The 144,179-nt window shown below is 39.7% G+C and overlaps 1 protein-coding gene and 1 long non-coding RNA gene across 2 annotated transcripts; both read right to left on the minus strand.

Annotated features, from left to right (window-relative positions):
* Positions 1 to 54,093: 54,093 nt before the first annotated feature.
* On the minus strand, positions 54,094 to 113,377 carry SLC6A1 (solute carrier family 6 member 1). Its single transcript, XM_042880475.1, has 15 exons — positions 113,307 to 113,377; positions 72,031 to 72,410; positions 71,167 to 71,298; positions 69,692 to 69,792; positions 68,432 to 68,541; positions 68,180 to 68,312; positions 67,108 to 67,242; positions 66,885 to 66,988; positions 66,444 to 66,568; positions 64,681 to 64,793; positions 63,551 to 63,682; positions 62,925 to 63,027; positions 61,687 to 61,787; positions 59,453 to 59,620; positions 54,094 to 56,587 (listed from the first exon to the last, which is right to left on the minus strand). The coding sequence occupies exons 2-15, from the start codon at positions 72,263 to 72,265 to the stop codon at positions 56,483 to 56,485; spliced, it is 1,797 nt and encodes a 598-aa protein (XP_042736409.1). The 5' UTR covers positions 72,266 to 72,410; positions 113,307 to 113,377; the 3' UTR covers positions 54,094 to 56,482.
* A 153-nt stretch (positions 113,378 to 113,530) lies between these two features.
* On the minus strand, positions 113,531 to 114,595 carry LOC122185042. Its single transcript, XR_006180705.1, has 3 exons — positions 114,561 to 114,595; positions 114,008 to 114,133; positions 113,531 to 113,890 (listed from the first exon to the last, which is right to left on the minus strand). It is a non-coding gene; the product is annotated as an uncharacterized LOC122185042 (long non-coding RNA).
* Between the last annotated feature and the right edge of the window lie 29,584 nt (positions 114,596 to 144,179).

Genomic DNA, 144,179 nt, shown 5'->3' on the forward strand with positions numbered 1-144,179 from the left:
GGCTACATTTTCAGAGTCATTTTTTCTGTACTTAAAATCCAGTGAGTTACATTCCAGCAGTGAAGTTCTTCATTTACCTTAACAGCTTAAAAAGTCTACACACCTGTCTATAATCAGGCATCTGAATATCTTTGTGTGCAGTTTCCATGGCCTGACAAAAATTAGATCTGTGCTTTTTTTCGCTGCCATTATTGACAGTAAAACTCAGACCATTGACAGCATGGACAACCATTTTCACAGCAACATGACAGGACTAATTTTACAAAAGCAGCTTCGGGAAGTATATCTGCAAGTGAGGAATGTACAAAATAGCACTCATGCAGCCGTCTGTAGCAGATGCACATAGCTGCTTGTGATGCACATAGCTGGTTGTGCCTTTCTGTGCACTAACATGCCTGGCTGTCAGCCAAAAGCTGGCTTTATGCTCTTTGCACAAAAGTCACGTTTATGATTATCATTGTCTAAACTCACTGGCAAGGTAGGACATATTCCATCTGTCAAAGAACAACAGCAGAGACAAACAATATAAAACAAATATATTTGTTTCCAGGTGGCTTTAGAACTTCCCAAGAATTACTGTCATGTGAAGTTAAATGATTCAGTTTTGAAAGGTAGCCTGCTTAAAAATTTGTCTACTCAAAATAAAATCCAGATAACTAAGTACACTAATTAGTAAGTTTTAATCCTTTTTGCAATGATTTCATAGGCTAGAAGTACTGCAGAAGACCAAAACCACATTATGCTGCGTTTTAACGCCAGTAACATAAGGGAACGTGTGACAAATGTTGTTTTGATATGCACGCCCAAATGAAATAAAATATTATGCAACAAAATTTATCTTGTCAGTAGGAGGTATGAGATCATATAAGAAACTTTGTCAAATGAACAACCTGACCTGAATACGATTGGTCTATTAGTGTATTTTAGGAATAGAAACTGCGTTAGAATTTTTTTGTTTCAAACCACTATAAATCTTGAACTTGTCTCAGCTTTCAACAGAGCTCCGAATGACTCAACTTTCCTACAGATGCTGAGCAAAATATATTCACTGAAACCACTATAACTTCCTTGCTGGGTTTAATTTCCTCTTCTTCACCAGCACCGCTTTGGTATCAGTTTTTGGGAGATGAGCAGGTGGTAATTGGTAGTGGTCTTCCCTTTCTGTGTTCAGTTTTCCCTTCCCTGCCAGCATGACCATCTCATACAGTCCTTAGTTGTTTTTTTGGGAGGCTGCAGAACGAGGTTGTCATTTTTTCTGCTTCATTTTCTGTCACGCGTGGCAAGTTTTTCTGCAGGAGTGTCCTCTGTGAAAAGAGAGTAGAGGCTGCCTCTTCACAGGAAATGGCCCAAAAGCAGTTGGGTTAGGTAGATACAGCGTCAAGAGAAAAATAGAGCATTTTCCACGATACCTTGATATTAAGGGGCAGCCGTGTACGTACAGGCTGCATAGAACCTTAAAAAAGGTACTTAATAGCACTCCAACAGCACCTGCAGAAAGCAGAATTCTGTAAATACTGTAGCTCTTCGATCTGGACAGGCACAGAATGAAACAGCTTAAAATAAATACAAAGCAACAGTCATCTGATCTACATTAGTGAAACAACAATTAGAACTGTAGAAGTTGTCTTCACTTCTCTCCTTTATAACTACAGAGATCATTGAAAGTACTACTGAAAAAACTTCAGAGGTTCCTCTTTGCAATGTTAATGCAAGAAGACTTTAAATGGAAATATAAAGACACCTAAATTCCCTGCAGATGGGAAGAAGCCAGGTAACAACGTTGTTCTGTTTTACTTAGTACTTACTTCAGTTCCATTTTTCCACCAGGAACTTAAACCATCTTTATATGAAGCAATTTGTGGTGCTTTGCTTGTTTGGTTTTTGCTTTTATGTGTTTGGTGGTTACCTCTAGATACCTCCATTGAAGCAAAATACAACACAGAAATGCAGAGCTGAGCTGAGAGCATGCTTGGGAATGAGTAGATTTCAGTGGATCTCTCTAGTATCCTATTGTAGTCAGCTCTGTTGACTACTGCTGTTCACTATAAGAATAGCTGACTTGTTGACTGATAGTGGCTCTAGGTTCTACTGTACAGCAAATGGCAGAAATATCCAAGCAAGCTTCAAATAATTATGTCAGCAGATATCATTGCTCTACTTTATTACACATGTTTAACAGTCTTGGAATACCATCTCAGAAGTCAGTCTGTAGGCTGTTACCAATGACTTGCAGATCTGGCCCCTCTCAAAAGCATCAGCCAAGAGGCTCTACCCCTTCACCTATGTTGCTTCATAACGGGTGACAGGTCTCCTCTTGTGAAAGGGTGCAGATAGGAACCTGAACTGCCACTGGAAGGCAGCACTGAACCAGGAAGAAAGGATGTGGAATAGTAAGGTTTATTGCCTCTGGAGCTCATTCCAGTATACAAAATGACAAATCTGGTTCTTGCTACTATGAAGCTTGAGTGGATTGTTCAGCAGGGAGTGTATTCAGTTTAAAAACAACAGTTTTGTGATGTTGGATGATGTACAGCATGAATAAAAAAAAATAAAAAAAGGAAGAACCTGGCTCACAATGTGAAGAAACCGTGAAGAAAAGCTACTGTTAATTGCTAGTATCTGCTTTTAAAAATGAAGGGTTTTATTACTTTTCTGGTTTCTCCAAGGAAATATTTTGGGAAAAAATATAATTAAAACCTTGACTATTATTTCATGCCATTACTTGTCATTGTTTTGTTTGATTATGTTTGTCTGTGGTCATGGTTACTCCTAATTATATGAGACATTGAAGGATCATTCCACCATCTGGTACTTGCTGGCAATGGCATATTACTCCTCTTGATGACTTTGTACTTCTTTCAAGTTCAGTAAGTGGCGCACAGTTTATTTGTAAACATATCCATCTTTGATATGGTCTTGTACTGAAAACTAGTTGACAACTCAAGAACTCTCTTGTCCATGGAGTGATTTGAGGAGGAGGCTGATTTTGCTGCGTTACATAGTAAATGCTTATGCGGCCTCTTGCAGAGATTGTGTACAAATACCTGTTGATAATAAACCTTAACTCCATGTTGCTTTGCATGCAAGTTTTGTGCTTAATGAATTACAGTCTTCATCTCCATTACATAACTAATAGACCATGAACTTGAGATGACAAAATTTGTCATCATAAGAACAATAAACTGATATTGCTACTGGCTTGAGGTTCTGCAGCAGTCATTATGAACACACGGGCTACTTGATCTTCAGGCACCTGCTACTCCTTAGTGGCTAATTGGTACATACACATATGATACATGAGTATGTTACACAAATAGCCATTTAAATTGGTGGGGTTGGAACTTGTTGATAAACTGAGCTCTGAAATCGCTCTGAAAGTCTGTGGGAGATGAAGTAATAAGTTTCAGGTATTGCCACGCTTGCTGCTCATCTGAGAGTCCGTCCATGAGCTTCCATTCTCACAGTTGTCTTATACATGTGGTTATATGTCCTGTGGCCTTGGCCCACTAAGGACCAGGACATGCTGTCTTTTATTTTCTTTTTCTTTCTTTTTTCACAGCCATTAAATGGCTTACATATATTGCATTACTTATATGAAGGATGCTGAGATAGTGATTTCAAAGTTCTAAAACAGCTTCTTTCTGAGGCAACTAAACATCATCCCAGTGTTTGTTTTAGAAGGACAGTTCTGTAGTAAATTTATTGTGACATGGAGGGAACTTAGTCTTATCCTAATAAGGAAATAAGCCCTGCAGCTGATGAGAATATTTTTTTGCATAATGAAAAAGCAAATAACTTTCGTCAGTATGCAATGCAAATCTAAAATGCATTCAATTGTTAAAATGAGATGCATGCTAGGAAAGATCAGGTTGTCAAGGAGCTTCAGTTATTAGACTGAAACAATGCATCTTGTGACTCCAAAAGTTAATCTGTAAAAAGCCAAACCAGAGCAAGAGATTGGATAGTGGTAATAGTTTACAGCTCGGCTATTTCTGAGAATGTCTGTATGTTTGGTACCATAGTGGGGAGCCCTCTTGTGAGAGATTGGATGCAAATTCTTGTGTCCCTGTGATCTTTCACCTAATTACAAAAATGAGATTACTTTGAGTAGAGATCCATCTCATTTGTTCCCACATTGTCTAGTCAACACTCGTTTCTTGAATCTTCTTCCTGGGAATGAACTAAAAGAACTTATTTTTGAGTCAGTTGTGTATGTAAAGGAGAATGTTTACTCTTGCATGGTAGTTTTTTTTTTTTTTTTATTTTAAGATGTTCTGAATTCCTCTTACCTCTGGTTACATCTACCATGGGAAAGTTTCATGTACGGATAAAGCTAACCTAAGCTTGTTGCTAGATCCACAGCCGGACAGTGGGTAAACTGCAACATGGACTGTATAGCTGAACTGTACAGCATAATCAGGAGAAGACATAAATCTAGTTCTACGTATTATTAGAGGGCAGGGAAGGTGCGTGAAGCTCAATATGCACTGTAGCTGCGATGGTGCTAAAAGCACCCATAGTAAAGGTCTACATGATGTGTGCTCCCCATCCTGCAACATGACGTTTATTTCCCATATCCTCACTCCAGCAAAAAAACACCAGTGGTGGTTGCAGTGGCTGCATCTGTCTTAAGCAGATAACTGTTGGTTGTAGTTGTGATGGCTGTGACTGGTTGTGATGGCTGTACCTGCAGAGCTCATAGTGGATTCATGGGAAATACAACAAAACGATACCCAAGAGCTAATTTGAGCAATGCGCTCACTTAACCACCGTGCTGATCAGTGTACAACACAAGCCAAATATGGAAGAAAACCATATGTTCAGTGAGAACGCAAGAATGACTATGAATCAATCATTTCACCCCATAATTAATGAGCAAGCAGTCCAAGAGCCCATTGAGCCATCCTACATGACAGCTGGCTGCATGACAAGATCTCTCCTGTGTGAGGGCTGCCTCTTGAGGTTACACCTTCGCAAAGATTCTTACACCTTGATGTTAAGAGATTCTTCGCTAGTATGGATCCCTATTAATCGAGTTGCATCTTGTTAAGCTTCACTAAAATTATATCACAGATGTAACCTATGGACATAAACTTGTCCAAGTCTGGTACCAGCAGTGGATTCAGCTGCACTTCGGCTTCTTAGCTCTTTAGTTCAAGGAATTTTGAAACCAAGGGGATCCACTCTGAATTTTGTGACTAGCCAGATGGTCTTCTGGACAGGTGTGTTCAACCCTGTCCTCTATGCAGTAAATAATCATGTGTACTTTGCCAACTCCATTTTTATTTACAATTATGTTGTGTTGTTAACTCACTATTTTATATCAATAAATATATTGCTCCTACTTTCTTATTAACACCATGTATAATTCCATTCACAGTAGCCTGTGCCCAGAGTTGATTACCCATTCTTAAAAAGGGTAAAAAAAAACAAAACAAAACAAAACAAAAACAAAAAAAAAAACCACAACCCTAGGAACTACCAACCTATCAGCCCCACCTCTGTGCCTAGGGAGATCGTGGAACAGTCCTGCTGGGAAGCTATACTAAGGCACGTATAAGTCAAGAAGGTGATACGAGAGAACCAGCATGGTTTCACCAAGGGCAAATCCTACTTAACCAACCCAGTGGCCTGCTACAGTGGTGCCACTGCAACAAAGGACAAGGGAAGAGCCCTTGACGTCCCCTATCTCAACTCCAGTAAGGCCTTTGGCACGGTGCCCCACAACATCCTTCTCTCCAAATTGGAAAGATACAGATTTGATAGGTGGACTGGTCGATGGACAAAGAACTGACTGCAGGATCGAGTTCAGAGAGTGGTGGTCAATGGCCCAATGTCTGGGTTGGAGATCAGTGACAAGTAGTGTCCCCCAGGGCTTGATGCTGGGGCCAGTACACTTTAGTGTCTACATGAGTGACATCAACAGTAGGGTCAAGTGCATCCTCTGTGAGTTTGCTGACAATGAGCAGCAGGTTGTGGTCAACACATCAGAGCAACAGGATACCATTCAGAGGGACCTTGACAGGCCCATGTGAACTTCAGGAGGTTCAGCAAATCCAAGTGCAGGGTGTCTCTTATAAGGACAGGCTGATAGAGCTGGGGCTTTTCAGCCTGGGGAAGAGGAAGGCTGCGAGATGACCTGACAGGGGCCTTTCAGTATTGAAAGGGGAGCTACAGGAAAGAAGGGGACAGACTCTTTAGCAGGGTCTGTGGTTAGGGCCTTCCAGTACTTGAAGGGAGCATATAAACAGAAAGGGGAATGGCTGTTTACGAGGGTGGATAGCAACAGGACAAGGGGGAATGGTCTTCAATTGAGACAGGGGAGGATTAGGTTAGATATCGGGAGGAGCTTTTACACATAGAGGTTGGTGACGCACTGGATCTTGGATCCCCCATCCCTGGAAGCATTCAAAGCCAGGCTGGGGGTGGCTCTGGGCAGCCTGATCTAGTGGTTGGCTACCCTGCACATAGCAGGGGGATTGAAACTGGATGATCATTGTGGCCCTTTTCAGCCCAGGCCATTTAATGATTCTATAATTCTATTAAATTGCAAACTTAAATCAGATAGATTTAGACCAAATATAAGGAAGAAGTATTTCACAGTGAGGGTGGTGAGGCACTGGAATAGGTTACCTAGAGATGTGGATGTGGTGAATGCCCCATCCCTGGAGACTTTCAAGGCAAGGTTGGATCAGGCCCCGAGCAACCTATGTAGCTGTGGTGTCCCCATTCATTGCAGGGGAGTTGAACTAGATGGTCTTCAGATGCCATCTTTCATCTCTAAGGATTCTGTGACTGACAACCATAGTGCACCCTTGAGTCGTTAGCAAGAACAGAACAAACTGCTTCCTATAGTAATAGTGTGAACAGTAGGAAAAAAAGAGTCCTAGAGGAAGAAAAGGGCTAGTGTTGTTGCTGGAAGAAGGTTTGGACTCAAATAGAATTATAACTGCTTCAAAGCAGCTGAAGTTTCAGAGGTTCCGCTTTCCAAGCCGTCAGGTTGGGCCTGATCTTTTCTAGGATGACTTATGAATATTTGAGGAGAAATTCTGTCTGCTTCTAGCAGACAAATTTCATTTCCTACTTCCAGCTCTGAACATAAATTAAGACAGACTCTAAGCTAACTCAAGTGTCTACAAGTGACTGACTAGCAGCAGGAAAAAATACAGCTGTACTTAAAAGAGAAATATGAAAAAGAAAACAAAAGAAAATAACAGAAGAAACAACTAAAAGCAATAAAAAAAACTCACATTCTTTTAACTCAACATCTGCCCTGATGGCATGGTTCTAGCTAGGAGCTCTTACACCTATGTGATCTTTCTGCTGAGAATAGGAACTCTGAAATCATGCCACATCTAAGATTAGAATTGCTTGTTGCAGCAGGAAACAAGCCCAAGTTGTTAATTTGCTGGTGTCGTTCTAGGGCCAGACTGTACTGGGAGAATGGATGGGATTTTAGCTGTTACTTCCACCACCATTCCTTCCACTGGATGGCAATGTTTGACCAGATACCTGACTAAATATGAGGAAACAATAAAATAGAAATCTGTTACTCTTTTGGTGGTAGACAACGTACACATTCTCTTTTGGTTCTACGGCTTTCCTAAATCTGAAGGGAAAGAAAATATTGTTATTGAACTGAACTAAGTGTCTTTTCTCTATTTAAGTCTTCCAGAAGTGCTTGGAAAACTCCTGGACCCTGAGCTTCAAAATTAGATGCTTTAGAAAACACTTGACACTTGAGTTTGCTTAGAGTCTGTCCCAGTTTATGTTTAGGGCTGGAAAGAGGAAATGAAATTTGTCCACTGGAAGCAGACAGAATTCTTCCGTAGATTTTCATAAGTCATTCCAGAAAAGATCAGGCCCAACCAGGGCCCTGTGCAACCTGGCCTTGAATGTGTCCAGGGATGAGGCATCCCATGACTGCTCTGGGTAGCCTATTTAAGACCAGGGATGAGTGGTGTCCCCCATAAAATCATACAAAAAAAACTTTGTGAAATGGACAACCTGAGCTGAAAATAATTGATTTCTTATTGTCTTTTAGGAATAGAAACTGCATTAGATTTTTTTTTTAAACTTCTGTAAGTATTGAGCTTTATTTTCAACAGAGCTCTGATTGGCTCAACTTTTCTACAGCTGCTGAGCAAAATAATTTTGTCAAAACCATAGAATTCTTCTGTGAAATACTATATTAGTGTAACTGTGTATTTAGAAAGCCAATACTACCACTGAATTTTCATGTTCAGTACGCAGCTAAAAAAAAAAAAAAAATCTTACAGGAGGTTTAGCGGTCATTCATATGTGGAAAAAAGAAACGCTAAAATATATTAGATATCATCAATGCACTTAAAAACAGTGGAGTAAAAAAGACAACCGGGACTATAGACTCTCTAAGACTGTGATGCTTATGTTGGAATAATTAATAGCCCAAATGATTCAATTCTGATTTTTTTTTTTTTTTTTTTTTTTTTTTTCAGTCTCTGGTATCTGTAACTTTTTGAAGTTTTTTTTCTTCTATTTTAAGTAATAAAAATACAATCCCATATCTACCAAAACAGCTGCTCTTGTTTTCATGTGCCTGGGAGGAATCCAAATTTTCTCTGAATACTTAATCTAGAAGATATAAAACTGTTAAAAAAAGGAAAACCATTAACCAGGAAGAAGGTAGACTCCAAATCCAGGAATTCTAGTAGTGCAAGACTGAAATACACACCAAGGATCTTGTTCACTGTGTATAGCAGTTAGTGAAAGCCAGTAAATAAACAGCAAAGAATGTCTGCCATATCTAGCTATGGAATGTAGCAGTCCACCTGGATCTTGTTCGTGACCCCAGGCAATATTCTATTTACCTCACCCTCACATGAGGGCGACATTGTTCCTCAGGCATTTGGAAGGAAAAGTATGTGGAGTAGAAGCAGCAATCAGATACATCTATTGAGTGTTTTCCTCTCCCTCTGTGCTAAGTGGGAAAATGCTGCTTGCATCTGTAAAGCTAACACTTGTACCATTTCAAATGTGTTTTCATTTGCCAAGTGAACTCTCAAAAATTAGATCTTATTGTAGAAAGCACTGCCTAATGAGCCAGTGTCATTTAGAATATTCAGATTTATATTACTATCATCCAGTTTTCAAGGCCTAAAAATGCCATTAAAAGGTTTCAAAAATACATGGGATGGTCACAAGGACAATAGGCCTGGGTTACAGCTGTTCTTGCAGCTGCAAGAAGCTTCACATGCTCCATGCTCCAGATGACAGTGACTGATAGTCAATTTACACTGCCAGTACTTGCCTGTGTTAGGCTCATTATTAGGCACAAAATGACTCAGTTGCTCTTGGGAATTTGCTTCATATAGCTGTTCATGAGACAAATGCTCCCATCACAATAAAATAACACAGCTTAACTTTAATGTGTTATATTAAATTAAGTTCAAGTATATTTATAACTTAATATAATAATATGTAAGTTCTTTTTCCCTAATTACCAACTCCCCAGAAATATTTGGAGGTAGGAAGTAGAGGTTTAACATCCCATGGCACACAACAAAGTTTTGAAAACAACTGGCCTTGTGAAAGTACAGCAAACAGCAAGAAGACCCAAGTGAGCTTCAAATGATTGTGTCAGAAGATATCACTGTTAAACACGTATAATACAGTAGAGCAGTCTTGGAATACCATCTCAGAAGTCAGTCTGTAAGCTGTTACAAATGACTTGCAGATCTGGCCCCTCTCAAAAGCATCAGCCAAGAGGCTCTACCCCTTCACCTATGTTGCTTCATAACGGGTGACAGGTCTCCTCTTGTGAAAGGGTGCAGATAGGAACCTGAACTGCCACTGGAAGGCAGCGCTGAACCAGGAAGAAAGGATGTGGAATAGTAAGGTTTATTGCCTCTGGAGCTCATTCTAGTGTACAAAATGACAAATCTGGTTCTTGCTACTATGAAGCTTGAGTGGATTGTTCAGCAGGGAGTGTATTCAGTTTAAAAACAACAGTTTTGTGATGTTGGATGATGTACAGCATGAATAAAAAAAAAATAAAAAATAAAAAAGGAAGAACCTGGCTCACAATGTGAAGAAACCGTGAAGAAAAGCTGCTGTTAATTGCTAGTATCTGCTTTTAAAAATGAAGGGTTTTATTACTTTTCTGGTTTCTCCAAGGAAATAGTTTGGGAGAAAACATAATGAAAGCCTTGACCTTTGTTTCATTGCTCTACTTTATTATACAAGTTCAACAATCTTGGAATAGCGCCTCAGAAATCAGTTGGTAAACTGTTGCAAATGCCTTATGGATCTGGCCCTTCTCAAAAGTGTGAGCCAAGTCGGAGTGCTTTTCAACAAAACAGTTTTACAGCACAAACATTAGGCAGAAGAATTTGGAAGTTGGCCAATTCAAGTAGAGTGAGTGTGGTTTCTTAGGAACAGGATAGGAAACAGCATTAACAAATGCCAAATGAACTGCACAGTCAAGCACTATGTAGAGGATGAGTACTGTGCCAACACTCAAGACTTGAATGATTTCAATAAGAAATATATCTGAGAACTAACATTAAGTCTGCAAATAAAATGCCATAGATTCAAAGCATCAGCAAAAGATGTGTGTTCATTTATTTATTGGATTTTTTTGGTGTCTCTTTTAATGTCTGTGACTGGTAATTTTGTGCATTCAAGGGCTTACATGGCCATTTCCAGGATATCCATATCCTGGAAAATCTGGCAAGTTTTACACTTACTAGAAATGACTTTTCTCAAGGAAGAAATATTAAAAGGTGTATGGAGCCTTTAATGCCTGCTCCAACCTAAGCCATTCTATAATTCATGATCCTATATGATGAGTGTTGAACACATTCAGGTACAGTAGGCACTTCTTCACAAAAGAAATTTTGCTCTGGATATAAAAATTCTATTGGGGCTGTATATTATTTCCACACACAGAAAGCATAGCATATAAGTGCATTCAAGAAGATGGTACTACTTCTCCTGGGCTTCATAGTAGGACAAAAAAAAATCTGTGAAACATGCTCAGGTTGAGTTATGATAATATCTATTTCCAATCCCCACAGTCTGCTGAATCAATACCTGGATTTAAAAGCACAGTGTACAAAGGTACTTGGATAGAATAGGACAAGAGGTTTCAAGCATCTCATCTCGATTTTCACTCGAAAACTGAGCCAACTTCTCACCAACATCATCTTCACAAGTAGAGTCAGTGTGCTGGTATACTGTCATAGCATAGTCAACATCATTTACAGATTCTGCTACAGGTTTACAGCATTGCTCAGCTGTGGAGACTAAAATCCATAACCTCAAAACAAAATACTTCCTAATTGAGCTTGTATTCATAGAAAGTTATCAAATTCTCATAGGCATGAAGTGATCAACATATGTTTTCTAAAGCATCTAATTTTGAAGCTCAGGGTCCAGGAGTTTTCCCAAGCACTTCTGGAAGACTTATAAATAGAGAAAAGACACTTAGTTCAGTTCAATAACAATATTTTCTGCTTCTACTAGTGAAGACTTCCATGGCTCTGGCTCTTCCAGAGAGTACTTGCACACCATGTTTTACAAACTCAACTTTGCTTGTTGAAGCAGACACGATTACCTGAACTGCATTAATGCACACACCCAAGTTAATAAACAAAAATAACAGATTCCAGTACTGTAATGCTCTAATGTGATGGAACATACAGCAAAAATAGCAGAGTGGCACAATCCTAGGAAAATGAGAACAAGCTCAAAAACAGCAGCCACAAGCACAGAAACGAAAGAAGAAAAACCACTTACCTTAGGAAGTCTTCCAATTAACAGGGATCTCCCACAAGATACCCTTGCCTTCACTGCCAACCCTTAAATGAGGTCTGGGAAGGGGTGGATACTGACTCCACCCTTCCAGTCACTCAGGTGCGTTGCATTGCATACACCTGATCTCCCCTGGGTTGGACCAACCTTCCCACCATGTGCTCAGTCACTGTTTCAGTTCATGATCTAGCATTTTCACTACAAGTACTAGTGTCATAATTTACTCTGACTTAAAGTGCTGTACACCATGGAATTGACAGTGGTGTCCAGGAGAGACAATATTGAGATTCTCCATGGAAGAAATGGAGCTTCAGCAAATAGAAAATGAATGCTCTGTGTTGTAAACCAATAAGTTAAAGTACCTGTATCTTTCTGTTTAGGAGTAGGATTTTAATTTTACACAGTTGATATTCTTCTTTAAAGAATCATTTATGCTAATTTCACAACAATGTTATTTAGACGAATTGGATTTACATTTCCAAATATTGGTCTTTACTAGATGAATAAATCTGTGGGAAATTACACTCCATTAGCTCTGTTTTTTTTGCATTAAAACCTAATGAACTGTTCTTTCTGAATCTGCTTTTTCTTTTATAGGTTAGATTCATATCAAAACTGGATTCCATTAATAATTCCTGCCCACCTCTGATCTCTTTTTGGAAGCATCAATATTGCAAAGTATTTGAGGAAGGCTTAGTTTGGATCAAGAGGCATAAATTTGAACTCAGTGGAGCTCTAATAAAATATATTACCTGAGAATCTGCACCTTAATATTTACATAAGATAGTGAAGTTTTAATTTGTTTGGCTGAATGTCAAGGCTCCTGTCTGTTTTAAGAAATTTTCTTCACTCTGCCTTTGTTTTCACTTGCAGTGAAACTAGTAACATTTCAGCTATTTTTAAATCTAATTCCTAGCTTATATTTCCAACATATGTATGTGGGAGACCTGGACTTAACTTCTCTCCTAAAGTGCCTTAGCCAATGCTCTTCTTTTTTTCTCTGTTATTAGTGACGTTCTGCTGTGTAGAATCAAGTATTGATCACAGATTGCTTTTTAGCTAGGATGCTCTTTTGACAGGCTATGGTATCGAGATCTTTTTTTTTTTTAATCACCTTGGTGTTTGAGAGGTGTACAGGGGAAGATATTACCATTTCATTTTCCTCTTCCTTCCTCATGCTTGGCTTCATGAATCTATACCAGTAAGTGTTGCTGGAGTTCTGACTGCAAAGGTAGTCAAAGGTGAATGCTGGATTGGAGTGGGTTATTACAGAACAGCAAACTGCTTGATTAAATTTTGCCTGTGTTTCATCTGTGATGGGTTTGTTCTTTTTCTCTGGGGATGGATGCTTCACAAAGAACATTCGATGATCTGTACTTGATTATTCTGTCTATTGGTGAACAGTAATTGGCTTGGGAAGCTATGTCTTGGTTGGATAAGGATTACTTTTATTGTCTGGAGGAGACTGGTACTGTCAGTATCAAATAATAATTATGAAACTAGTTTTTTGGGTGGTGTTTGCTTGGTTTACTTTCAGAAAAACAGGGCTTCTGTAAATTTATCCACTGTTTACAGTGTGATCCTCTGGGGACTACTGATGCAAATAAAACTGGGGCATGCAAACATAAACAGTCCAAAGGGCAAATGCTATTCCAAAGATCACTTTGAAATGTGTTCCAAATCTCTGTAGGAGAGCGTGCAAGCATTTGGGCCTGATTTGTCAGCAGTAAGTGAAATGTATGTATATTTGAATTGTGAGCCAGCTGGTGTAACAATGGCAGAATAAGAAGTCCCTGGTCCATAGAAGATGAACCCTACGTTAAAAGAGGACCTTATTTTCCCAAGGCATCAGCTCATATTTAGACATCTGACTGAATGGACAAAGATTCATAAGTGCTTGGTGCTCAGTTGCATCTTGCCAATTTGTTTTGGTACTTGGGATGCAGTATTCTCCAGGATTCCCTGCTCTGACCTTTTCTCCAGTCTCCACTACTATTTTATTATACACCTTTATACACACTTATTGTTGTTCACTACTTCTTAAAGCTGCAAATCAAAAACCTTTAATAATGAGTGCCAGCAGCAGCTTCTGGGCTTGATTAGCTTCTCCATTGCACCTGCACTTTCTTTCACTGCTGTTGCTGCGATGAATCATCTTCAAAAACAAAAGATCAGCCAAAAACCTCTGAAAATCAGCACAAAGTTTGCACTGGAGAAAGTTCTGGGAGGACTTTTGACTTTCACTTTGCTCTTTTCTTACTTTTCCATTTTCGAAGACTTGATGGTACGTTACTGTACAACTTGTATCCATAAAAACTGGGATCTGAGACTAGTTTCTCAGTATTTCTTAAATTACACCCAAGTGTGTTACATTGCAAGTGTTCAAGTATGCTGTTTACATCTTTGTGGTTCCATTCTGCTTTCCATTTTACTTTGCTCCCAAAAATTTGAGAGGCAATAGTTGTGAGCTACCACTGATGAACTTTGAGTTCTGTGCCCTTTCCCAGGACAAAAGGACAAGGAAACCCATAACACGTGCTTAGCAATGATTACAGCAAACAGGGAAATCAACTGTTCAGCATGGCTGTTCAATCTTTTGGCTTGCCTGGGCTGCATCAGGTGAAGAGGAATTTTCTTGGGCCACATATAAAAAGTGTAGATTGCTCCAACAATAACACTTCCTATTTATTTCCATGGAAATGACAACAGATACAAAGAGCATGATAATGTTACTTGATAGAGAAAATTCTCAGCTACAAAATACTATTTTTCATGTAGTCACTACCACTAGCTATGGATTTTCATGAGCAATGAACAAGAGCCTGCATGCCGTGCTTGCAAAAACCTACACCAGTGGAGGCGACCCACTGTTGCCATTGCCACTGTTGAAATGCACCTCCCACCCCCTCACCGTGCATTCATCCACTGTTTGGTCTTCAAAAACATTCAGCAAGCATCAATGAATGTCAGTGGGTGCCATTTTTTCCATGAGGAGGAATTAAATTCCACCCCTTTGCTTCGTGTGCACTTCCATGTCAGATCTCATTCTGTCAGGCTGCCTCTCTGCTGCCATCTGTCACACAGCAATAAAATGTATCAGATTACTGGCAGGAAAGTTCAATCACTGCTGCCATTCCTCCATCTGCCTCTGATGCTGTGGGCCAACATCGTAAAATAGGAGGCATTACTTTTGAAGCAGCCCTCATTTGTAATACTGTTAATGTGTATGAGCAACAAAACTCTAAAGATATGTATTTTTAATTAAAATATTTCAACAAAAACATAAAACAAGTGGAATACTTGACCCTGTTTTTGTGAAACTAATGAATCAGTCTAGTTCCATGGAAATGGCCTTAGTGAGGTCTCAAGGCACTCTTCAGAGAGTTTTGATGAAATTTTAATCTTGGTGCGATTCATCCTTGAAAATGGTTGTTCACAGAGTGCCAAAAGGCAATGCTGTGAATAAGGTGTGGTTGGGAGATGAGGGGTATTTCTCTCTGCTAAGGTCTTATGAAAGAGTTATCTTTCGATTTTTGAGTTGAATGTCTGATTGCAACTCTATACATTCTGTTTGAAAATCTGCAGGTAAGGTACTTATGTTGACTGACAATGAAGTTGCAGATATACCAAAATGATGATACTTTCACAATCTGGAAGCCTAGTCTCAAATTCCTTTATCAGAATGGAAAGCAAGGCTGCATATTTTTCACTGTTCACAGAGCTGTGTTTATCAAAATGCATAACATCATTTACCATCACTGTATAATTGTGGCATTAGCACAGTGCTAACTGTGCTCTTCCATGTCCTGGTTTCAGCCCAGACAGATCACACACTGATGTTTGATTTTTACTGAGCAATGGTTGTGCGCCCAGGGCCAGCCCAGGCCGCTCAGGAGAGAAAAGACAACACCATGGTGGCAAAGGGCAGGGAGCAGCCACAGACGGGTTTTGCTGGCCTGCATGTGTCCAGTGGGCCATGGGTTGGACGTGTCTGCTAGAGTATTAGTAGCTTTTATTGATAGGGTACATGCACCAGTGTTTATAAGGAGCTGTGCTGTGGAGTCAAGTACGTATCTGTCAGAGTCTTTAAGCAGGAAAGGTTCCTTCCCTAAGCTCATTTTGTCAGACACACATTTATTTAGTTTTCTAGTAAGAGTATATGCTGTTTCTGGGGTCTGCTTTTCATGGGGCACATTTTCTAAATAGGTTTAGAATACTGGCTCTTTCAGGAAGGCAGGCCAGGAGCTGCTGTCTTGGCCTTTTTCCAGGTAAGTGCTGGAGCCCCTCGGGGCTGAGATTGACTGCTTTTGATCACAGGGCACTTAGGTCTGCATTCACAATAGCAGCGTGAAGACAAACCGCTTTGTCCAATCGGGAGTCACACTTTCAAGGATACATAACTCCCTTTGATCTTCTGTAAGTCAAAAATAACATCTTAAAATTGAATACCCTCTCCAAAAACATTGCTTTTGGAGGAGAGCTTCCGTAGAAGGGAGAAAATACAACCCAGAAAATGACAGCTGAAGTATTAGGAAGTCTTCTCTGAAAAGGATTAATCTTGCAACTGTTTGTCTTTCGGATACATTTTTTCTTTATTTTCATCTCCAGTTAATGGTTACGAGTAAAGGCAGAGTTCTCATTCTTGCATATTCCGTTAATCCTCGCCTGGATAATCTGGATAATTTTTTGGTTTATTTGTTTGTTTGGTGTTTTTTTAGTGTCTTTTTGTTGTTTTGAATCTGATGGAGATCCATCCTTCTATTGCTTGGGTGAATCTTGCAGTGCTGTATATGCTCTTTTTATGTCTTATATTATTAGAGTCTGACTTTTCCTTTCGTCACCACATCCCTGTTTCAGCCATCTGAACATTTGATCCTAACATGAATCCACTCCAGTATATCCTGCACATACAAAACTAGGCCTGGAAGGTCATACAGGAAACACTGTTTCATTATTTGGTTAAGTATTATCATTGTCAGACACTAGGAAAGCAGACGTGATTCAGAACATCCATATCACATTATTATTTTTTTAAATGTCCTGTGGTGACTTGAATGGTGCAAAAAATTATGAGCTTTCCAGAAAGGGATATTGGTGGTAGTGGGTGGAGCTTGAATCCATGATCTACCAGTTTTTAACCCCAAGTATGTCTTCTGTGATAATTTACTTCTCCTGAAGTGCATTTTCTCAGCGCCTGACACAGCACTGATAGGCTGCTACAGACTGAATGCACTCTCTTTAGACCTGAATAACTTCAGTAATGAACAAAATATTTACACAGATGTAAGCATTGCACAAATTATGACTTAAACTTTTAGCATGTGCCTTAGACTTAACATGGAGTGAGGGCACAAAGCCATGAAGTAAATGATGTAGCCTTAAATTGCTGGAGCACTATGTTTGCAAGTCTAAAGGAAGAAAGAAGTTTGTCACTATTTCTCTTTTGCTTTTGCCCATGGGCCAGAGTTAATGCAAATATGATCCCCACACCGGTATCCCAGAAGGAGACTTCCTGAAGGTACAACTTCTAGAAATGCATGTCAGATTTTGGAGTTCTTGAAAGACGTCTTTCTTGGGGCAAAGCTTTTGGGAATGATTCATCAAATCAAGCAGTTGTTGGGAAACATAAAGGCAGGTGTAGCTGAAGGACAAATTCACATTTGCCTGTGCTTAGAGGCCTCCTGTTACAAACATGCTCTGAGGTTATGTTTGTTCACTCTCACCTCTGAAAAACAAAAACAAACAAAAAAACCCAGCTTCAACACTTGCTATCAAAATTTGCACACTTTAGAGTTTATAATAATTTAGAGGGCTCAAAATGTTAGTAGGATCAGTTTTGATTTAGTTAGGACACAACAGCCAAATGATGGATGGCTTGAGTAGCCCCTAGAAAATGGCTTGTCTGTTGTTGTTAACATGAGCCTTTTCCTTGATGTTTCCTCAATCTCTGACAGAATGGTGGATTTCAAACTCATCTATGTTGCCCTTGCAGCAGTGTCCTCATTCAGTGCCTCTTTGGTACATTTCTCATCTGTGCAGATACTAAATGTACAAAACCATGGCTGTGTAATGTGACATATTACATTAATATGAGTTATGCATGCAAAGAAAAGAGCAGAAATGGTGAAATGATGATAATAAATTGGGAAGGTATGGGACAGTTATGGATATACATCTCTAGGGAAATGTTTTCACTTAAATTTGCAGCAGACATGCTGTATTTCAGGAAAAAAAAAGGTAGAGAATTGTGTACTTCCTCAATCGGAAGAGTTAAAAGCTGTGGAAAATCCTCCATACCATGGAATTCCTTCAAATATCTGTCGAAAAGGATTGCAGCATTTTAGTTGGGCAATTAAATCAGCTTCTTTGCTGAATGTATAATGAATACAGAACATTTCTCTGAAAACCTGCATAACCAAGGAGGAGTGTCACCAGCACAACTGGTGATTTATAGCATTGTAAAGCTGTTAAGTACCTGGGTAACCCCTTCAGCCACTTGCTTTTGCTTACTGGGTGTGAAACTCCTAGAATGACAGAAATGCTCCATATCCCACCAAGAAGTGTTAATTAGGATAGTCTTTCCTAAATGACAAATTCAGAAAATGCTGAAAACAAAACTAAGGTCTCTGTTTGACTCCCACTGAAACAAGCAGTCTGTTTAGGCATCATGGCAAAGCTCAAATCTGAGAACTTCCTGGGTAAACGGATGCATAGGGCTGCACAGAGCAAAATCAATTCTGTGGTCTGCCAAAAAGTTCACCTTTTAGGATGGGATAAAGTAGTACTTTGTTCTTGTACTGATTTCCTTCATGGGATAGAGGCCATGATTTTTCTCCAACCTGTGTATTCTACCCCTTTGTTCACTGTTAAGGCAGCTTTTAACGGGCTTGTCATTCCTAAACAATACGTAAGGAAATGCCTGGTCATATAATATTGGCATGAGAAGCAATAAAGGAACAGAAAAGGATGTTCTTCTCTGTACAAAGTTTTGGCTCTAATTTCTATGGCGCTCACCCAATATTTTGAGAAGGAAAACGCAAGTGTGCCACCGTGCTGCAAAAGGCACAACCAAAAGCTCAGAAAGAAGTACTTTTTTGCATTTGATAGTAAAAGAAAAAAATAATCCATATTTGACAACTTGACAACAAGGGGAACAATACAGCTTATCAGTAAAAAGTACTGATAAGAGAGATGTTCATTTCCTCAGCTGAATTCCTGGTGAGGCTGAGTCTGCCACTCCTGTTCAAGGTCAGAAAAATGAGATGATCGAGTTCACCTTTCTGATTACGACAGACAGGAGACGTGCTAGCATGGAAAACATCACTGACAGGAATCTGCAGTATGATGCCAAAAAACAGACCTTATTGTTAAAAAGAATAAAAGGCAGTATCTATAGCATGAATTGTTTGCAATATACAACATACAAATTCATCATGTTCCTCCCGTTGCATCCAAATTCTTGGCTGCAAAGTGGAAAGTTGGAACTCTCAATTACTTAAACAATAAGTTAAAATCAAGAGACTACAAGCTCCTATTGGTAATTTTTAGATTGCTTTGATGACTTGATGATTTTAAGTCCCATCACTGCCTCCAGTATTCATCAGCAATTTGATCTGACCACAGAATCCTCCAGAATTTGTTCTCACGTTATGTAGAAATCAACTGGCAAGGCAGGTGGCTGTCCGCTTTTTCAGTCTTGCAGCAGCAATGTGTATCCCTCACTGATGCTATTACCCATTTCAATAAGCAAAGGTATTTGTGATAGCAGAAAAACTTCTGTTTGTAGTGATGTGATGGTAAAAAAAGAGTAGGGTTGCTTTGACTGCGTGCAGAGTCAAAGGCTGAGACAAGTATTGAATAGGGAAAATTAGAGAAGGAAGAACATTCAAAACATCAGAGAAGCTGATCTACTTAAGTTGATCTGAGACTGATAAATAATTTAAAAGTGCACAGCATGGAAGGCAAGACAAGAACATCTTGTTGCAAAGACCTTTGGGTTCTTTGGGACAGAATGGGCAGGCAGTTGGGATGGTGATCATGAATCAGTGCGCAGAACTGGTTGTTAAACAAGCTACTGTGAATTAGTTTTCAACTAAAAATATAGTATGTTGTAGTTCAGTGATACCATTCATGTATTAAAAACAACAGTGCTGTAACAACTGTCCTGCTCATAAACAGGTTTTCATTCTTCTTCTTTTAATGTTTTTTGTAACCTTCTGTTGTGTTTATTGCTTGTTGCTCCATTATTCTCTGATAGTTCTTTTCTTTCTTGTGTAGTTTGGTGGGAATATGACACATTTTCAATTTCTTGGTGTGCAGATCTTGGTATACAGATCTTGGTAAACATTTCTGAAGGATGCAGAAGATTAAGTTAAGGTTTTGGCTTGGAAAACCCAGGAGTTGAGAACATCTTATATTAAGGAATATTCCATAGCTTGTTGTGTTAAGATCTGTTGAGCAGCATCCTGGAACTGCCTTAGCTTAGAAACAAGAACACTTACCGGATGAATTCCTTCAGCAGAATTTTTATTTGTTTATTGAGTCTTTCCCATGCTTGCAGGCCTGGAATAAAGAATGTAATCTTGACCTCTGTTTTATTTCTTCACATTAAATAGAAAGTTTACATTGAAGAAAATGTTTATTTCAGTTAAATGGAAAAAGGACAAATATAAACACGTTTTGCTATAAAAAAACAAAGGCATTTCTTCTGTTTTTGCTGTTAAATCAAAATCTTAACGCTTTTAATTTTGAACATCGCCTGAAGTTTACATAAATCTTTTGCCTTTAACTCAAACTGCATTTTCGTTAGAAATACATTTTCTCTTGTAATTTTTAACATAATTATAGAATCACCAAGGTCAGAAAAGACCTCCAAGATCTTCCACCCCAACCATCCACCTACCACCAATATTTCCCTTCTGAACCATGTCCCTTAGTATGACATCTGAACATTTCTTGAATACCTCCAGGAACAGTAACTCAACCACCATCGTGAGCAGCCTGTTCCAGTGCCTGGCCGGGAAGAAATTTTTCCAAGCATCCAATCTGCATCTCCCCTGGTGCAACTTGAGGCCATTTCCTCCAGTCCTATTGCTAGTCTTATGGGAGAAGAGCTTGATATCCACCTTGCCACAACCTCCTTTCAGGCAGTTGTAGAGAACAGTAAGGTCTCCCCTGAGCCTCCTCTTCTCCGGACTAAATAATACCAGTTCCCTCAGCTGTTCCTCATAAGACTTTTGCTCCATATCCCTCACCAGTATCAGCATCATTGCCCTTCTCTGGACATGCTCCAAGGCTCAAATGAATAAAGCAAAGCTTCACACAGAATCGCAGATCAATTTTGAAAGCAGCTGATAGTAACCTTAAAAACCTTCAATCTTACAGGATTGTGTTCAGCACTTTTTCAAATGGGATTTTTTTTAAGGCTACAATTCCTAGATAGAGAAAATAGGCTGAGCACCATAACTCTGCAAATCTTAGTTATGCAGATTTTTTCTATGTTTATTTAATACTGCTATGAATTCAAACTCAACAATAGCAAGTGACCTGTGGAATAGCTCCTTTTTTGATTCTTAAATATTCCAAGTCCATAAGGATCAAATATGCATTTTACATCTCTGTAGAACATCTGATATAAAATATTTAAGCTTTTTTTTGTCTTTACTAAGAACAGTTTTTTTAGTATTGCTATTTAATGAAAAAAAAAAAAAAACAGGCTATGAAAGTCTTCTGGAAGAAAATATTTTTGCACACCATAATTTAATATGTTTATAAACTGACTGAAGTTTATAGAATGAGAAATAAATGTTGCATGCAAAATAGAAAAAAGTAGACTTGATGCATGAGGTGGTAAACAGTTTACAATCATATCTTGTCCAAGTTCACTTCTCAGTAGAATTCTGCCATGCAAATCTCATTGAGTCATGGCCTAATTATTTCACTCAAGCTGCCGTTTCTTTGAGGTCAGGATTTATTAATTTAAGAAGATTATTCCTTTAATTAACATATGTATTTTTAATGCTTATCAAGAAGCAAAAATACTCTATGCCTGTAAGTGGCATTACAGCATCTGCTGTAATTCCTGTTCAGGCTGACATAAAATGGTTATTTTTTGTTTCCTGACTTATCAGATGATCTGTTTGCAGATGTCTGTGTCAACGGTGTTGACGCTGGTGCTAAGGTCATGATTTGTGTGACATCAGTGAGGCGTTGCTAAGCAACAGTTAGCAACATACATCCAATATTTCAGTCCCCCAACTTAGTGTTTTGCATCTCTCCTGACATTCTTGTACTGACAACCTGAGAACACTGATTTGACACTGTGCGTTTCTCACATGAAGCCAGTAGGAACAGTCCAGCCTGCTTCTCACAGCTTGAGCCCTCTGGAATGGGGTGGCCTCGAGCAAAGGCTTTGAGCTGCTCAGGCTGATGTACCATGTACCAGTACAGTCTGGGGAAAAGGAAAGTCCAGTGGTATGAAAAAGAAGATGCAGAAATAAAGAGGTACAAAAGAGTCGATAGGACCACTATTTTCTCTTTGATAATGATAATGTGCCAGTTAGTCTCACTATTAGCTGATGAGGTGCCAGTTAGATACCTATTTCAAAAACTCATATTTATTTAAAGCCACCTGGTCTTGGCTCCTGCAAAAATCAGAAAGATTAACACGATAGAAAGGTGATACAAAAGGTGCAATGACAGCAGGACAACACAATAAAAAAGTGTTATAAAGAAAGGAGAAAGAATTGCTCATCCATCCTGAAGATCTAGGCTTACAGGAGAAAACTCCACAAAGGAGGAATCTGCAGGAAAAGATCCTTCCCCAGTGGGGATCAGCCCTTCAATGAGGTCTACAGGAGGCACAGTCAGGCTCCAGCCCTTCTGGTCATGCAGCTGGAATTGCCTTCACCTGTGCTCCTAGGGCTGACTGGGTCCTTTCTCCAGGTTCAGGCCTTGACTCAACAGTTCCCATGTAACTCCTCTCTACACAAATGGCTGACTAAAAAAAATCTTTAGAAGTTGCTGTGCGTAAGCAGAAAATGAGATTCATGCCTATATGCCCTACATTTTACATTCAGCTTTGTTTTGAATTGTAGGCTGTCTTCAGTATTAGCTCTTTCTCTGTTTAATTCCATGTAATTACTAGACAGAAGTTTACAAATGTTAGTTCAATTTCACTGTTCACCACTGGGTAGGAATTATTATTCTGTGACAGGGCAAACAAAGTGCAAATGGATTAGTATGGCCTGCGTAGATGGGAGAGCAATAAACACATTACAGTTGTCCTAGAGTTTTGTTTTCTTTAGAACTACTACTGGTGTGTTTGAGACCTGCTGCCTGCAGTGGCTGCTGTCTGCCTGACCAGCATCACACAACATCAACCTCTGCAGTGCAGCACCTGCCAACCAGCGCCAGCATGACCAACTTCCTGGTCACAACTGGAGCCCCTGATCACAGAGAGAGATATGCATCTCTCCATAACTCACTTAGCTAGAGAAAATTGATACTGTGTCTACAGGTAATTAATTAATTAAATATTGTTATTGCAGAAACAGATAGAGAAGTGTATCAAAGCAAAATATAATCTTTGGTTTTATTAAGGTGCTTCAGCAGTGGCTGTGTTTTTCTTTCTTTTTTTTTCTGTAATAGATTATGATGTGCTTTTGTTTTTATAGTGAGAATGTATTAAGTTTCTTAGTGGTATAGATATACATAGGCATACTTTTGCTATTGGCACTGTAGATAACTGTACAGACATGAGTATGTAGAAGTTGATTGAGCTAAGAGACCTATTAGCTATAGGTCATATAGGAAGAAGTCTGTGGCAGGAGTAAGAACAGGGGTTTTCTAAACTATACTTTGTCCTTTAATCAAAAAATCATGTGTCTCTTTTGCTTTCTTATCATGTATTCAGGGAAAGGGAATTAAATGCAGTGAGGTATGTGCCATGAGAAGAAGCAGTAAGGTGAAGCTAAGTGAAAAAATAGACTGAATGAAGTTCAGGATATCCGTTGACACTTTTTTTTGTTTTTTTTCCTTTGAGAATTGTAGCCAAAATCTTTCTGAATTATGAAAAAATTCTTGTTACAAACTTAGATTTAGGAAGTTTTGACAACTGCTGTAATTAGTTCTGGGATGCTTTGATAACTTAAAGAGTGCCAACAGATTTTGTTTTCATCAGAGTTGTGTATAAAGGGGCAGCTTTTACAGATAAAGCACATATTCAATCTGTATGTTTGGTGTGAAACACCTGATGAATACTCTCGCCTCTCCTAAATTGTCATTGATGCTGACTTCATGTTACAAAAAATGTAGGTATATTCAATCCATACACTGCATGCCTCAGCTGAGGAATGCTTGGAGACAGACTTTTAGAAGATAGCTCTTGGTGCCATAGCTTACAAAACATACAGTTTAAATCATGTACATGAGCAACAATATTAATTAGCACTTGAAAAATTGTAAGAATAATAATCACTAGCAAGGAAAGAACAAACCGTTCAGAACTCTGAAGTCTCCACTGTAGAAGTACTTTATAGGGTAAAGCAACAGCGGGAGCAATTGGTGAGACAATTCAGCAGCTGATAGGCTCTGATTATGAAAAATCTACAATTTAAGGGCAGGTTCAACTTTATTATTCCCTTACAGAAGTTCACATGTTCACCTTAACAAGCTAAGAATTCCCCAAAGATACAGGCAGAAATCAGGATGGCTTTCGAATCAAATGCTTCAGAAAAATTTCCAGTGTCACACAGATAAATTGGTTACATATGTCAAGTCCTGTCTGAGTCCAAATCTGTCCAGAAAAAAAGACGGATATAGTCTGAGACATGTTTAGGGTCACATGGAAATTGCAAGAGCACATAAAAGTAGTTGATTGAAAGATTCTCTCCATTGAAGAACACAAAGAGAAGGACAATTTACTGAACTTACAAAATATGCCTAGGACCAGATAGTAAGAAGAGATACGTGTAGAACACTTCAGCCCTTCAGGCTTCTTGCTCTAGTTCATAGAGAATTAACTCAAATATGATTTTTTTTTTTTCCCAGGTGAAAATTAGGTTAATGAGGTCATTAGTGTCCTTGTTGTTTAGGATAAATTTAAAGGAAGACAAATTAATCAAAGCTTGTTGTTCAGAAGGAAAGTGTGGCCTGGCAAAGCAAAGTCCCATTTGACATTAGAGGAAAACTGCTTTTTCACATGCTGAAAATGGAAATCTTTGAGGCAGGAGTCTGATCAGCATGCATAGCACTGAGCAATAGGTTGTACTATAGTTTTTTTTTTTTAAGTGTGGAATGAATTAATTTATTAAAGCATCTGTCCTGTGATCAAGAATATCCAGTCTTGCAACATCGGATGTATTACAGAGCTGCTTCTTGAACGTCAAGGTTCCCAGCTGAGAAATTCTGCTGGCCACAGAGGAAACTGCTGTGATGCTGTAAAGAGACTCAAAATTCATTTCTGGGAAATCCTGCAAAGGGAATTGAAGGAAGAGTCATCTGGAGCACATTCTGGAGATTCCTATTTGTTGAACTCCTTTGGTACTCTATTTTTAGTATGTTAAAATTGCTTTTCCAGGATCAGACCTGGGTGATTCTTCCCTTGAATGCTTCTTAGAGCTTTCTGAATTGCCAATAGGAAATGACTTAATGGCGCATAATAGTGATGTACTTCCTCCTCTCCCTCCACCCAGCAAATTACAAATGATAGGTTCTAACTGTAACTTGTAACTTGTGTTACAGCTTCATTCACTACATATTCATGGCCTGTGGAATTGGAGAATGAGTTGCCAGATGAAACTTTCATTAGCAGGATTTACCCCTGCTCCACATAGCCTTAGGATCAGATTATGAATCACGTGTTCTGTTTGGGTGCTGTAATGCAATCCTGCCAGACAACCTGTCTCGCTAGCACTGTGAAACCACATCTCGAAGGAATGAAGCAATGCCTCAATCATCTCATCCATGTTGTCTGGCACAATATCTCTGTAATTCTTAGGAGCTAACATTTCATAGTAATTCATGACCACGAGAATTTTATGCACTGATTCATAAACAACCCACTTGATTTTTTTATAGGAACTGCTCAACTAGCAGCATTTGACAGTGCCTACTTGCAAACAGCAATTTCATAATGGGCTCACATTAGCTACATGTAGCTCTGAATTGCTTTTCTAGGGTCGTGGAAGGAGGACATTTGAAGAAAAAAATCCAACACTTTCACAGTTTCTCTGGAAGGATTAAACTGTCCTTTAGAAACTCACACTGAAATTTTAATTTTAGAATGTGCAAATTATCAGTAGATAAAATGCTATGACATATAAGTAAGTCTATTTTGAATAGAGGAAGTTTAGGGGAGTGAAATGATTTATGAAGAATAATGCTTGCATTAGCAGTTTGATGTTATAACTCAAGCAATCCATTGGATTTTACTTTGGTCCATTTATTTTGTACTTCTCTTGCCCAAGGCCTCGTTTCTCATTGCAATAAAAGGTCAGCTTCCAGCACTGAGTTAAGCAAGAGCAGTACTGAAGAGAGTTCAAACACAAGGTGACACACATCCCAGAAGAATCCTGATGATGCTTGATATTTTAAATATACTTATTTAACATATAAATAGGTATAAAATGAATACTTATGAACAAATTTATCCTAGCTTTTAAAATCGTCTCACTACAGCTTACATTTGGTATGCTGTTTTGGGACATCAGTCAGTTTGAATGTCATGTATGCATGTCAGCGTCAGACTTTGTCAGGTGTCAGAGATTTAGCTAAAACCTGAGAAGCTGTGAGAATCCTTTGCACACCCACACTTCAGGAATGATTTCTTAAACATGAATTGAGGACAGTGCTAGCGGCAGCCTTTCGCAGTGTACTATCTATACTCATGGGTCACGAAAAATCAAACCTTAGCAGCTGAGCACTGCTTGAAATGAAATGAGATTGTAAAGAGCACAGAGTTTGTGTTGTATGGGAAGGTCATGCAGCAATTGGAGATTTGGTAGTGAAAATCCTGATCTGGATTGTTATTATTACTACTGGGGAGGAACTGAGCCTGAATGGCAGAAAAATTCAAGCGAGTCCTTGAAGGGGAAGCTAGTGCTCTGTAGCAATGGAAAGCATGTTTTGTTTTCCACTGACATTGTATTGATGTAATGCGTGGCAAACAAAACAGTTGTGGCAGAATTTTCTGGACACGGCCAAACACAAGGGAAAATGCTTATGTCACATTTTCTTGATTTGCAAGTGATTTTCTGACAAATTAAATTAGGGCTTTAATGCAGCAAATAGAGTTAATTTTCACCTCTTGTAGCAGCTGCCATCTTACCAATGTGATGTCTTTTTGGAATAGAAAAGGCAGTTTGTTTGCTTGTATTTTTTCCCTTTCAGTGCCTGGATAAGTGTCACTGACAGAGGAGGGCAGAACAAATAGGTCAGAAGAAATGAAGTGCTGTCAAGTGTCTCTTTCCTGAAGCTGCTTCTTGGCTTTTGCTGAATTCCTAGTCCTTCTCTCACAGTCTCCCTTCGAAGTGGCACATGCCACTTTATGTCTAGCTGAGCTGGTGTGAAACTGCAAAGCCCTCCTGCTTCTGTATTGAAGGGTTCAAATGAGGACATATTCAGACAAAAGAAAGTTTTGCCTAGAAATTTTGGTTTCCTAGAGAATGCCTCAGCACTGCCTGCACCTCATAACGCCAGTGTCTAAAGAAGCAACCCTTTATAGTGGGCTGCATCTTCAACTGTCTTAGCTTCTTGATGAAGTTGACAGTGTGTACCACAGTCTTGTTAGCCAAACTTTCTAAGCAATTAGTTAGCCTAATTTTCTAGTTATCCTCATTTATTTCTGTAAGGTGTTCAGCAGTGAGAAAAACGCTTCTAGAAGAAATGAGTAAGGACTGCCCTGTTTCTCATGTGAGATGGAGAAGAGAATTTTCCCAAATGTTGATTTCAAGCATAGTGGGAACAGTGGTGTCTGGACCCTGAAATGTCAGAGATGGTTTAAGTCTGTCCCAAACCATCACTTCCCCTGAGGAGGGAAAGCTACCACTGTTAGAGTCTTGCTGCTTCCTACATGCTATTTTTGGATATCTACTCTGAGAGCTGGGTCAAAAGGGAAAGCAAAAAATTTAGTAATGCTCACATAAATAGCCATGGCTAGCTCTGCTAGCTTGAGAGTTTTATCATCAGTTATGATGAGTGTCAGCAGCCCTGCAGTACCAATACACTCACCAGCAGAAATGCATGAAGTAAATTGTCAATCAGCATATATCCACACCTGAGTGTTTTATTTCATCTCAGCAGGCTCTTGATTTTCCAGTCACTCTCTAAATATATATATATAAAACTTACTGACTTTATTATTTGACCCATTTTAGATACAAAAACAGTGTTTCTCAGCAGAACCTCCTCAGAGAGATTAAAAGCAAGAAATTGAAATTGCTGGTCAATCAGTGAATGAAGACAAGCTGAGAAAAGAACTGTGGAGTTCGAAAAAGAATATAGAAAGTCTCAGAAGAGATATTTAACAAATTAATTAATTAAAATATAAAAACTTGGGTAATTATGTGCATGACAAGGTTGAGTTCAATTTCTGTTCTACAGTTCCCTGATCTGCATATTAAGACACGATGCTACTCATGATGAGTTACATTTGTTTGTGCTTAAAATGAATAATCGTCCTAAAGTGCGACCAAATTCAAACACTCTTTCCAGTCATTGGAAAGGTAGGATTCCACCAACAGAATTAGACTAATACAGGGGGGTTCTAAGTGACTAACTTGTAGTAAGTGAGGATTTGAAACAAATACCCAGTCCTCCAAATTTAGGATGAGAATTATTCATCTGGATGATTTTCAGATCAGTTTAACGAAGAGAAATGTGGAGTAATTAAACAATACTTCATGTAAGAAGAGACAGTTACAACTAGCAGTTGTAACATCTAAGGAACATTTTGCGTGACTACGATACATGGATCATTTGGACCTACTCTGAAAATAAGATGTGCAAATGTTTATTTACTTGAAAAGTGATTAAAGGAAGAAGAAAAGGAAGAAGAAAATAATCTGATTTGACTGGGTTCTCCTAATACTTCCATCTTTGCTGTTGATTTCAGATCTGCAAGAGTAGGAGCATCAGTCTCTGCAGAGTGCTTGCCAGAATGAAGCTGTGTTTGGTGTAAGCTATTTAGAAGTGGCAGGATTTTAATTGCTTAGAGGTTCAGCCTGTCCTCATACGTACAAGTTGCAGTGGAGGAAATATGACCTTTTTATGACACCCTTGATAGAAAATGTCATTATTTGTTAATAGTTGTTATTAACCAAAGAGTCATCAGTGAATGAAAGGGCATTTCTTGCCCATTTGATATTACTGTTACTGAGCCTTGACTTGGGATGTGACCTGTTGTGTTGGAACTCCGAAATCTGTAAATTAGAACGTTTGGGGTTTTTTTCAGAGGAAAACAGATTAATGCTTGGAACTTGTGTTAGCTGTCAGCAAATTTAATTCCAAAGTTTTTGTCATCATGTCATTGTGTATCTGTAAGTATTACCTGGTTATGGATCAAGAGAGACGTGCACGTGTTGAGGAGTTAATAGCAGCCATACATACTGTTCTTTACAGTGGAATGACAGCATGAGGAACGTAAAAAGGGTGGGTGCTAGCGCTGCCTGTGGTGGAATCTCACCATTTGGTGGAACCATAATAATTCTCCATCTTCCTGTTCAGTCCGTGGAGCAGAACCTGCTGCCTTACACATGCAACCAGCCCAAGCTTCTACAGAGTCTTAGAAACTGGCTAGTTTCTCAACTGCCAATGCGTATTGTGGCTGCTAACTACTTTGTCCAGCCTTACAAGCCTTAATTATTTTTAGAGCATTTTCTTCTGCTTTGCTATTTCCCAGATACCTGGGCATTCATCAGCTAGCAACATTTCACACTTTCCGCTGTATTCTCTCCTGCTGTTTCCAGAAGTGAAAACACAAGTTGACATTTGAAAGGGTTTCTTGGTGCTAATTTTCTTCTATTTCTTTTTGGCTTGTACCCAGATATTATTGATTGTTAGGACACTTGGATCTATTCAGATGTTGCAGATTCTGAACACACCAGATGCTCTGCCAAGCAGTACATGGCTAGAATGGACTTTAGCACAGAAATAAGCAGAGAGAAGACAATTTCCTGTGAAAGTAAAGATGCCTTCTTTCAATTTATTTATTTATTTTGTATGAAATACAAGATATAAGACACTTTTTGGGTCACTATTTTCATCTGTGGAATTACTGTCGTGTGATGAAGATGATGCCAGCAGATCTGCCTGTCTCTGGATAATTTCTGATGTGGTTTCTGTGAAGGATACACCCTTACAGAAAAGTCAGGTCAGATGCTAATGGAATGGCTTTATGTAAGAAACTGAGCAGCGAGCAGTTGTTTTGTCTGCTAGCTCCTCTTCATTGGTGCAGATGGATGAGTGGGGAACAGGCCTCTTGAAATACGTATAGAATAATTCAGATTTTGTTTTTAATATGGGTGATAATTTTAAGATATTTTCACCCTCTCAAGATCTTTCTCTGGCATTTTACAATTCTCTCAGCCTAAACCCATTAATCCTCTAATCACCTCAAACTAACTCTAAAGGTCTTGTCACTAAGCTTTTTCAGTGCTTTTAAAGAGCATTCTACCAGGAATACACAATGGATTGCACAGTTATTTTGAAAGTCTGGCTGTGAATTTTTTTTTTTTTTTTTTCCTTCCTGCAAACACATCAATTTTAACCACTAAACTGTCAAAATAGAATGCTTATTTCCATCCTCTCAGGCTAGATTTGTGTTACTCTGTTATTGAATGTTCAGGTAAAACAGTAGTATTGTAATGAAGAACAATGACTGCTATATAGCTGAATGTTTTTCTGGTTCTGCAAACAGAGACCACTTTCTAAAAGTGAAAATATAATTATTTCTATGACTGTGTGCAAAGAACTCTAAATCTTTTTCCATTGTTTTCCTTGTTGTTCATACTGCACAGAAAATCTCGTTATCTGCTATGATTCAGCCACAATTACTGCATACTATGTGACTCTTTTTGCATGAGCTCCTGTTTCTTAGTTACTACTGTTTATTAATTCTGTGAATTCACACAAGGTTATAATTACTCTCTTTAATATAATAATGCCACCATGTTACAGGCTATAAAACTCTCCTGTCATAGAAGAGTCATTGTGTATAGATTTACTGAAGTCTCTTGGAACACATACGGCTAAAAAGCCTAGAAACTGTAAATCTGTAAATCCTACAATTTGCATGGCAGATAGTGCATGTAAGCTTAGGATGTAGGACTTGGGGTTAGATTTTGAGGAACTTCACACTGAAGACAACACTGTGAGGCAAAGTAAAACTGGGAGAAGCAAGCTCCTGAGATGTTCCACCCCCATAGACTATAGGATCTCTACTTATACGTCTCTGCTGATTTTTGGCATTTTACTGAGAAGAAGTCCTGGATGGAACTCCTACCCCATTTCTTTTTTTTTTTTTGTCTTCTCTTTCTTCAAGAATGGAGGGATTTTACAGCAATTTGTTGGAGGAGTCAAGGGTGTAACATCATCTGTTCAGCCTAGAGAAGGATGCAAGGTGACCTGATAGCAGCCTTTCAATGTCGAAAGAGGAACTACAGGACAGATGGAGGGAGAATCTTTAGCAGGATCTGTTGTGACAGAACAAGGGGAAATGGCTTCAAGCTTAGAGAGGGTAGATTTAGGTTAGATATAAGGACAAAGTCTTCTACAGTGAGGGTGGTGAGGCACTGGAACAGGTTACCTAGAGATGTGGTGGATGTCCCATCCCTGGAGACTTTCAGAGCAAGGCTTGATCAGGGCCTGGACAACCTGATCTGGCTGTGGTGTCCCCGTTCATTCCAGGGGAGTTGGATTAGATGATCTTTAAAGGTCCCTCCAACCCTAAGGATTCTATGATTCTGTGATCACAGTAGGCTATAAGAAAAGGTTCAGAGCACAGGAAACATCTGTTGTTTTGAATTCTGTAGTAGTAATTGAGTCCAATCATTGTAGCATCTCATACATGCAGATTGCAATACTGGCTATTGGTATATTGACTACCACTGCTGTCCTGTGCTTCTTCTAGACATTCCTGAGAAATAAGTTGCTAAACAGAATATTTCATTCAGTTGTGAATGGCTTAGCCTTGAATCCTCAGGTTAGACAATCTTTCAGCTGAATTAGAAAATTCTAATTTGGATTAGCTAAATGTGTCTTTGATGCCTCCTTTCAGAAGTATGTTCAAGAGGTTTCAATCTGAAAAGTTTTGACTCTTCTGAACCTCATTTTTTATTTCTTGCATGAGAATAACTAGAGATGTTAAGTTTCCAAATTTGCTGAATAGCTTAAGTGAATTTTATTTTTATTATTTCCTTAAAAAGTTCTTTATCTGTGTAGGTGGATAACAGGAAAGAAAAAGGAGTTCTGGCAGCACTGAGACTTTGCATTAGAAATAGATGGCAGCCTAGAGGAATAATGCGTTATGGTCAAAATTTAAAATCTTTGATTAGAAGAAAATTAAAGAAAATGGATTCTACATTGCTGCAGAGTACAGAATTTCTGTGTCTCTAACCTGTCCTAGATTACTGTGGCACATGCAGGCTTTAAACAGTCATAAGAGCAGTTATCCTTTGGGAGTTGTGTTATTTGTTTGGAGGAAATCTCAATATTTTTCAGCAGTAAAAAATATGGTTCATGAACTGATCTCCTTTCTTTTGCCTTTTTTTTTTTTTTTCTTCTCCTCTTTAAATGTCATCCTGGGAGTCTGCACCGGTTAAACAAGGATTGTGCTGCTCGCCTTAGCACAGAACGGTGAGATGAGATTAAATGTAGTGTGAAAGACATTGAGCTCAGGAGAAAAGGGAAGGACGAGAGGAAAAAGTTCATACTTCTACTTGTCAGCATAATTTTCCCCCTGCAGAATCTTTTTCTTTTCTTTTGTTGGCTTGTTTTGGGTTTTATTTGCTGTGCACTAGGATTTGAAGCATGCGAGTCAAGCATGTTGCTTAGCAACTGAAGGTGAACAACCTATGGAGAGAACTAACAGCAGAGGAAGAGGAGAGGAGTATATATGGCCCTTGTTTCAGTTGCTCATTTTAGAAATGAGATAAGAAATCTTTTCTGAGTCTCTTTTATTCTACATTTATTTTCCCAGGGGAAGCCTTTCTCCAGGATCAGAGTGCACTCAACTGATTCATAATTGTGGTAAAGGAGTTTGGTGATCTGGAAATCAAAAGCTAGGATCCCCAGAGTAAATAAAATACAAAAATGCACTGGAATAACTTATTGCATTTCAGCAAACAAAGTTAAAGTCGCTTGGATTGAACTCCACAAAGTCTGGAACAAATTAGGGCAACGAGGAAAGTAGATCACTCATGAAATTGTGGAATGATGTCGTTTTGGAACAAGTCATTTTAATGACTACAGGTAGTACAGACAAAAGTCCCCTATTATGGTTCTGGACTCAGGAAATTATGTTCATTAATCTACTCTGTTCTGCATTAAAAAGGATGGTACATCACTGCCAGATTCTCTGGGCAGAGGAAGTAGTTCAGCTCACCTCTTACAAATTAGCTTAGCTAAGGAGAAAAGCCAGGAATGTGTATATGTTCCAGGCCAGTAATCATTAGATAGAACTAACTTCAGAACTGTGCCTGAGAACATCAAAAACAGACTTGAGGCACCAAATACAATCTACTTATACTAAATGTAGGTTGATCTCCAATTTCACATGAGGGTGTTGACTTTAAGAAAGCCTAAGAAGAAACAGCTGTTTGGAAATCACACCTTTGTTTTAATACATAGGCTGGAATACAGGTCTTCTACCTTGTTACACAGAAATAGGAAATGGAGTAAGAGCCTGCAAATGGTATTTGTATGCAAAACATTTGGTGCCCTCAGAGCTAGTGATAGAGTGCTGAGCTGATTAACAATTAGATTTGGATAAATATATAGTGGATGTAATACAAAATGACCTAATGCTGGATGCTGAGATAAAAATACTTAACCAGATCACAGAATTAGCCCTGTTACTTTCTGGCACCCTGGAAAACATCTTGATATTTCCTCCCAAATATACTTAATTTTTTTCTAATGAGCCTGGACTACGTAACCAGTACGTGCAATGAGAGATGTCAGGAGTTCATGCCCCTAAGCTGTTACTTCAATCTTTGTTCCCTGAACCTTTTGCTGAACTGTTTGGGTGAGAACTGGGATGATGACTCCTAAAGCAGATTGTCACTGTAGTCTTGTAGGTCAAAGTTGATGTAAACTCACACCAAAACAATGTAAGGCATACAAAGCAAAGCTGCAACATACTAGCCTTGTGTATTTTTATATATGCATTACTGCCAAGTAAGCACGGATGAGTTTTGCTACCATTGGAGTCCTAATGTTTAGATCCAGAAAAACTGGTGGATTCACAATTCCAGCTGATTGCAGTAGAGACTGGGCATCTACCAAATTCTGGTGATTTAAGCCAAAGAACCTTCCACTGGAAGCTCTGTGAAGAGAGACTGGAAACCTTTAGTATGTTACTTGGAAATGGGGCTATTTTGCAACACGCATTTTAAATTCCCCATAGACGTGTATTTATTATTTGCATGACATAATGCAAATGACTGTACTCTGCTATTCAGGGACAGTTGTGGTTCACTCTTTTAGCTTGAAAGGAAACTTCCTGTCCTTCCTATCCCATCATGACTCATCCCATAGAATTACAAACTGATTGAAGCTGGAAGGGGCCCCTCAACATCATCTGGTCCTACCACCCTGCTCAAACAGGGCCACCTTGGGTAGGTTGCTCAGAACCATATCCAGACAGACACTTTTTTAATATCTCCAAGGAAAGGCTCCACAACCACTCTGGATTACCTGTTACAATATTCAGTGACCTGTACACCCATACTTCCAGTGATGCTATAACGGGAAGCAAAGTACAGCAATAACAGCAGGGTGGCAAAGTCTTCGGCTACAGCAAATGAGAACAAGCCAAAATTCAGCAGATACAGAAATGAAGGAAAAAAGCTACTTACCTTTAGAAAGTGACAGGTAGGCAGGGAACTCCAGCAAGAAAAACTTCCATCTCCACTGCCAACCCTTAAATAACATCTGGGAAGGGATAGATCCTGGCTCCAGGCTTTCCAGTCACTCAGGTGCATTACATGCACCTGAGCTTCCCTGAGTTGGCCCTGCCTTCCCATCAGGTGCTCAGTCACTGATTCAGGCCATGATTCAGCATTTCCACCACACTTCCCTTCCCAGCCTAGCTTTGAATACACTGAAATGTCTGTATCTGTGTCCTATCTTTGCTTTGCATTCAGACAGCATGTCCATGTGATATGGAATACAGGTGACTATATATGCAAAAAAAATCATGGTCTCTGAGTTTGCTGCTGTTGCCAACTCTGCAAAATTCAGACATGAGAATTCTTTCTCGCTGTCATTTGTGGTTTTGCTTATGAAGAGATATAACTCCACAAATATAATCACAAACCAAAGTTTTCACATTATTGAAATTTGCCTGGGTGTTGAAAGGAAAAAAATTATTTATTAGAAGCTAAACAGAAATAGCACCGTGGATTCAAACATTAATAAGCAAAGCCCTCATCTAAGCTAAACTGTAATTTCCTAGAAAGCTTAAGGACAGCCCATATAACTGATTTGTAAGGGATGATAAATTTCATGTGATCACAGACCACAGGCAATTTGTAAATTCTACTGACTTATGGCTTATGTGCATGCCTTTGATTTTAAACCAAATTATTCTAGTTTTCCTAAGAACATTTTGTTTTAGGTAGAAACCCAATTGCCTCTTTGTTTGCCCAATTGTGAACTGATGTTCACTTTTCATTTGAAAACAGGGCTCAACAAAATCCCAAACTCAACAAGAGTCATTTTTGTTCTTATCCCAAATGAACAGCCTCCAGAAAATCTTTCTGAGCATAACAGAATAAGTTTTCTTCACCTTACAAGCCTTCTGGCGTGGAGCTGACACTGCACATACATAGAGTTTGTCACTGTGAGCTTCCCAGCAAGTCAACCACACGGTCAGTAAAGCTTAAAGACACAGCAAGGGCAAAAAAAGAGCAGTACTGGTCTGCCTGTAAAAAGGCGCACATGTAGACAAATATTTCTAAAATCTGGACAATAGTAAAATAGATCTGGATACTATCACAGGCAGATAATCTGAGAAAATCAGAGGTTCTATTCTTATTTTAAATGAAAATAATTTTATTATTTTAAATGAAAAAGGCAGTTTAGATAAAGCAGAGCATGACATCACTCTTCTAAATCTTTCAATAACATCTGTTTCAACTTAGAAAAACTTTTCAAATAGAACATGCTGGGTATTAAGCTTTTTAATCAAGGTATTGAAATTGCTTCTGCAGTGTACTGGTTGAATTTAGTTCTAAATTGTTTACATGTAAATCTGGGAAAAGATCTTCACAACACACATATGCAACGTTACTCATTACATTTGATATCACATCACAGCTTTTAGATAGCCCAGATTTTGCCACTCTGTATATACAGACTGCTTATTGATTTTACGCTGAGGCAAAAGGACTTAAAATAACCTTACAACAGACAAAGCAAAACATTCAGATAAAAGCTTTCTGAGAATGACAATCAGGTGCAAATAACTTTACTCCATTCAATATTTAAACTCCTGACAGCTTTTCAAACCTCTACCAGAGCCTCAGCTCTGAGTTCCAAAGCAGACAATGAATAATACCAATCCACTGACTGGCTATCACATCCTTTTCCACCTCTTGCCCTTCTGTCATTCCGCGCATGCAAAAGAAAAGAAACAAATGCAGTAGATTCCTTTTAAGTCCTTAACTGTACAAAAATGCCAATGGAGAACTCAATGCCTTTGTCTTTGTATTTTCTCTGTTGCAATTCCCAAATTCGGTGGTTCCCACCAGTGATAAACGTGTTCCTAACTGCTGGCAACTGGGTTTCCAAAATCAGTCTGTAGGAAAAGCCCTGAGTGATAGAGAAGGAAAACAATCTTGTTACTGACACCTGGCTGGCATGCTGCTATGGTGCTCTGCTGCAGCTCTTCCAGAAAATAGAAGGAATTTCTTTCATCCTGTCATTTTCTCATCCAGTCTTTCAGCATCAAAGCAGAGGTAGGGCTGCCTCAGTAAAGTCTAGATTTGGCACTTAGCACAACATCATCCTAATCTTCCTTCCCTGTTAGCTGCACTGACTGCCTTTATGTATCTTCGCAACGATGATAAATGGAGTGTTTTGCATGAAGATTAACTGCAGCTATGTGAAATAACAGGAGTGAAACCAGGGAAGACACTTTTAGACTTAAGCATTTTATTTTGTGTTAGTTTGAAGTTTTCAGATGTTAACAGGATTCATGAAATTTTCAAATTAATCTGTGCTTTTCTATATGTAAATTTTATTTTCAAACCTGAGTTTCATTCCAGATGAAGGGAAGTTACTGTAGTTTTATTTGTTCAAAATAAAGAAAAATGTAAAATTGATATTTTTAATTTTTCAGTGTAAAATCCAGCAAGTGAAAACCTCTAGAGAGGAACAAAAAGAATTTCAGAAGAGAAACGGGATCCCAGGTCCTCACAATTATGCTTTAATGAGAGGAGGGAGGTACTTTAAGGAAGCAAAAAAGAAAATATTTCTGAATGTAAATTAAATTGCCATTGCTTTGCTGTCTTGATAACCTTATTTCCTATTTGCTCCTAGAAACACATGCAAAATACTATTGTGTGAAGATAGAAATCTTACTTACATAATCTATATTAAAATTTGATCCTAAAGCATCTCAGCAGTTTTGACCTTTCTCAGAAACACATTTCTGTTTCACATTTGTACTGCACATTGATTTGTTATAAATATGAAATGCAATGAAACACAGCAAAGCCCTGTAATCTTTCTGAATAACTGCAGCTCCACCAGGAAAACAGACTACCCAATTTAGGTGAAAACAAGTGACAGCTTCTGGGAGAGAGAAATATAGAGCTGAGATAATAAGTTGCTGCAGATTGATGCGTGAGACATAGTACAGCATCGTTTGAACACCAGGCCAGCTTCTGTTGTAGAAATCTATAAAGCAGTTATCACTCATTTACTTGAATCAGCTGCTAACACAAAAATACTATTGAAAATAGAAAAATATAGAAAAAAAAATTCTTAATGTTGTGTACAACAGAATTCCCATTCTACTCTCTAAATGGATTATAACTTTAATCTTGTACATCTGTGAAAGATTGCAGCAAAATGTTCATGCAGAGAATTTCTCTAGCTCTCAAAATCTGAAGTCCAGATGTGCTGCTGGATCTGATTCTAGCACCTTACTCAGCAGGTATTTTAACTCCTGCCTCCTGCTTTTGATCCAAGGCAGAAGGGTCTGGGGGGACATCATGTGACTGATTGGGATTGCAGAAAAAATTCTGATGGCCAAAGCAAAATTTTCTGTTCCACTCCAGAGCATAGGATGAATGCAACTGCAGGTAGTGACCATCTGTGGCAGGCTGGGAGAAATTATGAGCAAATGAAAGTTCTTCAGACTGCAGACTTCTTAAAACTCAAGACAAAACTGATGGAGGAATGTATTCCAAGGAATCTTTTATAGTTTTGGTTTTAAACTCCAGCTGGTTCCCAAGACCTCAAACTTGTCCCAGCTGCAAAATTCACGGGACATGTTTATAGCTTGATTGCTAGGCAAAACAAGATGACTCTCAGTCAAATTAATGTGGTAAATTATGATGTTGCAGAGACTAGTTTAACATACTTTGTGGGAAATAGATACACTTGGAATCTGGAGAGGACTTTGCATTAAAATCACCCATACTTCCTTCACATTCCTAACTCTATCCCCCAGATTGCTCCCAAACTTCAATCCTGTATGAACCCATAATACATTCTAAAATAATAAAATTCAGGCGTCTCTCACTTTTCATTAGTATGAGTGTGTGTAGAGGAAATTTTGGTTGTTTGTGTGCTCACTACAGTTTGAGGAGTTTTTAATCTGTGTCCTTCATGAGATGGCATGTCATGGTGACTGAGAAGGTATTCGCTACGCATAGTCTGTGGTCCTCAGGGAAGATGAAGCCTGTGAAGTACTGGCCTTGGTTTGTAGTTTTGCAGTAGTGAGAGGGAGCCTGTGTAACTGTAAATCTTGTGTATAAATGGGAAACATTCCTTGTATAGAAGTCCCAGAATGTACTGCTAAGTATAACTGAAATCTTAATGGTCTTATTCAAGTTTCATTATTAATCTAGATGGTGTGGATCCTGATGATTTCTCTTTCAATCTACAATTCACTTATGGCAGACTTTTTATGTTCGCTGTTATTCTTTTACGTTTCTGCTCTTTCTTTCTTCACTCACCTGCAGCTTCACATTACTGCATTTACTACATACGGTGCTTTCCCGGTAAGTTAAATAGCATTTCTTTGTTCTCCTTGTCCATCTCCAGGTCTGCATTTCTTTAACTCACTGCAGCTTACAGTCCTGGGGATTTTGTGTGCACCAGGTCTGTTTTTCTAAAAGCCTCGTCCTGTCTCCAGTTCTCATTCCCATTACCCCATTCAAGGCCAGAATTTTTCCTCTGATAAATGAAAAAGATGTGAGAAGCAATAATCAGCTTTGTGGGAAGATGATGACAGTTAAATACAAACAGTAGAGCACCGTCTCTCAAGAAACAACTTGGAAATGAGGAAAGAAATGAAAGAGTAGGAGGAAAGTCTGTTCAAGGATCTTCCTGTCTAGCAATAACACTGAGGAAATGTTACTCATTCATGAAAACAATCTTTCACCTAGAGATAATTGCAAACAGCATGGTGTTGCAATTTCCTTAGGTTGAATTATTTCTAATTCAAGAAGATTGCTCTGCATTTTGTCCAGTTTTCCTCTGAAGCTTGGAAGAGGCAGCTTTGTTTCCTCGTGATCTCTGTTGGCACCAAAAGCGTTACTGAGTAACTGCATTCTTGAAGTCCTTTTCTCCTTTGGGTGTATGTCAGGACAGTGGGCACAGCCATACAGAGATATCTGTGGCAGCCTGGACTCCCTTGCAACAGTGTTAGTTCACTGTGATGTTGTCTTGCATAATTCTTCTGAAATTAGCTGTGCTTCTGATCCTTTTGCTGCCATTTAAGGCTTGCACAGATCACAACCCAGGCCCATTGCCCTGCCATTGTCAGTGTCATCCATTCGTATTTTAAGCTGTTCAAAATGAATTCTGCTGCTTCAGGTCTATGTAGTGCTTAGCACGATCAGGGATTGTTGGTAGTGCTATAGTACAAACCATTAATTAGCATTAAAAATGTTATTTGTGCTGGTATCATTCAGCAAGAGATAATGCTGTAAATAAGCTGACTACAAATAGAAAGACTTGGAAATGCTATTAGAGAACCTCATCTCTCTCTGCTTCTGGCCCACTGGCTCAGGTGCCCGGATAGCTGTGGCAGCATGCAGTGACTGGCCAGGAAAGGCCTCAGCAAAGCTTGTGGCTGGAGTGTCAGAGGACACATTCTGCCTGCACGTGTACAGCGAGGCTCCTGTGGATTGCTGGCCCTGTGCTTGGGCTCACCCAGCAGGTGGCTGCTCCCACAGAATAATAGCAACCAAGTCTGCTTTGCTGATGGTAGGTTTTCTTTTTTCTAAAAACTGTAAAGAACATTTATCACCAGATCTGACATCAATGGTTCATACTGTGTATAGTGGGGAGTACTGCAAAGCTAAGCACATTCCTTAAAAAAAACACACAATACCAAAATAATAATAAAAGGCCCTGGTAATTTAATTTTGTTGATGGAAGAATGGCTTAACTATTTAAGCACAGGGCACAATCTTTTTTTTCCCCACATGTGTCTCTCAAGAAAGGAGGAAACTAGACAGGAAAGCATTGTCACCAGTCATTTTGCAGTGGTGGGTTTAGCAAGCAGAGAGTACCTTTGTACCTGAAATCATTAACTTAGCACTGTGTTCATGTGGATCGAGAGTGTGTGTTACCCTGATTCTCAATAGATACTTCTATTATTCACTACTAGCTCATCTAAAAAAACCATGTCATCTGCAATAATTTAATTGCAATATTTTCATTTGAATTAATTTGTAGTGTTGAGAGGAAATATTTGCATAGGAAAATCTTTGTAATTTTGACTTCAAAAATGGAATCACTCATGCATGTTGTAAGAATTAGTAAAAAATACAAATTAATGCACAGTCTTCTGTATCAAACTGGCTTTTATTTTTAATTATAAATACTGCCATTCTTAGCTCTTGAATAATTATAATTTAAATCAAAATGCCTGGTGGATGCACCGAGCTTTGGGAGAACAGACATGGATCATTTTTGTTCTCTTTTAAGAGTGTAGACCAAAATTCTTGCACTCATAGCAGGAAAGGTGTTGAGAACCTAGTCACACAAGTGCAGTAGCACTTCTTATGTCTTTGGCATCACTACACCAAAACCTTCAAATGGCAAATTAAGGTTCTCGATAATCACTGTGTAGCACTGACTAAAGGAAGCAAACTGGAATTTTCCTGATCTCTAGCATACTGCAAAATAAAGGTAAGCGAGATGTTCTGCAGCATTTGGTGCAAGGAACACAAACGTGTGCAATTACTTTGCCTGTATCCACATTGTTAGATGTTTAAGGCATGTGAAATAAGAGCATAGCTAAACATTGCTATTTGGTTCAGTATAACAAGGAATCAGAGCCAGTAGTTGCTTAGGAGTTGATCTTGGTCATTGAATTGTTATCAGTTTGAGTGACATGAGGCATTAGAACTAGAGATGAATGTAGGTAATAATAGGATTTTTTTCTTTTTCTTGCAGAATATATGAAAGGCCATGTACTTGAGAATGCAGGAAATTTAAACATTCCCTGCTGTTCTCGGTTCTCAAGATGACCATCAGTCCTTGAGAAATAGCAACATTTGCTGCACAAGTATTAAGTGCTCGGAAGATTGTTACCCCTAACAACTCTGCAGCTCATTTATTTGGATGTGCCTTCAGTGGGTACCTGCAGGTTAAAAATCAACACAGTTGATCCACAGACGAGGTTGCTAACTTCTGCTAATGGTAACACACTAGTGAATATGTGTGCCAGTCTAAATTTATCTGCCTGTGATGCCTAATAGCTGAGGTTTTTTTTCCATGACAACAAAACCAACCCATCCCGTTTTGTTTGTAAGCATTTACTGAAGGCACTGAGGCACAAAGGAGGGAAGATGGGGAGAAAACAAATGTCCAAAGTTGGGCTTAATTATTTTTTAGCTGTAAATCAAACCCTTTGTGTCAACACTGCATACAGTTTTTCTGGAAAGGGCAGCTGGGTTTTAGCACTCTTTCTTCTATGAAACATTTTTTTTTAAATATAAAGGATAATCAATCTAAAGCAGCGCTTGTTCCATTGCTGTGTCAGAACACACTCCAAATGCTGGGGTCCCTTTGACATCCATTATGACTCCACTTCCAAGCACAGCAGGTTTTAGGAAGATAGCAAAGTGTGTATTTCTGTGATTGATAGGTGAAATACAATCTCAAGGTGTCTTCTGAGACCTAAGAGAGCTGGTGGCAACGCAGCCAGTCGGTCCTCTCCTCTCTGCAGTTGTTCCACCCACAGACGTTTGGGGTGGGCTGCCTGAGTACATCAGTGGCACTGCTTTTGTGGTGAAGGGAGGCTGCCAGGCAGTCAGTGGGCTGTGCAGGTCATGCTGTTCGACCCACTCTTGTTTGTTTGCCAGGGCTGCAGGACCCAGGGCTGCAGGCAGCTGATAGTGCATTGCTCCCAAGTCCTGTGACATTCCTTTCACTTTTGCAGTGTGTAATTAGGGGGCATTTCACTTTTCTCCTTGACCTCAAAATTCAGTTCCTTTCATGCTTACACTATTGCAGGCAATATATGATGTATCTGAGAGGAGTACTAGTTGGAAGGTGAACTCTTCCTGGTATGGAGAGGTGAGATCAGGTGATATCTGCATTTGATGCCATCTTCCTACAAACCTTTCACCAAAAAGCATGTTATTTCAGGAGAGTACTGCAGTTTCTTTCATAAATAGTTGTAAGAATGGGAATTGTGTCAAGTGAGATACCAGAAAAGCAAACATTTATGTTAGAGTGTGTTATTCTAATTTAAAATCTGGCAGCTGATCCCACTGCCTAATAGTTTTCTTTAGCAAATTTAGCTCTCTGTTTGCTCATAAGTGCACTAATTTTGAGTCCTATAAATACACACACTGTTTTTAATCAGTACAAATTTGAGTGAAAAAATTCCAGGATTCCTACAGATTTTGATAGTTCTGTGATAAAATATCAGTGATAATGAATAATTCACTCATAAGCATAATTAACACTCAATGAGAGCAAAGGAAAACCAATGAGCTATGCTCCATGCAAAAATTTAGCAGGCAATACTAAAGTTTCCTCTTTTATCTTGCTAGCTTATGATCTGTTTATGATCTGGGAGGCACAAAAATATTGCTCTTGTATTTTGTAAACATTTTTTTTTCCTAAATGTGAATATATATATTTTGTATTTCTTCCAAATGTTTCTCCTGTACTTGAGAATCAGATTCCTCACTTTTGTGCTGACTGGTGCTGCACGTGGCCTCCACATGCCCAAAAATCACAGTAGGAAGAAATTTCAGAGTGATGATGATTAGCTAAGCAAGCTTGATGGCAGAGGTATTGCTGGGAGAATCAGAGGCAGAGACAAGAGCAAGGGAAGTGGAGAGAGATCTGCAGGCAACATGTCCACAGAGAGAGAAGGTCTCATAGCCCGTGTTTGATATTTCTGCAGAGGCCAACAAATGCCTGTGAGCTGTTCAGGCGCTGTTAACATGCTGTGAGATGATAGCTCTGCACATCAGAAATATAAGAGCCATTTTTTGGCAGCAAGAATTAGTCCTTGTTTCTTGTGGCTTCACTTTTTGTTTCATAGGGAAGTTTATACCAGCTGAATTTTATTCTCCACACTCACTATTAAAAACATGGCCAAGCACTCCTATTAGAAAAAAAAGACAAAACAAGCAAAACAACAAACAAGTGGTAACAGCTGTAACAGCAAGTCTGGCACAGACAGAGAAAAGCAATGCAGGATCTTTTAATTCCCAAAGCACATACTGTGCTATGGAGATGAATGGTGGCTCTCCAGAGAAGACTCTACTGGTAAGAAATGACATCCTGTCTGCTCACGTTCATCGCCCTCCAGTGCCAGTGCAATAAAGGGAAAACACCCCTGGTAGCATGGATACATGCATTTAGTGCTCTTGACAGAGCTGAACTTTAGCTGTATGCCATTTGTTTCTGGGCTGTCTCACGGCCTTGAAGCAGCTTTGACTTAGAACAGAACTGCATCAGGTGGGTAACTGTGCACAGTGGTGTTTCTTGTGGCTACATCCCATCCTGTTCCCGTTGTGTGTGTTGCAAACTGTCAGCGCCAGGGTTTGTGCCAGCAGTGCTGTGAGGCACCCGGGCAACTTACTGCCCTCAGATTCTTGTGCACAAGAAAAAATCCTCAGGTGCCTTCTAAATTGCAGTTATGTTGGTTTCAGAGCAAATCTGTAAGTGCTTGTCTTGTCAGCCTGTGGGCTATGGACAGAAACAGCTGCAGCTGCCCGATGCCTGAGGTACCTACAGAGCACAGCACAGCACAGCCTGGCGCTGGGTAATGGCTGCGGTTCCCAGCTGCTGTTGAACTGCAAATTCAGTATGTCCAGCCTGCATTTCTTATTTAATTTATATATATATATTTTAGTACAACAATTCTTCATAGCAACTTTAGTTCTAAAAAAAGCCAACGTAGTCTGAATACATTATTTCTTATTATTAAGTAGAATTCTTCTGAAAAAATCAAAGTCCTGAACTCAAAAGGGGGCATAGATTGATGTCTCTCATCTCTTGAAAGGCTTTCTTTAGCCTGTTAACTTTTTTAATAACCTCATAATGTTTCTTTGAACATAATCTCTCATGTCCCAAGGCAATTGTACTTAATGCTCAGCGGCAAATTGAATTTAACATGTTAAAACCACGGTCTAATCAGGTGTGTGACAGATGGGAGACAGCATAAAATACTCTAAAAGTCACAGCAATATTTTTAGAATGCATTAATATCAGTGGATATATTTTCTTGTTTGATGGGAGAAGAACATGCACCTAATTTATTTGTAACAGGTTTTCTTTTTTTACTATTTCTGGTGTGGATTCCTTCTTTGCTTCTCTTTCTCAATTTCTGCAGAAACAAACCATTGTCTATCATAAAAAAAAATTAGATATTATTTAGTCTTACCAAACCTCGTGGTGTATTTTTCAGAGAGGGAGTGGGTTGGGTGATTACACTGGGCCTTGGTGTTGAGCATATTTTATCTCTCAGCGAATCCACATATAGATCATCTTTCTGGAGAAGGCTAACATCTAGATGGGCTACACTTGCTACTTTCTTTAGCAGAATTCCTACTGCTTTCCTAAAGTCTTTTTTTTTTTTCCTGCACACTATGGGTATAATAATTAGGCTGTTAATCACCTTTAATGCTGAACTTAGGGGCTAGATTTTTGAAGTCTTTTAACAATGTCTGTCAGGCAGTCTCAGAGGCTGAGCAGATGAACAACAAACTGGTATTCCTCCAGATTGACTGTCAGAAGGAAGAAGGCACTAATTCAAGCTGAGTCACCACAAGAGTACTTCAGAGATGTTCCTAGAAAGGACAGGTTACCCTAAACGTGGGAGGTGTGCAGTAATACCAAGCCTCTACTGTTTATGTTTGGCATCAATCCTGCGCGGTTTATAAGATTTGCTGTGGGATGTTGAGGGAAGAATATAGTTCTTTTTCCTGCAAACTACAAGGTTGTATAGAAGTGACTGATGGGAGAAGAAAAACTATAGGGAAGGTTTCTAGAACAGAACTGGAAACTGGATGATGGGGCCAGTTGTAAACAGATGATGAGCACTTCCCACGTTAAGGGTACTTTTCATTTAGGTACTGATAAACTGTGTCATTTGGATTACCTTGGGCAGTCCACCATCATGTTTTGGGCTGGGAAAAGATGGCTGCACCCTGTCAGAGTAAGTAGCTTTGGCTGTAACAAGCAGATTGGTGAAATCTCCACTCTGCTATAAAGGGGCAGACAGATGGATTCTTGTGTATTGCATTCTAGCTTTGGCCCCAGGTCCTCTGACAAACACCAACGTGGCAGGGAACCCTTCCAGTACTGTGTCTGGATTGAGGTGCTGTGGATTAATACACCTCACACAGACATGGGAGGCATTATGGAAAGCTTGTAAAGTGCAGCAACTGGCAGCAAAGGCCGGTGAAATTAAGATATCCTCTCAGTCGCTCATCCTTGGCCCCAGGAACCCTTTGATCACTTCTGTAACTCAAACTCAGATTTATCATTCATAGCAGCAGTACATAAATAGAGATTGATGAAGGAACCTCTGCCCTATCTTAAAAGCTAAGGTGATTCAAAAAGTACTGTTCTTGGCTTTGTGTTTGTACAGTGCTCAAAATAATGAGGTTTTGGTCTAGCCGAGTCCCTTGGGGCTGCTCCTAGGAAGAAATGATAAACTGCAGTGACCAGATACGGACAACAGCTTTAGTAATGAGAAATGACAGCAAAGTTAAATATGGATGACCAACTGAGCTTAATACAGTCATACAAGGTGCAATATTTTTTCCCCTATAAAATTCATGAGAACATCATCAGGGCCTGCTAGGGGAGCTTCTGCCAAGTGGGTCTCAACAAAGTCAGTTCAAATGGTGAAAGCTGTCCTCTGGACTGTCCATCTCACACCATGGGGAGACAAGCTGGCCCTCAGTCACAGGCTACAGGCTGCGAGCCACCCCACTTTCCAGCATATGTGCTTGTTACAGACTTTAAGGAAACCAAATTTTCTTCTTTTGTCTTCTCTTACTTACATCAGTCACTAAAAAAATGTACATGGCTCGTTTGAAGACTCAGCCAGTTTTGGCATTTGTACTTACACTGACAAAATGCTGGCCTGTGCAGAGCATTGGAGGAACATTGTTCTGACAGCCCATTGAGTTTTACATTTCCAAACTTTCCTGGTTAATGTAGCATGGACCACGCTCTGCTCCCCATGCCTCCCAACCCCGTGCTGACGCCATGGCCCTTGGAGCCGCTGGCAGCCTGTACACGTGCCCAAGGAGCGAGCCTCACTGCCCACACCTCTGTGCTAGGGAACTGTGCTGGGAACAGTGCTAGGAAAAGTGAAAACAAAATTCCAATGAGGCACGCTATGTGTGTTTCTCCTCTAGGTGCTAAAAGGAACTTAGTGGTGGGCTGATGTTCTGACAGCAGCGTGATGGTTCAGAGGTGCTCTTTTGATTTGCATTTGTACGGTAATGCAAGCTGCTAATGACACTATTCCTACAGCAATCACTTATCTCTAAAAAATGAAATTATTTCCTGAAAAGCCATCAGTAAATAAAATGACCCCCTTCCACTAGTCCTGGTTTCATAATGTTGGGGAATTCAGTTTTGTGAGATAAAGAAAATCAAAGCCAAGTGTGGAAATACAAAATGAGCCGGGCAGAAGCCTCTGGAGAAGACAGTGAGAGTTACAAAGGAAAACTAGGAGCAGAAAATAAACCACCTCATCAAATATTTAAAGTCAAGTAATACAACAGAGTGTAAAGAACTAAGAAAAAAACTTTTCTCAGCATGTTTGTGGGTGCTTTCTTAATTAAAAAAGCAAACAACTTAAAAGCAACATACACAATGTCTCGTACTGACAGAATCATAGAATCACAGTTGAACATCTTTGAATGACTGTAATTGAATATAATTAATTCCCTGACAGAAACAGCAGGTAGATTAATACCTTAGTATTCTCTAGGCTTGTTTTGCTATACTGTTTGTTAATAAGCTCACATTCTACTACTTAATTGCAGATGCTTGAATTTATGTCTTTTGTTTTTGCCAAAAAAGCCCATACAATTTCCATACATCAGTGGTTAAAGGCCAAAATATTTATCGCAGTGCACTCTAGTTTTCTCTGCTTTCCCTCACAAACTCTATAAAAAGAAGAAAAAAAGACTAATAGATTGACTTAGATACTACAGATTTGTAATAAATCTTTGTTAACAGTTTTATAAGCTGATGCACAGCTTGCTTTCTTTGTTTTCTCAATTCAAAGTGAATGTTTTCTGTTACTTCATTTATTGCCTCAGATTGCCAGTACTCTGTTTACTCATTTATTTAGCTGAGTTGGAAACAAACCTTCTTTTCTAACCCATTACTCTTGTAAGAAAAAAGAATGCATATAGTCCATTTGACCTGAAAAAGCATCAAGTTGACATGTTTTTTTTCCCCCATGTTTTTCACTGTAAGAGGACTGTCTGTGTGCTTTGGTTTGGTACTGTTACGTCAATGGCTTTACAGCAGAAGCTCCTGAGGAACAACCTGGCAAGCATGAGCTTGGCTAACTTGAGGTATTGGAAGAAATAAAACACAGCACACAGTATTGTCAGACCTCAGTTACTTGCAGTCTTACCTCAGTATGTGAGCTGTGCAACACTGCTGAATTGTGGCAGTGATGAGGCAACCTAATAATAGAAATGTAACAATTCAACAGGGATGATGGAGTAAACATGTGGTGAGCACAAACCCAGCTGTGAGTGCAGACGGATCGGCAGCGATAGCCATGCAGAGCTCTGCCACGAGTGAATTGTGACCGAAGATTCAGCTACGTACAAAACAACTTTTCTTTCCGAGCTTCTACTCAGCCTGGACTTCCTGACCTCAGGATGGGATGCTGGGCTCAATCGATCACTAGGGCTGGTTTCTGGAAGTTCAGTGACTTCAGTGAAAAATGGAATAAAAGGAGTGATTTATTTTGTTTGATTAGTATGAGAGGGTTGAAGTGGAATGTTTTTTCTTCAAAATCCAAGTCTAATTGAGTAATTTTGAGGGGAATGCTGACAGGCAAGTTCTGTCCCAATACAGCCTGTTAACAGCAGGAGAAACCAGGCTGGAAAGGTCAGCCTCATCGCCCCTAGACTAGGGGTAAACCTGTGCAAAGATCAGCACTAAAGGTCATGTGTTGTTGATGTGTGACAGTTGTAAAGAGCAGGTTAAAAATGCTGAGCTCTGTCACTTTCAGGGCAAAGTTAGTTGCCTGCAGTGTGAGCTGGTGTTTCTCTCCAATGTTTGGATTAATTATTTTGGTCATTCATTCAGTGCAATGTTTGCAGTGCAGCGCAGTGAACTGAAATGACCTAGAAATAATTCCCTAACAGAACCTGACACTCTGGCTCATATCCAGAGAGAGATTTATCATTTTACTCATAGAAGATCTTCATCAAAATGCTCCTCAGTCATTTTAGGGCAGCTGCTTCAATTCCTACTATACCAGGTAGCTTTATACACACAAGCAAATATTTTGCTGCTTCCTGCTTTGGAATCTGTGTGCTCTGGGACAGACATTTTAGTTGAAAAGCTCCCACAGAGATCCACAGCATGCTTTCTGGGGAGCACAGTCCCATCAGAAGGAACCGCTCTGGCAACACCAGGACCTCAGGACTGAGCATGTGCTGCTGCATCCCACTGATGCTGATCACCCCTTGTGCTGCTCTGAAGGGAATGCTCTTTGGAAAGGCTGGTTTACAAAGAAACAGATTCCTACCTGTAGCCAAAACTACCCAGCCTGGAAACCCACTCTTCTGCTCCTCATTATTTTTTGAAACGACCCTTTTTGTATCGTTGTAATTTGCCTTCCAAAGGGTCACATTTGGAAGTGTCAGCCAGGTAACAGAAGAGGAGGAGAGGCTGCTGCTTCCCCCTGCACTGCCAGCCACAGGGCCAGCTGTGTGCACAGTCCTGGTTGCAGCTAGGCTCTGCAAGGCACAGTCAGGTGTAGAAGGAGCTCTGCATTCCTTTTGCCATTTTCTACTCAGTGTTCCTTCAAAATGTTTATCAGCACCTCTTAGCTGCTTATCTCTGAAGTCATGTAAGACAGATATTCTAGTAAGACTAAAGCACCATTGCTGGCAAGACACATTAATTTTTGTCCCTGTGACAATGCCTCATTCATCTTGTCCTTCTCTTAGGCAGTGTTGGACGCATTTAGCACCACCATGTACTTATGACTCACAAATAACTCACCAGATTATTTCAGCCTGCTTGACATTTAAAATAATAACTAAATATTTGCCACTAATCTTAATGTGAGAGCATTTACAAATCATGAAAAAAGTCAGGTATTAACTAAAAAATGGTGAATAGTGTAAGTTCTCCCACACTAACCATGTGTGTTCAAATTGCATACATGTCTATCTGAGATGGGGTTGGCAAGTGGGGATTATTCATTCCCTTTGCTGTAACCTACTTGGTGAATAATGCTGTTTTAAGGCAAGCTCTTGAGCTGGAAGGATGCTAGAGCTAATGACCCAAGTGTTTGGTCAGAAAATGGAACAAAAGGACACAATACAGACCTGCAGTCCTGAAAATAAATCGGATTTCTTAGAAAATAAAATTTCTCAGTATCCATAAAATGTCAGCAGGAAAGAACGGCCTCAACTTGTTTGTGAGCAGAGGAAGGCATAAAAAGTCATACTTATATCAACTTGGTAAGAAAACTAAGCTCTACAGAGTGACTAACATGTTTAGCTTTACCCTCTTTAATTCCTCTTTGTTTTCTGATCCTTCTGATCTCTCTCTCCCTCTCACTTTTATTCTTACTTCACTAGAAGAGATGAAGTGAGATAGATATAAACTGAGAGAAAAAAATAGGAAAAGCTGCAAGTAGCTAGAAAAAAACGCCTTTCTTATCTGTCTTATTTCAGACAGACTCAGGCAGTGCCACTTGTCATGAAGACAATCTTGATTGAAGCTCTTCTTCCTTGTCATCATGTCCTGAAGGGCTGCTTAGTCTGCCTGGAGGAGAACTGCATTACACCTGCCTCTATCACAGCCACTGCACTGTCACAATGGCTACAAGTGAGGATATGAAGAATTAGTGGAGCCATGGGTGATGATCTGAAGGTAGTGCAGTAATTACTACTGTCCATTCTGGACCATTGCTCCCTCATAGCAGATCATGTTGCAGCAGGGAGAAGTGGGCCAGTTTAGCCTGATCTTTCTGTGCACGAGAGCTGTAATGAGGCAGGGCATTCAGGTCCAGGAAGAGACACCAAGAGGCACAAAGTGCCCATACAGAATATACTTTTTTTTTTCTTTCTTTCTTTTCTTTGATTTATGGGCCTGAGTAGTGTTAAAAACAGTGAAAGGAGAAGAAAAATTATGAAGAGAACATTTAGAGTATAAAACCTGGAATGTTCTGTCTTGCTTTGATGACCGACCAGCAAAACTGGTTACTTTGCGGTGGTTTGGAAGACTTGCAGACACTGAGGTAGCAGTTACAGCTGTGTGTCATCTCCTGCAGTGCACACAGCTCCGAGGTGATCAGCTCAGATTCCTGGAGAGTAAGTTTTTTCATTGTTGCTTTCCTCATTGACTCTCTTTGTTTGTAGGTAACTGTCAAATGGACTTCAGACTTCTCTTCATTGTGACCACTTCCTAAAGCAGAAGGGACCAAGATGTGACTGGCTGTTTGACTGCAACTCACTTCTACTCCTGGCTTGCTTCGATGGCAGCTGCCAAACTTAGCCATGACATGACGTGGTTTTGGCAGGCTTAGAAGCCTAAGGTAAGCCTGAGATTGTGTGCACCTCAATGCATTGCCTTGCCACTGGGCTGTAACTCCGGGGCTGCCAGCCACCCTCAGCCCCTCCTCTCTTGAGAACCAGCCAACAGTGGCGTTGTGTGATCTTAATAGTTAATTGTAATAATTCCATTTTGGCCTGAGCAGAGCAGAACAGAAATAATCAGGCTTAAAACAAATAAAAAACCCAAGAGCAACATAGAGTTATTTTAGAATAAAAGCACACGTAGCTGAACTAATACTCCTGACGAACAAGGACATGGCTTTCTCTCAGGGCATCCTGCAGTCCTGTAGGGAAGATGTGACCTTATTTGCATTCTTCTTGTTGAATTGCTGTTGGGATTTCTGCAGCATAGCAAGGGAAAATTCCTCCGGGAGAGCATGGAAATATCACAGCACTAACACAACATCCTTCAACTAGGTTCCTTTTCCTCAGCCGTGTTTTGCCCCTTGCATTGCTCTCTGGCCAATCACCCAGCACTAAATGCATCCCCTTCTCTCAAATGCAACTCTCATCCTTTTTCTTACAATATAGTCCAAAAGCAGCAGATGATGAATACAACACATAATGCTGATTGAAATAAACTTTAAAGATGGTTTAATTATTTCCTTGGATTTCAAAACCATAGAAGTTGCTCCTTCCCCCATTTCCAGAAATAAAAATCTGTGATCTGCCTTACATGTTTCTTCCCTTCCTCCCCAACCTTTTCTAAAAAGCAGAACAAGGACTGGCCCTCCCCTTGTACTTGCACATTTGAGCGCTCCTTTCCAAGGGCAGCACTTTGAATTTGAAGTTTATGATTTTGGATGCTTCTATCATAAGCATTTTCAATTCTAATCATGTTCTCTAAATTGCTCAGACTCTTTCCCAGCATGACGTCCTGCTCCAATTTTCTACTTAGATAATTAAATTCAGAGCACAGGAGCATTCAGCTCCTCAGCAGAGGTATCACATTAGACCTAGATGTAAGACAAACTGCTGTGGAACTCACATGACATTGCCTCTGTTGTCAACTGGCAGAGAGAAAAATGGCTTTTGTAGCAATGTCTCTATAGCTGTTTAGGACAAGACCGCTGTTTCACAGCCCATTGGTTTCAGCTTTGCTTCTGTTGAGGGTTAGAAATCAGTGAATTCAGGTGCTGCAGCTCTTGCCCCAGTGTCTCAGCAGAAAGGTACCTGATGAAGCTTTATTTAAAACCAAGGCTAGTTACTACGGCTGCTCAGAGGTCCTGGTCTGCCATCTTCTTACAGGAGTGTTAAAGAAGCAGGATACCAGGCAGTGTTACTAACTGCAGATTGTGTCTTTATGAGTCAAAAGCATCACTTTGGGTTCTAGAAAAGCAGGTGAAGAAAAGCCTTTTTGTGAGGGGAGTGGATTTTTATTTTCTGGTTCCACCTCCTGTGCTGTCCTGGTGAGGCTGTAGCATGCAGCTCCAAATTTCTTGACTGTGACAAACCTCATGGACAGGAACAGATACAGGCATAGGGTGCAAGTGCTCAGCAGTCCTTCTCTCAGTAGGAAAGGCAGTGGCAAAAGCAGATACAGGTGTTCTGCAAGACTCCCCAGCCCAACGTGCTGTCAGTTGGCCTCCTGTGTAGTGAAAAGTCAAAGTGCAGCAGAGCACTCTATTAACTGTGTTTCCTCCAGTGCCATGGTTAAGCAGGTTCTCTACCAGTCTGAAACACACCAGCCACCATTCTGCTTGTAGGAATTTTCACGATGAACAGATAATTCTCAAAGCTTGAGTCCGATGAATTAATTCTCTAGTTGCAAAACATAGCTTTCACTTTTGGTATTGTAGCCACTTTTGTTTCTCCGACGAGCAGTGCCTTCATTCTGGAGATCTGTCTATGCCAGCTGCCCTCATTCCAATCCTGCCTGCCCCTCTCAACCTTTTCCTGTGGAACATCCAACTTAATCTTGTGACAGTAAGACAGATGCACTGTGTATACCTATTGACTGTTATCAGAAGTTTGGTAAATGGTAGATTTTTCAGAAAAAGGAAAATTTCAAGGTTTTTTTCCTCGTTGCCTGTTGGAATAATGTTAAGTAGATCCAGACACCTAGATCTTAGGTCTTAATTCATCAGGAAGTCAAAAACTAGCTGGTAATCCTACATGCCACATGGAATTTAACACTTTTAAACATATACTCAGATCTTCCAGACTAAAAGACAAAACTGATTAAGTTTCAAATTTAACTTTTTGTTGGATGAATGGGTAAAATGACCTATGCATTTGTTTTGGCTTTGTTTTCAAATTGTAGTCATAGAATATCCCTTTTCAGTCAGAGCCCAGTTATTAGGAGAGAGACAGAGATGCAACTCTGAGAATAAGCATCGCGTTGCTTCTCTTCTGCTACAGACCATGTTTATCGGAATCAGGAACACTGTCACCGTTTCAGCTTACTGTATAAAGCATGCATATACAAACTGAATTATAGTAAGAGCGTAATGGATTAAACATAAGTGTCACAAGTGTGATACAGCCTTCTGATATTTAAAAATAATAACCAAAACATTTAGAACTTACCTCACAGAAAACAATTTAACACTTGTTCGTTTTGTCCAATGAAAGATTGCATCATTCTGAATTTAATGTATAATATAACCTTTATTCTTTTTCCTCTAAACTCTTGGAAACTTACATAACAATCGTGCTTTAATTATGACACCATTTATAGACATTTAAAATGCATCTTAATTTATAAATATTTTACATTTGGTCCATAGAACAGGTTGCAATTTACTAAATAATACTGTACTCTTTTAAACAGGCTCTGTATATATTTTTGAATATGTATATATTACATATATATTTTTATATAGAGATAGATTTGCTTGGTGTTCAGATAACTCCTTATTGCAAAAAGCATATATGATCATACAATAATCTTTTTTTCAGGGCAAGTACTACAAAAAGGATACAGCTATTCACAGTTTACACACAGTAGTTCTACAACACTATTTTGTGCTATGTGGTACGTTTGTACAGCTTTTTGCTAAAGAGCAGGTCTGTCAAACATCTGTCATAATTGTTTACAATCAAACATTAAATACTGCATTTTTCTTAGAACAACATGGGACTTGGTTACATTAAACGATAGAGAGAAAGTTGGAATTTTTATCTTAGTCTAATGAAATTCACAATTATAATGTGTATGCATCATGTATAATGTGTGTGTGTGTTACTTTTCCTCTAAATCCCAAAGACTTACAGGACTTCTGCATTTCAGCCATAGCCATTTAGGATGTAGCTTAGATCTCGTAATATTTTACAGTTGATCTATGTATGAAACAGATTAGAACCTACCGAACATACTCTGAGATTTTATGATGTAGCTTGAAATACATGTGTATTATATATATATTATTTCTACAATAATGTGCTTGACATTCTGAGAATAATACCTTATTGCAAGAACATGTTTGTCACCTTCAGACAAAAACAACGAAAAACCCAACATTCACAGTTAACGTTTTTCACGTAGTAGTTCTACATAAATTGTGCTATCTAACATTGTACGTTGCACAAAAAATTGCTGAAAAGCATGTTTCATTGCACAGTTCTGTCACAGTCATTTACAATCAAACATCAAATACTGCATTTTCCATAAACCTTTGTGTCTGTCATATAGCTGCCAAACAAGAAATGCCATACAGGGCTAACTACTGCATTTTCCACACAGATTAAAATTCCACTAGCTGAATGGGGTTTCCAGCTACGTGGCAAATGCAGATGGAGCCCGGAGTGGAAATTTTTATATTACTGAAATAGCTTTCCCTCCTGCCTTCATCACCACAAATAATATGTAAATAAAAATAAAACTGTTTTCAAAGTGCTTATGATCCATATTTTATAATTTGCTTATTTGAAACTGTTAAAGTCGTTTAATGGATTAAAAAAAACAGTTGTGAAATAAAACCCTAAATTAGAATTACAAGGATAAGCTTCAATCTTTAAACCATTGTTTTGGTTTCTATTTTGGTGGCAATGCAATAATAGCTAATAATAACAGCATAACAAAAGCTCAAGTACTCTGAGCTTGAATTGCAAATACCCTGTATTTCTTTTTTTTTTTCTTTTTTGTTTTTTTGTTCTTTTGCTGGGAGTACTTAAGAGCTCTTAAGAATTGCATGTTACTTCTCATCTTCCTAAAAAAAAGTTAGAAGTCACATTTTTGCCCCTACATCTGCGATTCATGTAGTGCTGCTTCACAGAGATGACTTCTTTTTATAAGATAGAGTATATGCTTTTAAAAAAAAATCCACAATCTTGTGTGAAAGTTATCCTGAAAGGTTAAGAACAGGTAGTGTTTGCAGCCCTGCTATGCTGCCTTGCTACAAATAGCCATATAATAACTTAATTTGTAGTAGGAATGTTCATAAAGGCTATGCCTACTGTGACTCTCAGTTAATTCAAAGAAGTCTCTCCCTGCTCAAATGGCCTTGATAAGAACAAATTTTAAGGGCAGACTTTTTCACTGCAAATCACTTGGTTACAAAATACGTCATTCTTTTGTACAAAACAATTCCAAACTTAATTTTACTCCTGCAAAGTCAGAAATAACAGTCTTGGGATTCAGTGGTAAGAAGTACTGATAAACTACTAAAAATCAGTAGCACAAAACTTCAAATAGTCGTGCTAAAAGGTAGATTAAAAAGGTTTTGCACATCGGTTTACAAATGCCAAGATATGCAACTATTGTTCTGAAAGGATAAAAACATTAACAGTCTGTGGATTGCCAGAGAACACAAAATACTGTCAACATCTGAGCTCGCACAATGGTTGGATCATACCTATGGCGATTCCCTTAGAATGGAGGTGACCTTTTATCTTTTTTTCTTTTTTTTTCTTTTTTTCTTTTTTTTTTTTTGCCACTAGAGGTAGGTAATTATATTCTCAGACTTAAATTTGTGGTCATATTCAACCATATTTTTTGTTTTTCTGGAGTAGTATTTGTACTTTTGTAACACAGAAGTTTAGATGTAGGCTTCTTTGTTTGCAGAGTTGCTCTGTTGGGCCTGATCTGGCCCATTTTCAGGATGACTGATGTCTTCACTGGGCTGAATCATTACTTGGATGCGCTGTTTAAAGAACAACAAAAAATGCAAGGCAGTCAAAAATCTGCTTCTAGGTTGTTTTTTTGTTTGTTTGTTTGAAGACAATCACTGGCTAGGTATTGGAGCTAAGGTGAAAAAATTCTGCCCATCTCCTAAGGTCCTATATATACTGGTCTCATATATTGAAAATATTATCAAAATTACTATTGATATTGAGCATGTCACAAAATAGCCCACTCCAGTCCAATAAGAAAATTTACTCGTGTTAAGTAAAGCTATTCTTAAATGGCTCATGTACTGAGATTTGAATGCAAACTTTTAAAAGATCTTTGCTCCACGAGTTTTCTGGAATGGGAACAAAACCAAATCATCTTAGTCTTGTTTCTATGCAGAAACATGGAGCAGGGTGAGGAATGGCATAAAGCTCAGTCAGTCTGTAACTATTTTGAGCAGCTTGAACTGTGCTCTGTAGGAGACATGACAGTAGGAGTTGAAAGACCACACGTACAATGGTACATGTCATATGCACAGGGCACATTCAACTGAGTATGCCTAGGGGAAAGAAATTTGGGGAGACTGTAGTATGGAGTAGGAGAGGCAAGACTGTTGCAAGGGCACAGGTTAAACAGCGCAGACAGGTTAAACAGTTTGCAGTGGGCAGCATGGTGGTTCTCAGAGAAGTGATGGTGAACCCCTTCAAGGGTCAGAAAGATGAGAGAGAAGCAGTTGCAGCTTCTATGAGTTACTACCTCTAAGAATATAAAAGGTTTGGTAGATTTGTATTTATGATCTTTTTATTTCTGTTTGGTCACCCCTAGTCCTTTTGTGTTCTCCAGTCATGAAGCTCATCTGTGTAGCTCACACGAGGAAGGGAGTCCACTTTACAAAGTCAAAACACGTGACTGCCATGTTTCCTATTATCTAATGATCAAAGAATCACAGGAACATAGAATGACTTAGGTTGGAAGGGAACCTTAACGATGAAACTCCAATTCCCCTGCCATGGGCAGGGTTGCTAACTATTAGATCAAACTGCCCAGGGCTCTCCATCCAGCCTGGCCTTGAATGCCTTCAGGGATGGGGCATCCACAATCTCTTAGGGGAACCTGTTTGAGCGTGTCACTACCCTCCGAATAAAGACTTTCTTCCTAACATCTAACCTAAAACTCCCCTCTTTCAGTTTAAAGCCATTCCGCCTTGTCCTGCCACTATCAGACTGTAAAAATTCTTTCCCCTTCCTGCTTATGAGCTCCCTTCAGGTACTGGAAGGCCATATTGAGCCTTCTCTCCTCCAGGTTGAACAAGCTCAGCTCCCTCAACCCTTCTTTATAGGGGAGGTGCTCCAGCCCTCTGATCATCTTCATGGCCTTCCTTTGGACCTGCTCCAACAGCTTTGAATCCTTTTTGTGTTGGGGGCTCAGGTATGGATGCTGTACTCCAGCTGGGCCCTCAGAAGGACAGAATAGAACAATTGCTTGCTCCACTCTGTTGGTGAAAATATTTGTCAGTGCATTCAAAATTTGAAAATCATTCAAATGCTTTCACAAATGGAAGGAATCTACAGGAAGACTGAACTGAGGAACTTCTATTGTGGTGTTACAATCTTGGCAAGGAAGCAATTATTGATATAAGGGCAACAATTGTCCATTTGCACATAAACATTTTTGTAAGGCCAAGATAAAGATACTGAGTAAGTAGGAGTAAGAAAATGCATATGTCAGTAATAACAGAAAATATTTTACAAAAATCTCTGAAGCATTGCTAAGTCTTCTAAAATTTTCTGGAGAAAAATATTTGGATACAGGTCTGAGCAACTCATGAGCCATTACCCATCAATTCTGCTTACGATCATCTGCCTCTTTGCAAGGATGGCTCTGTCAGCTGATTTTAGAATATTTCAGAAATTCTGACAAAATCACTTTGACACATAGTCATGGAGGACAGAGTTGTGTTTCAACTGAAGTGTCTCTTATACACAGAATGAGACTATTGCCTGGAGAGAGAAAACTAAGGATGCACACACTTCAAAAAATTAAGGAGGACAATTGACAATTAAACAGTATACTGGTCAGTAACCCTATTAGCATTTCACACTGTCAGCAGCATTTCCCCGAGGATCTTAAAATGGATTTAAGCCATAAGAAGCCTCTGTCACATGGGAAGTGTCATCTCCTTTTTAACAGATGGAATAAGGACTCAGGGAGAGGCTAAGAGCAGAATATAATGAAAAGAAGATGGCTTCTAATGTTCTTCACTAAAGTAACTTTTAACAGAAATCCTTTAATTGAGAACTAACAGAAGATGCAGCATAATCATGAGATACATCTGAGATTTTAACTTGTACTTTTTCTCAGATGCAACACAATCAGGCAGCCATTATAGCTTTCAACAGGCAAAATGTAGAGCAGAAGCTCAAATATTTGACCACATTGCAGGGAGATGCTGAACAGATTCACTATGAGCAGACTCAAGAAAATCAAGAGCTGCAACGGTTCACTTGTAAGAGCTTGACCCCTATTCCTTTCAGCATCACCTGCCTTGATAGATGACAGCATGTCTTGCATTAATAAGGACAAATTTACGTGTTTTGCAAACTGGTACTTTTTTCGTGAGTATGAAGAGCTGAGGTGCAAAGCATCTGGAATTGTCAAAGCCTGGAAATAAGGACCACACTTAATGTGGGGAAAAGTGTTGAACAGCAGACGATACAGACACTATCTTGTCTGTTTGGTACACGTTTTTATACTTTTCATCTTGATGCAAAATAACTGGCTTGTTAGTGAGTCCACAGAAAGGATATAACTAGAAAATAACTGCCCAGCAATTTTTTGTCAGTGTGCACAGGTTTTATAGGATTCAATCACGCAGACAGGAAAAAGAGATACTTACCTGTTTCAAGGAGCCTTTCAGGGTAAGAAACATATATGCCATATAGCCTGGTATCAGCACCATAGAAGACAAAGCCATGAACCAGCCAACCCCTTGGCCCCATTTTGGGAAAACATAACTTCCCATTGTGAGAGGAGTCATTTGGACAGCACTGAAGATAAACACTCCCTGCAAAACAGAGCGGGGAGGTGGGAGGGAGAGAGAAGATTTGGATGAGTTTTATGTTCAAAAGATTTTCTGGATTGACTTGTTTCTACATCGAGGCACAGAGGAAAGGGCTCCTTAGCTCCCTAGGTATAGGGCAGCAGGCACTAACTTGTAGCCTGCAGATCAGTCTTCCAGACAGACATTGCAGAAAACAGGCAGATGTCAGCATGGTACAACTGACTGATTCCCTGCTTGCTTATTCTCAAGTTTGCAAATCTGCAAATATCTGAACTGTAATTCTGCAACTATTAAGTTTCTGGTTTTTACTAAGTTTCTCATTGTTTTAATGCAACTGCATTGCACTGGTCAGCAAGGGACTCCTGTATTAAAAAGGTTCCTTAAAGCCTGACTCTCTAGTATCTGACCTCTCTAAAGTTTAAGAATGGTTTGGTACTGTTTGGATCCTCCAAGCAAAGTCAGAAAATGAGGTCAGAGAGTAGAACCTATGGATCAGTAAGTGGCTGCAGATTGGTCTGTATAAACAATATCTCTTACGAAATTAAAAAAAAAATACACTTCAATTTTTTTTTTAATAACAAGAGACTGGGAGATAGTTTACCTGGCTGCTTCTTACCAAATTAATCTTAATGCCTCAAGTTAACACTGTATTTTTACAAATATGACGCGTATCTCAGGTAATTCAGGTATGCTGGTGATAGGAATCCACTGGTATTGCTACAGTCCTTAGATAACCTGCACAAAATCAGAGGGAAGAGGGCTACTGGGAAAGATGAGGGTTCTGGAACTACTTCCCCAGTAATATCTGCATGAATGTGTCTGTTGTACCACTGAACTGCAGCACTCGTGGGGTACTTTTTTATTTAATGGTTTTTAAACAACTAACTTGAAAACATGATTTTTTTAACTTCAGGTTCCCAAAGCAGATTTTTGTCTCAGCCTGTACACTAAATGTCTAAAGCAGCCCACATCAAGGAAATCATGATAAACTGAATCAGGAAAGAGAATCTCTTTTTCATCCCAGGTTCAGTCCTTGTGCAGAACATTTTGTCAGAGAGGAGAATGCAGACTGGCAGATTTTATTTGCACTTTATCATCACATGTGACCTTGCACAGGACAACAAATTACACCGAAGACCTTACAGGACAGGAGAAATTTGATTGATAGGTTTTATCTATAGTATTTCTCATCACCTAATAAACTAAATGTACTCTTTATTCTTTCCTCAACACTTGCTTTCAGAAAACAAAAACCTTCTTCATTTGTGTAGAGATGAATCAAAGAACCCTCTGTCTAATAACCCTGTTGTGCCTCTCTTTAGTGCTGTTTGTTTACCTATGGTCTTTGGCTACCCACTTGGGAATATCAAGGAAATAGCAGTGAGTGAGAAGTATTATGTCAAGTATACTTGAAAACATTTTTAAATTGCATTTGGGCTTACTAAGTCTGCGTATTAAGCTTACATTTCTATACTTATTATTTCCAAAAGACACTGAATGGGATTAAATGGACAAAGCCTAGAATCAGTAAAGGACAGTTCTGTGGTTTCCAAAGCACAAAATCCTTGCAAGGTTTGACAGAAAAAACAGTAGAAATGCCTTACAAATTGGGTAATATATTCTACAGAATCCCATGAAGGAAGAACATCAGCTTATAAATGTGATCTGTTGCCTGAATAGCCCTTCTGAAGGAATTCAGTTTACAATACATGGTTGGTTTTTTTTTGTGTACATAGAAAATTTACAAAGACTGGCAAATTTTACTTAAGAATACATGAAATGGTCAAAATTTGTTTCTTACTTCTGTGCCAATTAACTGTGCTTGTGACTAATCAGCATTTCCAGAAGACTAATACAAATCTCGAAATTGTGCCATGTTTCTTTTCTTAGAGCACAGGCTTCTTCTAAAGACAAGGGGTTTTGCCTATTGCCTTCAGTGGAATTGCTCATACCCTTAAGTAAAGGATGAGGTCAGGTATGAAACTATGGGGGTGTAAAGGACAATAGTGGAGTGCATAGTACACCTTGTGTATCTCTCTTAAACCATACTATAAAAGTTTGTTTCTTACTGCCACAATGATTGGAGTAAAAAATGACCAGCAGAGTTTCCACCAGATGCAGGGTCTGTATCCCACCATCTCTTGGATGTTGTCATAAAATCTATTAACACCTAAATATAAAAATAAGAAACAATATAGAAATTATCACATAACTGATTCAATTGAAAGCTCAGTGCTTTTGAGAGACTGTCACAAATGAAGTAGTATATTTGGAAGCTCTATATAGACCTCAACTGACATAACATTTCACCTACTGGAATGGGAAATAAATGTGCAAATTCATAAGAACCAAAATCATTTTTTAATCTTTTTTTATTTTATCTACTACCAGTGAAAATGTTCCTCTGCAAAGACAGCGGAAGTCCATACAATAAATTGGTCTTAGAAGAAATAGATATTTAGAATGATATTTCACAGAATAAAGAAAAAAATAAATCCATACCACCATTAGTCAGCAGCACAGGCTTCACTTTGTGGAGTGTGTGTTCACTGAATACATGCAGAGCTGCACATGAAATCAAAGAGTAGCCTAGCCCTTCTGTTGCTGCTGCTATCTGCTAATAATCTATCACCTTCCAAAAGGTACATCTACTGCATTATTTATAACTTCCTATTAGATTTCTTTATTACTTAGCTGGTGCATTTTCCGTTCACATTTGTAGGATTTATAGGCTGTTTATAAAAGCTGTTTCCTCCTCTAAGGCTATATAAAGACAGCAGAAAGACTCCAGTTATCTAGCTCTGAATCAGTTTTGTAACACAACCTAACATTCCTCAGTAACATAATCAACATCAAAATTAACATACAAATACTATGGAAAGAATATTACATTATATATATTTCTTCATTGTTAAACACAGAGCTCGTCAGCCCAGACTTCTGAATATTTTAGAGCAGTTATGCAAGGCAGAATTGAGCAAGGAGCCCACCTCTCCCTCCAAGATCCTAAAGTAACAGAACCATTTCTGGAAAAGAAACATTACAAGGTACAAGAGACCCAACTCATTACATTGAGAGAAACAAACAAAAAAATAAATAAAAAGGAAAAGACGTCAGTGCTCCTGAAACACCCAGCATCTCATCACTTTGAGGCTGATACATAGGGTGTTTTAAAGAGGCAGGAGTACCTCGCACCAACCACCTTGGAGTCCTTAGTGGAGTTATGTGCACAGAAAGCAAGGCCAGTTTCAATTCCAGCTGCAAATGTGGAAAAACAAAACAAAACAAAACCCAAAAACTTGTTTACCATAGCACCAGGATATGGAGATGCACTCAAAGAATACAAGGAACAAGAGACTCATCCCACTGGCAGAGTAGTAGTCAAAAAGCTTAAACACATAGATTCCACCCTAAAACACATAAGGAGGAAGTGTTAGAATAAGTATTAAGGACTCCAATCTCAAAATGGATTAAAATACAAGCTAAAAACCAACAGTGGAGCATAGGGTACAATGTAAATTAATTAACGTTAACAGCTTGAAGTCTTCTAACGCATGAGGTCAGTACTGACAAGAATTAGATTAGAGCCAGAATTCAATTAATGGTTTGATTTCACTTTACTCCTTTTTGCTCAACAATTCATACACTTCCCTCAATCTGTCTGCAATCTACTAGATCACAGGAAGCAATGGAGAGCATCTCTAGTTAGCATTTCTTGAACCGTATGAGGGATCGTGGATATGAGCGTTTTTTTGTCACATGAACTATTCAGCAAGCCTCACTGCATCCAGGGCATACAGGGACTGTACACCTGCAAGCTAATGTCTGCTTCCTGAAGCCTCTGCAATGATTCTATGGGGGGGATGGTGGAAGAGGGAAATGAAGCAGATATGGCACAGCAGAAATAAGAACACATTCTTCTACTGAACGTACCTGAGTAATGTTGGACAGCCCTATCAGATAGGAAACAATACACACAACAGCAATGAAGATTTCCCTTCGATTGCGCAGTAACTTTGGAAATTCATCCACCAAAGCTGTTATGAATCCTTCGACAGTGCAGAACTGCAAGTACATTTAGAAATAAAATACAATGCGATGCATTGCAACTGCAGGATTGGGTTTAGGGGAGGAGTTTTGAATAACACTCATCACAGGCCTAAGGCTGCATCCATTAAACGATAAAGGAAAATTCATCTGACTGCAGAGGAAGCAGTGCTTCTGAATATCCTTGTTTCTGTCTGAAAAGATCTATGCAAAAAAGATTCCCAGCTTGAAAAACATTCAACATTCTAAAGTATGACCTATAGCATGTGCTTAACAACATAAAGTGCTCTTTCTTGTGATGGAAGCCTGCAGTTGAAGGCTTTGGTCCACGATCTATCAAAAAACCCTGACTTCTTCCATTATTTTCTTACGTATATGAAAGCCAATAGACTCAAAAAGTCTGATCACATCTGTGCTTCAGAGCAAAGACTAGAGACACAAGATTGATTCTAAAATGTTATAAAGCAGATACTTTCTGCAGCTCCAGAAACGTCAATGGAATGGTAACATTTTTACTGAGAACGTAAATGTAACGGTCTTCCAAGTATATATATATATTTTATACTCAAAATAAACATGTTTTACTAATTTCCAATCATGAAATCAGAGTAACCAATATTTACAGTTCTTACAAATCACAGGGCATGGTCACCTTTCAGAAATATTTGTGCTATTTAAATCTTGTAAAAAATATGTCAATGTTTCCCAAGTTCATTAACAACTCAGAAGTATTTTAATGCTGTGATTGAATGGTTGAGATTCCACATGAAGATCCTCTGTTTGCAGAATAAATGGCCTAATTATTCAGCATACAATTCCAACAGTTCATGAAAAATGAAAGGCTCCTCCAATTCTTTCCCCCCTTGGTATCTCCTACTGTTTATCTGATTATACCAGAAGCAATGCACCAGTAACAGCTGGCAGTGTGGAAAGCACAGAGCAAAGCCAACATTCTACCATACGTTTTGCGGAAAACTCATCTTCTTTATTGTTAATAATTTTTATGCCAATATTACCTGACTGTCAATTCCAAGCATTAGCAGCATGGAGAAGAACAGTATTGCCCACAAAGGAGAAATTGGTAACTGTGTCACTGCTTCTGGATAAGCTAGAAATGCCAGTCCAGGACCTGTAGGAGAAAAAGGATACAAAATGTCAATGTGATTGATTGGGTTCTGGGATTATCAACTCCTGTTGATACATGGGTTTATTTGAATGACATGGATGCATCTGTCAATCAAGGGATTTCGGCTCAAATGGTGTTAATTGTGAAGTCAGTGCACACATCTTGCATTAAAAAACAACCAACCAAAATAAAAACAAAACCCGAAAAAACCCAAACCAACCAAGGAAAACACTAGATAAAGTTCAGAAGTCACTCCTGGGAAACACCTTTGTACAGTAAACAAGGAATGTTGTCCTTAGCTAGGAATATATCTTCAGTTAAGAACCAGCCTCTGAATTACTTCCTCTGAAGTAATCACTGATGGCTTTAACTTCTGCTCTGCATCGAGTATTTTAACGGAGGAACAAAGCTCAGAAATGGAGAAGACACTTTCCAGCACTTAAAGTATTTCCATTTGCTGTTGTACCATGAATTCTCTTATAAAACACATTTTAATATGCTTTGTAGTTGTAAATAGGTAAACATTTTCATTCACATTCCTAACAACTGTTGATGAGGGCAAAGTACTGGAAGAAGAACCTTAAATCAGGCTGCCCAGAGATCCTTCCAATTTTGTCTTGATGCCTCCAAAAATGGGGCATCTACAAATTCTCTGGGCAGCCTGTGCCAGTGCCTCACCACTCTCTGAATAAAAAATTCTTTCCTAATATCTCATCTAAATCTCCTCTCAGTTTAAAGAAGTGACAACAATGTATGTCATAGCATTTTTTGCTTTTTTTTTTTTACGAAGACTATTTCTGGTGCTTAAATTCTCTCATTTTCATCAGTGATATTTGTTTGCCAGTACAGTAATACGCATTTTGTCCACCAGACTTCCGACCATGCTTTCTGTTATCAGAACGCTCCCTGTGGCCAAAATTGCTAAATGAGTATTTGGTGCACCAGCTGGGTTAAGGTAACCATCTGCTCTGCTTCTGTAAGCTGCTTCTTCTGGAAGAAAGGCAAAGAACTGCAAAGTATACAGAATCTATCTATGGATCTATCGTACTGCCCTGCATAAGATTACTTTTCTAATAAAAGGCCCCATAAAATTGGCTCATAGCTGTAGTTTAACCAGTGAGAGACTGATAGGCCTCAGAGGGTTTGACCTCAAGGAACAGTAGAAAGAATTTAAAAATCTAACCGAATTTGAGAATATATGGTCCTAAAACATAATGACCATAATTCCTCCTTTCAGGTTGTTTTTAAGAATTTCAGTAGCAAGAGGCTCTCAATCTGATGTCACAGCCAAGCACTCAAACAGCTACATGTGCTGCCACCTCTTATAAATGCAGTCCCTGTAAGTACATTCATTAGTATTCACTGCATCAACCCAGTATGCATTTCTGGCTGACCACTCTCCAACGCTGAAGCTTTGCAAGCACTGAAGGCAGGCAGTCTGTTAAATGTGAAATGATTTTGCTGGTACTGCCTTAAGAAGTTTGAAACACTGGTTGCAAGAGGGAGAGTGTTAAGTGCTATTGAAATGACACGGGGCAGAGGAATGCTTTGAAGAACAGATTTTAAACAAATACATGAAGTAGTTGGGATGCAATATACAAACAAAAAATAATTGATGTCTCTGAAGAACTTAGAGAAAAATATATTATATACCTGATGCTGCAACATCTGCAATGGGCCTCTTTGTGACATTAGCCATGAATCCAACAATGGAGAAGATGACAAAGCCTGCAAACATGCTTGTGCATGAGTTTATGCAGCACACAATGATGGAGTCCCTGAAATAAAGATAAGGTGTTTTAAGCAGTAAAGTAATGCTAATGCTCAGTATATTACCATTTTTTTCCTTTGAAAAGGCTTTGTGGATAAATTTAATGATTTCAGATTTCATAGAATGGGTTCCGTTTCACACTGGACAAGTCACATCTCTCCCATTAGTGTAAATGCAGTTACACATCTCATTCTTACATACATGTAACATTTAATACTTCAGAGATTGTACATTAATTCAGAGATACAGGACCCAGAAAGATAGAATCCAGCTCCAGCTGAGAGGGCAAAGTACTACTGTAATATGAGCAGTCATCTGCTTACCTGTAAACATTATTGTGGAAAGGGTTGTAACTTCCAAGGGCAATCAGTGAACCAAGACCCAAACCATAGGAGAAGAAAATCTGTGTGGCAGCATCCAGCCAAACCTGATGGCAAGAAATATATATATATATATTTAAATCATTTCCCTGCTTGAGCAGCAAATCTTATGTCTGAAAGGTGAAGTTAGTAGTGAAACTTTTGTTTACAAAGACTAGATATTTACCTCAGAGTCTGAAAGCTTACTGAAGTTGGGAGTTATATAGAACAAAATGCCTTCCTTTGCTCCAGGCAGTGTAACACCACGGAAGAACAAGATAAGCAGCATAACATAGGGATAAGTAGCAGAGAAATACACCACCTGATTTGAAGAAAAAAGACACTGTAAGTGCGGAAGAATCATCTGTGTTTGTTCAGGTATTTGCTCCAAAAAATTAAAGCTTAGAGTGCAAAGGGCCTAATGCTGAACATCCAAAACACCATGTCTTCAGCTCAGGCAGTTGTTGCCAACTTTCCTGGGTGGACTAGAAGGCTTCTGCACCAGGGGCTTGTGCTTCTCTTTCTTGTGTTCAACAAGGGAGTTCCCCAAACCACAAGATTCATAGCTGCAGTACTCCTACCCTGCTTGTAGAATATCATCATTTTATTTCTCTTTTCAAACAGCTACTTTAACATCTTTAACATTCTGATTTCATCACTGTAACTGCCCTTCAGTGTCCAACCATAAATGCTGTTACCCTGCCATTCCTGGAGAAAGATCTCTCACAATAAACTTCCTTTAATTTGGTTTGGTACTTAGAAACCAATCAGACTCAGAGAAGTATGGTATGCAAGCATGCCTGTGGCCAGAACCATGTCTGGCTCTCATTCAGCATAAGAAGGGAAAAGTTCTGCCATGCACCTTCAACAGTTACATATCTAAGTCCATCAAGAGTTGTTTAATAAATGTATACTGGTTACTGAAGCCAAAATGCCGCATCCTCACTCTACTACAATTCAGACTAGCCAGAATATTCCTTTGAGGAGCAAGCAGATTTATATTTAGGGATTTTCTACTTGGCAAAGCTAGGAAGTCTGTAAATGAACACCCTAACCAAGATGGTCAGAGCAAGCTGTGGAGGAACAAGCCTTTTCAAACAAATGGTACTCTATCAATTCAAATAGGACAGAAACGCAATGCTTAACAGAACTGTCCCAGAAAACTGTCCCACTGCATCTTACCTCATAAACTTTCAAAATATCTTAGTAAAATAAGCATTTTAAATCAAAATATACTTATAGTATTCTTTTCATCTTACCTTTCCAGTCCAGCCCACCCCCTTCCAGATACAAAAATAAACCAGAATCCAGGCAATTGCCAGAGTAATTGCTAGCGGCCATCGGATCTGCCCTGGTTTTTCCAATCCATCAGTCATCTGGTGCATGTTGCGTCTAGAAAAAGCAAACAGAACGGTATATTTGATAATCAGTTCAGAAGATGGCATATGAAATATAATAAGCTAATCCTTGCAAATGCACAGAAATGGCATAGAGAAACATTCTCAGCTTACTCCCAGAATTCAACCACAGCACTTGTCATGTTGGTGGTGTTTGCTAAGGTATAATTGGAGAAGCAGCGGTCAGTGTTCCATGGGTTCTCACAGTGCTTCCAGGGAAGAGTCTATTTACAAAGGAGAAAGAGAGAAAATCCTAAACAGTCAATTTTAAAGTAAGCATTACCCCAAGTACCTCATTTTACCAAAAAAGAAAGGAGAACTAATATATTTTGACTTCTGCGATGTACTGATCTCCCTGTGGTGCGTGTCTGCCACGTAATTTATTTAGCTTTGTATCAGTTACATCAATCAGATGTGGAAGTATTTCTTCCTTTCTTTACTATACCTGTTCAAATGCTTTGGAGTTGGCTGTCTCTCAGCATGTTTGAGTACACTGAGCATACTACAAGAAACAAGGGCAGCACAAAGGACCCCCATGGAGGTCCAGCTACCTCCTGTTGCACTACCCGTAATAAAAACATCATGATTACTTATCAGAGTTCAATTATCTCCTTCGGCCGAGGGACAATTAGAAAAATGGACACGTGTAAAAAACAAAACTTACATTACATTGTTATCTTTCTGAAATTCTAATAGACAAAGCCTATTTGCACATGTTATGTAATAGAGTGAACCTGATACAAATACAGCATAGATTTTCTTGTGATGGCAGATCTTGGAAAACATTATCACATTAAAAAAACTCAAAAAAGAAAAAAAAAAAAGGAAGAAAAAACAAACACAAAAACCCAACCTTTTACACACTAGAATTTTTCTCAGAGGAATGACTGGTTGCCTCTTTGTTGAAAGACAAGGTGATACTAGCACTCGTGTTAGCATTGCCAGGACTAGCAGTCACAAGCCTGAGCACAGATTCTCTGCATCTGCCTGGTAGAGAAGAAAGCAGGCATGCTTGTGATTGAATGGCAAACAGGTAATAAAGTGAAACTTAAAGGGGACAGATGAAAGACCAATGGCTCTGAAGATCAGGATGAGAAAATTTAAACAAACCAGTAAGAAAGGGAAGCCTAGGGCTCCAAAACAAGCTTTTACTGTGTTTCTCCACTGACATTCAGTTTTCTATTCTGCATTTCTCATGAAGGAAAAAAAAATTGAATTTTTAAAGAGTACGTCTTGAATAAAAAAATTCTTTTCCTACTGATTTTTATGTATTCTGTGTAATCTCTCACCTTTACAGTGAGATAGTTTAATCAGCTAGCTACCTCACTTTGCTTTTCCTTGAACAAAATCCCTCCACTTCAACCCCATACTTACAGTTGTAAAGGAATTATACAGGTAATAAATGGCCCATGAAATAATCACAATGTAGTAAATATTTAGCCAAAAGGAAAGGACTGCAGCAGCTAGTCCCACACCTGCAAAACAAGAAACAAAAGAAGGTAACTTTCTGTAATGGTTGTATGAGCATCAGCTCAAGTGCTGCAGTAGGACAAATGATGCAGATAGCATTTACCAGATTCTGTAAGTTCAAATTCTAGAAGTACCTCTACAAAAATGGCTAATCTGAGAGATGGCTGATCTAATTAGTTCAGTTACAGCGCCCAGTTCTCAGTGCTGCAGTAAGCACTCACATCTGCTGCTGCTGAGATTTTTTTACTGGAGTTTCTTATTTGTAGGGAAGAGAGCTAAATCAAATCATTCTCCAAAACAACAGTACCACAGCAACTTCTGGCATATGCACACAAACTGTGTACAAGTTAAAGACCAGTCAGCCCTTTAGTTCACTGCTGAAAGTACTTCACGCTTAGTATAATGCTATTTTGGTAGCTCAGGCTAAAGAAACAAGTCAGGAGTTCTGCGATCAGAATGTCCTCTTCTGCTCCACATGGAGACTTCTTAAGGGGCATTTTAAAAAGTTCAGGCTGATGACACTTGCTGCATGACACTGAACAGGAAGAACTATTCAAAATAACGAGCAAAGTCTAAACTTTGCATTGTACTCCCTATCAACATCAGTAACTCAAGCACAGTTACAATACAAATCTGTGAGAAATGTTTTAATCTACTTGTGTTTTCCAAACAAAACATTTCCTAGCAGAGAACCCATCCTAAAAAACCTTTTATCCCACCCCATGCTAATTGTCAGTCCTATTGTGTGAAGTAATTCATAACTCAGCCTATAACTTGCTCTTTTGCTGGACCACAAGTCAACTCAGGAGCTCTTAAGTATCCAGTGGTTTAGGATTAGGGGATGGAAAGCAGTATGTGATGCTTGTGGGTTTACACAGAATCCAGGATAAAATCTTAAGGTTCTAGAACTGAGAAAACCAAACTAGCTGAAAATCTAAGCATGGAGTGATCTTTCTTTCAAGCAATTCAGATTGGAATTGCTAGCTTTGAAGTGTCCAGCCTTCACATATCAGTACAAAACAAAAGGAGATACAAACCCTCATGACCTGGAATAGAAACATGGTTTATCAAAATGCTGTGAACCAAGGAACCAAGTTCTTCACCTGCTCAGACAGGTTGCTAGATTTTGAACTATCTTTGCGTGTTCCTAACAAAAATGAGTTTTTAAATTTCACAGAATTAGTCTGTTGATGCCTATTTTTAAAGGGAAATGAAAAATATCCTAGCTTGTCTCAAAATTGTCAGTTACACCTCATAAAATTAGGAGTTGCTGTAAAATATGGTAGTTTAAGTAAAAATGAAGAAATGTCCATGCCCTGCCACTTCGTGTAATGTCTGCAACATGGATAAACAGAAAGAAATACAAATTCATATTGTACCTTTGAACATTGGAGCAAGCTTCCACACTCCAAGGCCTCCTATAGATGTGTACTGACCAAGGGAACACTCCAAAAGAAACAGTGGCACTCCAGCAAAAATTAGAGTTAGGAAATAAGGTATCAGGAATGCACCTAAAAAGAAATAAGAAAAAGCCTATTACAGTGCAGAAAGCCACTACTGTTTCTAGCTTTTCCACCCCTACTATATCTGGAAAGAAACCCACATTTTTTCCTCTGAGGTGTAGCTTGCTAAAACAGCTAGAGAGAAGGACACGCACAGTTCTGAACCAGTATCTCAAGAGGTTTTGCTAAGGGGAAAAATGTCTCTCCCCATCATGTAAATACCTTCCATTTAAGTAAAAACCAAAATACAATGGACCATGCATTTTGTTGTCTTCATCCATAAGAGCAGCACGCATACGGTATAAAGGCTTTAGCCAGAACTGGCTGCTTTCCAGCTGAAGCCAGCCTTTGATGATAAGCTCTGAGTAAGAGTTACAAGCCTTATGCAATCCTCTCAAACGCTCAATCCAAAAGAGGGCTCTGAAGGGTTGGAGGGGAATGTGCTTCAATTCTTTTCTAATACCTTATGGTCTTTTATAAGCACTTGCCAATGAGACATTAGAATAAACTCGAGGGCACAGCAGACTTCAAAGCAGAGCGCCCTGCTCTGAGATGCTTCCAACCCTCATGATCTAGTTAAAAGCAAAGCAAAGCAAAAAGAAAAAAAAAAAAGCAACCCTAAAATCACACATACACAGATGGAAAAAAAACCATCTACTGAAACACATTTCTAACAATTTTTATGGCAAATACTAACATGCAGATATGCCAAAAGTTGTAAGAAATAAAGAGCAAACATACCTCCACCATTCTTGCCACAGAGGTATGGAAACCGCCACACATTCCCTAAACCAATGGCATAACCTACACAGGACATAAGAAAGTCAAATTTTCCTTTCCAGGTATCTCGGTCCGGAAGGTCCGTCTTCTTCTTCTGCACTTTTACTACCAAAGTTTTAGGCTTGTCATTGGTGATCGAAGCGTCAACTTCCGTGGAGATCTGCCCGTCGGCCACCTTCGTTCCGTTTGTTGCCATGTCTCGGGGCTTGGCGGGGGAGGCTCTGGTGGCCGCCGGACGAGGGATTTCAGCTCCGGTCCACGTGGACAGCAGCTTTGCGGCTCGCCGTGGCCCAGCCGCGTGTCAGCCTTGGGCGGCGGGCGCTGTGCGGCTCCGGGGTGCTCTGCAAGGCACAAGAGGGGCACTCAGCAGGGCCCGGCTGCCGCTCTGCCCTCGGCTCAGTCTGCTTCCAACTGAGTCAGTGGGAAGAGACCAGAACTAACGTCCTCCAAACAAACACCAAGCTGCAGTTGCTTATTTTTCATTTCCCTACAGTCTGCAGGAACTACAGCCCCTGAGTCTACAGATAACTTATCCCAATATACCCACTGCATTGCACACAGCAGATATTTACTGCACGCTATGCTCAAAATACATCTGAGGAGCAGACATTACAACAGCTGGAAAAAACGCTGTTTGCGCACTCATAAATGAAGACCACTGTGCTTAACCCTGATTGGTGACAGGAATAGGGTAATTTAATTGATTTTTAGAAACGTTCTTCAACTCCATAGGGTCAAGCACATACCCCTGCTTCTGGAGAAGATGAGTCAGTGATGAGTTTTCTCTTTAACAGCCCAGAATTTTTGCACTGAAACTTTGCCATTTAATCATTCTGCATTGAAAAGCTAGAGGATAATTCCCACGAGCATAAAGTTCCTTTATGCATAGGAAGGTGCTACTATGGTTATGGTCATCAACAAATATCTACCAACAACAGGGACTTGAAAAAGTTATGAACTGTGTGCATTTCTCTAAACACTTTAATGTGAGATCCTCCCAAATGGATTAAAAATAAATCAGATTAAGCAACAGAACTTCATATTGGATAATGATGTTGGGCTTCCTATGTAGTTATAATTAGTCGCTAATATAATACAATGTTCTATTAAGTTTAATTTGTACATGCTTCAGTACAAGTCTGCAATAAGTATGCTTCAATTAGTTTAGTAATTCTTTCACCTGTCATTACTGCTACTATACAATTTTCAAAGTTTAAATAAAGGAAAATAAAGGAAGCAAATGTGCATTATGCAATAGACCTAAGATATTCCAATCAGTTCAGAAGTGCATGTAACTCCTGTAGGCTTCCACAAAACAAAACAAAACAAAAACCATAAGAAAAAAACACAATGAGCTACTGTTTGTTGCATGTCTACTGTATGCCCATGCGTGAGAGATTTCTTCAGGCATTCCCCTTTCCTTGCTCCTTTTACCATTTGCCAGTCACCAGTCCTCAAAACAGACACTTCAACAAATGAAATACCTTCCTGCACGAAGCTCCATGTTATGGTAACGTTGGCAATGCTGGACAAAAGCTCCCACAAAGCTCAATGTTTATTTACAGATTTATGGAAAGGTACATCAAGATTATCAGTCATTCACTTCTAATAGTAAATTATGTCAAAAAAAGAAATCACGCAAAGATTTTTCCACTAAAAGTGTTTTTCTTCAACTTCCCATTTCAGATGGCTAAAATGCTTCTTAATCCTCCACAAACACAAGGACGTACCTGGCAATTAAAAAGGACTTCAGTTGGAAGCTGAGGAAGAATCACCTGTTACATTTGCTGGGGTGAGGATTGTGCTTATAAACTTCCTCCCTGTTCTACTTTAAGATTGATTGCAAAGGCAGAAAATCACTATGAGTACTTTCCTGTCCTCACAAGTCCTTCTGTGTATAGATATCTTTCCTTTCCTGCGGGCTTTTCTGTGTATAGACATCTCTCCCCCTTTCCTGTGGGCTCAGTTTTCCATATTTTTCTGCAAGCTTATTTAATTTTGTATACCAAATGCCATTCCTGTCTACAGTCTACATTATTCTTAACATCTACTAGTCAGGAAATATGTATCTCTTAAGGACAAATCATTAGAACTCCTAAAAGCAGAGGTGAAGCTCCCAAATCCATATGTGATTTGAGAACATAGAGTTCTCAAAGTGTTTCTTGGCAATTTGTCCCCATCCTGTACAGTGCTCACCTACTGAGGGCAGGGTCCTCCAACCTTTAATCTCCAGCTTTCTCCACCAATCAACAAAGGCATTTATTTCTATTTTAGGGCTTGGGAAAACTTCCTTCTTGAGAGACATGGCTGGCACTGCATCTCTGTCATAGATAAAAGGTACCCACATCTGAGATGATGAAGTAGAAAAGGCCCCTATTTCAGAACTGCTATCTTGGGGGGAGGAAACATGAGATGCCAACCCACATCCATCCCCCAACTCCCTCAGATTGATCCATGCTCTTAAAGAGAATGACATCACTCGTACGTAAAAAAGCGCTATGACCGATCAGAGCTTAGCTTCTTGAGGTTCTCAAAAATAGGACAGAACTAATCCAAGCAAATGTCAGAGCTGCCAGCACAGACTCTTTACCCGAGTTAGTTGCTGCAGGCTTCCCTTGTGCCCACAGAAGGCCCTCATGTCAGCAAGGTCCATCTGACCCAAGCACGAGTTCTCCACGCTGATTACAGAGCCAGGGCACACAGCTGACGTACAGCTGCACGGCAAGTGTTTCCAGCTGGGTGAGCTGAAACCCATGCTTGCTAACCAAGTCTTAATCTCAGCTGCAGCATGTAGCAGACTGATGAAGCATTCAGAGCAGTAATTGCAGTTACTCTTACATCCCCTCAGAAAGTACCACAGAGTATGGTTCTCCCATGTTGTAATTCACCTAATCCTGAACTGCGGTCTTCAATGCAAAGCTGAAGTCCATGCTTACTGGCTTTATATTTGATTTCTGCTACGCTCCAATCAGAAAAGAAAAAACTTCTGCTCATGAGAAGTTTGAGCAATTCTGGTAGCCATTCAGAAGCCCAGCAACCTTTGCATGAGGCAATACAGATCACTGTATAACAGACAAAACTGAGTTTCCGTTCTGAGGCTGGACTGAGATCACGTAGCAGTTTTGACCTTCTTACCCACGTTTGTTCCTAAGATTAAGGTGCAGCTTCCAGAGCACTAACAAATGTGCAGCTAGCCAGCACCACCTACTGATGAAGATGCAGAACTGAAAGCGTTTCTTTCTTGCCAAAGGAGGCTGTGAAAGTCATTAGGGTATACCAGTACTTATATAAACTCATATACATATATACTTATGTACTTATATAAGTCTCATACTAGATCTTTATTTATTTGGCACTTAATTTGGACTGAGCATCAGCTGAAGATTCCAGGTATTGGAGAAAGCTGTGCGTTGATGAGTGGAAAAAAAAAAAAACACCAACCAACCAACAAAAACCAAAACCACAAAAGAAAACTCAACAAAGAAGTGTGTATACATACACACACACACACACACACACATATATATATATAAACCATATCTATGTTTGATAATAAGGAAGAAAATGTTGGAGGAAACTCATCCTTACACTGGCCCTGCTAAGAAATAATAAATTACAACAGAAGTAGCCCGTGGCCTCCAGTTTCCCCTCACCACCCACTTTTATATACAGTAGTTTTTCACAAACTATGACTCGCATACAACAATCAGAACAAGAGCGGGTGATACAGCAACAAAGACACTTGGTACACAACCTCTGATTGATTAAGCATTCTCTCACATCATTGGGATTGAAATTTAAAATGAGTTTAAAGCGGAATGGAACAGAAAGATTCTTAAATAAGCTCTGTGGCTTGGCTTGGGCAGAAGGAAAGACAAATTGCAGCTGTCAGCCAGCAGATCAGGTAGGACACTTGCAATTCAGTGTTTCAGTTTGTGGGAAGAAGCTGGAGAGATCCCTTAAATAAGTCAGCCTTTGCTCCCACCGCACCTTTGGGCCAACGCTGAGTGTACTAGGAAGGGCATGGTAGCTTCCCACCACATTCCTCAATGCACAATAGAGCTTCCTTGACTTCAGTTACTAGGGTTGCTCAGCCAAGAGGAGAAAGCCCTCTAAAATAGGGATTTAGATACCATGTGGTTGTCCCGCATCACCACCACATTAGAGAAGAATGAGTCGAGAGAGCCAAGCACACATAACAGCCAAGGTAATAAGCACAGCCAGGGAAACCAGAACAAAGAGAGTGCCACTTCATTAATAAAAGCATTTTTCTCTCTTCTGGCCTGCATAAAATTGGATTTGAAAAGTTTAGAACTGGTTGCATAAAATCAAAGTCTACAGCAATATTCCTATCATCTTTCACGAGTGATATCAAAAGGCAAAAGTGGAACAGTGCAGAAGCTGTGCAGCAGGAAACTGCCATTCCTACAGAACCTGTAACCTCTGCCTCATTCAAAGTGGAGCACCCCCTCCCCTCCAATCCATTGTGCTCCTCCTTCCCTGGAGCGCAGCAGCTCTGAGGGCTCCACGCAAGGCAAGACTAAAGCAGCTCCATACAATAAATTCTGAAGAAACACCGTTATATAAAGTGCCACATCACTTTCATAAAACTTTGAAGGTATTATTGCTCTGACCTTAATGGGACTCCAGTTGAGCCCACTGCTGCCAAGAGTTATTTTCACTTACATTTCTATTAGTATTGGGCAATCAAGTCAAGAGAACGCCAATACTAAGTTTCATAGCAAAACAGTTCATGTCAGCAGTGTCCTGGAGTGTATGAAATGAGACTGAAATATAGAAAGTACTAAAAGACTGAAATGTTGAGGAAGACTGTGAAATGGTCTTCCATTTCACAAAGAAAACTCTGTTTTATTATTCTTTTACAGGAAGGACCCTGCTTCGAAGCACATAGATATTGCACACCAAGTGACAGCACACAAGCTGTTACACATATACATAGCAAAAACCCATATGCATTGAAGAATGCTCCTACTAACTTCTCCCTCTGGTACTTCAGATGTCACTCAAGAATCCGGCCCCTTGAACTCAGACTTTCACAACGTGTTTGGTTCAGTACTTTGTGCAATGCTCACAGACTCAACAAGCCACCATTAGTTTTCTTATTGGAAGAGAATTTTCCTTTATGGGCAATTGTTGAATTACATGTAAACATGTAAATAAGAACAAACAAATAAGGAAACAAAACGGAGTATTTTCCTTTGGGCTCACCTCTTCCGAATTTGCTTGTAGTCCCTGCTGGTCATGAAGAGTTATCACAGTTCCTAGAAGTATTTTGTTGTGCTTGCTCTCCTATTTCATTTCTTAAGATGGTTATGTGGAATTTGGCACCACTGTGACAAAATCAGTCCTCAAATGCAACAGCATGAGCATTTGATTTCCCAGCTGAGTGTTCCAGAGAGCTCTGGCAAACCACACTGAACAACTGGGAATGAAGCTAAACTTGCTTTTCTGCTGTATGAAACAGCAACAACAGCAATAATGATCAGAAGCAAGACAAATGTAGGTGGGAAAAGCAGAAAGCAATTTGATTTTCATCATGAAAATAGCACTAAATATAAGTGTCTGCTTTCATTTTGATTTTATCTAAAGTGATTGTACAGAGCTTAGACTCTGCGCAAATACCTATTTGAGAAAAAGCTTGGTGGCAGCAGGGCCTTATCCGAAAAAATACGGATAGATTTTAGGTAAATGCAATGGGCCCTTCTGTAATGCTTTTCTCTTGCTTAGCTTGGGGAAACTAAACATCACGTAATTTCATTAGAGTCCTCATGTTTAATCAGTGAAGCACATTAGCGTTCTGAAGATAATACACCAACAACTAAAGGCTGGCATGTGGATGATGTGCTACGAGATATGGTTTAGTAGCTTAGTGGTAGTAATGGTGATAGGAGGACGGTCAGACTAGATGATCTGCTAGGTCTTTTCCAACCTTGTGATTCTATGATTTCTAAATTTGGCCCAAAGCACAGAGTTGTATACAATTTCTAAATTAGATCGGTCACTGCTTGCTGTTTTCAAGTTAAAAGCTTCCCTTTCCCCCCACCAGTCTACCATTCAACTTCAACATAATCTCTCTGATTAAAAACAAAACAAAAACAAACCCATAAAAGCAAACCAAACCAAAACCAGAATAAAACAAATATATAGAAGTAAGCGTGCTACAGATGAAAGCATCTATTAAATTGTGCAGCAAGAGACTTTGTTTTAGCCACTGACAATAGTAGCTTTTGCAGAAATCTACGAGGGCTGCTCTGAGAGCAATATCTCCTATTTTAATATGCTGGCCCACAACAGAGGTGGATGTTGGTAGTATGGCAGTAGAGGTTGAACCTTCTGCCAATATTCTGTTACATGCTTTTGCTGTGACAGATGGCAGCAGAGGAGCAGTCTGACAGAACAAAACCTGACATGGAAGTGTATATGAAGCAAAGGGGTGTAATTGAATCCCTCCATGTGGAAAAAATGGCACCCTCTGACATTCATTGACACTTTACTTTTGGAGCAATTTACACATCCTCTGAAGATCTGGCTGTATGAGTTGTATATAGACACCTTACGCATCCCTTTAATCTTTTTTTCTTCACTCTTTATGCAGTGAATACATATGTATGTATTTGCTTTGCTGAGGCATTTTGGAAAGCTATGCATGCTTAAATACGAAATATGAATCCATGGAAGCTGATGTGTCCACAGATGGTCCAGCTGAGATGGAGTACACTCCATGCCACATGCTACACTACAAACACTTTATGACCATCAGTCTGTTTTCATTGAAAAAGTTGTCTTAAAATTTGGTTGGAGAGAGAGTTAAGTTATGAAACAAACGTCAAATAGAAGTACTGACTGTGTTTTAGGAGGCATATCAGCATGTCTTGTACTTCAGCCTTCCTCTTCCACCCCCAATCACTTCTGCTTCAAAACAGTTACCCAGAAGTGCTGCATGGGCTTCAGGTTGCGATGGTTTTTAAACAGTAACACAACTGCACTAAGTACTTTCCAATCACTGATTTAACACAAAAAATACGGCCATCCCAGTAACCTGAGGTAGGTCTGACCAAAAAAAAAACACTTCTGAAGATCAAAATGTGGCTCTGAAAAACTATTAGGAATGTAACTACAGCAGTACGTTCAAATAAAGTAATTTTGCATGCTTTTAAAATGCAAAAGGATGGTCATGCTTGCATCTTGCAGTGGGATCTAAACAGAGAGGGGAAAGATGAAATGGCAGTAGATTCACTGCCCTGCAGTTTGTTGACAAATGTATTTACAAAGATTTGGCCCATACTGAAAAAACACACTGACATCTTGTCCCTCCATCTAAGATATGATGTGAAGACTCACCTACTTGCTCACATTTCTGTCTATCCTTAAAAGCAATATTTTTTTTACTCTTCCAAGATACTCAGCAAAGCCTGCATATGAAGAAAAGTAATTAAATAGTTTCCTAAAAATACTGTCCTACCTGCTCTTTGGTTGTGCAAGCACTTCTACAGCACTTACCCATCTCTCTCTGGACATTCAAGGTCACTCAAGGATGCAAACCAGTGGTCAGGCATTGCATGAATATCTTTTACTTAATCTTTGACTTGAAATCAGCCTCACCACCACCAAGAAGTAAAACCAGCAAGTTTTCTATTTCCTAAGCTTGCCAAGCACAAAGAGCTCAGTCGTTCAGAAACACCATCAGAACTGCTCACATTTCCATGGCATTGAGATTCCTGCTGAGACAATCTGTGTAATTTTGAGCCCAAACCACAAGTATTTACTCCCCGAGCGCAGCTTCGGTTCAGCACTGAGACGAGCTTTGTCTTCAGAGTACAGAACTCTCCCAGTGTGAAATTCAACCTCAGTGTAATAGATATTAAGATCAAATTTGCATAAAGCGCTTATCTGTCATACGGCATTGCTATCGGAGCAAATAATGGAGAGATCCTTAAGCAGATACACATCCCTTAATCCTCCACAAAAATGCTTCATATTTCTTTCTGAAGGGAGAAACCAACAACAAATGCAGAATCACGAAAAGTGTAGTGCATAGCAAAGCTCTTTTTGATGAGATGTTTGTCTTTTTGACAAACAACGAATTCTATTATTGTTATAACTAGAGCTAAGGAAACGAAAAAAGCCACAAATATCGTAAGTGCAAAGGTATTCTGGCAATCCTGGGAGACAGCTTGCAGCCTGTTTAAAGAATAGCAGTATTTTCTTATAAATCCTGCAGTGATTTCGTAGGAATCTGTACAGTTTTCCTTTAAAACAGATAACAGATCCCGAAGGGAGATTCAGGAGTCATGAGGTTTTCCCACTCATTGTGAATTTATGCAGTTCTTTATGAGGCTCTTGTGCTGACTAGCATTACTCCCCAGTCAATCTCACAGCGATTTTAGAAAGGCTGTGGGAAGTTAAATATTATTTGGGCATATTACTGCTCAGTTGGCAGTAGCTATAACTGCCCCTGTTACTCAGTGTTAACTTACCAAAGGCCAGTCTTTGAATAAAGTTCTAGATTCACAAACAGAACCAGCTAGCCCTTACAATTTGGGATACATCTTTGTTTAGACATTTCTTTTGGTGCAATTTCTACCTTATAGAATGGTGCTTTCTCTGTTGTTTCCTTTACAGTTATGTCTTTAACACCATCTCTATTATTAAATCTCTATCATCTCTATTACTATATTAAAATAACAAACCACACATGCACTTCAAGCTTAAACACAGTTACACTTTCAATAAGATTTACTCTAGAGAAGCTGCCTAAATGAGAACAGCCTTATTTGGACTCATATACTGACTGTATTTCCACCTACCTGACAGTTTATAGAACAGAGCAATAAGTTTACATATAAAAATGGTTTTGCTCATTATTCTTCACACCACTATCATTCCATAGCTGTATACAGCATTGGGAAGCATTTGCATTTTGCAGACACAAGGCCTTCCCTCTGATTCCACAGCAGTTTTCAGAGTTTCAGCACAAAACACAGCTGTTAGGGAAACATGGAGCAGTTCAAAAGACACACGATGGGTGACAGCCAGCACCTTGGTTTGTGCTGGGAAGACTGCTTTCGGTATTCCCTCACATACACTCAAGAAAAGAAAATGGCACATGTCAGGTTCCTCTGGCTCACAGAAGCAAGCCAGCCTCAGTACTGCAGAGCAGTGGGTTTTCCGCCCCGCTCTGAGCTGGAAAGGTCAATCAGGATACACACGTGCATACAGGAGCTGCCCACCACAGGACTGGCTCCCCATACAGACCTCTTCCTCCTGCTCATCTCTTTTCCCTTTCCCACCCCTGGCCTTCAGTAGCAGTACAGCTACACTTGTCTAACAGTCTCTTATTATTTCCAGCACATACAAATGAGTGGTGAGAGATTATTCCCTACCTTGCAAAGGCGAATAAAGACACATAAAGACTCCATTTAAAATCATAGGCTGCCTCTTTGCAAAATAAAATCAAATCTCCGTGTAATTCAGTGGAGGTAATGTTTGTCACTTGGCTTTTACCACCATGGTAAATCATGGGTTATTTCTCATCCCAAACCAGAGAATATCCTGATCTGCTATAGACATGTTTGCTGGCAACTAACGTTCCACTTCCAAATCTTCCTTATGATTTGTGATATAAATTAAGACTTCAATTCAGACAAATGACAAGAGCCAAAAAGACCACCACTACATTTAATTCTGAAGCAGTGTCCACAGAAAAATAGTGTGAAGTGGCTGCACCCCAGGCACAAGAAGGAATTTCAGACCCCAGCTAAGGTGTTTGTGCTATTTCCCCATTCACACTGCCACAGCCAATAGCTGAGGGTTACAAATCCCACAGAAAGTGGCAGCTCATCTATTTCACTGGCAGCTGCTCCATCCCCAAAGATACACGTATTTCCTTCAGTGAAAACACAATACAAAACACTCTGCTTTCCTTCTGTGTGAGCTGAACAAAACTCTTGAGATTTTGGTTTGTCTGCAGTCTGCAATGATATTCCATCTGTCAGCATGTAATATTTTTTCTTTTAAGCACTGTTGTTTTGTGCAAGACTTGCTAGAAACATATTGCTTTAGATGCCGGAATACATCAGAAAGAGCATCATTCATGTCAGGAGTTAACCGTATTTAACACAGGAGCTGTTGATCACCACCCTGTGAATATCTCCTGTTTTGTGTCAAAACTCATACTGCTGCACTGCTGTACAAGCAGCCTGCTGCTGAAAGGGCAATGCTATTGTGCATTGCATGTCCTGACCAAGTTTGCAAAGATGAATCTCACATTCCTTCATCCAAACACCCCGAATTTCACTTAGGACACAGCCTATAAAGTTTTTCATGTAGTTCCCAGTACAAACAGGCCAAATTTAGAGTTGATACCATCTTAAAACAGACAGTTATAATGAAGATGCTGTTATTAATGCTTATAACTGAAAAAGAAAAAGACATCTTTGTTTTGACCCCTCCAAGTACCTACTTGAGGGTAACCCAAGAGTTACAGAATTGGAAGCAAAGGCATGCAGGAGAGTTGGCTGACATTCAAGCACCACTTCTTTCAAGATCAGTGCACCTCTGAGAGAAAGAGATCAGGCAAAAGTGGCAGGAGACCTGCATGGGTGAGCAAGGAGCTCACTGAAAAACTCAAGAAAGTCTATGAGGAAGAGGGATTTGGCCACTTGGGAGGAATACAGGAATGCTGTCAGGGCTTGCAGGAATACAACAACGAAGGCTAGTGTCCATTTGGAGTTAAATGCAGCGAGGGAAGTCAAGGACAAGAAGAAAGCCTCCTTTAAGCACATCAATAGCAAAAGGAAGACTAGGGAAAATGCGTATCTGCTGCTGAATGAGGTGGGTGCCCTGGTAACGAAGGACACCAAGAAGGCAGATACTGAATGCCTTCTTTGCTTCGGTCTTTCCTTCTAAGTCTGCCACTCAGGAATCCCAGATCCTGGAGACAAGAGAAACTGTGTGGGGAAAGGAAGGCTTCCCTTTGCTTGAGGAAGATCTGGCCCGTCTAGGCAAACTCAGTGCACAGAAATCTATGAGCAAAAGGGGGTGCAACCATGAATGCTGAGGAAGCTGGTGGTGTCCAGTACAGGCTCCAGTCATTTTTTAACATCTCCATCAATGATCTGGATGAAAGATCCATGTATGATGGAGAATCATGAGAGAATGTACTCTCATCAAGTTTACTGATGATATGAAGTTGGAAGGAGTGGCTGACATTACAGAAGGCTGTGCTGCCATACAGCAAGACCTGGACAGGCTGGAGAGTTGGCAGGAAGGAAATTCATAAGATTCAACGAAAGCAAGTGAAGAGAGAAATAACTGCATGCATCAATACAGGTTATGGGCTGAGCAGCCAGAGAGGAGCTCTGCAGAGGACCTGGTTGTTCTAGTAGAAAACAGGTTGATTCACGAGTCAGCAACATGCCTCTGTGGCCAAGAAGGCCAGTGGTATCCTTAGGTGTATTAAAAAGAGTGGGGCCAGCAGGTCAAGGGGAGGTGATCCTCTCTACTCTGCCCTGATAAGGCCAGATCTGTAGTACTGTGTCCAGTTCCAGGCTCCTCAGTTCAAGAAAGACAAGAAACTACTAGAGAGAGTCCAGCAGAGGGCTGGAAAGACAGTGAGGGGCCTGGAGTATCCATAAAGGGGATAAGGCTGGAGAGGGGAGGAAAGGCTGAGAGATCTGAGTGAGTAGGGGAAGGTGTAGGAAGTGAGATCTTAGTGCTTAGGAGTCTTTATTATCCTGAGAGATAACAAACAGTTTCGTTTTTGTTTCACTCGGAAGCCAAAAGGACACAAAAAAAAAAAAAGAAAATAAATCATAAATTACAAAAGCTGTTGCTTAATAGAATGTCAGGCTTTGTGCAATGAAAAAATCATGTTTTTGTCCTGGACGCCTCCTCCTCTGGTTTGTGCTCTTCTTCAGCCACCTCCAGTTTCTAAATTTTGGGTTATTTGGGATTGTGTTAAATCTGAAAACACTGCCTAAAAGTGTCATGGACAAGTTCTTCACAGGATGACATCTTGGCACATCTGAGATCAGATTTTCTCTGTGTCAGTGAGCAAGTCACTTTGGATGACATCCAAAGAGATAAGTTGTCTAAAACTTTGAGAGCCACCTAGAAGACAGGATCCACGAAGTTCCATGCATCAGGTTGGGGGTAGAAATACATTCTGACTAACAGAGGTAACAGTTTGCATTTTTAGCTTCCTAGATGCCATCTTTATGCAAGGCAAGCTTCCTGTAATTTGCATCACTTTAATGCAATTCATATTTTTTCCCCCACAACACTCAGAAAAACTCTTAGCCAATTTTAGCAGCCACACACAACATCGGAATGAACTTCCCCAAGCCTGGTGAAGAGGAGGCAGCTATGGCAGATGTTGTATTTCCAATTTCCAAGCCTATTGACTGACAATAGCAGCTGCCAACAGTGCTAATTCCAAATGATTCTATTTTGAGTGCTGCCTCTAGATTTTAGATCATAGCTTATTTTAAATAGCCCTATTTTCAGCCTAAATAAAAGGCTTTACAGTTGATACATTTGATTTGATGCAGTTATACTGCAAACCATTAAAAAAATAATAATAAAAAAAAAAGACTGCAGGCGCACGCACACATTAATGCAGTTAAGCTTCTTTCAGGAAAAACTAAAGGAAATATCCTTTTTGGAGGATAAGGAAGGAGTGGGAAGAGAGAAAGAAAAGAAAAGAAAGCCCTGAGTTTGAGGTTAGCTTTTTCAGATGCTGCTCCAAGCAAAAGCCACTTTTTCTTTCTGTTCTATTTTCTTTGATCCTCAAACTTCAATCCAAACCTGTAATTTTAAATGGGATTTCATTCTGAACTTAAAGCTATTGAATTAAAAACAAGAATTTCTCCACCCTCCTCTCCTGCCAAATCATGAATTTGCAATATTGAGGTGCCCAACAAATCTATAAAACTTTCTGGGTTGAAGTGATAAGGACAATCAGGAAGTTCACTCAATGTAGGAGATAAATAGAACATTTTGCTTTCTTTTCACTTATATCATAAAGAAAGAAAAAGAAAGAAGCTTAAGGTATATTTAGCAATTTTGAAAATGAAAACCTGTTGTTGTTATCTGATGGCTCAATAGCACTGTAATACCAACAGGGCAAAGTTTCACTCCTGGCCCAAGTCATTTTAAGTCTATTCTGGAACAGCTGAGACAGATTCTGCTGTAAAAAATTTGCACCACTCTGAACAAAACACGAACGCATTTTGTGTAACTTGCAGCTACATCGCTAAGTCCTAGTTCCTTTAATGACAGTAGAACAGCATCCCAGGGTCAGCTTTCCGTAACTAAATAACCTTGAGAGATGCAAACCTTTCTTTATCTCCATACATTCATGGGAGCAAGTCTCCTACAGTATTGTAACGGGATCATAATTACACCTGGCAAGGTACCACGCCTGAAGGTCTGGGTGCAGCCCCTACTCATACACATTCCCTGTGCATCTAGTTGGCACTTCAGCTGCAGACTCCAGGATGAGACAACTTGGGATCCCTCGGTCTATGGCAGGCATACCTGTATGGTGTGGCATCTCACACGGAGGGCAGTGCACCCAGGCATTCCTTTCTTCTGAGTACAGTGATGACTCTAGTCAGTCTTTAGAACAGAATTAATTTGAAGAGGTTTCCAGTAATGAAAAATGTGCGTTATAACCCAATCACTGTAACCTAGGTTTAACCCATCTCTAGCTTTCTAGATGATAAGAAACTTCCAGGTTCTGCTGCTTTGGTCATCAGAAATAAACTTGGGTACCTCCTGTCTGCATCTCTTCTTGTTTTCTACAGCAGAATTTGGGACCATTGAGCATGGCTGGCTCTCACACAGTCATTTTTAAATATACAGCCAAATCCCCACTTTGCTAACTTCAGTATAAGCACAAGCTGTTTCCTACCTTATGAAAGGATTTTAAAAAGATTTAAAAACCATCACAAAATGCTTATTTACAGTAAGTCTATCAAAACATATCCAAGCACCAACACCCACATTACTTATAACTGAAAGCTGACTGTTGCTTTCTATCATTAATTAAAGCTTGCTACTATCATCAAACAGAAAGACATCATCTGGTGAATACCCACTTTTCAAGGACAGAACAGGACAATTCAGATGCAGAGACTAATGCTGCAACCTGACAGCTATAGTCCATATCTGGGACGTTTTTCCCCTCAAAGTCAATAATGCAGAACTAGTGCTTGCCAGCTTGGCTTGAATGACCCATCAGTGCCACACTGGCGCAGTACTTAACTGGGATAATTAAGCAGATCAGAAGTTCAGACCAACAAGAAGCAAATTGTACACAAGTACACCATCTGGATAAGTTAAGGATAAGTTTCTTCTTTGCAAAGACCAGGCGAATGGGCTGATTTATGACATTGGAGGTGACTGAGAAACCTCGTCAGTAAGTCAAGCCTTGCCAAAGAGAATCTGTTAAGTTTTCCGGTTTCAACCCACTGTCCACTTATGCTGTAAAAGGAAAGCTGTTCATGCAAAGGCAGAAATTCATTTAGTATCAGTAAGTACAATACATGATTTGCCTTGACATCGAGGAGTCTAACAAAATTTTTCAGTATAAAGTCCAAACTAGAGTGTCAGAAGGCAAACACCCCGTTCATGGTGGCAAAGGAGAGGGCTATCACTTATATTTTCACCAGTTCTTTTAATAATAAGCCACCTGAAGTATTATTCATGCAGATACCATTTTGCTTGTTTTTGCCTGCAGGTTAAGTTAAGCTTGACCTTTCCTAAAGGTAACAGGAAAAAGTTCAAAAAGAAAGAAAAATGTTCACATATCAGGTAATTCACATGTGGCTTATTCTGTTCTCAAAATGGATGAGGCTGGGACCCTGCACCAATACGCAAGATTGCCAGATTTATTTATTTCTGCCTGACCTGAACAATAGCACATCAAGAAACATCTGTTCAGACCCACACCTTTGTGTTTGAACACTTCTACTGATACCACTTCAATCCCATCTGACAGTCTAGGAAAAATAAACATCAGTTATATGTATTTAATTATACCAGACAAAAACTTATTTGCTTGCAGCAAATAATTCAGTGTGATTTTTTCCTTTAGGAAATTGCTTTCTTCCCACTCCTTCCTCAGACTTTTACAGCCATACCATTACAAGGTTTGCAGCACTTGAGAAGGGCGTATGAATCTAATTTGCTAATTCAATCATCATTTGCAAACTAATGACTGTAAGCATGTATAAAAACTACATTAAGATATCCAGAACACAAGTTATGTCGATGAATACTTTCTCAGAGGAAATAAAATCACCTTTCAACTCAAGAAAAACAAAACCTGTGCATAGAATTTAGTCCTTTTCTGGACAATAGCTCTGTTATTAATACAATTAACAGCAAATCACACATAGCTCAAACTTCCTAGCTGGATTGCTCCAAGAACTCCAGCTATAGCCATAGCATTGGCTAAATCAGCAATTAGCTGCCTCACCTTACTACTCCTTACTACAGGAGTAGCAGTAAGCCACCAACTCCTCAATCAGTGAAGTCCATTTCAGCTTCTCTCAAAAATTAATATTTTTCTAATTATCTGAAATTACTCAACCCAGGTGAAAGAGTATACATGGATGGGACTGGGAGGGAGAAGAACCAAACCATACAAGCAAAAAAACAACTCCCAAACCAAAAAACTAAACATGAAAACCAACAGTGTAATGTGAGCCACTACCAGCAGCAGCCGTGGAGTACTTGATTCTGCGCTCTAACACCAATTCTCACCTGGCCTATAATTAGTACTTAAGCATACAAACTCTGAAAACCATCAAGAATTCAGTTCTACATTGGACCCTAAAGCATATCTGGAAATGGAAGTCTTCAACACCTGTACAGCGTGCCTGTCATCAGCTCTGCTCTGAGCTGGCAGAGGGGGCCCTCACTGGAAGAAGCTGTGCATGTACACACTGCGGAACACAGTTCTGGCATTCTGCATTAATGAATGACCCCTATATTCAGTGCATCCAAATTAGAATATTGTGCCAGAATTTCCTCAAATGGTGATCTGAAAGAAGTGTCCTTAGGCAATCACAGATGCATAATACTGTCTCTTAATTTATTTGGGAAAATAGACTGAAAATTGCGATAGTTACATTTTCCTGCCAACCAAGTACTTTCAGCTGCTTATAGATAATAGATGAGCAATGTTATTTATCAGCAGGCTTCCAGACTCCTGAAGTTATTTTGGCTGGTTCCCTTCCTCTGGTGCCATACACTAGTATATGTTCTATTCCACACTCTTTTTCAAAGATCTCACTTGATCCTTCTGTAGCAGCTCCTCAGGATCGATGCATTCCACTTCACTTACAACCTCAGCACTCTCCAGACAATATTTCAAAGTAGAAGCAGATTTCTAGGTAAAATGTGCAATAGATCTTAGAAGACCATGTTTTTCCTCACTTGATCAACCTACGGAAATACTGGTCCTGCACAATAACTCAGAGTACTTTTATCAAGACCAATTTCTTATTAGAACATTGAAGTTTTGAACATTAAAAAGCAATATATGATCATTTGCTTATTTTATAGCTACATGAAAAAAAGATAAGATGGCCACAATCATCCAAAAGAATCAAGGAATCACAGAATCATGGTGAGGTTGAAAGGGATCTCCGGAGACCATGCAGTCCAACCTCCTTGCATAGGCAGGATCACCCAGAGCTGCCTGCCAAAGCCAACAGGAACTGATCAACCTGGAATTGGCTCTAGCAGTCAAAAAGTACATTTTCTAAAACCTGAGGATCAGATGTTTGAGTGCCTAGAAACGTTTCACAGTGCAATCTCTTTGTATATAGAGGTCAGTCAGCGTGGAAAGGAGTAACACTCAAGTCTTCAGAGGTCACTAACTCTACTGACTATGAACTCTAGAGAAACAAGCTTATAAAACACCTGTCTTTTTCCTCTCACAAAATGAGAGCACAATTTGCAGTACTCAAAATTGTTGTCTCAACAATTCCCATTTATTTGAATAAACGCCAAGTAGTAATTGGGTATCCAGAATTTTGCATAGCTCCTAAAGTATGATGTCTGACATCTGTGGGGTGGGCTTACCTTGGCTGGGCATCTACCTCACAAACCCAATACTCTCTCTCAAAGGATTTCCCTCCTCGCATGCAGGGTTTGATCACAAGAAGGGCAGGTAGGAGTAACCCAAAATCCAAACTAGCTTTCCAAAGAACAGACTTGGAAGAACATTGAATGACAAAACTAGCTCATCCCAGCTCTGGGTACAGGCTTAAAATGCAAAATGGAACGCCCTGGCTTTTGTTTCAACTACTAAGATCATCACTTCTGCTTCAGAGTAGACTGGAGCCAGGATGGCACCATTTCAGATTATTTCATTATGTTTATGCACAGATGAGAGAAATTCAGGGTGCTAGTGGTAATTCCATGCATCACGTAATTTAGCACAAACTACAGAACGTGTTTACATTACACAATGCAGTCCAGCACCAAGACAGTTAAAATGGCTCTGAAAAAGCTATCTCACTGCTGGATGCAGCCCATTCAAGTAAGCTCATCAGCTAACCCACTGTAGCATGTCTAGTACCCAAGCTCATTTGCTGAGTTAGCTTTATTTGCTCAACTACATTGGCAATTTCAATGTCATTTCCTGTATGCAGCTTCTGCTGCCCTCAATTAGTCTTTGCCAGTTTGTCATCTTGGTGTTACGGTTTAGCATACTTCAGCAACACAAGTGGCACACTGCTGAACAAGAGTACAGTGCACTACATAAATACGCTCATGCAAAAGAAAACGAAACTTCCTAACCTGTGCTCTTCAAATGAAGAGACGCCATATGATCTTTGATCAGTGAGATCTGGCATCGTGCCTTACAGCACTTTGTGCCCACTTCACATGCCTTCTCTGTGTTCACCCCCTCATTTTTGCTTTTCCATTTTCACTAGCTCCAGCCCTCCAGAAAAATGACTGCTGAAGTAGTGAGGGAGAAAGAGGGAAGGAAAGGAAGGTTTTTCTCTGGCAAAAGGGCTATGAAGCCAAACAGCTGGAGCCTCTCCTCTGAAGAAAGGCTCTCCAACCTGAGCTTATGATTCTATGAAAACCAAAGCTGACAATTCCTACTATAGCCCCAGAGGCTATGATTATATCATGTTTTTATTTACTTATTTAAAATTTCTTAAGTCCATCTTGTACTCTCTCCTACCTCAAATACTTGACATTTCTCTGAATTACTTCCCCCCCCCCCAAAATACTGTGCCTTTCCAAGCTGTCTTAAGAGGATATGTGTTTGAGATAGCGAGAGACAAAAATATGAAGAACATTTTTCTTCCTTCTGTCCCTTATGTCATATAGGCATGACACGTTATTTGATACAAGATTATGTTATTACTGAACCAACACAGAGGACCAAAAATGTACAGTAATTATTACAGAATATCATTAATATCCATTTAGCAAGATATAAATTCGAGGGGATACAAATAAATAAATCCTATCCTTAATCTCTAAGCAGACCAGAATGCTATTTGTTGTAATATATAGTTTTGGCTTTTTTTTTCTCTACTACATAAGCCTGAATAGTATACTATAGATTTTCTTCCACTTCAGCTAATAGTTCTTGTCATTCCATAGACCACTGTCTCCAAAAATTTTCCCATCGCATCCACTGTAGTTAGTCTTACCCACCCGACTGGAAAGATTTACCAAGGCCCAAAAGTAGCAACACTTTGTTGGTATCTGATGGAGAGCAGATAGTCATGACAAAGAAACTTGGTTCCCCTGTTGAATCTGAAAATTAATCCAGCAATGCTGAAAAGCTAAGTAAGTATTCTGCTAAGAATGGCTTTGTGTTTATCCAACAATTACATTAACTCTATGTCATAAATGGATATACTACTGTAATTATACACATACAAAACACTACTTAAAAGTCTGCCTCACTATTTCAGATTATTTCCTTTTAAAAGCAACAAGTATTATGTTCAGATGAGGAGAAGTGAGGAAGAAGGCAAAATGCCTCTAAACCCCAGATATCCTAAATATCCCTCATAAAGTAGCACTTTCAGATCCCACTAAGCTGAGAGCAACTTAATTCCTGCAATTGCAATTCCAGCCACTGCCAGTCATTCTCCCAGGAAAGCATTAAAAGTTAAGACTTAATTAGCATCCCTGATTAAATAGCAATTCATATAGCCGTTATATCTTCCATCTAGGGAGTGCAGTTCTGCGAAGAAGCAACAGAAGGAGGTTAGAAACAAAACAAAAACAGGTCCCTTCCACAAAATACCTCAACTCCTCGCGCAACCCAAACTCACCACTACCCATTTTCTTCAAACTTTACCACAGCAAACATTCGTGATTTATGATGCAAAGCCTACTGCCAGACACACCTTGAACACACACTTTTGTGCAAAGGTTCCATCGACAAGCCCATTACAGGGGCTTAAGGAATTCATGTAATTGTAATGACATAAGGCAGCTAAAGGGGCAGCACCAACACTAAGCCCCAACAGACACATCTAGCAGCTGCAGCTCACCAGCCTGCACTACTGGGAGAAGGGACTGGGGTAAAAGAGAAAAATGCACATCAATAATTAGAGTTTAAACAACAAGCATTTTAGAGCCTTGCTTCAGCTTCTATTTTTCCACTTAATCTTTTCCTATTGTGATGGGTTTATAGAGGTATGAATTGCCCTTGGGACAGCTGAGTTTGCAGAACTTCACACCTGCTGTCCTTTGGGAATCCTGAAATGATATAGAAAAAGCAAGTGAGGGCAATACTGAGGCCATATATATACTACGTTTGGAGAGGACAATCATGGCAACAGAGTTCACTACATGTTGTAGTAGGAAAGAGCTTGTGTTTTGTGGCATAGGAAATCCCTCAGCTTCTGAATTTCCAGCTCCTCCATGTTCTCATTCTGCTATTGGTTCTGTTCAAAAAGCTACTAGCCTGTCTCTGCTTCTGGCTGGATTTGGGGCAATCTCCATATGAAGAGGAGCAGTGTCGGAACGCACACAGGAGATAAGAAGTAAGAAACAGCAGCCCATCTCCTGACTGCACCTGGCTGTGTTCTCTCTGACTTAAAGGACCATCTCAGCCCTTTCTGAAGCTTGAGAATACACTCACTTTCAGCTGCCATGTCAAGAGGGAATAACTTACAAGTAGTGAGGAGACATCACCACCAAAAGAGGACTGCAGAAGGGGAACAACAGTCATTTAGGTGTTCATGTTCAATAACAACATAAGAATGAGATTTTAAAAGCATTGGAAGCATACGCACACCAGGGTTAGCAGGATGGTTCTTCTACTGTAGTAGTAGTAGAAGTTCTCAGAAGTTCTCAAATCCGGCAGACAAATGATCTTTGGCTTTCAAAGACATGTCAAACTTCAAGACAGTATTTATGAAGGGGTTCCAGGCTACTGTCCTAGCAACCCTAGGGAATCACATTGTCGATTTGGAAGTGTCTCAGAGAGTAGAGAACTACATTGCATCGTTATGTCTTCACTCATTCAAAACAGAAACCTTAGATAAGTGAAATGAGTCTGTGATGAGGATAAACACACTATCATACGACAAGATTCCAGGAATTTATCCAGACAGCCCAAACAACAATAGACAGGATACATTAAAAGAATGAGTCTCCCTATTTACTGTCTGAAATAACATTTGGATGGCGTTTCTTGCCTGCATGCTTCTCCAGGATTTTCCAAGTTCTGTTCCTCTGGCCTTCAGAAAGCCAGAGGGTCAAAGTAGTATATAAAAAATCTGAATGAATATTAAGATTTCTTGCCTTCTGGTAAAAGAAACAAATAAATCACATTCTTCAGTACATTTTCGGGAAAAGATCTGTCCATTACAACGTAGCCCAACAGTCCATCCATTATGCACTATGTTTAGTCCTCTGCTTCTTACAGCATTTCTTGTTCCTGCCTCTTAACTCATTTAAGCCTCTTTTCTTTAGAGAGATCTTAGATGCATTCCTCTAGAACTGACTTAAAAATAAAATCAAAATCCAAAATATTTCTTTCTTCATGATGCTCAAAAGCTTCTTTGTCTGTTATTTCTTTTAGCTTAGACAACATCACAGGTTCTACCCGAGAAAGTAAGTAAACAAGATTTTTCAAAGAAATCCTTAACAGACCCAAAGAACTCAAAGCTATAAAATATAGGGTACCATTGGGCGTGCAAATTAATCTACAGATGAGTCCAAACTAGTTTCAGTTATTTGCAGTGTAATACATGGCTGCTCAGTTGAAGAAATAAACTTGGACCAACAAGCAGTACTAATTACCTATATCCTCCTGTAACCAACACTTGTCCTTTTCAGACTATTTATCTAAATTGCTTGGCAGCTCAACTGTCTCTCTCTCTTCTCCTGAGGAATAATATCACATGCAGTATGGCATGCAGAAACAATTTATATGCCAGGCAAATTATTTCTGCAGCAGTGTTCCTCATAATGTGCTTATAGCTGCATCCCATCAAAAAGGCAAGTGGCATAATTTGTGACTGTTACAGAGGCCTTCCTTGGCACTTTTTGAGAAATATATCCAGAATCATGGCAATGTTTCAGCTTTGGTAATTGCTTTCTGTGCATCCATAGTTCTTTTCTAACAGTTGACGAGTTCTACCTTAGATGCGATTGGTGCCATCTCCAGATTTCAGGAAGCTGTTAAATCAGAGAACAAACTTCAGAATGAGAAAAATAATTACAAGCCTTATTCCCCTTACTTCTCACATCTTTGCCCTACAGGTATTTTTGCACTGTTGTTAAGCTCCTAGAATCCCATTACAGCGATAGCTGGACTCAGTAGAAACCCCAGAAGTATCTCTCTGAGAACATTTCTCTCTTTGGCGTGCTGATCAGGAACCCAGAAAGAATACCTTTGGTACATTACAGCTCAGTTCCCTCAGCCTACACCGGAAACACGGTAGTGTTTGGCTACCTGCCATTTATAAGTTTCTAAAAAGTAGCTAAAAAGACAGACCCACAGTGACGCAGATAATAGCAACAAACATTGTCTGGTGACAATCAGATCCAAATGCAATTTTCCCCAAATACACAACTTGTAACGAATTATGCATCATTTCCCACTGCAGCGTTTTCATGAGGTGTGATTTCCTATTGAAGAGCAAAATTAAAACAAAAAAATTGATCTGAAAAAGCTATGAAGGCAACAGCTCCATCAAAATAAAATTAAAAATTATCTGACACACATGAGAACTGTTACAAAAAGACCACCAAGTGACATAAACAGCTTTCTATCCTTGGGACTCTGGGTCCACTACCCACAAACAACTTGGAATGGAGCGCAGCATGCTATTAGAAGGACTCCTTTAAACAACAAAAAACAAAACCTGCATCATCATGAGGCGCTGTCTTCATTGCATGCCAATAAAATGCCCTTGCTCAGCTTATCAACTTTCAGAAAAGCCCCAAACATGACATTAGTAGCAGCAACTGCAAGCTGAGACCTGAATAGCTCATTACTTGCTCAAGCCTGCAGGCTGAGAACTTGTCACAGTGTCAGGTATTGAAAGGCTGGCAATTTGCTGCAAACTTGAATGCTTGATGCACAATAGCCATCGAGTTATTTTTTCTTATTTTCAGCAAACAATTTTCTAGGCCATTTAGTTGGAAATGTCACCATTCAAACATGAAGCAAATAACACTGCTCTAAGAGACCATCGCTTCTCTTTCTATCAAACATAGATGGTAGTGATGGCAAATAAAACACTTTTTACATAACATCATAAAACGTGTTAGATTTGCTTTAAACCAGTGAGATTTAATCACGTATTGGAAATTAATTAATACTGAAGAAGTTTAGCATAGCTGGGTCAGGGTCTTTCAAGGCAAAGCTGCTCTGGCTGTAGGACTGAGGTTCAGGAGGTGTTGTCATCCCTGCTCTGTGTCCCTTAACAGAGGTTACAGATAAGGATGTTTCTCAGCCTAATTTCCTTTTTGTTCTTGTCTGTTTGAACAAAGCAAACAAAAAGCTGTGTATTTAAGCAAGACCTTGCTGCTAAAAAGCCAAGCATGGTCGCTTTGGGGAATGCAGAGTTAACCCGGGAAGAGTAAGCATTCAAAAATACTGAGAACTGTCCCAAAACCAATACCGACCTATATAATATAATAGGCTTTGTTTACTGAGGCATGAATGTAAGTTCTGATTTAAGTGAATAGGCTCAGTGCCAAAGCTATCAATGGAATTATATCTGCTTATGCTGCTGGGAAGTTCTGCTCTTTGCACAGCAATCAGTGAGTTGTAAAATGAGGACTTAATGTTACTTGCTTGGACTCATTTCAAAAGCAATTGCTGCACCTGTTCGTACCAATGCACACACACAACAGTTTCCTTTATTTTTTCCAGTAACCAGCACAATAAAACCTGGATTTAAATGATAAAGCTTTGATTTACATTCCTAATTATTTCTTTATTCTTTAATAATCACTTGCTTTCCAAAAGGCATCTTTTTCCTAGAGTGAAATACAAAAACAAACCAAACAAACCAAAAAGGAAGATCTGTTTCTGCTTCTTAGACAATAGCTGATTCCTTGCATCTTCCCTCCAGAAAAATAGAAATGCTTCTGGGTTGCACAGTACTGAATGTGAGCAACACATCCAAACTGCTCTGAAGCAGTATGTTCCAGGAGAATACCAGGAAGCAAGGTCTCCCAGAGAATAATGCATAGTAGTTACACTCAAACTGTCCCAAGAGGGTGCATAATTAAAATAAGAGAGGCAGAACAAACCAGATTTCCTCATGGGCAAAATTAGTTCTTATCTGCATAGCACAGATACAGTGTCCTTTCCTTCTTCAATTTAGCTCTAAACTAACCTAAGTCAGTGGTAATGGACATGATCTAAATACACTTTCAAACTGTGCAAACTGAAGGTTTAGTTCTATTAAGTGGAGACTATTCTCAGCACCCACTGATGCTGAGATCACATCACATTACTGTGAAGAAAAAGAACAGTTTTAGAAAGCCTAACCAAAGTGACACAAAGTTGTCACGGTAAGGAGAGAAATATTCATCTCTGTAAGGTTACAAAAAATTGCTTTCAATGATCAAATTGGAAGCAGCAGAGAAAGTGAACAACCCATGTGACATACATAGAATTCCTTGATTTGTTCTTGATTTCTAAAAGCCATTTACATGCAGATATAACCAGTACTCTCAGTGCACACACACAGACCATACTGCCTCCACAAGTCCTTTCCAATCTGTTTTATTTGATTGTGTTCCATGAGGTCCTGTGTTTCCTGGCACATCACTGAAGGCGACACACTGCTTGGACATACTGGGGGAAGAGGGAAGAAATGTGAGACCCAAGGACTGCAGTTTCTCTTGCTTGATCCTTCAGGTGTCCTTGCAGTGTTTCTAAGTAATTTTAACAGGTTTAGATTTAGTCAAGGAAGACCTACTTGCACTATCAGCAGGCTACTCTGCCCTGATGCCTTCTTTGTGTTTGTACTGCTTCATTGATGCTTCAAAGGAACTGGTGGAAACAGGAAATCTGCCAAAATTGTGTTCATTAAGACAGCTGCTGCAGATAACATTTTTCACTAAGGAAACAGCAATACATTCTCTCTCTCCCACTTTCTTGTAGTGCTAATAAACTAAATATAGTTTTCCAGTCAGTGCAAATGTTTGTTTGAGCATCTCCAGCCAGTAGCAAAGAAGCTACATTAGAATCATAGAATCACTCAGGTTGGGAAAGATGAAGATGACTTGAAGATCATTGAGTCCAACCACAACCTAAGCACATTACCCTAACTAACAACCCTCCACTAAATCATGGCCCTGAGCACCACATCCAAATGGGTTTTAAACACATCCAGGGATGACAACTCAATCACCTCTCCAGGGAGCCCATTCCAGTGCCCTTCTGTTTACAAGGGTGGACAGTGATAGCACAACGGGAAATGGTTTTAAACTGAGACAGGGGAGGTTTAGGTTAGATATCAGGAGGAAGTTTTTCACACAGAGGCGGTGAGGCACTGGAACAGGTTGCCAAGGGGGCTGTGGATGCCCCATCCCTGGAGGCATTCAAGGCCAGGCTGGCTGTGGCTCTGGGCAGCCTGGTCTGCTGGTCGGTGACCTGCACATAGCAGGGGGTTGGAATTACATGATCATTGTGGTCCTTTTCAACCCAGGCCATTCTATGATTCTGTAAAGTATTTCCTGATATCCAACCTAAACCTCCCCTGGGACAACTTGAGGCCATTTCCCCTCATCCTGTCACCAGTGAGAAGAGACCAACCCCGCTCTGCTGTAAGCACCTTTCAGGTATTGGAAGAGAGCAATAAGGTCTCCCCTCAGCCTCCTCTTCCCCTGTTAATACGTCTGCATCTCAGACTTCTGTCATTCCTATCCCTAAACCCCTTTTCATGGCTGCTTTTTAAAATGGAAACACCAGGATGGTACAACAGCAAGTCATCAGTGCCTTAGTGAAAGATAAGGGGAAACTGAGGAAACCTATCTTCTCATGCTACAGAAGAAATTGCAAGCATCAAGTGATACAACCGAAAGGAAACGATAAAAACATCTACTTCATAGCTTTAATATATAAGAAAGGAGCAGCTATGGCAGTGTCATATATTGTTTTAAAAATAACATCTCCCATTCATTCATGACTTTTGTGAAGGCAGTACCAAAGATGTATATGTCATTAAGGGAGTAAGCAAGAGATCAACACTGGGTTATATTAAAAAATGTGGCTGATTTTTTTAAAGAAACCAGAAACAGATATGCACACATCTCAATGGGATTCTGGTATCTGTCTTCCTTCTAAGGAAAAATAGTACCTTGAATGATTTACGTCTCCTTCGGTTCTGACAGACTAGATTTAATTATGTTTTGGTCTAATGGCTGGCACAGACTAGGAAAAGAAAGATGCAGAGCAGAGTGGGAAAGGGATTATGCCTGCCAATCATATCCACAAATAGCACTACACTTCTTAAGATCTATTGGACCAAATCTTGCAGCCTTTTATTAGCAATTCCCCTTAACTGAGAATGTTCCACATAAGACAGCATTCCATACCTCACATAATTCAGCTGCTGAATACAAACTACCATTTCTAACTCTTGCAGTGATTTTTATTATGCATAACACACTCCAGTGCATACAACAGCCCTTTTTAGGGCTTATCACTGCCAGATGACAAAGTGTCAACTTGAAGCTACCCTTGAAGATTCCCTGTAAAGATGCCAATCTAAGATTCCACAAGCAAAGGCATGTTCGTGTTCTATTACATGTCAGCAGCTATAAACAACTGCCTGAAGGATGTTCCCCGCCACCCCCTCCTGTAAACAAAGCAAGCCTTTTATTTCAGTAGTAGTAGATCTTTCACAAAGACTGTGAACGTTGACTGTTACATGGCAGTGATAACTCATGCTCCTGCTAAATAAAGTTCTCTAGAAATAAACCGTGATGCTGAAGACATTTATTTGCAAGACAGTTTAGACACCCTCAAACAAATCGTTCAGAGTATTTCTGTTACATATTTTCAGATTCTTCTGCACTTCCAACCACTGATAGAGTTTCACCTCTGATTTTAAAGAAGCTGTCACCATCATTCAAACGAAGTACAGAGCCTTGCTCTAAACTGAATGCAAATTCTTTTATTTTGCCATTTGAGGAGTGACAATGATTTGTGGCAGCAACAGTGGTTCTATGTGATGGAGACTGAATTAGTCTTATAAAAAATAATTAAAAGAATGGAAGCAGCACTCTTTCATAACACCCATCTTCCCCTAGACAGAGCAATGCTCCTGGTGAAATGAAGAACCTCCCCCTAGAATGTCACAGCAGCACAGCTGTTATTGAGTCAGTATTTTATGCTCCCCATAACCATGTCTAAATGCACAGAACTCCGATGGTAACTACTCTTAAGAGTACTGAGGTCAGCTGAGTTACAGCTTCCTGCAAAGGTCCCTGGACTTCTATGTTAACAACAGTTCCAGTCCCCAGCTTTCACTGGAAAAGCGCTCATTTCTGCTGGCTACGAGTAAACCCTCCATCCTGAAGGTAGAAACATCATGAAGAAGTACTGCTGGACAACTGACATCTTGTTAAACCAAACACTTCAGAAAAGCAAACACTTCTCACAAACCCAGCAAATGCCTTCCCGCTACCTTCTTAATTATTCACTGTAGCCCAGTAGGAAAAAAACCAACACAAGTTAATGTAGAAAATCAGCAGATAGAATCACTTAACGCTTTGCATAGAAATCAACTCAGCATAACAAGTGGTAATGTAGGCACAGCAGATTGTAAGGTACCCACATAAATCTTACACTAGCCATCCCCACTGAAGTGCATGAATACAGAATAAATGAAAAATTATCCATAGACAGCAATATATTTTTCTCTCAGACACAAGATAGGCTGACACACGGTAGTGTAATGATGTCGTGTTCTACAGTATCAAGCAACAACTCCATTTCTTTTTGATGCTTGTTTTCTACGTGGTGGGTTGTTGGTTTTTATTTTTTCTTTTATTATCATTTTTTTGTTGTTTGTTTTTGTTTTAATGGCTATAGCATTCTTCAACTCAGATTTTTTTTTTTTTTTTCTCCTGGTTTATGCTCCTAATCCAGGAGCAAGCAAAAAACTGCAACAAATCTGACATGCTGCATTTCAGGATAGGAACCTGCTGCTACTCAAAGCTCTTCTCTAAAAGCTACCCTCTTCAAGGAGAGCAGTGTCAAACCCCGCTCCTGCTGGGAAAGGCTTGATCTGTTACAGCAGACTGCCTTTTTACTATACTGTCAAAGAGTAGGAGACCAAGTGGAACAAAACAGGAGATGAAAGATGAAAAGTGCCCAGTTATATTCCTTGGCTGTTCCTTAAAGCCAAAAGGTCTAAAAAAGAGCAGTTGTTGTTGCAGCACCAAGCAGCAATCGTTCCAGCATCAATCTGCATCGTTTCTTCCTGTGGTCCCAAAGGTCCCACGAGCAACAAGGCAAGCACAGAGCTGGGCCTTGATAGATTCCATCAGTTTTTCAAAGAGGACACCAGAGGGTAATATTACACTCATTGTGGCCATTCCTTTGTAGTGTTATTATTTATATGTCCTTCTACCCACAAGGGAAGTACGGTGGATACATCAATATGCACATCTCTGTCACCCATAGGAAGAAAACTGCCCATGAATCTTTGTTTTTTTTTTGCCACACTGTGTGTTTTTCAGCATTACCCACTATCAGTGCTAAACTGTTTGCACGGAGTGAGCACGCAGCTAATCTCAACTGCAATATATGAATGTGATTAAACCCCATAATACGCTGTGTCAAAAATAAGCTGCAATAGCTTTCCAAGGAGCCTTAATACAATACACTTCAGGGCAACGTCTTTATTACCCATAAAGAAGGAATATTATTCTCCCACCTCACCTCTGATATAATGGGAACTACAGAACATCCATAAATGTAGCCACAGTACGCGTGCCTTTTCACTAGCACATATATGTGCTGTATACATATATGTTATATACATATGTATTCATATACTCATTCACATACTTAGCTGCCATATTTGAGGCGACTCACTTTTCTTTAACCACTTGAAGCAAAGCACCATGTAAGCAGCTCTGCCCTTGCAATGCATTTCTGTTGCAATTTTCTGCAGCTTCAAAAATAGCAGTAAGAGGAAAACATAATGGTCTCATGAAATGAAACCAATCATACAGGATTCACTCAGACTGCATTTGTCCCTCAGAAAGAAAAAAGCTTTTGTGTTACTCAAAAGACAAGGCAGCAAGTCCTTCTATAAAGGACAAAAGAACAAATGAATGGGGTTGCCTTTCTAATACTGCTAGTGCTAGCACAGACGTGATCTGCAAACAATAGTGTTTTAGAGGGGAAAAAAAACACCAAAATTTTTGTTGTTATCTTACTGGAGTTTTTCAACAGCCCACCTCAGCAATCCCCAAGCCTGTAGTTAACCACTAACAAACCGTTTTGGCTAAGGTTTCCATGCTCTTAAAAAATAAAGTAATCATCAAGTAATTTTCATTTAACACTCCCACCTCCCTCAATGAGTTTATAAACTACCTATTTATTCTTATGCAGTCTGCTTCACCACAAAGATTGACAAAATTCAAATACAATGATCAAGCTCATTTTTAATTTGGAAAAAGTACAGAGCTGTAATAAATATATACCACTAGTCACAGTTCAATTCCCTTTTGTAAGAGAAACTACGTCTAGACAAACCACAATGTTTCTTGGCCTAATGTGCTTTTTGACACTGCCCTTGAACAATTCTTTATTATTTATATCAAATCAGATTCCCATTGAGACTACACTGGCAGTATGTCATCAGTCTGTAAATCTGTCAGGTTCCTTGGAGGACCTTGGCAACTACTCTTGTAAATCTAGCACCTCCTTGGAAACTCTTCTTGCGTAAAATGAAAATCATCCTCAGAGGAAATTGATACACTTGGAGTAGCTGAATGCAAATGTGGGAAAATTATCTTCCTTAAGCAGCCCTCTGAGCATAACTGCAAAGCAGAATCATCAATCTTCTTTTGCATCCAGCCATGAAGATGAAATTCCATCACATGTATCTATGCCTGATCAGGTATTACTGCTTCCTCTCAAAGGCTTAACAGCTGGTAGCAGCCCTCAAAGAGGGAGTTCTGGATGATAAACCCAAGACAGTCTCCATTCACTTATATGTACATGAAAAGCAAAACCCTGCCTCTGTTCCTTAGAGGGCCCGGACACCGGGGATCAAACTACAGACAAAACTATTGTTGTATTGCTTGGCTTGCTTTCCTATTCTTCTTTTCAAGACTTCTTATTCCTTTCTCAATTACTCATGCTGATTGTTGGGCATATAATATTAACATATTCAATCCACCAATCACATTGCATGCCAGAGATTTGTGGGTTTAGGTGGGATAGGGAAGGGCAGCTGCCTTTCTTAACAGACCTGCACCCGTAGAATCCATTCAGCTAAGGGCATTAAATGTTACTTTAATATTACCCCACTTCTACAGATTTAGTAAGCAAGATGGATTAACAGAATGTTGTACACTAAATGCTACATAAGACCTTAGCAAGCACATGCAACTTTTAGATTTGGTGCAGTTCAAACAAGTCACCTAATGTTATGTTAACATAACATCAACATAACTTAATATACTTGGCAATCAAGATGACTTCAGCAGATCCCATCTTTCGTGTTTGTACTGCAGCCTCTCAAACCATGCTTTGCACAGGAAGAAAAAATTGTTGAAGAGATACCATAGTATAACCTGTGTTCTTGCCTTTATTAAAAGCAGCACACTTTTGAATCTGGGAATTTGTGTGACCAATGCAGTAGACTTACAGACATCTACACCATAAAACACCGCAAAGAAGATAAAGGGTATCCACCAGTATTCCTGATGGTCACTTAGAGCCAGGCTGTGATATGAATTTACAGAAAGTTATATGCATGCCCTGCCAGCCAAACAAAAAAAAAAAAACAAGCAAAAAACACCAGAAGTAGTAAATTTGTGAACTGACCCTGCTGAGATGCAGTGGTAGTGCATAAAAACAGGAATAAAGAGTAATCGAGGGGGAAAAAAAAAAGATATTTGAAGCACTGCATTTGGATTGACCAGCATAGATCAAAGTCAAGTCACACAGCCCTCTAAACAATGACTCCGAGGCACATTAGCCTAGTAGTTCTAAATGTATTCACAGCTCTGACAAATAACACTTCACATGTACTGCAAGTTACCCATTTGTCCCTTAAGATAAGCATATTATTAGAACAGACCCAGAAATTCTCACCAATTCAGTTCCTAAAGTTCAGGTTGGATACAGACAACAGTGAGAGATTCAGATAGCATAAGACAGGCATGAAACAATACATATCATCTTCAAAAACCACATCAGTTCAATAATTACACAGTATTTTCTCTGGCAAGAGGTTTCCTGGGGATCAAGAAATACAAAGATATAAGAGACATCTTCAGTAACTCTCAGGTGCCAGTGTTTTTTGTTTGTTCCCTGTTTGTTTCTGCTGTTGTTACAGCTGCCAGAGACGCCTGTTCTGACAGAAACAAACTCTTCATGATGAAAAGGACTTTGACACAGTCCCCCACAAAATTATTCTCTGCATATTGGAATGATATGAGGGTGGACTGCTCAATGGATGAGTAAGTGCTTGCAAGACTATACCCAGAGAGTAGTGGTCAATGGCTTCAGTGCCCGGATGGAGATCAGTGACAAGTGGGGTCCCTCAGGGTTAATACAGGGCCTGGTGCACTTTGACATCTTCATCACTGACATCAGCAGCAGGATCGAGTGCACCCTTAGCAGTTTGCAGATGACACCGAGCTGTGTGGTGCAGTCAACAAGCCTGAAGGGCAGAATGCCTTCCAGAGAGATCTAAATAGGCTGAGCAATGGGCCCAGGTGAACCTCATGAGATGCAACAAATCCAAGTGCAAGGTCTTGCACCTGGGTCTTGGCAACCCCCACTACCAGTACAAGCTGGGAGATAAAGCACAGCCCTGTTGAAAAGGACCTGGGGGTACTGGTGGGCATCAGCTTAACAACCAGCCATGTGCCCTCAGAAAGCCAACTGTACCTTGGGCTGCATCCAAAGCAGCATAGTCAGTAGGGCAGGGGAGATGATCTTGTTCCTCTGCACTAAGATCTCATCTGGAGTAGTGCATCAAGATGTGGAGTCCTCAGTACAGGAGAGATGTGGACCTGCTACAGCACATCCAGAGGAGGGCCACAAAAATGATCGAAGTGGAGACACTGCACCCCTCTGAGGACAGGCTGAGAGACAGGGGCTGTTCAGCTTGGAGAACAGAAGGCTCTGGGGAGATCTGAGTGTCTTTTAATATATAAATGGGGAGGGCTATAAGAAAGAAAGTGACAGACTCTTTAGCAGGGTGTGTTGTGTCAGGACAAGGGAAAATGGTTTCAAACTAAAGGAGGTTTAGAGTGGATACAAGGATGAAGGTTTTTTTTTTTTATTTTAAGAGTGGTAAGAGACTGGCGCTGGTTGACCAGAGAGGCGATAGATGCCCCATCCCTGGGGACATTCAAGGTCAGACTGGACCAGGCTCTGAGCACTGGATGGAGCTGTAGGTTTGTCCATTCATTGCAGGGGAGTTGGACTAGATGACCTAAAAGGGTCCTTTCCAAGTCAAACAATTCTATGATTCTATTCCATTAAAATTTGGGAAAGCAGGTCTCAGAAGGGATTTAAAAGGTATCACCACACTTTGGTTGGGAAGAATGGTATGAAAGGTTTGCTTCAGTAACATCAGCAGTGAGGAAATGAAAATTTACTATTAGAGGAGGGACAAGTGACTAATCGCCAGCAATACTGCTGGAGGCAAACAAGCATTTCTGGTATCACCCTTCCCCGGGGAATCATATTAGAAGGACAGCTTTAATTTGCTGTATCTCATCTGTGCAATCATTCTGAGCAATAATGGACACAACTGCTTCTCAGTGAGGAATGAACGCAGCACAGGGATTTCATCTGAGCAGAGGAGAAGGATCCTGAAGAAGAATGTGAGCCCCTGTCGAGATCACATGCCAGGGCTTATCTGCAGCAATGCTGTGCTTTACTCATTAGATAGACCTTTGCTGTTTTATGCCAGTGAGTATCTAGCCTACTTGGGCAATTGTTCTAATTTTCATGTTGCTGCTCCAGGATCCAGAAAACCTATGTAGCAGAAGGATAGCTAACGCAGTTCAAATTAATTCACCTTTATTAATCACTGCAGAGAATGATAGCAACTCACTACAATTATGCTAACCTGGTTGATGGTGCCATTCTGAAAGGTGTCATTTTCACACATTCAAAGAATTTTAACCAAAACCATAACTAAATCTGATCATGCTCATACAGAATTCCTTCAAACTAAGACTAGCATGCCTTTTCTTCCCTCAGTGACCAACACTGTATTCATTCTCCCGCTGTTAACAATGGCTACTTCTTAGTCATTCTACACCACACTAAAATAGACTGCTTAACAAGCTGAAACAAGTGAATTTCAGCTGTGTACCATCAAGAGCAATCAAGATGCATTACATAGGTGAACTGAGACATGGTGTATGAATCCTGGTGACAGTCATTCTGTGAAACATTGTGTAGGTAAGGGTTCAGTTACAGTGGCACAAGATCATTGTTCAAAGAAGCCCTCCATTAGGGAAGCTGGGATAAAGATAGGATAAAAGGCTGCTTTTTTAGGGATGCTGATATCAGCCTGCTGATAGTGGCACTTCTGCCACCAGGAAAACTAGATCAGACTTAGATCCATCTGTGTTAGTTAATGGAATCAAACAGTGACACCCTCATTTTCCACAAACACAAACTACCAAAATGCAGGACAGTCTCAGCATACTGGCAGGCTTCCTGCCCTGTAGACGCAGGTGACACTGCACACAAGGTGTACACAGCTTCCTGGGGCCTTCTGTTGCCACTCCTAACTCAGGACACTCACCCCGAGTGCCTCAGTTCCATGACTTGGTTAACTCCATTTTAACACCAGTTTAAACACCATCAACTTTATGACAAAAAGCTGTGAAAGTACTAAGTATTTGTGACCCTCTCCTCTCTCCTCACATAAAAAGTCAATTTTATTCTATTTTTTTTTCCAAACTAGCAAAATCTCTCTGGATTTAGTCTAGCTACTAAGCTTCCCTCACTCGCTGGGTCGAACACAGTGCAAAGCAAAAAATGAAAAAGAAATCCAAGAAATCTTGCAATCAATATGCAGCACAGATCTCTGCACCACAGCAGTTACATTATCTTGTGTGGCACATGCACTGTTCCCATGGCGACCAGCATCCTTCATCCCGCTCCATCATTATGGCTATTTGAAGCTTTCAGAATCTCTGGTGTCCAAGCCATGGCTCAAAGCTACTTTGTGCTAATAAGCCTGAAGAATAGATACAAGAAGAAAAGCAGAAAATACAGCAAAGCCTGTTTTGCTAATCTATAAGCAACATGGAAAGCAAGAAGTGGCATGGGAAATACAATTCAATCAGCTAAGGGGAGCAACTCTTATATAACTGCATTCATTAAGTGAGGCAAACACAGTGCCAATTCACTATAGCCTTTTAATTCCAGAAGAAATAAGTCAGCTCAGTAAGTCTGCTGATGAAGAATGGCTTTGGAATAGGTCATCTTACTGCACATGTACTGAAATATTAATTACTTAGATACCATATATATGTAGTTAAAAAGATTTGTAGTTAAAGATATGTAAGTTAAGATATGAAGATGATAGTACTCCTTCCACCTTTTTTTTTTTCCCCTTAAACTGTTGTTATTGGAGTGTGGGGGAGTGTATGTAGGCATTTCCACATCAAAGCATTACAGCAACTTCATTATGCTCTGCACAGCTTAATACAGAGTTCCTCTTGGTCACCAACCAGGGAATTTCAGGCAGAAGTAAATAACCTAATTTATTAAAGCAACCCTTGACAAATCTCCCATAAGTTGCTTGCTAGAGGCTTCATCTCCCCTGAAATACACATAGGTATGTGTATAGAAACGCTTTGAAACCAGAGGCTTTCAGGGCTCTTAAAAAGAAACATTAAAGGCACATCATAAGTGTCCTTATGATTGACTGAGGAGACCACCAGGCTACAGAACACAGTATATACAGCTACACTTCTGCTTAATTGGCTCACAACGTTCTCAGAAGGGAAGTTTTAAGTGTCTTGAACTTAATATGTCCTTAGCCATACCAGCCCCCTTCAGTGCGAGGTCTGGGACATCCAGTGCTTTTGAACGCACACAAGGTCAGAAGCAAGATCAGACTTCAGAATGGACATGTCAGTGAGATGAATGAAGCCACCTGATGCTGCTCCTACAACCCCCATCCATTCAGAAAGCATCCAAGCTTCAAGATCAACAAAGCCCAGTTTCACACAGCTTCTATGAGCAGAAGGAACAGCAGGTCTCACAAAGCTCACTGCTGCTAGAAACTCTCCCTCCTCGTGCTGCCATACTCCAGCTTACAAGCAAACACTGTGTCCCAAACAGAGAAGAACAGGAGGAGCCCAGCAGGTCACGTTCCTCTGGGCTGGAGAGCAGTGGTTCATGAAGAACTGACATCGCTCTTGAAGGAGGATTTTAAAGCATACGTGATGAACATTTAAATGGTTTTTTAGATTCTACAGAAAGTAAAACTTCCACCGGTGTCAAATGAACATGCTGATGCTAAGGAAAATAAGTGTTTGCAGCTGCCATTATGATACGAGCACAGCACTGTTTGCCACCTGAAAGCCTCCTGAGCTGCACACACAGCACGTACCCTCACCTCATAACTCCTGCAGTTAACAGGTACAACGAGAGACATTTGTAAGGAATGATATTCTTTCAGAATGTAAAAGCACTGTTCAGATTAATTTTAATTTCAGAGGTTAGCTAGTCCTAAGAAGTTTTGCTAACTGCATATTCCTCAGAATAGATTCCTCTGTAATCAAATAATAATTAAAGCATCTGTGTCGCTACCTATCCCTCTTCTATGTGCAGGATTTACAGAATGCAGCAAAGATGTACCACGCAAAGAAAGTCTCCACTATCAATGTTCATCATCAGCACAATAATAGGGATTTGTGCTAGTGTGGCTTATGAACTTATCTCCTTAGTCTTTCATTAGCCTTTAAAAACAGCGGAGGAGGAGAGAATACTAAACAGTGCCCCCTTGTTGTAACCACAACTGGAGGCCATGTTTATTCCTGTGATACTTGTTCTTAAAACAGCTGCCTCATTTCATCTCAGCTTCACTGAGAAAATAGTCATGCAGTGAGGAAACAGTTGTCGTAGCCTGAAATTAAGAGATGTGTTAAAGAGCAATATCACATAGACAGAGAACAATATTTTCTCTCCAAGCAGCGTATCAACTGTCAGACCAAATTTCCACTGCACTGCAGCCAGGCAAAAAATAGCCCTGACCAACCAACCCCTCCCACACACACCCCACCTCCACAGGAAACAACCACTGCAAGAAGCAAATGCATTCTCCTGAGCTACACCACCACAGAACCCTAAATTAAGCAGTTCCAGGCTTCAGCCTGATGAAGAGGTGCTGGCAGATAGGTGCCCTTGATCTTCAAGGGCAAATTGCAGTTTACATTTTAGAAGAAAGGCGATTGTACAAACTGTGCAAACTCTGCTCCTCCTCTCCAACAACTACACTGACACCATACATATGCTGAGCAAACTTCCCTGAGATACAACTATTTGTTATTTAATCTTCAGAGGGAGGAACAAACAGTAGTTTCTGGCACAAGCAAAATTCAAGATCAGACTATTTACTTAAGAATTTTTAGCTGTATTGAAAGGAATACATTGATCAGTAACTGAGAAGGTACACACTTAAATGAAAATTTTGTGATGTATTTGTTCACGTGATTTTTTCCTTCCTGTTTTGCTAGATTTTGATCTCGTTGCACAGTCCTGTAAAGATAAAGAATGAACCTCAACCTGTGCAGGCACTGCTTGGAAAGCATATGAATACAGCTGCCATCAGAAATGGTGATTTTACACTGCGAGCTTTCATTATAGGATGGCTTGTGATGGAAGGGGCCTCAAAGATCCTCAGTTCCAACCTCCCTGCTCTGGACAGGCTAAATTATTTTAATGTCTAAGTAGTGATGTTATAACACAGAAAAATACTTAATTTATGCAAAGGTGATTGTAAGACAGCACTTTAGACTAAAATCAGCATTCATTTTGCTAATAATATATCAACTCTTTAAATACAGAAATATGAAGACATAAATTATGATCTTCCAAATTAAAAAGCCCCATTCTTACCACCTATTTTTGGACAATGTATTTTCAGAACACTTAATATCTAAGTATGCTTAATTTAAACCTGTTCATACCTAATATATAGTGCCAGCCACCAGAACATAAGGCTGACATCTGCTTTCTATTTTATTCCCTTTAGATTTTTACAGGCAGCAGCAGCCCATTGGAATTCCTACGGTGTAAGACAAATACAGGACTTCTGAGACACCAAAGCGATTACTGAAAGCAGCGCAGCAATTAGAGCTTAAGTCAAAGGACTTGCACCTGCTATGCCTTGTGTGTTCCCCACGGCATCTTTTGTAATGAAAAGCACTAATTAACTCAATACAATGCAGAATTACTGATGAGAAAGTAGCATTTTTTGAATGTTTAAGTCTGATCAGAGTAGCAAAGTGGAAATACCAGAATTTAAATGCAAATAGTTTGCATCTGTTCCTGGAGTAAAGCCAAAGCATGACCACCCATGCCAGCATTGTTTCAGCTACAGTAGTGCAACTGACGGCAGTATTTAGTACTAGCTTTTAGCAGATTATATCAGCTCTGTTGTGGACGTGGTCATCATCTGCATCCGCAAGCTCGTGTGTTGGTCTTGAACAATTAAAATAATTGCAAAATACATCCAGGGGAGAAGTCTAAGGGTTTCTTTTTGGAAACTATGTTTTTTTCCTTCTTCAAATTCCTTCGTAACTGAGAGCATATATACAAAGATGCTCTTTCGAAAACAATTTTCTTTCTTTTCATACCAGGGAGCAAATCCTGTTTGCATTCTTGAAGCAGCACTTTCTATGCAGCTGGCAGAAATCATTCATTGGTAAAGGAGATCCAGGTGTCGATGAATTTGCTCATCAGGATGCCTTTTAAATCAACAGAAAAAAACATTTCAAATATCCAACTGCTGGTTTTGCCCTTAGAGAAGGCTCACAAGCAGCCTGAGGAAGTCCTGGATTTTATATATGCATTATTGTCCTCTAAAATACAAAGAAAAAAAGCCAGTAATCCACTTGGTATTTCAGCCCATTCTCACACAGAGCTTATGACAAAAGCAGACGTCAGGGCTGAAATACCGGCTATCCTTACACTGACAACCGAAGGACATTCTTCTTGCAGCAGAGGAGCAAGACACTGCACTACAGTCACTGGGAGTTCTGAAGCACATCAACCGCTGTTTCGTCGAGCCAGACACCAAATAATTCACCTGTGATCTTAGCATAGCTTAGAATACACAACAGAAGTCTGAGGACTGAATTTCCTATTGCTTTCAGTACAATAGAAGACACTGTCACCTCAACTGCTACTTTGAGAGCCTCCACAGTGACTGACCTCATCTTTTATAACAAGATCTGTCACGACAGTGAGCGCTTGCTGCCTTTCTCTATTTGGCCACATCTGCGCTGTCATCACCTGTTCAAAGAGGTCAGGACTGCAGCATCAACCTTCCAGTACAAGCATTCAGAAAGTCTTTGAGGTGCACGGTTTCCTGCATTTTATGTAACCAAATATGTCACCGTATTAAAAGCACAACCATGCAAATGTCACAGATGACCATCGAACATGCAGTTGAAAGGCACAGATATGTCCCCAAGTCCAAATTCATTTTTCGTTTCCAACATACAGTGCAAGCTTGAGTTAAAAGAAATCACAGTAAGTAGAAAATCTTAAGATAACTTGAAAAGAAATTGTCACCATGGATTCTCTTCAGAGATAATATTTTTTTCCAAATCACTTGTTCATACTTGAGTCATCCCAGAAAGCAACTAAAGCTCACGGAAATTTGTCACTGCAGATAGGACGACGAGCACAGAATACTTACAGATTATTTAAAAATTTTCTTTTGGCATCTGTAGCTTGGATTGCAGTTACACATGAGGAATAGATTCAAACAGAGGCAAAAATCTCTTCCCCCAACACCTTCCTCCTTCACTTGTTCAGGGGCCTCTGTTTAGTTTGTACTTCCCCATACTTAGTCATGCCATCAGTGCTGCAGTACTTCAGCGATAACAGAAGCTTCTCATCAGCAATCAATACCTTCAGCAAATACATTAACAATCAATTTGCTTCCTAAGAAATTGGCATTTACTTCTGCAGTATGTTTACTGTGACCCACAGCATTTAGGAAACAAATGAGATCGGTGCAGCCTCTGAATATAAGCAGCAGACTTGGTGTTCAACTCTACCCAAGACTATATATTCAATAAGACAGAGATGACAATTGTTTTGTTTTTCCTCTTTTCCACACATCAAACACTGAGATTTACACAGCCCTATCTAAAATATTTCAAACTCATTGGGTATGAATAAGTCAAGTATCACAGTACAGCTACTTATCACAAGCACAACTGCCTAACACTTGCACAGACCCAGGCTCATGTGAATAACATGCATGATAAAGACAAGCTGTAGAAAACCCTGATCAACAGCAAATGACACAATTCATATCTTTAATCTCTGAAGAAACAGAAAACAGATTCTTACACATTCTACATCCTATAGATATTCAGCATTCCATCCGAAGGAGTTTTCTATGATAGTAATGTTTACAGTATAATGCCCCAAAGCATGGCCATTTGACTGCTTTCACCTTTGTACTCTCATAAGTAAAATTAATTTTAGCAACCGAAGATATCACCTTAAACTTTCCTGCTTCCACCACCCCATCTAAAGCATCTATCTTCACATACATTCAGTAACTTGATTCTGAGAAGGGTTGAAACCCCACATACCCAATTAAAGTCAATTTGAATAAGCCGAGCACCTGAAATTCAAATTCCTTTAGCACTTGCACATGAACGTAATAACTCCAGCTTTTCTACTGCTGTCCTTCATTTCTAGATTTCCACATTGAAAGCATAAGCTGCCAAGTTCCTCAGATTTTGAAATGACCAGAATCAGCCACTGTCCCTTTAATGTTCAGCTCAGTCTCCAGAGCAATGTCTTTTTACTAGAGCTCAGTGTGATTCATTGGAATCTGCCAGGCAGGTCAGGAAATCCCCTGGAGCAGAGGAAGAATATTAAAGAGATGGGACATGTATATCAAATCTCATTACCGTTCTCTTATGAGAATCAATCAAGTGAAAGGACGTGGTGATGTCATTATGACATCATTTACTTTGGGATTAGAAATCATAGCTACTTAGCAACCCAAACTGGCCAATACAGAAGAGGTCCGATGGAAGATGTTATCTTCTGACCCAATTACTCCAAGATAAATATTCGTCAGTTCTTGTTTGAAGACTTTAGATGATGGTTAATAACTTCAGAATTCCATTGTTTCCAGTACAGAACATGAAAAATAAAGCATTCTCCTAAACCTTTTTAAATCATCATAATAATAACCAAACACATTATTTTCCCTAAACAGCTCATATGGATGCTTCTTTGCAGCAGTCATCTGTCACAAATTGAAGCCTTACAAAAGGCACAAAGAAAAAGCTTGTGCTAAGCACAGATCACTGTTTTAAGACCCACTACAGTCCCCACCAGAAATACAGACCTTTCAGTCCAGGGCACCATCGCATTACAAACCGTATTTGTTTCATTAAACTAAGCTAAAACCATCTGGATGTGCCCAGAAATCGCAGTGAGAAATACAAAGCAGAGACCCGTGAGGCGCAGAACGGAGCGGGTCACGCTACTTCTGGGACCTGAAAGGGGTTTGATGCCCGCAATCTATGCCTGACCTCATTTTCTTTAAAGTTCACTCATCTCCGTTGAAAACACAGTCGAACCGAGTTCTAAAGCAACTGAGCAAAGATAATACGTGCACTGAAATTATAACTAGGTCTTCAAATCCATTTCCAACAAGCCAGAAACACGGTACCAGACCGGCACTTCGTCTCTGCAAATCCAGGGCTGCGTTACAGACGGAGAGCATGGAAACATTAAATATCAAACGAAAGAAAATAAAACACTCCACCTCCTGGAAATAACTTTTATTAGGCTGAGGTTCAGATCTCCGATGAAACGAGGGCTCCGCGTTCTGTGCGTAAAAGCTCTTCACAGAGCCCCGACCTCCGCTCTGCCTTTCTGACCGCGGAGGCAGCGCGCACACGAACGCGAACACGTCAATAGAAAGCCGTAACGGTCGCGGCAGGGTCGCAAAGGCGCGAGGCGCCCGAACGCCGCCAGCGCAGCGGCAACAGGCGGAGCGCAGCGCAGCGCTGCCCGCGGGATCAGCTCTGTGCCTCGCGCTGTGCCTCGGCAGGGCGGCCGCGTCCCCCGGGGCGGCAGCAGCAGCAGCCGCCGGCCCACCTGCCTGCAGCCCTCCTCCTTGCACCCGCCCGGGGAAGGGCGCGGGGCTTCGTCGCACACCGCTGCACCCCACCGAGGCTCGCCTCGCCCAGCGCGCGGCCGCGGACCGGTTGCGGGGATGGGTGGAAGCTCTCACGCAGCGCGCACAGCCTACCTGCCGCGGAGGCGGAGGAAGAAGATGAGAGCGAGCCGCTGCCGCCGCCGCTAACGCCGCCAACCGGCCCGAGCCACCGGCGCTGCCCACCCCGAGCGATAGTAATGTTCATTTAAAGCTCGGCGCCCGCCGCTCCGCCGCGCCCTCCCCGCGCAGCAGCGGGGCCGGCCGCGCGCCGCCCCTTCCCGCCCCCAGCCCGCCTCTGAGCGGAGCGCTGAGGGGGCAACGGTCGCGCTCGCTCCTCGTCCGACCCCAGGCTGCGTCCCCTCACAGAGCGGGGCGGCACCTGGTGAGCCCCACGCTCGGTTGCTGCCTGGTGAGGCCGGAGAGCTCAGGCGGTCCCGTCCTGAGTTACCAAAAGTTGAAGTGCAAAGTTAGGAACGGCGATCCGGGGATGCTAATGTCGAATGCAGTGCTAAACAGACGAACCGTTCTCTGAGCCGTGTGCCAGTGCTGCGCGGTTCTGCCTGGGAGGTTGTCTTAAACAGAGCACAGACCTCTGTTTTGAAAGCGCTGGAACAGTCGTTTCCAAAGTTCTTCACAAACCTCAAAGTGTATGAAGGTAAATGGTTTGAATCCATCCCCTGGAGGAAGCAAAGTTGAAAGCGTCCTTTTCAGCCTGAAGTTTTCTCCCCGTGGGGTGTCCAGTCAGGAGCCCCCAGCCCTCTGAAAGTCACCACAGCACAGGGGAGCAACGTTACCTCATCCCAGAGCCCTCAGAGCGAGCGCCCTCCCTGTTACGGTGCTTCTCCACAGTACAGAGAGCAACTCGGTGTTAGCAAGTAGAATAGAAAAGATTGGCATCTCTGATGTCCCCAGGTGGTGGCCTAAAGAGGAGATAGAGATGAGAGAGTCTGACTGAGCTGAAAGAACGGCTTCCAGAGAGTCCTTCAAGGTAAGCTGGGTTTTCTGTCTGCAGGATGGAAGTGCCCATTTTTGTTACAGAACAGTCAAGCTCACGCCCTCTCTAGTACAGGTGACTGCATTATAACACAGCCTCTATAGTTCAAAAGAGAAAGTAATGCTCACTTCCTCTGCTAATGATAGCACATGGTAATAAAAACAGCACTACACATTGTACTGTTATGCACTGTTATACTTGTCATGGCAGGAAGATCTAGTCCCCATAACGCTGCAATATGACAGAAAGTACAGTGATAACAGCAAGGTGGCAAAGTCTTTGGCTGCAACTAATGAGATCAAGCCCAAATGCAGCAGCCATAAATGCAAAAATAAAGGAAAAGAGCTACTTACCCTTGCAAAGCCTCAGGTAGACAGGGATCTCCAGCAAGACCCCTTGCCTCCCCCTGCCAACCCTTAAATAACATGTGGGAAGGGCTGGATCCTGGCTCCACCCCTTCCATCACTCAGGTACATTACATGCACCTGAGATCCTCCAGGTTGGCCCTGCCTTCCTATCAGATGCTCCATCACTGTTTCAGTTTGTGACTTAGCATTTCTGCTACAACTCCTTTTCTTCCCAGGCAAGCCCAAAGGGCTTTTTCTTTAGTTATCACACTGTAGGTGGAGTATGAACTTACTCCCATTTTTCTGGTTAATTTTTTTAATTTTTATGTTGCCTTATATGGACTATATATGTGAACTAATGTTTAATACAGTTCATCATATAGCAATAAACACAAACACTCAATTTTATTGCTAGAGATAGAGAGGATACACCTTGTAAAATTGGCTAATTGCCATTTTGAAATCCAACTAATTACGCATAGGTTGCCAGATTGCTCAAAACCTTGAATTATTTGCTTGTAAGTTTTAATGTAGAAAATACGTTAGCAGAGTTTAATGCCATTGCTCATTAATTACAAGGAGTACATATGATGAGACTAATAATAGGATTGTCCTGTAATCCAATGTAATAATCAGAAATTGTTTTTGCCTGTGAAGCCTGAAAAGGTGATAGCTAAGGATATTCTAGCTGTCTAATTTATACAGTGGCAAGGAATAACTACTGCTCTGGTATTTCTAGTATTACTTCAGGGTTATATATTTTGTTATTAATTAGCACTTAATTAGACCTTGTCTTCATCACAATCCCATTGTCCTTGTATTTAGACTAAGTATTGGTTCCAATTCACTGGGTTTTTTAAAAATATAGGATATATTCAGTTGTTGAGACAAAGAGCATTACTCAGAATAATACTGTCTGACTATTCAGTTCACCTGAGAGCAGCTCTTAAAAAAGAGAGCTACTTTTCTCTGGGCATGGATGTGCCCTAACTGCTGAAGAGTACAGAAGAGACTACAACCCACTCCACTGGTGCTGTCTGGCATGGTTATCTGCTATACTGTGTCCATGTGGCTGACCAGGCTTCCCCTGCACTGGTTGCAATGCACTGGGATTTAAGCATCTTTTGCCTCCATGACAAATTTATTTATTTATTTGTTTGTTCGTAAGGTCAAACTGCCATCTGAAAAGTAGCTAACAAGTCATTTGCAGCTACCAAGTAAAAGACTTTATACCGCTTCTTATCACATCTTTGAATGAGGTGTTTTTTGCGTTAATGCATTTCTAAATGAAATTTCCATTTAACAGTAGGGAAAAATTTCTGTGATAAATTCCATTAGCAGCCACTTTGCAGAGCAAACTCTAGCCCAGCGTTTTCCAAATTGTGGCTCATGAGCTGATCACTGTGTGTGATCTGCATTTCAGCAGTACACCTGTATTAAAACAGGAGATCTCAATTCAGTTTGCTCAGGCTGTGATCCATGAGAGTTTTGGAAAGGTAATTTTAACTAACCCATTCCGTTTGGTAATCAGTAATGAAGTATCAGAGCCAACTACTAACCTATGCTACCTTCCTTCCCGCCTCAGCCTTCACCTTTACACTTTCCTGACTATCCTTTGAAGGATGTGAACCTATGATTCGTGTTGGAGGCAGTGTCATAATCTCCAACTCAGTTGCTAGGTAATCTGTGACAGGGTCCAGTGGGAAGTTCTGCTTAAAACTGGATGACATGCTATGGTTCATTGACTTGAAAAAGTCTGTTACTGTTCCATCACAACATGGGGCTGCAGTTGTAGTGATTTACAAAGTGTGCAGAGTTGTCCAAGATAACATTAAAGTAGTAAGTTTAATCTAAACGGTCAAGAGAGTACACTTGGGATTTCAGCAGTCTGCTCAAGCTTGTGGTGCTTTTGATACTTGGTATCTCTACTGTTCCTGGTACTACATGTAAAGATATTTAGCTCTCATTGCACTCACTATTTGATTCATAATGCTGTTGTCTAGATGATCTGGAAGTATTTTCCAACCTTAATCATTCTGTGATTCCATATGATGCACAATTCCTTACAAATATCTCAAAAACTTGAGCTTATATTTGAAGGTGATCTTGTGAGTGAGGGAAACTGTGTAGTTTTCCCTTAGTTTCTTACAGATTGTTTATGAATTTGTTGCCTTTCACCTGCTGTATTGGCAAACTGGTATTTCAGAGGCATGTATCTAGAGGAATCTGTTGAATAATCGGTTCCTGGATGCACAGACCTGTTCCCATATTGGTGTGACTGCCTGCTGACTCCCTTGAAGGACACATTGGTTGGGCACAGGCTTAGAAGCATGGTAAGGCACATTCTAACACAGACATCTCTGAGAAAGAAGGACATAAATGTGGAGCATCCCCCTGGCTAGCCAATTCTGAGAACAGACCTAAGATTTACAAATAGGACAAGCATTCCAGAGGGATTAAAGAGTCACTTCCAGTAATTTGATGTAACCTGGCTGGCTTGGAGAATCTAACAGTATGCATGAAGGAAATTTTATCTGGTGCTGTCTGAGCAATCTAAGAAAGCCAGTACTAGGGGGTTTGAAGGCAGAAATCTTGAACATATCACAGTTCAATTGAGGAAACTAAAAATTAGTTTAAACTCTAAGCTGTTATCTGCAGGCCTGAAGGAAGAAGATAGTTACACTGATAAGGACAAAGCAAATCAGTACTTGTTTTGGCAGGTTTAAGAACTGCTGCTATCACTGTGTTTGCACCACTTTTAATACATCTAAACCTTACAAGACACAGTGCTGTATTTTTAATGCTGTGCTAGATGACATGATAACCAGACTGTTGCTCTGATCATTCTATTTGTCAACTGCTTAAAAAATTCCAGAGTATAATCTTTCCAAAATGTGGCATTTATATTGAGATGCTGGTTTTCTTTCCAAAAAGGAAAATACATCCCCATGATGAGTGTTTTCTTGTTGTCATTTTGTGTTTATATGAACATGTACAATATTGCAACTTTTGACAATTACATATCAGATATACAGCAAATAAAGTACTACTACTAGATCCAAGTTTAGTACTACTCTACTTCTGCACTAAACCCAAGCACCATATCCACTAGCAATTAGCCTTTGTGGTGAGTAATTTGACAAATTCTTAAGACATTATCCTTCTGGTTCTAAGTCTCAAATCAGCTCTCAAATCTCTGAAAGGTTATGGCTAGCAAGGGCTGGGATAAGAAATGTAATCACACATGCTGCAACAGCAACCTCAGTGTCATGAGCGATGGCTTTGAAGGATCAGAGAGAGCTTCTGCAAGCGCAGACAGCTCAGGGCCTCATCCAAAGTACCCAGAACTCAGTGTGAAAAACTTTCTTGTTGACTTTGATGATGGTGTTTGGAGCAGTCCCTGATAATAATTACATTGGAGCTTAGCCATGGTGACTGCTATTAGAGCTAGGATTTGGCCTTGACAGATGATGATAAATAATCTAATGGTTATTATAGCACTTATTTTTTGCATTTCTATAGCATTAAAATGCATTCATAATGTTTCATTATATTTTTACATCTCAAAGAATGAAAGTTGGCTTGAATTGTGTTTTAAAAAATAGCGTGCATCTGTCTTGGCTCTCAAGAACAGTTATTGGACTTTGATAACATCTGGAAAGCAAAGCAAAGTACTGCATATAAGGGCAGATTCTAAGTATAGCAGAGACAAAAAGATTTGACTCCCTCATCACAGCATTCAAATAAAGGAAAAAAGAGACTATAGAAGCTTTGTGTGGCTGAGGAAGTACCAAAAGCCATCAGGGACAATAGGTGGCATCAGGGAAGATGGTGGCAGTGCCAACATTTCCTGTCATTCAAAAGAGTTTTCAAAATGTCTTTCTTTCTTCAAAACAGCACACTTCAAGCTATCAGAGATCCTAGCATTAAGACTGATCTTCACAGTTTATTGATAACAGCTAAAGAGAGATTATTTTTAAAAAGCAATTATCATTTTCGGACTGTAAACCATTAAATTAGTAGCAATGTAGCAATGATTTTTTTATTCCATACCTAACAGTGTGCTGAATGCTCTTCTGGAAAGAACAGCACCTTGCTGTCTAGGCAGACATTTTCTCACACAAAACCGTGCTGTCTCACATAGCCTTGCTACACGGTGATATTCCACATTACTCCTGTGCCACTGTGCTGCAGCAGCACAAATCCCTACAAGAGATGCTAGTTTGCAGTCTGTATGGGCAGAGTACAGTGTGAACTCACTTCCATACGCTATGAGAAGAAAAGTAACAGTTCTTCATCGGGTCTTTTCCCCTCTCACCTGCTACTTAAATTATCAGAGAAGAGCAAAAAGTAACTAGTGAAACCTTAGCACTGGAATGGGCTTGTGGAGTGTTGGAGACAGTCAAAATGCACCTGGATGCTTTCCTGTGCTTTCCTGTACTTTAGGGAACCTGCTTTAGCAGGTGAGTTGAACTAGGTGACCTCCAGAGGTCCCTTTGGACCTTTATGACTGTGATTCTGTAAAAACACATTGATTGAAATACATGGTTATCTTATTGCAGAGTACTTGTACAAGGAAGTTGGCTGGTGCAAACCATTCTAGGCTACTGCAATTTTTTTTCCCTCTTATTAAAAGTATCTTTCAGAATTGATTGCTTCAGATTTTAAGAATTTGAGAAATCCAGAGGGTTTTATACTCATTGACTGTTGCACTCTTGGGGGCTGCTAGATCTGGTTTGTGGAAAATGTGCTTAGAAATGCACTAAGTCAATCAACTGAATTCTTTCATACTGCTTAATTGAATCTCATCAGCATGTTTCTCCTGCTTGCGGTACTGTGATCTTGCTGTGTTGCGGCAGTGTGAGTTGCTGAGTAGAATCTTAAGCTTAGTTTATACAGCGCTTTGAAAGAGGTTTGTTTTCTCACTCTTACAGGGTGGAATCAAACCCTGAAAAGCTGACTGTGTAAGCATAATGTCCATCTTCCACATGATTTTGAACAGGTTTAGAAAGACACAAGTAGCATCACTGTACTTCTACTCTGAGAGGAAGTATGTACTTCTCAATTAGAAGAATTTCTTACACATCATGCACTTCTACATATAGTGTTCATTCGTAGTGTTCTTGAAAGATAAAGGTAATATTTTCCCAATACATCATTACCTCACCAATATGCTCCCAGATTTCACTCCACAGGAAATTAGACATCACTACATAAAATAAGTCAAGTTTTTCTCTCAATGCTTTTCTGCTGTTTTAAAGATAAAGTGGTGACAGGTGACAAAATCTTCCGTACTGAAAGTTCTGACCTTCTTCTGATTAATGAGCGCACTATTTCCTGAGCTGGGATACTCTCATCCACGTGTCAGCCATAATATCAGCTCAAAAAATACATTAAAATTATAACTAATTTTATTATGTAGAGCTGTTTACTGGACTTAACATCATTTTGGAAAATGTACCAACATTTTGCATTTTCTCCTGACACTTCTACTATACTCAACCGCATATTTGCAGTGCCAGCTCAGAATACTTTGGCTGGTTTTTTTTCCCTTTCCTCTAATGCGCTTTCTCCACTAGTAAGACATTCAAATAACTTTTAAAGCCACCTGAATTCCCCAAAGCCACCTGTTTCAGTGATACTGTGCTTTACAGCTTGAAAACATGTCCCTTTAAATTACCTAGAAGGTTTTGCTTTCACTTCAGAACTGATTTGGCACTTTCCTCAGCCTTCCTACCAAACTCAACACACATCAAAAGGCAATGGGGACCAGTTCCCTTGAAGCTATACTATCCTGAGGCCACCGCAGTGCTGGGAACTGTGGCATGAGAGGTGCTATAGTTCAGATAAAGCAAAACTTAAGAGTTTGGCTGTTGTGGCTCAAGTATTTTTTGTTGTTCCTTTCACAAGAGTAAGATAGAACATTAAGCCCCAGTGTTCTGGCCGTATTCCAACCTGCCTGCCCTATGTTTCTCCTGCAGCTGTAATGCCTCACTATTTCTATGCAGAAAGAGTTTTGTGTTGTTGCTCTAGCTGTTGAAAATTGCCTTGCTCATTTCCCAGAGTGGACAACTGTAGTGGTGAGAGTAAGGTAATCCAACTTTACTGTGAATCTGAGTTGCAGAACCATGCTAGGCTCTTGCAAGATGAAGAATGGCAGAGACGTGTATAGAGACATAGGTAAATATCCAAGGCTTGGTTCCTTTTCTCTGTGCAAAGTCTTATGAGAAAAGTACAGCAGAGGAAAGATTGGTAAGCTTTGTTGATCCCAGTTTATAGGGTGGAAAAGTCACAATTCTGAATAGGCAAGAACTGTATTCCACTGGCTCTTACAAAGTTTCAGCATGAGTTGTAGTAAATACTAGCTATAGGTTTGGAGGTTTTTTAAGGGACATGGACAAACCTCAAAAGTTGGCCCCAATACTGCCTCCAGACCTGGGGCCCCCAGCACAGGAAAGACAGAACTTTTGGACTCGGACCAGAGGAGGCCACAGAGATGCTCAGAGTGCTGGAGCACCTCTCCTACAAAGGCAGTCTGAGGGATTTGGGCTTGTTCAGCCTGGTGAAGAGAAGGCTCTGGTAAGCCTTCACTGTGGTTTTCCAGTACCTGAGGGGAACTTATAAACAGGAAAAAGACTTATTTTTACATGGTCTGACAGGACAAGGGGGAATGGCTTTAAACTAAAAGAGGGAAGATTTAGATTAGATGTTAGGAAGAAATTTTATGCTCAGAGGTTGGTGAGGTGCTGGAACAGATTTTCCAGAAAGGCTGTGGAGGCATTTGTTTGCAGGCATTCAAAGCCAGGTTGGATGGGGCCCTGGGCAGCCTGGGCTGGTGGGTGGCAACTGTGTCCAGAGCAGGGTTGTTGGAAGTAGAGAATCTTTGAGGTCCTTCCAACCTGAGCCATTCTACGATTCTACAAAATTTTTCCTCCTGTGTGCGATCTCTGTATATGGAGTCCCAACAAGGGCTACAGAAAGCACAACAGAAGTAAGAGCAGACACTGCCTCTTCATGCAGCTTAGGAGAGCAGCTGTCCAGTTAACACAAATTTGAATTTGAGATTTGATTTATGTGAGAAAAATCCGCAAGGGAGGAAGAGAACTTCAGCAGCTGGAAATATATTTTGATTGCATTCTGATTAATTTCCTGGAGAGAGGGTAATACACTATCATTTTGCAAAAATGTACTCAAGAATTTTTTGTCCTCTTATGAAGCTTTTATAGCTGTATCTTTGCAAAGACATAGAAGTCCTCCATAATGGGTTTTGAGATTCAATTTATACTGCAACCTAGCTCCAGATATGATATTTGTAGCCCATGAAAAAAATATATATATATAAAGTCTGAATGTACAGTGTAGTAGTCGCCTACTACAGTACTGATGCTCTTTTCAATTGTCTGTGAATGCCTGATAAAAAAGGGACCGCTTGCAAAACCTGTTCTAAAGTAAGCTTTAGCTGGCAGAACAGGAATTAAGCAGCTAAAAAAATTGATTTTCTCTAGAAGAATAAGTAGACATTATGCACTCCTAGATTTTCTTGGGTTCTACTGATGATGGCAATTGTATATTCCATTAATGTTTCACATTTTGCTAGTTCACTTATGTCTATATAAAGTTATCCAAACTAGATCTGTCTTAAAAAAGAGAAACCAAAACAAGCACCCTATGTGTGCACACTCAGGCACATATGCAGCCTAATAAGGTAATGTGAAAAGCACACTGAAAGCCGGCACTGCTTTTCCTATGTGCACTAAGAAAATCAATTAAAAAAAAATCTGCTTAATGATCTAAGATAGGCCTCTAGCTTGCTTCCTCACAACAAAACAGTGGCTTCTCTTAGTCAATACTTCATAGAGCTATGCAAAACAACTCCTTGAAGTTTTCTTGCGCTTGCCAGGTTAGTCACTGCCAAACAACAACAAAACAGCAGCAACATCTTAATACAGTAGCCTGCCATGAAGGAATAAAGGGTGTAAAAGCTAGCTTGTTTAAGCAGTCTTAAAATGATTCTAAGTTCATCCGTAAGTGTTTTGAATATGACCTCAATTATTTACCCATGATGCAACTATATCCTTCTCCACAATAGCCAAGCCAGCTGTTACAGCACTGAAACACTGTGCTACTATTACTACAAATTTCAGAAAGAGGAGCCAATTCTTCCCACATCCATTTCATCTTTCTTCACATACACACATATCAGCTAGTCCTAGAAATTATGGTGGATATTTTTATTGAAGTGATACTGGTTAACATTCCTCTCTGCTGCAGCCAGCAATCTTATATTCACTTGATGCTCTCCAAAATATGCTTCTACGATACTGATGAAAATGCCTGCATATTTATGAGTTGCCACACGGCGGTATAAACAGGTTTCTTGATCCTGTGAGCTACAAAGTACAGCCTATGTGGCTAGCAGCCACAGATTACATCCCAGGTATCTCAACAGTGATGTGGAGAGAGATTTCAGGAGAAGGTTACAGGTGAGGGTGATGCTGCTTTCCAGCAGTCTCAGCTAGCTATTGCTGCAAATCAGTAAAGAACTGCTTTCTAGGACGTGCTGAGCAGCAGTGCTCTGAAAAACTATTTAGTCTCTCAAGCTGAATGCTCAAATCACTATGTTCTTTTGAATGGCTTTAGAGTATCCATTCACCTCTTTCTTAAGGACACATTTCATGACTATCAGAAGTCCAGATTCAAGACAGAAATTATTTGAGGAAGTCAGCACACAACTTATTCAAAGATGTTTATAATAGGAAAACAGAACTTCTACCACTTGTCAACACAAATATCAGTTTTAGTTTTCACTGATAACAGTTAAAAAAATGCAGGTAAAGGATGAATTGAAACCTAAACTGATAACATAAATTAGCTATTCTAGCAAAGAAAAAGAATCATAACTTGAACATAGAAATATGCTTGAGATTCAGGCTGTTTTCAAGTGTGATGGGGTAGCTCACAATTCTCATATAAGGACTATTTCTTTGAAGACTGGTAACTAAGGCAAAATGAACAACCTGTTTCTGCTTTAGAAAGTCAAATATTTTGGGATTGATCCAATCCTCAGATGAATAAACTTGGTAGATCTTATACTCTAATTGCGTGTACCCTTTACATTGGGCACGAAAAAACACAGAAATCTTGTAACATAAAAAGAACTGTAACTGCAGTTACTTCTTTGGAAGTGTGAGTGAAGGGATTGAAGACAGCAAAGCTGTTTATGCCAATGTTTCCTTGCTTCATGTGGAAGCACAGGACAGATTCAAAATGAATGAATTATGTTACATACAATGTGTTTGACTTCAGAAGAGTTCAGAAGAATTTTCGTTCTTGAAACATTTTTGGTTTGATGTGATCTTAATTTCCTAGTGACTTTCCTCCACACTCCTGTGTTTTTTCCTCTTCATAAGTAATATAAGCAAGACTTGGCAAATGCATGTGCTCTCTGATAATATTAAATAATGTTAAGCATCTGTTCCTCATGGTTATTGTTTGGAGGAGTTTATTATCACTTTCTAAAAAGAATGTTACATGTATTTCTGATGGATGATGTGTAATGCTAGCTGTCAAGATGCCTAATTCCATAATATAATAATAATGAATCTTACTCATCCCCCTCCAAAATCAAATAAATGAACCAGTCTCGCTTTTTCCAGCGGCTGACCTGGGAACTTTAAGTATTGTACTTTTCCTTTAAGCTGTGGACAATGATTTTTCATAGGACACAACTACTGGATACATTTCTGCTCTAGTGCTCATAAGACTTTTGGCACTGACATCAGAGTTGCAGCATTAGACAAAGAATGTTACTCAGATTTCATTTAGTGGTTATAATTTTCCTCTATAGGAAGGAAATGTAGCTGTATGGAAATGCATGTTCTGCATGCAGCTAAAATTCACAGTCCTGAAGTAGCTTTGTCATTCTGAACCGTTGCTAGCAGCTGTCTTAATTTTACTTCCAGGCTTAAATGCACTAAGGCATCACTTAACACACCAACTTTTGTATAAAAAGGCAGTTTTCTATCTGTCAGCATCTGGAAATTAACGTCTGGTAAGACATAGGTGATGGCAGTCTTTTAAAAAAACATATCAGGAGTTATCATTTCATTTATGAGAGGTGTCAGGGAAGGAGTTCTGCAGTCAGTGCTTAGTGATTCTTATGTTTCTAACTTGAGGTCTGGACATGAAGGTGAGAGATGTAACTGTCCTGGAAACCTTTGCAAATATCATCAATTAATGACAGGCTGTTGATATTTCTGCTCATGGTTAGGGCTGTTTCCTGTGTACTAGACTATTTGAAGTGTCAAATGGGATTCATGGCGAGAACATCTAAGCACAATTTTCATTTATTGTCATGGTTCTTTTTTTTTTTTTTTTTTTTGGTAGAAAATATCTTGAGTTCACCACACTTTAAGGAATCATTTGGACACCAATAAAACCTTAGATTTCACTAAATAAATAAACTCTTTGATGAAAGATATCACAGGCTTTTAACTAAGGCTGCAGAATGCCCCTCCCTATGGAAAACTGTCCTGCAGCTAGGTACACCCATGACCGCTCTCTGTGGTAAGGAATGGCAGTCCCCACTAAGAAGCTAGTGAAATCACATTTTGGGCAAGGTCACCACAAATATCCTGTTCTATCTGTTGCCACTAAGAAGTGCAGTTTCAATTTTGACACTCTGCTTAGCATCCTTTACTTTGCCATCATATCAATCAACTACCTTGAGATAGGAAATTTGGAACTGGAGATACTTAATTCTATTTCTCCTTCAGAGATGGTTAATTCTATTTCCCCTTCTCTGACCTCAGCAGCTGCACATACAAACGCACTCATACATGCAAGCGTGATGGGAAAACAAATGTGGTAAGATGGTAGTTTCAAAGAAACATCATCAAGGTTGATAGTGTTTTTACTGGATGTCAGCTTGTGAATTCCTCCCCAGGTGCCTTGGCACTTGGAGATATGAAATAAATAAGCTGACAGGTAAGAAATGTTGTAAGCAAAGTAAATGGTTGGAACACTAGACTGCAAGAACAGTACCACAAAAAAAGAAAACAGAAAAGAGAAAAAAGAAAAGATAGGCTCGGCGTGACCTATCTGAGGGTTGTAGGTAAAAGCAAGGAAACATTGAAGTACTTCAGAATTACTATAGTGAGAAAATATTGTGGAGGAGGAGGAGGAGGAGACAAGACATAATAACATATTATATGGTACTGACAGTCACTGCCATTTGAAAAGCAATCATAAGGTTTCTCCCTGAAGATGTTTTAAAAACACACAGGTCATGTCTGTATTTGTGGTACTTTCTGCATCACAGCTGTAAAGAAACTGTCCTGACAATTGCACTTTAATAACATTCCTCAAGCAGAGGAGAAATGCCAAGAGTATGCAAGCACTTAGCTGTTCATGAGGATGGTATCCTTCTAATTGCATAGTCTAACTGACTGTGGAAATGACGCTTTTTGTTCAGGTGCTTCAGCACCTGATTCCCCTGACAGAACATTCTCTAGTTAGCACGTCCTGGAAAAAATACAGAGCCATGCAATTAGATAACACTAACAGGTTAGAGAAATACACTTTCTAAATGCAGCTTAGAGTCTTTTGCAGAACTGGTGATGATATTCTGATTTAGCTGTGATAAGATACATGAGATTTGATTAAAATAAGTGCTTTTCCATTAAAATGTAAATGCTGAAATCAAAATTTGAATTTTTCAAAGCTTTCAGAGAAAAGCAGCAGGCCATCTACTATTCACATTAATAGATTTATTTAATTTAGTTTTTTTTTTTTTTAAAGTAAATTATGTAAGTTTCTATCTTGTAAGTGTTGACTGAAGTACAACACAAAGATAAGAAAACCAGTTATGCTTTACTCGTTGCATTTTGTACAATCAAGTGTCCAAAAGATGATCTGCCATTCGAAATCCATTCCAAAATCCCATTTTAAATTTAAATCACTGAGCTATTAGTGTTCGGTGATATAGGTGGAGCCCCTTTAGAAAAGACAGTTCATGATTTATTTCAGGCAGGGCAAGTTTGTGGACATTTTGCCTTCAAAAGAACTCATTCCCTAGGATTTGGACCATCAGCTCAAAAACAGTTGGCTTTGTTTTTCTCTAGTCACACAAAATTCATACGAGCAAAATGTGAATTCCATACATTCCAGCAAGGGATCAAGACTACCTACAGCCCTTAAAACCGAGTGCTTTGAGCCAGCCTCAGCAACCCTTCAGGCCCCACGCTTGTCATGGGCACTGGGTGGAGTTTCCCATAATGTCAGACACCGGTGAAGGGTTTTCACTAGAGAGAGATGAAAGAGCTACTTTAATGCTGTTCTTGTGGATCACTTTACTGTTGGTATCACTGGATACTATTGGTTGCACTGCGTAGGGCGAGAGCCAAGGTCCTCTGCCAGAGAAGTTTGGCAGAATTTGGCTTACAGATAGAATTGATTTTCCCATAGAAAGGATGATTATGAGCTCCTTCTTAAATAAATAACAAAACTTTCCAACTTTTCTGTAGTAAGATGGACAGTATTTTTTTTCCTGATTGTCCAACATGAAAGCAGCCAAGTCCAACTTCTAAAAGATACAACTGTACTATGAAATGTTTTGGAATGTAGATATGATTTTAATATCTACTATCTGGTGAAAAATACCTTGTTTTAATTTTTTTTTTTTTTACGTCATACAAGGGAAAACTCTACTTTCGGTAGTAGATTGGAAATGCTTTTTAACAAAACCAATAAGCATTCTTTAGAGCTTTTTCTCTTTTTCAAATCTAGCCTCATTTTGTAAATATCATCCAATGGTTCATCAGGAAAATGTACACATATGTTTTTACACACACACATAAACAACACACAAAACTGACTAAATTACAAGTCATGTAGTCTGCATTCATAAATGATGAGTAACTTCCTGCCAAAATGAAGTTAATATCAGAATTATTTGATGCTCTTTGCAATGAGCAGAAGGAAGTGACTGAGCTAGAGCGGTCAGTTTTGCCTCCGCTGATGTCTCTGGTATATCTCTGACACCCTCCCTAAGGGCCAGTAGAGGGAAACAGACCCAAACCTGTGATCAAAAACTTCAGTGAGAGCACAGGCATTGAGGCTTTGAGGGCCCTCCTATCAGCAGTTGAGGCTGCTTTACGATTTCTGTCTGTCTGTCTGGGAGAGTGATAGGACTCCTATCAACTTTGGCACTCCTTCCATCTCATTTTGTTATGGAGAGTTGAGTGGGATAATAGCAAGAAGAGAGCTGAATCATCTCTCCCTCAGACCAGGTGGCTAGGGGAGTAGAGGGAGGGATACAACAATTTATTCCATGTAACAGGTATACGCACTTAGATAGGGGACTGTGATGCTTCTGGGCAAGTATGATCCTCACAGAAGGCTCTACCTAGTATAGAGTAAGTATAGTAACTCCATGGAGTTTGGCTGAAGGCAGCATATTTCCATTAAAAACTAAGTGAATATTTAGCTCTGATCCAGTACTGCAATCTTTCAAGCAGGATACTCCATTTCACCAAAGAGATCTCCCTCTGGCACAGGTGGAATGCAGCAGCATGGAAGGGTTTGATGTCTAGAGATGAGAGGTGTCTGCTAGCATGGGAGTGAAAAACAAAGCCAGGAAGAACAAAGATATTAAAAGAGGCTCTCTGCTGAGTCTCTGTGGAAGCTCAGGAAAAAATGAATGTACCTTTTGGAAGTATAGAGAGCTCCATAAGAAAATGGGAAGTGCCGCATATATAAGGGGTGCTCCAAAAGTAATGCTTCATATTTTATGATGGCTCATAATGTCAGAGGTGGATACTGGTGATACGGCAGCAGAGGCTGAGCCTTCCTGCCAATATGCCATTACATTTTATTGCTGTGTGACAGATAGCAACAAAGGGGTAGTCTGACAAGCTGGCACCTGCCATGGAAGTGCAAATGAAGCAAAGGTGTATCATTGAATTCCTCCATGTGGTAAAAATTGTACTTGTTGGCATTCATCAAAGTTTGCTAAATATTTGTGGTAACGAAACAGTGGATATGAGCACAGTGAGGTGGTGGTGGTGCCTTTTAACAGTGGCAATAGCAATTCAAGAGCCAAGTCAGGTTTCCAAGAGCCACGCAGAGTTCTCACCTCTACTTGTGCAGATTTTCACGAGTGCAGCATGCACATTCTTGTTCATCACTGGCAAAAGTGCAGAGTTAATGGTTGTGACTATGATGAAGAATAGAGTTTTGTAGCTGAGAATTTGTTCTATCAGGAAGTGTTATTGTATTCTTTGTATCTGCTGTACTTTCCATGGAAATAAATAGGAGGCATTACTTTGAGGGCAACCTATGTATATTGTACATAGTCAAAATCTTAAATACTACAAGAACTGCCCAGAAGAATGCTCTTTACATTTAGTAGCATGAAAATGACAGATGAGGAAAGCAAATGCATATTTGCACACATATTGTGGTTTATAGTAACATACCGCAGTGGAAAGGCTTCATAATAGAAGTACTGATTTACATGTGCTGGATATTCCTAAGGAGACCTCTAAATACTTCTCTGTGACATACTGCAGCACAATCGTTCTCTGATCACAGATGGCAATTTGATTATACTCAAAGATATGGGGCTTTATAATTCAGCTACAGGTGGCTCTGTTGTTGACAAATTAAACATTGCCAGTTGACCCTTGTAATGCTATGTCTTAGCTATGTCCTTTGTGCCATAGAATCTCAGACTCTGTGCTGTGCCTTTGCTGTATCTGTTTCTACTCCTCTATCAGATCAATTTCCAGCCTATTTAAGTTTATTCTAAATGAGAACTATCATATTTTACCAGTGTTTATGTGTTATTTTGGAACACTGATAATTTTTAGTAAATTAAATTGTTATACAGCATATGAAAGACTGTGCCTGCTGAAGAAGATAGTTTGAAAAAACTACCTCTTTTCTTGAATGATGCTTTGATCAAAGAAGTACTAACACTGTGCAAATGCCGTTTTTGTACAGAAATATCCCTTTATTACTGTTGTAGCAGAAGAGGCCTAAACACATGAATAAGGCAAAGCATGCTGGGAGACACTATCTTTTATTAGACCAGATGATGCATCTGGAAAGGAGTCAAAGACTACTTCTGATTCAGACCTGCAGCAGAAGCTGCATGCCCCAAAACCTGACTTGTTTACTGGTAATAGCATCCGGTATAATAAAATTTACTGCCTTTTCCTCTAAATCTTGCCTAGATTTTTATTTTGCAATTTGCAATGACTTGCTGCTTTGAATTCTTACTATTTTTTTTTTTTTTTTCAGTTCAAGGTAATAGATGTTTTTAAAAAGCCAAATTCAAAATTTTAAGATTTAGCTCTACTTACAAATAAAGCCATTGATATCTCACTGTCCTTCAGAACTTAAAATCCAAGTCCTTCTCCTTTCACCTCATTACCTGATGTTTTAGTAGGAGAATCTCAAATAACATCTTAGACAAGTCTTCACTGGCATTGGGTCTGGTAAAGAATCCTAAGGGTCTAGCCTATAGCTAGCAGTATTAGCTCTGTAAAAAGTGCTGACTTGACTGTTGTGCAGATGGGATGACCCTCACTCACACAGAAGGAACATTCTTATCCCAGATGATCAGAGCAGCCATGGAGGAGTTCTAGGAAAAGCAAAGTGGACACTAAGACCTTTGAACATAGCGACCCAAGTTTACCCGTAGTTACTGCCAGCCGTTCCACTATCAGCAGTTGACAAAGTCAGTTAAACCCTTTGAAGAAGAGAACGACGATGGGAGAATGTTGAAGGAGCTTTAAAGAAAAACAAGTCAAAACCAAAAAATCCTATCAGGCCTGTTTAATTCAGTAACACTCTCTTAAACTTACCACTTACTGAGAGAGTTTGCTGACATGTTATTGTATAACAGACTTGTAACACAGTGGCGGGATGCTGCGTTTGAAACGATGAGATGCTGCATGGTAATGACAGGATGCTTGTGCCATGGCAGGGGACTGTTTACGTAACGGTGAGAAGACAGAGACGCTATTTGCTTAATAGTAGGGTGCTGCCTTTATACTGATATAACTGTTTTGACAATGGAAGAGAATGCAGAGTGCTGGCAAGATTTAAGAAATCCCAGCTGCCAAATGACTTTGTTGTTGTTCTCATTCTTTTTACTGAGGCATGGAGTGAGAAGGTCTAACCTTTTGTTCCCATTGCATTTTTTACATTTTATGTTGTTTTGTATTATGTTTAACAAACTGCTGGCATCTGGAGTCACAGCAGTCCTTGGCCCTGAAGCACTGTTTCCATTACAGCTTAGACCCCCTTCTTTGCCTTTTTATTTAAACAACACCCTAATTCTGCATCCGTCTGTACAATAGCTTAGTTGCATGAAACTACAATCACCATGTCCTACCCAGTTTTCTGGTCATTTAATTTATTTTGCCATATGCATAATGCTTTGAAAAAATGTTTATGATAATTTCATACTGTTTTCCATTGGTTTCTGCTTTTTCAAAGACTGATTCAGAAATTACTTGAACGTATATTGAATCATAGAAGAATTTGAGTTGGAAGGAATCTCTGAAGATCATGTAGTTCCATACTCTGCTATGAGCAGGGATACTTTCCCCTAGTTTGGACTGCTGGCTGGCTAGATGAAAACCTCATGATAGATTTCTATATGGCCTATTTTGGTATGATATATAAAGGTCAGAATCTGTTCCTTAGGCTAAGTCCAGCTACATTTTACAGCCATTCACTGTGAAGATGGGAATCTGAGGCACCAAGGAATTAAAGACAGCGGAGTCCCTGTCTTTTAGTTCTTGTTCAAATTTTTATTTGTATGAGCATTTGTTTTTCACAGGTAGGTCAGGTTACCTTTGAGTTCTGCCTTGATAGAAATAACAGAAAAAACACAGTCTTATGTGACTCCAATGTATAACCAAGATGTTATAATCACAATATAATTGTGTATAATCAATAGATATCAAAATGTTATAATCACAATATAATCAAGAGAGTAAGGCAAAGCAGACAACAATCACAAAAAGAGAATAAGTGGAAGAGCTTACCCTTCAGCTGAGCTCACCAGAAGACACCAAGAGAGGTGATCTCCAGAAGAGATCCTTCCCCTCTGGTAGCCAACTCTTAAATAGGTCCAGGAGGGGTGCAGCCTGGCTCCACCCCTTCCGGCAGCACAGGTGAATTGCCTTCAGCTGTGCTCCTCTGGCTGACTCATGGCTCACCTCAGGTGATTAATCAGAGGTTCAGGCCGTGACTCAGCAGTTCCCATACACTCCAACAAATATAACATCAATCTCTTCTTGTTATCTCTTGGGTAACAAAGGAAAAAACTTTGCCTTAGATCTGTGTCTGGATCTTTAAGTAGCATGGCTTATGGTGTGAGTGAGCTATGAATCTGCACAGGCTGAAGTAATTATGTGATCACAAACTTAAAGACCAGGATCTTGGAGAGGAATATGGTGAAGAAGTGTTGGAATTGCAAAAGTTTAAGTACGGGGGGGAAAACTGTTATAAGCACAGATAGAAAGGCAGAGGAATCATTGAATAGAATCACTGGGACAACTATACTGGAAAAAAAAAAAAGACCTTCACGATTACAAAGCCCAACAATAAACCAACTGAGGCCTACTGAATATCATCAGTCAACTAAATCTCTTAATGCCATACACACACATTTCTTAAACACCTCCAGTAATGGGGACTCCCATCATTTCCATGGGCAGCCTGCTTCATATTTGACTGCTCTCCCCTTGAAGAAATTCAATTGGCTATCCAATCTAAACCTCCTCTGGTACAACATGAGACTGTTTCCTCACGTCCCATCACTTGTTATATGAGAAAAGGGAATAAGATCCCTTTTGTGGTATCTCTTTTTTGAGAGTTGTAGAGAGCAATGAGGTCTCCCCTCAGCTTTCTCTTCTCCAGACTAAACAACTCCAGTTCCCTCAGTTACTTCTAGTATATCATTTTCCAGTCCTTCATAGGCTTCATTGCTTGCCTTTGCACATGCTTGAAAAACTCAGTTTCTTGCAGAGACCCAAACCTGAACACGATGTTTGAGATTTGATCTAAGCATACCGTGTAAAAGGAGACAATCACTTCCCAGTCCTGCTGACCATACTGTTCCTGACGTAGGCCAGGATGCCGGGACTGTCTGTCAGCAAGCATACAATGAGCCCTGTGATGTGTCATATTCCATACAGGATCAGCTCTTCACCAACCTATGCTGGCTGCCAAACTGCAGGGAAATTACAACAGCTAACTGCTGGTACATTGCAGGGATCCCTGGGTCCATGCACCAGAGTTCCTCACCCGGGAGGGCGAGATCCCCTTGGCTTTATATATGCTCTCATCTAACATGTAACTGTGCACTCCTGCAGATCAGAGACACAGAGGTCCAGAAAGACTGGTTTCCATGCATGAATCAGAACTCTTCCTCAGTTTCCTCCAGAACCCCCAGAATGATTCAAAGACGAAAGTGAGTAAAGCAGTTCTGTTAATTGAGAAGATGTGTGGTTTGTATTATTTGGATTGTTTTCCTCTTTCCTGGGGTGGTGTAGCATCCAAAAGACCTAGCCATTAGTATGATGTGACTGAATTACTCCTGTCCATTAGTTCCTTTGGAGGCTGCAAGTTCCTGTGCCCTTTAAATTGGCATAAATTGATGCATAACATCTTTATACATTGCAGACAGAGTTAGAGTTAGATTTTAACAATAATATATTAAGCACTTTGATTTCCCCCAGTTCTAACAGAGTAGTTTTTACATTCTCTTTGTTGGACTGATGAATACATGTTTTACGGCCCAAGATAAATCACATTTGTTCTAAATACAAGTAAGTAATGCACAGGTTAGATGATATAATGCTCCCAGATTGGAAATGGTGACAGTCAGAGTAGACCAGAATAAATGAGAGCAAAGTTTAAAGAGACCTCAAAGTAATGTGCTCAGCACTGCTAGATAGTAACACCAGAGATAAAGGTCTTTTCAAAGGCTAAACCACTGTGTAAGTTTCCCCACAAAAACAACTCTCAAAACCTTACTGTTTGTTTCTTCTTCTGCATTCTTCCTCCCACTCCCCAACTACATTTTGTGAATAGCTCTATGTTTATTTTAGAAATTCTTAATATATTCCTCTAATTGTACCTGTAGTTCCTGAATCTCTCACAGTTTCCTAGAAGCAGCTTTATTGTGTGCTACATCCATCTTTTCCCCCAGTACCATGTTACTCTTGAGAACTTTGATATTTACTCTCCGTGAATAGGTACAAATCACTGCAAAAATATTTATACTGAGGCTTTTTCCCATGTTGTGTTAGGAAGCACAGGTGATGCTAAGCAATTACAACAGCAGTGCTGGCAGTTTGACCACGCTGTATTTGAGAAGAGCTGTTTTTAAATCTCACAGATGAGGACACCTAATGACATCTAAAATAATATATGAGATTATCATAGTAGTCCCTTTGGCCCAATAAATTTAGTTGAATTTCCAGACCAATGACAAGAACGTAACACAACAGGATTCTCACATTTGATCTGCGTAAAGAAAGACATAAAAGGACACACTGACTGCTACATCTCAGAAACTTTTTCAATACTAATTTCATAGGAAAATAGGGGGAGTAAAATACTGCTCATCTTGTTGAACTTTTCAAAGTCAGCAAGACATTTTGGGGTTTACACATTTCTTTCTTTTTAGTAGAGAAATACTTATAAACACAAATCATATTATCCTTCTTCCTGTTTCTTCCTTTCATTACTCTTTTTTCTGTAGGGTAAAAGTCATCATCTTTTTCCTCCAAAATGAAATGCAAGCGAGTGAAGAGCACTTTGTTACCTTGTGGTACATAAATAGCTGCCCTTCTTTCAGATCTACTAGGGCTTTAAGTATAGAATTTCACTCTCAAATTGGCACTGACAGAAATTAAATGATACATTCAGTTGAAAATACTTTTTTTCCAGTGAAGAAAATACTGTAATCTTGATCTATTTTTATGTCTACTGGTTGTGATCTGTTCACACTATATATCTGCCAGACATACTCTCATATCTCATCAGTTGCATGTGTAGAAACAAAATTCAACAAACCAAAAAAAACCAAAACAAAAACAAACCCGAAGAAAATTAAGTTGGAACAGAGGTCATGAATAACAAAAGGAACAACTGCAAAGCAAGATTTTCCCTAATTGGGTCATTATCATTTATAAGTATTATGAAATTGCACCTTAAAGCAATCATCTTTGGTTTGATGTAGGAATTTTTTTCTGGGTATTTTTTTTTTTTTTTTTTTTTGAGCTGATGAGTTACGAGTATTTTTTCTGAAATAATGACAGATGGCAAACAAATGAGGGATAAACTAACCTGCTAAATATTATGACATGAAATTTAGCATTTAAATTCCCATCTGGAATGTCTCTACACTCAAATAGTCTTCTGGGATTTGGGTGTGGATTTACTTGAAGTGCTGCACATTTCTGAGTCTGTAATGTAATTTCAAGTCCCAGGCAATATGCTGAGGCACACGTGATTGCTCAACTGATACCAAAACCTTAGGGACCGCAGAAGGTAGCAATTACATACTCTCACAGGGTGCTCAATGCCTGGGGGCTTTAGACAGTATTATTGCAGAAACCTGCACAGCACTCTGCTTAATAGCCATTTTCTGAAAGCACTGGTATTGTTATCATATACCGATTTCGGCTCTCCCTGAAATTTCATGACTTACTACTCCCTCTTCCTTTACTGTGAGCAATTTCAATACAGTTTATAATAACACAGACAGAATCCTGGTTCCTCTTCCAATAAATCCATTATCTCTCAAGCTAACCTCATCAATATGTATACTGACGTATGTGCTCTACTTCAAATGGCTTCACAGAAATCATAAATGCATAGTCAACACAACTGCTGAATTATTATGGGGTATACCAATGGTGACATGCAAAACCAACAGATTCCACTTCTTTAAAGGAAATGCAGATTATTTGGAAATGCATTGATGTAATATTTTAATTTGACAGCTTCTCACTATCATTACTAATATCCAGAGTGCTATATATGGATTTCAATCATTTAAATACTATCTTACATATCTAAACTATATTTCATGATCTGAAAAGCCCTGTTCATGACTTTGGGTAACAATATATTCAGACTTATTTCTCTTTTTTTTTTTTCTGGCTTTTAATTTTAAATGCTGCTGCATTATATTCAATGCAAACACACACGTGTGGATGCATATGCACACAGAGTGCATCTAACCAGTGTTTGGCTTAGCCAAATTTCCCTTCTTTGCTTTAATTAAAAAACAAAACAAAAAACCAAAACCCCCAAAAAACAGTACAGTGGGCCAAAATTTATTTACTGTTATTTACTAGCAAAAATCCCAAACCCACTAACATTTAGCTTGGGAAAAAAATGTGATTTAATACCTAACTTACTTGAATTAGACTGTACTTGACACTGTATTCACATTTTGCTAAGCATCGTGTCTATTTGGAACACTGTACCCACATTAACTCACAAACTCACAATGATTTTCAGGGACTTTTTTTGGTGTTTGTTTTAAGATATTAAACCAGTTTTTAAAATGCATTTCAAAACCCACTTTACCATGATTATCACATTATCAGCCAGTGTTACTAGATATGCAAATGGACAATCATTCATACAATCCCTTTCTTAACACCAGATCTAATGAACGATGCCCCACTCCTTGTTCTGATGTCTGTCTTTTACTAGGTTAAGGCTGACTCAAATTATTCCGTTTATTTTTTTAGCTTAGTTTATCTTTTTTCCTCCCACCACCCCCAATTTCCCTAACTCCTCTCCCTCAGTTGCAGTTTCCCACACAGCAGCTGGTGTAAAACACAGCTGTATTGTCTTTAATGACGACAGAGAATTCCCTGGGGCCAAATCTTTCCCACATTGACTATTTATGCAAATACTTGTCTATAGGTTTCCTATGATATGCCTGATTTGCAGATAAATAAACAAGTGGAATATACTGTTTCTGTCTGTGAAAGAATTTCTTACAAAATAATAAAATTAGGGTGATAGAGACGGTATACCTGAGGACTAATGGAAGACTTCTTCATATTACAGAGACCAAACACCTGAGGAATATAATTGCATGAAAAATTATGGCTGTGTTGCATGTAAGGCTAATTGTCAGTGGCAGCTCTCAGTTCTGCTAGTAATCTGTCATCAATCAATGGAGAGGCTTGGACAAACCAATTAATATGACCACATCTGGAATATTGTGTCAAGTTCTGGGCCTCTCAGTTCAAGGACAGGGAACTGCTTGAGAGAGTCCAGCACAGAGCCACAAAGATGTTTAAGGGAGTGGAGCATCTCCCTCACGGAGGAAAGGCCGAGGGAGCTGGGTCTCTTTAGCTTGGAGAAGAGGAGACTGAGGGGTGACCTCATAAATGCTTATAAATGTGTAAAGGGTGAGTATCAGCAGGATGGAGCCAGGCTCTTCTCAGTGACATCCAATGATAGGGACAAGGGGCAACGGGTGCAAGACGGAACATAGGAGGTTCCACATAAGTATGAGTAAAAGCTTCTTCACAGTGATGGTAATGGAACACTGGAGCAGACTGCCCAGAGTGGTTGTGAGGTCTCATCTGGAGACATTCAGAACCTCCAGTATGCATTCCTGTGTGACCTAGTCTAGATATTCCTGTTCCAGCAGGAGGATGGGACTAGATGATCTCTTGAGGTCCCTTCCAATCCCTGACACTGTGATTCTGTTTTCAGAGCTGTGAAATAGAGATTTCATACCGGTCTACCTTCCTCACAAGGAATTAACTGAGGAATTCCTCAGTTACGAAAAGTGCTTTAAGATGTAAGATATCTTACAAAGTATTAACTATTGCAGATAGGAATTAATACAATTATGAATTGCTAGAGTAAACTCCACTAATTTACTACGCTGCTGCAAAACAACCTGCCAAACGTCCTGTCCCAGTTGTCTCTGAGACAAGCCTCTGCCATAAATTTTTCCAGAGCTCCTATGAAGAATGACTCTGAGTCAGTTCATTGCCATGTTCAACAGCACTCTTGAAACCATTCTAACACACTGCATAATGCCTGCTGAGTTTTGAAAGCTCTTGTTTATTCCCATGAGGTAATTGTGATTTTTATATCTATTTCAAGAACCTATTTGTGAATATCAAAGCAGTGCTAACTACTGTGATTTAGATTCTCTCCTAGTTAAATCCTCTGACTTAAAGGAAACTGTGTCACGTTACAGCTGATGAGCTCTATGGCTCTTTTAATCAGAAAATTTCTGAGAAATTGTTCCATAAAGGTAAACATCTCTGTAAGCAGAAAGTGGGTAAAAAGCTCGTGTACAACTCACTTAGACACTGGGTGTCCAAGCACTGAAATCTTTTTTGCTTAGACCTGAATGGCTTGTTCATCTCTTTCTATTTGAAGGGAAGGGCTATTCTCTTCTTAAAAATAAAATGATCCAGATGGTGCAAGCAGGACCTTACTTGTCACTGAGATATTCAACAAGTCCTCTCTACCTGCTTTGTTTTCCTTCCATGACTATAGCAGGAGATGATGCAAAACTCAGTTAATCCAGTGAATGTCTGGAGACTTTTAACTAGAAGAATATTGTAAACAGCTACTTAGAACACATTCTGTACTAAAATTTAAGTAACACTGATTAGCTGTTGCTGTACTATGAAGAGTAGATTAACACTAACTGATTATGTAATGCTATGTTCATCTCTTCAGCTGGCCTCAGAAGGAACTTTTAAAAGTTAAATAAGTCACAAGCCCACCATAGAATAATGTTTATATGAATTTAAATTAGAGACTTTATGGTTAACTTCTTTATTTATGTAACTAAAACTTTATTTATACGGTAGTGGAAGCACTGCAAGCCAAGTGACCTCCAAAATATAGAAATGAAGATGGAAAGTTAACCCTTTCATAGAACAGCGATGTTTCCATCCACTGATTCTAAACAGGGTACAATGGTTTTTTAACACCAAAACCAGCTATGCCTGAAGTAGGATGGGGGACAAAGGGAAAAGGACAGGTTTGGCAGTTAGTAGGACCAAAATGCTGCTACCTAGCCAGGACACATGGGATGCCAAGCCACCCACGGGAAGTAGTGCTTCCTGCAGGACATGATGGTTCTAGGCCTTGTATTCCCAGTTTAGTCATAAGCACCCTCTAAGAACAGGAAGAGAATATAAATGACTTCCTGGTTTAAGAACCATCTATAATTTTTGACTTGTTACTTGCACTAGTAAGGTATTTCAAAGTCTAGCTAAAAACAGTAACAAAAAGGTAGCTCTTAAATCCACCTCCTGCTATTCTTTGTGGTTGCCCCTTGCTTATATGAAGAAAATGCACATTTGTTCTCTCAGCTTATTTCCATACTATGATTTTGTGTATCATTCTCCTTTCCAGTTGTCTCTTTTTCCAAGTTTCCAAGTCCTAGTCCATAAGGCTTGCTCCTGCATGGAAGCCAAACTGTATTTTCTATAACCCTTGTCACATCTTTTTAGTTGTTGTTGTTGATTATGTTAAAAGGCATGAGATTCATCGTGACTTACATGAACAAGACAGCTTCTCTTGAAGTCACTCTATAGCTCAAGCTAGAGATGTATATGTGGCAAGAATCAGATCAAATCTCAGAACCCAAGTATCTTGAGAGGCAAGAGCAAGAATGTAAGAACTTGAAGAGCTGTTTACTAACAGCGTTCCTCATTTTCCCACTAGAAGCCAACCAAAATGGACCTTGAGTTTGAGTGAATTAGAGTGCATTTGTAGAGTGCATCCTGTTAACAGTGCAATCAGAAAAGCCCTGCACTTCCACAGACTGCTCCACAGTCATTATTGGACTGAAATTGTTCTTTCTGCAGTTTCAGTTTTCTCAGCACATGACAACAAAAATGACAAAGGCTACATTTAGTGACCTCCATGACCCCTGATTTTTTCAGCATCATTTAGAAGCAATCATATTAGCTCATTATCTGTTTATGATTTGAAATTAATTCAGCTTAGAAATTGAAAATCTCAATATAGGATTTTTGAATTAACTGCCTTGCAAACAAAACAGGCTTTTATGTCTGGGCCACCAGATCTTTCAGGCCCTTTTCTGCCCAAAACTAAAGCCTCTCAACTACTCCTGCTGCTAGATGCTCAACTCCTGGTAGTCTAATCTTCAGCAAGTCTCTTCTGGGCAGAAGCTCCATTGCCTCTTCCTTGCTCTCACTGTCTGGTGAGTATTTTATATCCTACGGTCCACTCAGAAAACCTTTCTTGCAGCCTAAATCTTTGTGCATCTGCATTGCTGTTTATCTCTTCATATTTTCTTGCTGACACAGCAGCCAATAGTTAGTCTATACGTCCCTTTGTTACAGGAGAATTATTAGAAACAGATATTAACATGTAGAGTAAGATCACAACCTGGGCACTGATTTTAAGAAAGTTGTGGCAAATGATTTTTCACAAGATATGCACTGGGCTTTTACTGAATGCCTCATGCAACTGTAGCACTAATTTCTGCTTTTCTGCATTTGCTTTCATGTCTGCGGCACGACAAACCTTCTTTCCCTGCTTCTTCTGCATGTGGTGGAAATGATAGGCCAGTACTTTCCCCTACAGCTTCATTACTGTGACATTTTCAGTCCTGTTGCAACAGCATTTAATACATTTAAGAAAGATGTGGCTATTTCTTTAAAGAGCAGCAGTGTTTGAGACATATTAGGAGTATACAATGTTGAAGACTAAAATGATCATTACTGAAAGATTATTTTATAAGTTGTTTACAGATTTACTACTTAGCTACAGTGTACTTTTAGCCCATAGAACATCAGTGCTGATTGATGAAACCCATGTTGCTTTGAGTCAAAGACTGCACAAAACATGCAGTATCTGAAATACATCCAGATTAGATGATACAGTACAAAATAAGGTACTTTTTCTGTCTCTTCATAAGTTTCTTATTGAAAGCTTGTGACCCAATGGTGGGGTCCTTTCCTTTGCTTCATTCTCATATACAAAACTATGACCAACAGCAGCACAGTTCTTAAAAATCTTCACTGCACACATTTTCAAGAGCACTGAGTTATGTAGCAATTTACAAGGAGCTAACTGTCAGTGACATGACTCAGGAATGTAGGAGCTGCTAAAGCAGCTGAGTCTGCTCCTAAAGCACTTCGGACTGCCAGTCCAAGAGGAAGCCATGAAAGCTACATAGATGCTCACAATGGCATAGGGGTAAGAGTGTCGCAGCCCAGTATGGGCTTCAAAAATATCTAAGATACAGATGAAAAAGGCAGAAACTATTCTCCGAGAATTAGAACACAGCTTAAATTTTAAAATCGCTCCTCTGTGGCACAAACAGCTCATTCCTGTGCCACTACTCACTGCTCATAGGAGCCACACGGTGCTGTCATCTGTCAACTTGGAGGAGGTGCATCCCTGTCATTGCCTATAATTTTATCCGGGCAGTTTCAGACCCTTTTTCTGTAGCGATATTTCCCCCTTCCTAGTTCAGCTGGGGTCACAATTAACAAAATGCCTTGCAAGCTGAACCAGACTACAGGGAAATAAGCCAGGATAGCCATGCCTCACATTAAATCTCTTGTAGCTGGGTTGTGACTTAAAGACTTTAGGAAGAAAGACTTCTGTAATTTTTTTTCCCTTAAAGAAAATGAGTTCTTCATTAGGGTTAAACATTTTTTCTCCTTATTTTTATTCCCTGCCCCCAGATTGGCTCATCCATCACTAGAATCAATATGAATGCAAAGATTTTGGAGGATTTGTTGTCATGGAAACCACTTCTGCTCTCTGATATCCCTTACAGGCTTTCCAGACCTTTTCTTGCCTTTTAAATTACTATTCTGTCCTACATTCTGAACACACTGTATTTTAATTCCACATTGTAAACTTGATTTGAAAGCAAACTGTTCACAACCACAGCAAAAGCAACTGCCAAAAGATAAAACAGTCCCTGCTGAAGACAGAAGTAGCTCACTGAGTGCAGTACAACCTGCAGTCCCAAAATGGCTGCTTAGGAAAGCAAGCCTAAAAGCTCTTTCCCTCAGAAGGCTCAGTTAGCAAGTTATGAGTTCTGCGAGATACGCTTTATGTTTCTGTCTTCTCTCTTTAAGTTCCTCTTTTCTCTGTGGAGCTCCTTCGTTACCCAGAGAAAGGCTTTTTTGTGATTGAGGCAGTAAGGCATGAAATTAGGATCCAGACCAGTTAGAGTTACTCACACAAATAAAGTCTGCAGGACGTTATCTTTGGAGTCCCTTCTCTTATTTCTAGCTTTTGCAATCTGTTAGTCAAGTCACTTAACTTTTTGCTAGCTTTGCTGTACAGAACATGGAGATAGTAATGCTCACAGCTGCCTATCTGATATGCTGAGGGCTGAGATGCTGCAGAAGACAGTAAGATGAGAAAGAAATCCTTATATAACCATCAACCTGTCATTACTTGTAGTGAATTCTTAACCAGCTGTTCTAGTTTCATTGTATAATGTGGAGATGATACAAAACTCTTTTGTTTTCTTGCATTTTTGTTCGTTCAGGAAGCGCCATTCTTAGAATGCCCAAGAAGCTTAAGAGTAGTTCCTGTTTAGAGTAATGTAATCTGTTCTCTTAGCTTCATGGATAGTGACAGAAACACCCAATGAGGAACTGCACTTTCACAGAATCATAGAATCGCAAGGTTGGAAGTGACCTGCAAGACCATCTAGTCCAACCATCCTCCCATCACCATTGCTGCCACAAGCACTAAACCATATCTCGTAGCTCCTCATCCAGACTCCTCTTGAGCACTGCCAGGGACGGTGACTCCACCACCTCCCTTGAAGCCATTCCAGTGCCTGACCACTCTAAGAGAAAAAGTTCTTCCTTATGTCTAACCTAAACCTCCTCTGGTACAACTTTAAAGCAAAGTAGTGCAAAAGAGCAAGAAAACATCACCATGCTCAACAATTGCTTTCACTTACTTAGTGTTGCTATTCATTTTCATCATGAATGCTTTTAGTAAAAAAAAGTGTCTTCCAAAATGGTGCTATATGAAGCACTATGGATATGGAGGACTCTTATCTGCTTACAGACTCTGCAAAGCATTTCAGGGCCACATACCTGCACTGCTCAGTAAACAAAGTTTGGTTTAGGTCACACTAGTTTTATTTGACCCATGCAGCTCATTTTGTTTGCTTTTAAAGCATCCTTAACAAACAGAATCCAGCTAAAATTTCTACTTGAAAAATTTAAAAAGAAAATAGAACAAGATGAATTTTCCAGAATTCAATCCCTCTAACTCTGGGTGTAGAGGGAATGTTGACTTACTAAATTGTAAGTAGATTTTGCAAGTAGTTTTAAAATGAATAAAATGTCAACAAATAGATAATCTGTTTAAAATGTGTTCTTTTACTGTGCCAGAAGTGGAGAGGTCACAGTTAAGCACAACTGTCCCTAGAGGTGACGAGGAGCTCAGGTATATCTATTCCAGCCAATACCATCTGCCTATAGGTAGAATCTGCTCCAGGAGAAATCAGTGGTTCAATTCCCCCTACTGTTCTACTAGTAGCTATCCCAACTGCTGACCTGAAGTTGGCCCTTTTTGCAACAGCCACATCACGACACTTTCCCAAACTTCCTTTCTACTATAGCCTGTTGAGAACTTGTCTAAAACTTTAATAAGTACAGATTAGATGATGTTGCCTCACCATCAGCTGCCTGAGAACTGATACGCCATGGGGTTGTGACTTAAGGACCCTGTTTTGTGTCCTTATTTATAGAGCCCTAAAGTAGTCACTTCTAAAAAATAAGAAGAATCATCCACCCTAGGACATGCAGAGGTTTACTGACAATGTGACTTTGGAGAATGCTTTGACTCTAGATCATTATCATTTAAATAGTTGAAATCAGAGGTCTAGTTAGACTGCTAATCCTCTGACTTAGTATTTCAGGAGAAAGAAACAAGCCACAGTTAGCAAGTCAGCAACAAGTATTCCCTCCCTTTTTTTTTTTTTTTTCCTCTCGTTTTTAAATTAATGAAAAATTAGTTTTAAATGCCTTTTCATGGCCTCACATTCAGTACTTGTTGACCTTTGGTCAATGTCTTAAGTGGTTGTAACTTGGCACTGAAGAAAAATGGGTTTGGTTTTTTCACTCTGTAAAGAATACAAAGATGAAAAAACATTCATTCTTGCATTTCTCATAAACTTACTGATTGACTGATATGTGTCAACATGGAACATTCTAAAGTACTGCTAAGGTAATATAAAAAAGAAAAAAATATCCTAGGAAGGGAAAAAATGATGGCAGAAAATGCAAAAAGATAATTCTCCAAATAGAAGACAAAGTCTGTTCCAGTTATTTTTGTAAAGGATTGATTGCAATTTGCATCCTGCTCAACTAGCATCTGCCATCAGCATCACTCAGTAGTCCTTTTATTTACTTTGTATTTTGCCTGTGAATGTTTCTTGATGACATTTCCTTCCCAAATTTTTGCACAGTGATCATCCATCCTTCTTCTTAATCCTGAACATACCTTGCTACAATCTTTTCCAACCATCACACACTTAGGAGCCCAGGTCACCTAACCAGGGCTGTCATTTTGGCACCC

This window comes from Lagopus leucura, unplaced genomic scaffold (assembly GCF_019238085.1).
Source record: "Lagopus leucura isolate 7727_CA_CO unplaced genomic scaffold, USGS_WTPT01 Super-Scaffold_100026, whole genome shotgun sequence".
Lineage (NCBI taxonomy): Eukaryota > Metazoa > Chordata > Aves > Galliformes > Phasianidae > Lagopus > Lagopus leucura.

Bases quoted from the DNA above. Each gene is read 5' to 3' on its own strand.
- SLC6A1 (XM_042880475.1), bottom strand. From the start codon at position 72,265: ATGGCAACAAACGGAACGAAGGTGGCCGACGGGCAGATCTCCACGGAA. The intron at 66,569-66,884 runs GTAAGCAGATGA...TCTTTATTTCAG, and splicing joins TTCCACAATAATGTTTACAG to GGACTCCATCATTGTGTGCT. The intron at 64,794-66,443 runs GTATATAATATA...TTTCTCCTACAG, and splicing joins TGCAGATGTTGCAGCATCAG to GTCCTGGACTGGCATTTCTA.